Genomic DNA, 144,179 nt, shown 5'->3' with positions numbered 1-144,179 from the left:
CACTTCTCTTTGATTTCTGCACGCAAATCTTTGATAAATATGCCAGTTTAGTCCTGAAAACTGGCGTTTTAATCCAGAAATCCAGCCATACACAGGAGGTTTTAAAACTTATTTTAAAAATATTATATGCAGCGACCTGTCATGTCTTTGGGATGTACGATTGTATAGATCTACCCGTGCAACCAGTACAGTCTGCAGTTGGCATGTTGAACAAGACATATTACACTTTTATTAAGAAAGAACCACAGGAAAAATAAATATCAAGCAAAAAAAATAAGTTAAAGTGCAAATTTTCTTTTTATTCTGATTTCATTTTACAGCAGAAATTATGTAAAGCATTCAGAAGACATTTTCCACATATAAGGGCAATATTCAAAACACTTTGCATGGCCTCAGCAACAAAATATTCTTTTTAAAAACATCAACAATTTAGTGATGCTTGTGCATGCACGTTTGTAAAACAAAGTAAAAACTAGGCTACAAAAAAAAGAGGAATGAAAGACTGAGATAGGCATGGAGAACACAACAGCAGGCAAGGTGGGAATACAGCAGGAAATGAGAGAGAGGGGGAAGACAGGGTGAAAGAAGAGGAAGGCAAGGAGAGGTCTAGCCATAGATTATCTATAAGGGTCTACCATTCTAGCATGCAATGTGGTGTTTGGCCACGCCCTCTCAAAACAAGGCCTGAAGGGTTATACCATTCATTTCTAGGCAGATTTATGAGAATAGAGGCCATATCTGCGCATGTCTACCAGCTGTCTACTATGGCAATGTTTCTTTTTTTTTTTCACTTTTTCTACTCTACATACTTTTTTACAGACACCATCCTCTCCAAAAACATGAACATATTGATGGATTTTCTGCAATCTGTGTGTCTAGTTTCTGGTCTGTATGTGTGTGTGCATGTGTGTCTGTTAATAAGCGCAAGCATTTGGCTGTTGGAGTGTGTGTGTGTGTGTGTATTATTTGTCTGTGTGTGCATACAATATATAAAGGAGTCTGAAGCAGTATTCTTTGTGACTTTAATTGTGCTGATGTTAGAGGAGGGGCAGTTTAAGAGGAGGTTCAAGTGATACCGTAGCATGAAAGCTCCTGACAGCGCTGTCCTGACCGTGGCTGTCTCTCAGTACAATGAATATTCAGAAAACATGTGAAACACACATAATAGAGATCGCCCAATTGTAAATCTTTCATATACTATCTCTTACAACCTTTTTTTTTAAATTAAGAAAATGGATACGTGGCCGTTACCTATTTTTGCATTATTTTAAGAATCGTTTGTATTAAGAATCTTGTGCGTTTAAGACAAGAAGTATAAATAGAAATACCACTTTTTACTTGCTTTGAATTTAGTTTATATTCAAACATAGTCCCATAAAATACGGGATTTGGAGATTTTTTTTTTCTCGTAGAAAAAGTGATGCAAACACAGCTTGGATGAAGCAAACAGGTCATATTTGCTGCTTCACAGCATGAGACTGGAATATCATAAGGAGTGCCTCAATCAAGAGCATGATTTGAATAGTAATTTGAAGATAGTGATTAGTGAATTAACAACTGGAGTATCCCTAACATACACAAATATGTACACATACATATGCATACACAAATGTACACAGTCATCAGCAGTGGTACAACTCTGTGTCAGCGATCATTATACTCCACATACCATCTCCCTGTTCTTTAACCCTGAGTAAAATCTAAGGGAGAGATTTAATTGTTCCCATAGACATAAGCACAGAGAGAAAGAGTGTGGCACTTTTTTTTGTGTCTGAATGTGTAGATTTGTGTATGTATGTGTTTAGGTGTGTGCATGCACATCTGTGTGAGAGAGTGAGTGAAAGAGAAAAGACAAAGGAGGAAAGAAAGTGTGTATGACAGTTATTTTGTCCTCTGGAAAACTGTTACTTTCGTTTAAATGCTGCAAGAACACTTTAGAGGAAAAACAGACAAAGTGCATGAAAAACACATCTTCCTCCCAGCAGCGATACTGAGACATTGAAAAGACTCGTTGACAGTGCCTTTCATACACAGACGCTAAATTCTATGGGTTTCTTGTTCTAATACTGCAAAACTGACACACAAGTGGGGCATAAAGTGATACTGTAATTACTGTTTTGTCTCATAAAGCAACACATAGCATCAATCAGGCCATGAGCATCCATTCATACCACTAACAAATTAGAGCTTCTAACTTAGACTCGGATCAAGTTTAACACTGTCAAGTTCATTTTTAACACACAATTTAGGAAAATAAACAGGTAACTGGCAACCTTTTGGTGGACATACAATAGATATTTCCTGATATTAGCTTGCACTTTTCTGTTATTGAGCAGGCACTTTCTAAACAGAGCTTTCCAGAAGTCTAAAGTACACGTCGTACAAGAATGGCAGTGACAATGAGGAGAAAGGAAAAATTAATCAAATGATATGTAAAAAGTGGGGAGGAGACATTCTGTTTGTAGATGGAAAGCTTTGACTGGAGGCCAGGCTGGATCCACTGTAGGTGTGATTAATGGTCTTAATAAAAGCTAGTATGTTGCTGAAGCACAACCACATTGTAAAGAATGTAGCGCCCTCTTCCCTTTTTTGGATCATCATTCATTGCATTCATATTAAAACAACCAACGTCATCTTCATCACGTTAGTATTTCATTTTCATTCTTGCATCGTCTACACGTTCGACAAACCTCAGAACTTGTAGGGGGTCTACGGTTGAGCTAGAACTAGGTCTCTTCTACTGTTTATTGTCTGTGTGTGTTGCCTCTGTGGATCTTACTGATATCTTTTGGGTGTTGGTTTCCCCAACATAACATATTGTTAGGCAAAATAGCATTCATAATAATTGGCACTACTGGCAAAAAGGGTTTAATTTTTGCTAGCCAAAAAACAAAAGCACAAAGTGTAAATGTTTTGTCTGAAAGATCATTGTTTCAGCTAACTTTGTTTTCCCACTTATAATTCTAACATTAGATTTTTCAGTTGCATGCTTTAACAAAATGTTCTTTTCAGTAACACTTATACTGGATACTCTTAAAGTGAAGCAGTTAAAATCCTCTCACAGTCCATAACCACTAACGTGTTCTTTTTGCTGTTTCTTTGTCTTAAATCTCATGCACATTACTCCGTTTGTAATATCTACATTATTTACAAGCAATACAGCCATCCTGTGTACCCAGGTCTCTGTCTTAAGTTCTCATTATGGGAGTAAAATAATTTATAATCTTAAATACAGTCCTCTTATGAAAAAGTTTCAGGGTCCTCGTATCCCCTTACCTCGTCAGTTTATATACAGGAATATGCAATAGTCCAAAATATGGATTTGATCGCCCGTATGGGCTAATATGGGGACCAATGCCCTGTATAGGGGCAGGTATAGGACCCATGTCCTGTACAGAGCAAGCATAGAGACCTCTTAGAGTCAAGAAGAAGTCAAGGCAATGGTATGTGACTCTCTCCTCAAAACCACAGTTAGGATTTAGAGGTTCACGCAAAGAACAAACTAACAGAGACATTTAACCATTGGAACATGTCATATTTTACCACACAAGGGGGGAAAACCAGTCTCAAGCTAAACCACTCTTGAGCCAATTAAATAAATAATTAGACCCTTAAATAAATAGAGTAAAAAAAAGCACCCAAAATAAGTCATTTGTCCTTACACAGTTCACATTACACAGGGCAAGGATAAGTTGATGAGGACGTAAGTGAGACACAACTACACATAGAAATACAAAAGAAACAACACTAAAGCAGTTTGGCAAGCATGCAGGAGCTCGTAGCTCAAACACATGCATTGAATTGAACAAACACGGACACACCACGTCAGGCGAGCAAAGTGCTGCCTCTGAGAACGACTCCATACAAAGTCCATGTAACAAATTAAGACATCGTTATTCAGACCCCAACCCTTATCTAACAATGCCCCTCTTACATTCAAGTGCAGTTCCTCCCCTTTTGATAGGGTGACTGATTAATAGGTTTGTAAGCCTGTGAGTCAGAGTGGTTGGTGGTTTTGTGATATACTGAATCAGCCGAATGATTTGCCACTATAGCTCTTCAGGATGATGGAGAGGAGGAATAAGCGAAAAAACCTTGCATGCAAATGCAACATAGAAGTGAGTTTTTTGGTTTATGTTTTCTTATTCTTTCATGGATCACTGTTAGGATACAAAACGCAAAAGGTTTTGTATATTTTCTGCATGTCAAAGTAGCCTTCATCTCGAGCCAGTTGTTCTTCACCAGAGCCTTTCAGCACATCCAGTCACTGCCATGAATGGCAGGATGTCGGCGTCAGGTGCTTCCTCGTGTCCTCTCGTCTGAATCGTCCACTTGCTCTTGCAAAGAAACATACCCATGAAGAGTGCAAAGAATGCCATGAGGTTAATGTGATGGCCTCCCAGTGAAACTGTGGAGGAGGATCAGTGCTGTGGGCAGAGCCAGGTCCCTGGGCTCTACCCAGCAGTCTGTCTGTCTGAGCTGCCATGATGGACACCTATCCTGTCCTCAGTCTGTCTGGGAAGAGTTTGTTTCCCCTCTTGGGATAAGAGGGGGAGAGAGGGTGAGAAAGAAGGAGAGGGGGGAGGTGAGAGAGAAAAGGACAGGAGAAGGGTTTGGGGTATGGAAAAAGGGAAGGAGTTCTTTTAGGGAGGATGGATGAAAGGAAAAAGGAGAAGATGGAGGGAGGGGAGGGTTTATAGATTGCTCACAGGCTGAGGGAGCTGTGTGTGGGGCCTGGCGGTGGGCCCTCAGGACCCCTGGCCTTTCTCTGCTCTCTGGCCCTGGAGAAAAAAACAGACACACATTAGAGACACACTCAGAGAGGGTTATTTTGTGTGTGTAACTGTGTCCTCTTTTAAAGGACATACTAAGAGCAACAGGAAAAGTTATTCAACAAACCCCCTGCAATTTCCGCCCTACACACACACGCACACACACACACACACACACCCCCGTCCATCCTGTTATCCTCCCCACCCATCAAGGCACAAAAAAAAGACTGGCAGGCCAAGCAAGACACTTAAACTCCCCTAGTGGTGTCAGTCAGAACATGCCTCATGAAGACCATATGCAAGAATCGCCCCTCTATCTATCTGTCAGTCATGCAGTACCGACATCATTCAGCAGTCCTCGGAGTGAGACACAGAGAGCGAGAAAGACAGGGAGATAGGGAGGGAAGAAGAGAGCGAGAGAGAGCGAGAGGAAAGGTTGATAATCCAGGATCTCCTCTCCCCCTCCCTCCGCTGACATGCAAACAGGCATCAGCCACCGGGAGAGAGGGAGAGAGACAAGAGAGAGAAAGAGGACTCACCCGTTTCAGAGGCCTATGGTCCATCAAGGGGCTTCACAGGAACAGTAAAACAACACCAACGTATTAGCACCAATGTAGGGAGGGCACGTGTGGCAGTGGGCTGTAAGTGTGTGAGGGTAATGTGTATGGTTGTGTGTCCTTGGATGCGTGTGGACGGGTGTGTGAAGAATTTTATGCCTCACCTGTGGCGGCATCGGAGCAGGAACCTCAGGATCTTGCGAGCAGCCTGGTTCTGTTTTTTTGTTAGGGGGCTGCTGTAGGCAAAAAACAGGTGTAAGAAAAAAACTGTTTATATATACCCTTTGTGTGTGCGTGTGTGAAGTTGTGAAGTACCTGAGGGAGTGTCTATAAGAGCGGTAGTATTGCTGGATGAGGACCGCTGCTCTACGACTTTGTTGGAACTTCCTCTGCTCATGGAAACTCCGGAAACGACTCTGGATCAGGATGGCTGCCAGGGTCATCCTCTTATAAAGTGCATACTGAAAGAGAAAAACAGCAGTGCGTTAAGAACTCTTCCATCAAAAAATATTGACCACTTGTAATGTTGAATTCTGAATTCACAGGTATCAGAATCTCACTTCCAAATCAATGGAAAAGATAACAGCTAAATCCTACATAAATCTAATAAATGAGATTAGATAAACTAATAAACTCAATGATCCCCTGAAAATGCAGTGAATTAAAATTATATATGCAGTACGGTAAATATACAATCCTAGCCTAAACCAGACATGTGTGTCCCTTAAAAGAATGTTTGTAAAAGATGTTTTCGGGAACAATCATTCGTTTTCAAGTGCTCAGAATCTGCTAAAGCCGCTTGTGAAACGTATAAGCACATTTTGAATTGATATGTTTGACATGACAATGTTTCCCTCTGCAGTCTCAAATCATGACACAGAGACTGATCACAGTTTACGAGCTTGTACATTTAATAGTTTTGTTAATAAATGTCCATAATATATCATTTTAAGCTGCCTGAAGCAAAAGCAATAAAGTGTGATAAAACTGACTTGAGTGTGAATAAAACCTACACTAAACAGAATTTATGATGTAAACACCTTTGATGCTTCCAACTTCAATATAGAGGCACATGATCGTTATAGATTAAAGTTACTGCCGTTAAAAAGGAATTGACTGAAATCTGCTGCTAATTCATAAGATAGATTTTAGTGCAAATCAGAGAGAATCTAAATTAAAATCCAATTGTTATGAATTGATGCTAGTTGTGTGTTGTAAACTCTTACCTGCTTATATCTTTTATAGCAGCGCTGAATCACTGCTGCAATCTCTTTGCGTTGTTCCTGAATGGGACCCTGAGGGGAGTCACATTTGTATAAACGTCATACTGTATAGGTTTAAAAGCTCATGGTCACATTAAGGTTTTTCCAAGTGATTGTAATTCATGAAAGAGAGAAATAGAAAGGAAAATAATTTAAATCAGAGCCAGAACCAGGTCTTTAAAAAGGAAAACTGATTATTTTACAATCCATAAGGCAAACTTTGCATTTTCCAAAAGAGAGGAGGGTCAGGTATACCTTGTGTTTTCTGAGGGAGTGTAGAGCATGCCTGATGGTCTCATACAGCTCTCCCTGTTCTGCCTCAGTCATGGCTAGACAGGAGGAGTCAGTTTTCAACCTCTCCTCTTTCATAGCTGCACAGAGGAAGGAGCTCCAGTCAAAGGGGGAGGACAGGGCTTGCTTAGCCTGGGGACTCTGCTGATCCTCAGGCCCTGAGAGAGAGTTTGTTTTGGGGCTGGGAGTCTGGGGCTTGGAGTTTAGAAACCTGGAGAAAAGTAAAGGTTTTATAGTAAAAAAGATTTATGCTATTTGACGAGTTAGGTGAAGTAAATGTGTTGAATTCAGGAAATTTTGGACTCACCTCTCCACCTCACTGAGGTAACCAGACAGTAATCTGACATCACTGCTTATCCCCACCTTCCCGGAGTCTGTTTCAGTCTCCATAGCCTCCTGCTTAAGCCTACCAGCTGAAGCCTCCATGATGTGATCAGCTAACATCGTAATATCCATCTGCAAGACATGCAGTTAAGATGTTACATACATATTTGTAACACCTGTTGCACTTAAAATTAATTAATTAAAGTGTTTGGCATTTATTTTTATGCCTATGCTGATGACACTAAACTTTATGTACTTAAGGGAATGACTGCTTCCATTTGTATACCTATGGGAGGGCAAGTGAAGTGTATAACTTAATTTTAACATCATCACTTGATTTTTGAAAGCTTCTGTTGTGAAAGCTTCTGTTGTGCTTTACTCTGTATGCTCACATTAAATCTGTTGATCTCATATGACTGGAATAGATCTTCTACTCTCTCTTCATGAGCCCCCTTGTCAAGCTAGATGTGACATCAGGGTACTTCTAACAATCAGATGGGATTTTTTTAATCAGATTTCATTGAATCATAGAGTAAATGGTATACGTTTTGTCATCACTTGGCCAAGTTTTGTACATGTATTTCTCACTCTAACTCTATTCCTTTAAAGCAATATTTAACCAGATGGTACTAGGTTCTTGTTCTTAGCAGTGAGACTTTAGTATGTGTGCCCTCTTTCTTTTAAGTGCACTTGATCATTTGTATTGGTGTGTGTCTGCTCATGTGGGAGTAACTGAGTGGTTAAGATAGTGCTGATGCCCTTCTTATGATCGTAGTATCAACGTAGACAAAGTACAGAGTACAAGAGTACAGTAGATATTATATATATATTATTATATTTGTTAAAGTTTATTGTCAACATTGAATCCTACCCCTCTTGGACCCTTCCCGAAGTTTTGTCACTTTTATAACCTAAGGAGGTTTTTAATGGGAGTTTTCTTTTATTCACACTGAGGGTTGGAGTTTGGGGAGAGTTGTTTTCATAGACTTTTTAATGTATTGTTTCATGTATTTTATCACAAACATGGCAAACATGCATGCACATGCACGCTGTATACATTGTCCATCACATATAGTACAAAAAGTTCAGTTTTGGTTAAGTAACAAGACGAAAACTGCCCCTAATAGTCTGCTCCCCCTACCTGCAGGTCCTCTGTGTTATCCTGATAGGTCAGCAGCTCTGTCTCCTCTCCCCTGTCAGACAGCACTCTTTGGCGCAGGTGAATGGCCAGTCGTTCTTTTCCTAGAATCCTCCTGGCTAGGCTACGCTGCCCCAGAGTCTGTCTCAGACTCCACCTTGTGCCCCCTCCAGACCTCCCTATCCTGGCCTGCAGGTGGGAGAATGGAGCGCTGGGGAGCTGAGGCCGGTTAGGGCTGGAGCTGGCAGGAGGTGCGTTCTGACAGCTGAGGTTGGAGGGTTGAGTTTGTAGGGTGTTGGGGGGGAGAGAACGTTGAGGGTTAGGACTGGGGGACAAGTTGAGGAGGGGGTTGAGGGTGTTGGTGCCAGGGGTTGAGTTAGCTAGCTGTTGCTGGGTGTCTGGGTTGGGTTTGAGTCTCTTGGCTGGGGGTGGGCCTCCCTGTTCTCCCTGGGTTCCCTGTTGGGCTCTGTGTCCTGTTTGGTTCCAGCTCAGGTTCTGGTTGTCTGGCTGGGTCTCTGGCCTGGCTCTCCTCAGCTCTGTTGAAACAAAGATGGTGGAAAATAAGAGTCGAATTATGACAACATCTATTCCTACCACACTGGATATGCTTACTTATTAAAGGGTCAGTTACCCCAAACACAAAAAATCTTATATTCTTACACCTTGAAATAGCTAGCAATGGTGAAAATGTTTTGAGAGAGGTGTATGGAGTAAATTTAAGGACACATTGCTGTCAAGTTTTTAAATTTAAAATTTTTTAAAGGAATAGTAATTTTAGACATTTCTAATGACATTTGGGGAAACACTTATTAGCGTTCCTGCACAGAGATGAGAAGATTGATGCCACTCTGCTTACCAGCACCTCTACAGCTCACTATTTAATACTTTATATCTTGTTTGTTTAATCTGTACAAAACCCAGAGTGAAAAACATCAAGATATGGTTTTACGGGGTTTATGTGCCAGGCAATCTTGGCTTGGAGGACTTGCCAGGCAACCTGCTGAGACTCCAGGGAGTCACTGCTCCCAGCCAAGAAATCACTTCGCCACGTAACCCCCGTAAAATGAGAAACTGTAGTTTTTACACTTTGGTTTAAACAAAGAAGATTATTCAGTAGTGAGCTTTAGAGGCGCTGGTAGGCACATTATGGTATCTTTGGACAGACATGAGCTAGCTGTTTCCAGTCTTTATGCTAAGCTAAACTAACCAGCTGTATACAGTGGTGGATATTTTAAAACCTCTACAAATAATTTTGAAACCACCAGCCTGGTTACATACCACTAAGGTTAAGTGGGAAACTCTTTTTTGTGTTATGGGTGAGCTGACCCTTTAACATGAGACAGATCCTTCCTCGATGGTGATAAACCACAGAATAGCGTGATTTCTCACCTGAGTTAGGGTTTGGGGTAGGGCTGTTGCCTATTCCGCTGGTCTGTGACTCTCCTCTCCACCTGTCCATCCAAGTGTCAGCAGGCTGGCCCTGAGCTTGAGGAGTCTGTTGCAGCTGCTCTAAGAGCTCTGCCAATCGAGTGTGGCCCCTGGATCGGGCGATGTTGAGCGGCAAGCGTCCCAGCGAATCAGGAATAGCCAGAGCTCTTGGGTCCCACTGGTAAAGCACCAATGCTGCCTCAGTATGGCCAAGAGCACATGCCCACATCTGAGGAGGCCAAAGGGAAACACAGATCACACACAGGCATGGAAAGAAAGACACATATACTTAAAACAACCATTCAGAAATATTGATCACTCACCAATGGAGTGCAGGAGAAGTGGTCTACATTGAGTGGATCCACCTCCAGCTCGAGGTCAATACTGTCGGCATGTTTCGTGCTGCAGAGACAACAGAAGTGAAATTAACTGGCACAGTCTATACACTACAGTGGTGTGTCACGTTTGTGTGCTACTCACCGCCAGCGAATGAGTGTCTGAATGAGCCCTGCATAGCCCTGAGCTGCCGCCAGATGCAGTAAGGTCATTCCTCTGGAGTTCTTACTGTGGACAAGCTGATTAGATGAAGCCCAGCATGGCTGAGACATCATCTTCTCACACACCACCACCACACGACCCTCAAATGAACCCTGATCAGGGGAAATCTGGAAGATTGTGGAGACAAAAAGGGCACAGTGATTCTTGGAATTTTATCTCAAGCACTTTTATGTCAAAATGTTTTTTCAAGGTGTCACAAAGGTTTGTTTTACAAAGAAAGAGACTAGAACTAGAAGGGGATTGCTGTAACATGCTTAAGTTGTTAAGAAGTCACAGAATTAACACTTTCAGGGAGGTCACCTAATAAAACAAACGTATTTGCAATATAATGGAATCTTGTACAATAGCAATGTAACAAATCCCAGCTTTGAGATAGCCATATATTTGACCTGTTTTTTGTAATATGTCAGAAAAACAAGTAGATTCACTACCCCACCCTCCCCTCTCTGACTCTGAAGTTGGTGGTGCTTTTGTTCTTGATTGCACTACGTTGTATATGTTTTGCTATTATTGAATAAAGTGATGAGTTCCAACAATTGTTGAAATGCCAGATCTACTGTGGGAAGCATTAAACCATCTTCAAATGTAATGACTCAAACAGGTTTTAAAGAATTTTATAATCAAAACAATTCCTATTTGTTTCATGTTTATTACCTGTACTGCTCACCTTCAGATTATATAGCTGAAAAGGAAAATTTAATGCAAACTAGATCACTTCTTTCTGCCTTACTTGAGACTGCTGATCAGTGGCTCCTCCTCCTTCCACTCCGCTGCCCTTGGTTGCCATGGTTTCTGAGCTAGGGTTCTGATTGGTTATCTCAGCCATCCTCTGTTCCATCTGCTCCAGACGCTCCAAGATGGACATCCTGAATTGGGTATCTAGAGAAATGTAGGTGGGACACATAGAGCTGTGAGCATTTGCTAGTTGTTTGTTGCATTTAAGCGAATCAATAATGCGTTATAGTAAATCCTACTTAGAGAGGCTTAGAGAGAGAAGCTCTTCTTTGAGGAGCTCAATACTGGAGAATAAATCAGGACCGAAATCCAATAAATCCCCTTACCAACAATGGGAACTTGGAAACCAAGTAAATTGTGTGTGTATGTATGAGAGAATACATCTAACAACAAATGTAGGTTTTGTGTGTCTGTGGCATGGCAGTGAGTGAATGTGACCCTTTGTTTCAGCACTGCTGCAGTTTTGCTGCAGAGCACATTATGTCATCCCACCTGCTGCTCTCTCACTCAGTCTCTCTATTTTTCTCTCCTCTCATTTCACTCCTATTTTTCTTTCTGCTGCCTGCAGCACACAAACTGAGCTGAAAGGGTGGAGCCATGAAAGTGACACAAAGGCTTGGGCTCCTCCCTCTCCACTCTGCCAATCAAAAGAGGAGCCGAGTTCTCTGGAAATGCAGCTTCTTTCCATACAAAGCAAAACACTCTTAGCACTTAGCTGCCAAACACATAAGAAGCATCTGTTCTTATAAGTCATAACTGCAAAGTACAGAAGATTTTGGTCAAATAACAAGTATGTAATGCTTATAGACATAGCAACATTTTAAAAACAGAAAAGGATTTAAGGAAATATTTTGTGGTTAATTATAATAACTTAATTATTTGATACATTAAAATAGCATCATAACTTTGGCAATAATTAATTGAAATTGGGCGATTAAATAGGGATGAAATGTTCATTTAATTACTCTCCTTAAATTAGTAAATTATTGAATTTGAAATATGTTTGTAAAAAAGAATTCAACCTTGAAGCTTTACTGTATTTATTTTTATTCATTTTCCATTTCCCAATTTAATTTATCCATCAACATAAATGCTACTTGAGTCTAGATGCTGCAAGGGTCCTGTTATGAAAGATAAATAGGAATAAAAGAAAGGCCACTGGAGCACTTAAAAAATGAATAAATGTATTCACTGTCAATAGCATGTGTGTTTTAACCACACAATTTAAATGCAAATTTAATATATTACTTTATAATATTGTTTTTGAGTTTATAAATTAAGTAAATGAATTGACCTGAAAGCCTTCTTAGATTACAGATCAGTTATTGTCCTACTCAAAATTAGCTTCTTTACAAAGTTTGTTTGATTATTACTCGTAGGTGTACTGGTTACCCACAGATTTACTAACCAGCTTTGGATTATGACACTTTTTCTGTCCTGTTGAAGTTTTTTTCTCCACAATAATACTTTGTTTCTATGGACTCTCTCCAATAATTGAGTCTCTGCACAGGTTTCCACCACTGACCAACCACAGCACAGCAAGTAGACCAACGAGACAAGCTTGTGTTTTTAAAGGTGAAAATAATTAATGGTGTTTAAATTGAAATCAAATCCCTTTTTAAGCTAACCCTAACCCTTTTTGTTACACACACAAACAGTTCTTGATGTTTTCAAATTCATTTGAAATTTGTTTGGCTCAAACAGATTCTGTTCTTTACTCAGAGTTACTTGAATTTATTATTCATCAGACAAACACACTTTTGGCACAGGGTCCATATAGAGAAACGTTCAGTAGTAAACATGAAAACATGTAAACATCTGCAACACAGAGTAAATAGCTATTTAAGCTTTAGGTGATCAACAGAATGCCCACATGTATGTGCCTATAGGCTTGTTATTATGTGGGCCTCTACAGGAGCCACATTAGCCTCCCTTCATTTGTTGTTATGGAGTTCAGTGGAGCTGTCCACTCCTGGTGGTTCTGAAACTCAACTCATCGACCAATAAGACTAAACAAGCAACATAAATCAAGCAGCTCAAACATCCAGCGTGCAAAAATAATGAGGCATTTCTTCCGTCCCTTTGTCTGAAATCGACAGAGGCATGCCCCACACATTTTGACTGAAACGTGAAATGTGAAAGTTGTTTAAGGCTTTACAGCTATGAAGTCGACATTTAGACGACAGGCACAATTATGTCCATCTACATCTACAGCAGCATGTCAAAAAAAGAAAACTTACGCCAGCTACAAACCACACACAGAGCTGCACGCCAATAAAAGAGCGCGTTTTGGAGTTATCATTAGTTTGAAATCAAATAAGCTACGAACCCAAACAGCGCGTCCCTCTATCTGCTGCTCTCTTTGTTCCCGCTTCTGCTCAACCCCGTTAGTTTGAAGTGTGCGACTCACACATTGCTACTCCGAGCGAGCAAAACATAACTAAGTGCAGATAGAGAGAGAGAGAGAGAGAGAGAGAGAGAGAGAGAGAGAGAGAGAGCAGTCTCCACGTTGTGTCTGGGAGAGCAGACACGCTTCAAATCGGCCCGCCAGACTCGGAGCTGCAGGAGGCTCGCTCGTCACACAAACTAAACTGGAACAATGACATATGAAAGAAGTCGTGTGCTGACGCATATTTTCCTAAAATGATACATCTCCTGTCTGTCTGTATTTTCCCCTAGCAGTGAGGGCTTTCGTGTACATATATGACCCAACAATGGACGTGAGCGAAAATAACCAGAGCGCATATCCAGGTCTCGGCATCATCGTTGAAAGTCAACTGCAGAGCCTATATATAGCGTCTGTGAGGCTGCACAGCGCACTGCCACTGGTGGCCAACATTTTGACTGTCAAGTGGACCGCGATTGCTGCCATGATGTCCTTGCCCTTCACTCCAGCAAACAGCCAGCCTGCTGTGACTGTAGAGCCGCATTGCCGCATTGCGCAACGCAAAGACGGGGGCGAACACAGAGTAACCCAGGACATGCCTCGCTGAGGAGACCCGCGTGTTTCCCAGCTGCAATTGCATCAGGAGATGTATTTACACACAGAAGCTAACCCCCCCTGAAGCTTTGCAGATATTCGCAACCAATCCCCCAGAGCTGACTCAAAGAACATTTAATTGTCCTCTAACAACTTACAGTATGTTTTAATTAGCTTCTGTGTCACTGAAATCTCCCAATAACCACAGCTACAGCTCTAACAAAACAATTTTAGTGATTTAATATATTTATCTCCAACTGCAAGCACTCACAAAGGATGACATAATAAATGATTGTACCCCAAACAAGTCAAACACGACAATGCCTGAAGCCTTCATGAATGGGGACTATGAAGATGACAGATACAGATATACGCTCACACCTTTCACAGAACAGGTGTCACAACTGTTTCGCAGCTTAGCTTCCTTCGTGAAGTAATCTGCATGAAGGCTGAGGGCGTCAATAGAACAAAAAATAGCTCCACACAGGCACAGATGAACACAAATCAGCCAAATATCATGCAGCCATGACACCACACTGATCAGTAGATCTGTGGCTGTAGACAAAACATCTCACAATGAGACACACACACATCCACAGGGTTTCTCTAGTTTAAGCTGATCAAATATGACAGAGGGTTAGGTGTAAAGGCTGCACAAAAGAATAAGAATATATATTTTCTATGGTGATCTCGGGTTTAACATTGTAACACTTTTAAAAGTTAAGTGCATAACCTTGAATAATAATTAAAAAAAGAAAAAAACACACATTCACTATTTTTGTTATTGATAAATGCAACACTCCAGGCACACAGTGAAGCAGTTATATGTACAACTATAATCTAGTTTAAGGTTTATGCTCTTTATTAAGTAAACAACACCAGGCAATAAGAGTGTAATTGTGCGTCCCTTTGTGCTCCAAAAACAAACAAACAAATGCTCTCACCATCAAGGGACAGCCAGTCATGCTGAGAAGATGGCAGGGCAGGAAGGTCACGCGCCTTGTATTCAAACACCACAGAGGAAGAGATAACCTCACCACCCATGGCTACCTGCAGCATCACCAGTCCTGTGTCATGGGCTGGAAACACATGCCAGGTAAGGAATTAGTGAGACTGACTGTGTGCAGAGATAGATCTCCTGTCAAAGCATAATTTCAGGGCAGTAAGTTAATCATTATGTGAATGTCTAGTAGTGACAAGTATTGCTTTTTCCAACGTGTGTCTGCAGGTTTTCCCCTGATCACACTTAATGTAACAGGATGTGACTCATGCATCACTTACTATATCATCCCAAAACACATTTCTAAGCAGAACAGTGTTCATTGCATGCCTACCCGACAGTGTTCCTCCCCACAATGTTCTTTTTATATTGTTCTTATCTTCTTAAAAAAAGGCACTGCATCTCTCAGCAAGGGTGTGCAGCCAACAATTTCTTTGTGTGCTGAGGAAAAACCTTTTTGCTAGAAACTGCTTATTATAGGGATCAGTGGGATGACAGTAAGGGTACGGTTTAAATTTAAAATAACGGAAAGTGTTCTGAGACGGTATGAGAAAGTGATATGGAGTGTGTGTTGCGTAAAAGTGTGCGCATATACACAGGTGTGTTACCTGGGCAGTAGCAGCGCAGCACCCCAGGCTGAATGAGGGCAGCAGGGACACTGATGTGGTCAAAGAGACAGCTGTACTCACTGCTCGACTCCAACCACGGACCTGTGATCAGCACCTTCACTCCACCCTGCAGCACACAAACAGAGGCCTCAGTCCACTATCGCATCTACTTCAACTGCTTCTGAAGATGGGTTTAAACATAGTTAACTATGAGAAACTAGAGACTGTGTGAGAATAAGACACTCCACTGCATGTATACTACAATGTCCTGTTATAATTTGTGCATCAGTGTGCTAGCATGTTTGTGTGTCCACAGACATGTCTTGTAAATGTATTTCTATTAAATATCTGATATGACACAAAAAGCATCAGAGGTACAGGGTCCTAAATTTTTGTTTTTTATTTTATGTTTTTGTATAACTGACAGATATTACAACTTCCCATCATCTAAAATGGTTATTATTTTGTTTATGAAAATTCTATGAGTCTAAAAGGCCTGGTAGCAGCCCCTAGAGGCTGTGCTGCTCCTTACATCCAAGTGGAACAAAATAGTAATAATTTGAACAATCTGAACAACAATGCCATGTGTTTTCTCTGTAGCTAAAAATAATACAAACACAAAATATTATCCTCTCAAAAGTGTTTCAGTCATGAAGTTAGAGTATACAACAATGGAAAATGATTTTCAAGCCATTTACCAGCATTTGGTAGGGTTTTCTTTTGAGCAATTGTAGTAGTATAGTAGCATTTATTCTATAGAATTTATTCCCAAAATTACGTCATCGGCCTTTGAGCCTTTGGATGAAAACTGTGTTGTTTTTTCAAGAAACTCAAAACTGAAATAATCAGTGTGATGTAACATTGATGATCCTGGAGGAAAGTTGCAGGAAAATATTATGTGCACATGTTGGGGATATGGTGAGTTAATAGTTAGTTTTTTGTATTAACCGCCTTTGGCAAGTCATTGCGTTTCTGAAAATGATGTTGGTAAGGTTATGTTTCCACAAGTTTCATCATACTTCAATGACACCGCAGTGTCTGAGATATTATAAGTGGTACATGGGTAAATTAATGAAGCCACCCAGGGGAATCAGTGTAATATTGAAATTTCATCAAAATCCAATCGGCTGAGTCTCAGATATTCTGACTCTGTAATGACCACACAGCTAGGCTGGCGGTCTTAGTACAAATTGTGCTGAGTGTGATTTCAGTGTTTAACATGAGTACAAGCCGTATACCGTCAATCATGTGGTGGAAGGACTGATTTTCCTGTAGGGAACAATGATGAATAAATAATGAGCGATAATCATGTTGGGTTTACTAACCTCTGGATAAGACCACTCTGGGGAGTAGTCTGTCACACCAAACAGCCTCCCAGTCTCCTGGAGCAGTCCAAGAGCTCCCTGTTCCACCTCCGAGGCTTGTAGGTGGCCTGCTCCTGTGCCCTGCTCCTCTCCTGCTGCCCCCTCTTGGGGCATGAGAACCCCAGTGACAGCTGCACTCACTCCACCTCCAGACCCCTCAACTGAGATGAAATCATTGATGAGATCAGAGAACTGGCTCCCAAATGAAGCCTCAAAGCCTTCCAGACTGATGGCGGTTCCTGCCCCAGTTGTTGTAGCTGATACCCCCCCACCTTGCTGAGGAAGAGGAGAGCTATAGAGTGCCCCCTCAATGCTTGCACCAACAGCTATAGACTGAGGACTGGCCACCACTGAACTGCTGGCCCCTGACAAGCTTACACCATTACAGAGAATCTCATTTTCCCCTCCTCCTCCTCCTCCACCTCCACCACCCCCACCACCTCCCCCGCCCTCCTCTCCTCCTCCATTGTCATCTGTGGGTTGCAGGTAGTGCTCGGCATCAACACTCGTGTAGGCCTCGTGGGTATCCCCCTGCTTGAGTAGTAACTCCCCTCCATTCTCAGAAGGCTTGTCTAAGCCCCCAACCTCTCGATGTCTCCTGCTGCCTGACTGGTCGACAGTCGTATCCTGTGGTGTTAGAGGAAAAGAGCCCACTGCTGCTGCTTGTCCGTTCCTTCCACACAGACTCTGCTGGTCTGGGCTGGCTTGGTGGAGATGTGTATGCGGGTCTCCATTGGTGACCGGAGAGTCTGTTGGCACCGTGGGTAGTCCTATGTAAGCCTGGGCCTCGTCTGATTCCTGGGTTGCCTCAGTACCATTGGTCTGAAGCTGGGAGGGCTGGCCTGTCTGTGGGGAGGCCTGGAGGAAGAGGCTGGGGGACGGATGGTGTGCAGGCTGGGTCAGACTCGGGACACAGGCTGATGACATTACAGCACTGAAGTCCATCTGCTCCAGGGTGGTGCTGGGGCTGAGTCCTGTCCCTTCTCCCACATAGCTACTCTGAGTGGCCAGCGGCTGCTCGAGGGGTGTAGTTTCCGTCTTGATGTTGTTGACAAGGGCAGGATTGTAGACGAAGCCATTAGAGGAGCAGTGGAGTCCTCCATCATCACCGTTGCACCCCTCAGTCTTCCCTCCTCCTCCTCCGTACGTCTGGCCCTGCTTGGGATTGTTGAGGAAGCAATCAGGGTCAAAGGTCATGGTGGTCTCAGGAAGGCTGACTCCTCCACCAGAGTCTAGAGAGCTGGAAAGAACCAACTCTCCTCCTTCCCCTAAGCCCACGCCTCCAGGAAACGATGCAAACCTCTGGTTTTCAGGGGCAACAGCCAACAGGATGCCAGCATTGGTGCTCTCATGGGTGGATGCCAGCAAGTGAGTGTGGCCAGCGGAGTAAACCGAATCCCCAGTCAGCGTGGTGACCTCAGACATGAACACTGCTGTGCTCTGTGACAAGCCAGCCCCAATGGCAAGAGCGGGACTGTCAGCCATGTCGCTGGTGATTGACAATGGGGAGCTCTGGGTGGTGTCAGGGACCTCCACCTGGTTGGTGGAGGTAGATGAGGACACTTCCATGCTGCTCTGTGGGAGAAGGGAAGGTTTGGTTATCCTGCCATTCCTCCTCTCTCCTCCGCCCGCTCTGCTCCTGCCCCCTCCAGGACTGGGCTCTGTCTGGCCCTCTGACACATCGCTGTTTTGGACCTCTGTGCCATCTGCTTCCTCAGCTCTCTGGCCTGCTGCTACGCCAGTACCCACTGCAGCTCCACCTCCTGCTGCTGCCCCTGACTCCTGCTTGGATGAGATGATGCGCTGCTTGACACTGGAACATTTCTGATGCAGGCTGCTTCCAGCACCTGACAGAAGAGACATTCAAACAAAGAAGAGCAACATTTAACACAATTCATACTATCTTCGTCTTTCATTTGCCCAGGTCAATCTTTAAAGTAATGTCACATTAAATACAGTACATTTGACAGTGTGTAATGGCGCCATCCAGTGTTCAGAATGTATACCTGGTAATCACAAATACACTGATAATGCTGCTTGAGAAACTTCACTGTTCAATAACTTGAAATCCACATATGGAAAATGCCCAATAGGCTTTTTTTTCCTAACATCGAGGGTATTTGCAGTTCCTACATTAGATGTCTTCATTTCCATTCTTGGGATTTAGCCCATACATTTTCACAGTGAAATAACAAATATCAACCGTTTTAGTGTCAGAAGCCTAATGCCCATAAAAACCCTAAAGACCACAGGAGGATCAAGTCAGTGATCAAGAGAAAACGCTAGAAAAGAAAAAAGCATAAAGCTGTTTTGTGTGAGCAAATTAGGGCAGGTAGAAAAGCGTAAAGGGAATGTTATTCATTGGGGAGAGGGAGAAGTGAGGTGTTACTTAAGTCAACAAGGCACTTAGTTTTGGGCAGCTGTCCTTATTTGCCCTTCCAAACCAGAACAAAAGATGCGTGAGATGAGGTAAGAGAGTGTGTGTGTGTGTGTGTGTGTGTATGTGTGTGTGTGTGTGTGTGTGTGTGTGTGTGTGTGTGTGTGTGTGTGTCTGTGTGTGTCTGTGTGTGTGTCTCTCTGTATTAGTGTGTGTACTGGAGTTATCTACTCCCTGATGCTCATTTATGAATAATACATGTTGGATATTTTGGGCACCTCTGTCTTCTTTCACTCTATCCCTCCCATTCGTAAGCAAAATGTGTATAAGCCTCTAGGTGGCAGCATGGCGCTGACTGTTGGAACCATCAAAAACCAAAAAAATCTAAATCTGTTTAAGCCTGGCTGAATGGTATGTATGTACTGAATGTCTCTTCATAAGGTGGCTTTTTAAAGAACAATGTTGTCTCTAAATCATGTTCACAGGAAGGACAGGATGTTCCAAATCTACATTCATCAAAATTTAAATACAAATAAAGCTACTGTTAATGCCTAATTTGGTCTTGGCTGGGATACGTCACCATCTTTCTCATTATTACCACTCCATGACAAGCGTTATTGTTATTGACCCAAGGTGACTCATAGCCCCAGGTTTAGGACAAGTGTGAGGGCTGAAACATGAGAGCTTGAGTGTAGGAGGCAAGTGAGTGCTGAAATGATGGTAAAGCTAACTCACACATGGGTTTGAGTTGTCCAATGAGCTCCTCCTTGCTCCACTTGGCCCACTCCTTCCTGTCTGTGTTGATGGAGCAGAGGACAGGACCACATGGCTTCCCGCTATCGTCCACTGCCGGTACATTCAGGTAGTGCACCAGCACAATGTCTGGGTTCTACAGCACAGGGACACACACAAAAACATAGCAGAGACATGCACACACATGGCATTAGTTTAACATGGCCTTTATCTATTAATTCATTGTCTTGTTCTTACCGGCATATGGGAGGGTGAGTATAAAATGATAGAGTCTATTTACAGAGGGAGTGGAGGGAGGGGAAATACAGAAGGAAAGCGGGAGAGAACGTGGAGGTCAGGGAGGAGGTCGGACATGGCGTGTCAGATAAGATTCTCTCACCTGCCCATAAAATATTTAACAGCTCAAGCCCACTCATCACTCTCTCTGACCCTGCAGAGGCTGTGGAAGTGTCTACATGTGTGTTTGTGTGTGTGTGTGTGCGTGTGTAATATATATAGAGAGAGAGAATGAGAGAAACAGAAGGAAAGAGAACGATTCAGAGTAGATCTCACTATACTGTAGGCCACCAGCAGACCTATGGAATTTCGACCCAATGAATGATTCAACAGGTGTGTTCACAAGCATCTAGGTATGTGTGTGTGTGTGTGTGTGTGTGTGTGTGTGTGTGTGTGTGTGTGTGTGAGAGAGAGAAGCGAGTGAGGGAGAGAGAGAAGCTCCTCTTGATGAAAGATTCAGTAGACAGACTCAGGTGAGGGGGAGGACCTGCTGAGGTGGAACACTTTTCTCTCCAAAAGAGGATGGCACAGTGGGCTGCTACAGCATCACACTGTGCAATGCAACAGCACTCACAGGCTGATTTATGATCATATTCACTGATGTGTTTTGATATCTGCGCAAAGAGCAGAAAATGGCACATTACAGATAAAGCGAGTAGAATTTCCTTTCATAATTTCAGACTGCAGGGATCTAACTATAGGCATGCTGAAAAAGAAAATATATTGGTTTGGGGCATATTCAATTTACGGCCGGTGGCTGGAATGTCCTTGTAAATTTCATGTGACAAATTATGCAAGCGAATTCTGGTGAAGAATACATAAATATGTATGCATTTCCATATTTTAAATGAACATCGCTGGGTATTCAATATTTTCTTTGAAATGAACAGAGAGAGATGAAGAGAGGGGCAGTGTAAATGTATGCAGGCATGTTTAAGATTCATGATGTAACCGGTCGTCTGAAGATGATGATGTCCTGGTGACCATCTCTTGCATAGACAATTGAGGGAGATACATGTTTGTGTGTGTGTGTGTGTGTGTGTGTGTGTGGTGGGGGGGTGTAGCTGCTGCTCTCTGTTGTCTTTCACATGAGCAATAGAGTGAATCCAACATCTCTATGAAAAACAACATGCTTTTATACACAGGGGACACCTGTGCATGTGTGTGTTGGTGTGAGCATATTGAGTGTGTTGTTTGTAGCTCCAGGGTGTTTTCTTGGAGAGGACCACATAGAGAGTAGTGCCTGAGTCCTTGATGCTCACTAAAAGTATTGAGAGTCAGGGTTCGATAACACACTGTGCTCAGGAAGTTGCAGTCAACTTCTGGCAAAGAAATGTTCTTAGTACTCTGCAATGTATGTTAGCATTATACAAGACCTATAGGTTTGGCATATTCTAGGTACTATATTCTAGTGGTGTAACTGTGTGTGTGTGTGTGTGTGTGTGTGTGTGTGTGTGTGTGTGTGTGTGTGTGTGTGTGTGTAGGACACTCCACTCAGCCAAACAACATCCAGTTTTATTATGACCCCAGCTTTGTGATAGTATTTTCACTATAGTCTGCCTCATTAATTTAGAAGAGGAGGATGTTTATTGGTGGTTTATGGTTTAGCTTAGTGTTCTGTTTTGAAAGTATAATGGACAGTTTAACAGATGAAACTTTGTGTAAAAATGATAATATACTATTTTATGGTTGTCCAGTTTGGTGTAGAATAGTGAATTAAAGCTGGAATAAATGTTACAAGATCAGGGGAAAAGACCTGGAATGACAAAGCTATTCTGCTATAAATGACAACTAATAAAACACATTATCACCACACTATAAATGCTGTTGAAACCTTGTTTGGTATGTGTATAAATGTGTGAAAAAAAGGCAAGGTGGGGAAGGGGGGTGGGCTTACCTGCAGCAGCCAATAGCATCTACGATGGAAGGTGGGGATGATTGAGGAGTGGACGTAGCAGCCATACAGACACTAGAGAGAGGAGAGGAGAGGAGATTGCAGGGGTAAACGGGAAAAGAAAAAGGGAGGAAGCAAGACAAAAAAGTGAAAAGGGAGAAGAGGAGGAGAGGACAGTAAATGAGAGAACAGGAGAGGAGAACTTAGGTTATACCCACTTAGGTTGTATTGATTGCGGTGCTAAAACTAAACTGCAAACATGCTGTATGTGTTTTTTTCCCCTAATGTCTTTTCTAAAATACCATAAATCTGATGTTGACAATTACAGCACAAGAGATTGTGAAATTTACTGCCTCAGCAAGACTAGACATAACCCGCTTGGAATTCACAAAAAGTCACAATGTTGTCAGCTTATAGACACTGCAAGAGAGATCTGTAACAGTGAAGAGGACAAAGAAGAAGAGGAGAAAGCAAGAAAAGTTCAGAGTGAGAGGAGAGTGTCAAGGAGTACAAGATGAAGAGGAAGTTCAGTGTGGACTCCATCCAGCAGAGGATGCTTACATACATACAAAATAGTGTATACATGTGTGTGAGACGGTTTATTTACAGATTTAAACCACTGCAGAGTGCCTGTAATGTTTTGTGTGTTGTGAAGTGTTGGGTGCGTATGAAATTTCTCATACTGTATGATGAAATATAGTACCTGAGTTGCTGAACCAAAACTATGATTTATTTTGACAACTTAAGTTGAAGAATACTCAAATGTGTTGCTGCAAAACTTTTTTTTTCATTTAACAAAGTAAGCTAAACTTCTTAAATGCATCAGTGTGTAACGCAAGGCAACTGTACAAGAACTTTATCCAAAAAATTGTTAATTTAGTAAATATCTGATTAAGTAAAAAGGGCAAAGAGTCCAACTCAGCACCCAAAGCCAAGTTCTAGTTTCTGTGCTATGGAAACTCAAAAGTCTTAATGAATATGTGTGTTTATGGTATTTGACAGAGGAAGGATTAAGGGTTACAGAAAGCCTTCCATCATGGTCATCACTGCCACTTTTTCACATGCATTAAAATCAGGGATCACACACACCCACACACAGACATAAATTGGTTGTGGTTAAAGACAAAATTGCACAAACACACACACACAAATACTCAAGCAATCAGGCTGTATATAATCAACACTTACAACTCATCCTGTTTTCTTTCTCATGCACACTTGCGCACACTTATATTTTCTCGCCATTTTGCCTCTTCTCAGAAGTAGCCCGCCCTCTATCTAAAGTGTGCTTTGCCAAAGGCAGAGTGCATTTCCATATATTTCCATTCGATATGAGGAGGCTCTCCATCCAGGGTTATGTTTTTCTCTCCTGCTTCCTGCCTCTCCCCATCCTCCTTTTCTCCCTCTGCTCATCTCGCTGCTCTGCTCATTCCCTCATTCACGTCCCCTGCTCTACACACTGCCTGCTTGCTTGGGGGGTCCTGGGAAGACGTGACACAAACAATTACTGAGCAACTACCAGGGAGAGAAACACTTGCCTTTGTATATATATATATGTGTTTGTGTGTGTGTCTGTGTGTGACAGAGAGAGTGTGTGTATTCATACACAATTGCAGAAAAATGCATGTGAGATGAATGACAATGTGAGTGTGGGGTTGTAAATAATAGAGGTGCAGATGGGAATACTTGATCTCAATTATTCCCTCTACCTCTGTGTCTCTTTTCGCCTGTCTCTTGCTCACCTTTAATGCAAAACTATTGAGCCCTCTGCAAACATCCATGTGCCTCCTCACTGTCTCCCCTTCGCTCTCCCTTCTACCTCATTCTTTCTGCTTCTGACACATGCATGCTCACTCCTCTCACCTCTTGGTATATTCCTGCTGAATAATCAATTTTTGAGCTGGCTGATGTGACTCGAACACACACCACACACACACACACACACACACACACACACACACACACACACACTCACTCACACATACACGCACACACACTCACGCACAGACGCTGCCTTGAGACTGGATCGATACCCCTCTCTGTTCTGCTGAAGGAGGCATTGACATCATTCCTGGCCTCAGGCCAAACACACTCTTATCCTTCAGAAAGAGAGAGAGAGGGAGACAGGGGCACGAGCAGGGAGGGAGGTAAAGAAAGTGGGGGCACCACTCGCTCTCAGGTAACACTTTGGCTTCAGCATATGTGTTTGTGTGTACATTTCTGTTACACGCATGTGTCCCATTGCAGCTAAGGAGAGAAAGTTAGGGACAAGATTGGCAGTGAAACTGTGCTCAGTGCCAAGCATGATCATCGACTTGTTTTTCCAATGCAGCCTCTCACCTCTACTCCCTGGACTTTGAGCTTCATATGATCCTCTCGGGTGGTCTTCCCATCTTTCCTTTTCTTCCAGCAGTAGCCATCTTTCCTGTACTTCACCTTCTTACGGTTATAGAGGATCATAGAGCCATTCTGAGGCCTGATGGAGGACAGGATAAAGCGTTAGCAAGACAGACCGACACACATAGAGTTGTATTATGTTAATTATATAGAATAAATGTGGTATCTAATTGTCATGCTGTAATTTAAAACTGCCGAATGTATCAAAAGTCTCTGAAACAAGCAAAAACATGTTCAATGTTTACATGTTGACATCAGTGTTACTCTCCCACGGTCAAGTTAGCTGGTCTCATGCTGCCCCTCCCCTCTTTTACGTAGACTCACACTCCTATGTGTTAATATTTTAGTAGGGTGATTTATCAGCACAGCAGGAACATTGGCCTCTAAGCTCCCATTCTATATACACCTGGTGGGATGGACATGTGCACACACACACACATACACACCAGGGGCCATACATGTAGAAAGACAGAGATGCTGGTGATATGAGAGATGGAAGGACCTACTGCCGTGTGTTCTTTGGTCTCAATGTCAAACCTGCTGCTCAGCAATCAATCATTACACTTCTAAAACGTTAAGGACAGGCGTGTGTGTGCGTGTGTGTGTGTGTGTGTGTGTGTGTGTAGGTGGAGGAAAAATGCTTCTCTGCCTTATCTCATGACAACAGAAAGAGAACAGGCCCGCGTTAACAATCAATAAACTAACACATACTCACAAACGCTCTCACTCACACAGGGATGTGCACGCATGCACATGACCACACACACACACACACACACACACACACACATTTGCACACCTCCTCTCTCCTTTTCCTCCCCTCCTCTTCTCGATCAACCTCCAGTCTTTATCCCTCTTATCATAGTATCTCTTCATTTTCTCTTTACTGCTCATTCAGTCCCTCCATTCTCCACTCCTTTGCACTTATTTTCATCTTCTCATCTCATCTATTCCCTCTACTCCTATCCTAACCTCTGTTTCTGCTCTTTTATTGTCTGTCTCCTCTCTTCTCTCCTCTCCTCTCTCCTCTGCTAGAATTTGATATAGACACATCTATATGGACTGAGATGATTGCAATTTACTCAGAACACTGTGTGTAGTGAAATTGAATTTACTTTGAGCTGATTTTCTCTGACACCTTAAATCTGTTCTGTTTTGGGGGGAGCCTGCCAGTTTCTTAGCGGAGTGGAGACCCCCACCCTCCGATCAAAGCCGAGTTTAGTCTCTGTCTCGAGCAGTGTGAGTCATCTCAGAGCTGCTGATTCTAATTATGTTATGGAGAAGATGGATGAGATCAGATGTGTGCCTGTGTGTGTGTGCGTGTGTGGGTGGGAAATGCGTGCATGATCTTATGTATGTGTGCGTGCGCTGAGATGCACGCACATGGACGATGCCCATGTTCCTCGCAAAACCCTCCGATTCAAGCAGACATAAATGCTATTGATTGTAACTGGGCTGTGATGTGTGGGATATAAAAAGCTTTTCCACCGTTCCACAGTGTAGCAGAGCGAAAACAGAGAAGGCAAGGGGAGGAGAGTTGGGAAAAAAAGACGGCAAGATAAAGAGACAGAGTGGGCGAGTGAGTGAGTCCGGTAAAGGGAGGAGAGGAGGAGGAGGAGTAGATGAGAAAAGTGAGAGCAGAGGGAGAGAGGAGGTAATAGTCATTACTTTGAACTGATGAGGTATTTCAGTGAGGGGAGAATTGAAGGTCATTGATTGTTATCTTAATATTGCCCCCCACAAGTGCGCAAACGCATGCGCACATATGGATAAAAACATACACACACACACACACACACACACACACACACACACACACACACACACACACACACACACACACACACACACACACACACACACACACACACACACACACACACACACACACACACACATATGCGCACAGCTGCACGGGCACACAAATGTCACTGGCTCCGTTAGCTGAGCTCCTTTCCATCTGATGGGATTAGGTGTAATCTGTTCTAATCGTGCCTCGTGTCATGTGTAAATGGGATTATATCTAACTGCTGCTCAATAACACCAATATGACTGCTGCTGCTGTTGCTGCTGGGAGGCTGAGGCTATACGGCAGCACAACCAATCAATGAGAAATCCATCCACAACATAAACTGTGCTGCTGGCCTCAGGCTGCTCCTGAGAAGAGTCCTTCAGCTTGCACAATGGGAGCACAGAGGCATCACCTCAGGCTTTCAGCTGTGTCAGTAATCAGAAATGGGGCCATGAGGTGACCTCTTCACTTACTTTACTTTTTATTTCTTCTTTTCTTTTCTTTTCTTTCACTCTTCTCTATCCTTCTTTTTTCTTTTTCATACCTACATCTGTATTAACTAAAGTAAATGTCAATCTGGTGATTTATCAATAATTCAAGTTGCCCTTTTGCTTCAGTCTTCCTTTTTCTCTTTCCCTCCTTCCTACCTTCCTTCCTAACTGTAACATCTCCCCCTTCTAGGAAAAGAGCTACCTATGGTTCGGATCGATGAATATTCAGTTCTGGCATGTGAATCCCTGTTCACACCCCATCTTATATACACATACTCCCCCTCCCTTTACCACACCCGCCCCCACCCTCCTATGTCTGAATTATACATCAATTATCCTAATACATTTACATTCATTAATACTCCATTTCCAGCTGACTAGGTGCTTTACAGTCCGGCCATGTTCTGAAGCGTTCTCTACATGTAGAGTAGGTCGGCAGCAGGACCCTTTGGAGACAGTCGACGTACATCACTAATGTTTTAATCAAACACAGACACTCAGTCATTGGGATTAAACCAACGGGAGTCACTGGCTGATTGAGTGATGCTGTGTTTGTACGTCTGTGTGTCTGTGTGTGTGTGTGTGTGTGTGTGTGTGTGTGTGTGTGTGTGTGTGTGTGTGTGTGTGTGTGTAAACCACTGTCTGAATTTTCCTCACCTGGTTTTTGGCGATGTCGTCAGCCACTCATCGTGTTTCTCAAAAGTGATGAGATATGCAGCAATCTCCTAGAGAGACAAAGACAAGACAGAAAGGTTATATTGGTGTGTGTGCATCAGTCTGTGTGTGTGTCACAGGGAGATAAAACATAACAGGTATTTCCAGATGACCTGCCGATGCCCAAAGAGAGTGTGTCACTATCTGATTGCCACGGTGAGGTCTGGGCGCCTGATTGGTCACAGAGCAGCCAGTCAGGAGACAGATACAGAGGAGAGACCCTAAGGGCCAACAACCAATCACGCTCACCGACACACCGATGTCTCCCTCCACTGGGGAGGAAAAGCTATCTCCTAAATACACACACACATGCCACATAAACACACACATACACACACACACACTGGGGGTGCAAACCCATACACTAGCTGAGAGAGTGCGCTGATAGGAAAAGTTTTCTTGTACTTTGCAGTTTCACAGTTTCCCGTCAGATAAAGCCTGCTCCTAACTTGATTCCTAATTCCTCCGGCTCTCTTTTCATCTCCTCAGCTCTCCTCTCCACACTATTTCTATTCTTCTTCCACACTCACATGAATCCAATAAGGAAAAAAAGAAAGTTCAAATCATACAGGTGCATTCTACCGAGAGTAAGGCAAAACAAAACGTCCATACACACAGACAGAGACACACAGAGATGCAGCTTAAAGAAACTATTGTTTATACCTCCTGCTTTTTAGTTGCTCACGCAACACTGCCTTTTCCCTTTTATTGGTGAACTCTCTCACCCCTGGCTCCTCCTTGAAACATCATTCTCTCTCTCCCCATCTCTGACTCCCATCTCACCCACTTGTTGTGAAAGACTATGAAATGTAAATTGTCCTCTTAAGGCAATCAGTGTTTGAAATGTGGCACAAAGCAATAGTGAAGAAGACATCAACACTCCAGCACTCCTTCATCTGCCCCCTCAGATCAACAGTCTCCTCTCCAGACCTCCTATCCCTCTCTTCCTCTCTGTCTCTTTCTCTGTGTGTATGTGTGTGTGTTTTTAGGTATTTGTCCCAGTTTGGCATGAGAGCACTCCAGCTCCACACTGATCAGACGCGATGGAGGGACAAAGAGGGAGAGGGGAAGAAAGGCAGGAACAGACGAAAAGAGAGAGCAGCTGGAAGGTGCTGGCACTTAACTGGATTGTTTTTTTTAGTATCCTCCATTTGATCCTCACATCCCAACCCCCCACTGCCTCATCCTGCATGTATATGTGTGTTTACATATGTGTGTGTGTGTGTGTGTGTGTGTGTGTGTGTGTGTGTGGTGTGTGTGGACTGTCATCACACCCTTAATAATTATCACTATCAAGCTGGCCACTCTTAATGTCTGTCTGTCTGAGGCACATAAAACTTTTAGCCAAAGCTAGGCACAACAGCAACAACACACACACACACACACACACACACACACACACACACACAAGGAGTGCCTCATTCATTTATGCATCTATTCATTAGCTGTGACAGGCAGCCACCTCTCCTCCTCCCAAACCACTCTGCAGCAAGTCAATATCCTATACGGCCTCCACAGCCCCGGCCAGGCACTCGGGCTCCCCTAGCGACTGTCAGCCAGTGGGAGGCGGGAGGCGAGAGGAGAAGAAGAGAGGAAACGAGGGGCTGGGAGAGACAGAAGGATGGGAGGATTAAGAAGGAGGGAGAGAGACTTGCAATTAAAGGCCTGCCCCATAAGAGCCATTAAAAAGCCAGAAACAGAAGAGTCAGCTGAAACGGCAGCCTGATACACACACTCTAAAACACACCCACACACACATACAATATACACACACTCTCACTGCAGACACTGCTGCTCACTCCCTCACCAGCACACCCACACACACACACACGCCCATGTGAAGAGTGACAGAAGTGAGATGGTGAAGGTCGATCCTCAGGAAGTCACAGTTATTGTCCCAGTGGAAACCAGTGATGGAACGCTTTGAGCATGCCTGGCGACACACTGACCCTTCAGGAATACTGTGAGTGTGTGCGTGTGCGTGTGTGTGTGTTAGCTGTGCCAGACACAGGGACAGGGACAAGTGTCTTTCTCCAGGGATCTACTCTAGAAACCCAGACGTTCTGCATGTCTGTGTGAGTCTATGTAATAATACATTACGACAAGCCCAGCCGAATGCACGCCCGCACACACACACACACACACACACACACACACACACACACACACTTTTCCCAACACACACCTATTCCTGTCTGTCTGTGTGTGAGAGAGTTACTTAAGAAATATCTAACAAAGCAGAGCGCATGAGTGGGAAGTTAGATTGGAGCGAGCGATGCAGTTGGGGAAATCAGCCTCCCACTCACGCATCACTGAGACCATCTCCCTCCAAGAAACTGGTGGCATGTACAGAAAAGCAGACAGACAGACACACATATTCACACAGACACACACACATTCACATACACTCACAGGCCTCAGGGAGATTTCCAGAGGAGGGAGGGAGGAAGGAGGGGAGGTGGGGTCGCCTACACTGCAACAGACTTATCCAGGAGCTTTCCCCTGGGAGATTCCGTTATAGGGTCTAGCCACAGGCTAGTGTGTACGTGTGTGTGTGTCTGTGTGTGTGTGTGTGTGTGTATGTGCGTGCGTGTATATGTGCTTGTGTGAGTGCGTGCACATTTGAAGTCTAATGATGAGCATCACCCCGACAGAGATCTGGGGAAAACAGAGTTGTCTGTAAACTGGAACTGTCACATCCATTCGAAGTGCCTCAAATGAAGGCTGCCTCTGGTTCTCACCACAGAAATTATTTGGCATTGAACAGTTTATTTTGGGGGTATAGGGAGGTAGCAAACTGAAGTGTCCTTTTCAAGTACAGAATCCCTTCCTGCCTTTTTCCTTGAACGTAATAAGTCTTGTATACATATATGGGGAAAAGAACTGCATTAGCATTACCAGGGGAGGTCTGCTGATGCTGTAATTTGTTCCTGAGCACCTCCATCGGTTCTCTCCTTCCCAGAACAACCCTGTCAGTGTCTGACGTTGATAGACACTCTATCCAAAATTGCCTCCTGGTTGTATTATTCTTTTTGGGGTTTTTTTTTTTTTTTGCAGACTACAGGCTTTTCTGTGGTTTTTATTTTGATCTGGAGCACTATCTCAGCCATTTGTTCAACCCACATTTTATTGATCATGGTCTATTTTTAAACATGTCTGTTTCATAGGCTAATCATTGAACATAACAATGACAGTTGTATGCTTAACCTATTTTGTTATACAATTCAATTTGAACTGCAATAATCAATAATCTGTTAGAATTGAGAAGTTTGTGGGCATGCCATTGCCCACAGGTGTTGACAGAAATGTGACAGGGCCAATGACTCAGACTCACGAGCTTTAACATTTGAACAGTCTGTAGTGACCTCTAAAATCACCAATGACATTGAGCAATGGCTGCTTTGGTACAAATGTAAGATTATGTTGCAACAAGAAAGCTGAATAAAGGGTTAGTTGTATTCAGCTTTAAGCGGACATAAATGATGTGACTCCTATTGTAAACCAGACAAATAATGTCTTGTTTGCACTATGTTTCTCCAACCTGGCTAATTAAAATGTGTAGCTCTCACCAGAAAGAGAGCCCGACAATGAGTTACGACGAGGATAATTTTGTTCTGTTCTAGTCACACAATAAAATTTCATCAAGCCTATTGTAAACCAGAGCAATAATGTGTAGTTTGTATTATATTCCCAAACTGCCTCGTTCCCCACTGTGTGTTACTTTCAACAGCCTTTATATTACCTCCACTGGCTAATACAACTGCTTAATGCTGTTTCCATAACAACTGTTGCAAAGCCCCTGATCAGAATTCCTCTCAAGCTTGCCTTGTGTTTATCATATAAACACCTCATCACACACTGGGCAACACACACATGCACGTCCATGGACATAAAAGACTTGTACACACATGCATACAAATGGGCCATCTATTAATACACAAAGCCACTTGTGTGAAAAAATAAACAAGAAATGATAATAAAATAAAATAAAACTTGTCCTAGGTTTCTCTGTCTCTCCACTGGTTCTCTCAGTGACACACAATGCCTGGACAACACACAGGCGCGCACACACATTTAGAGCTGGTCTGTCATTGGAGGACAAGGTCTGACCTTCAGAGGGGACACGCCCCCATCACCTGGTTGGTAGAGAGACATGCGTGTTACATCCATCTCTGTCACACTGCAACTCTCACAGCATTCATGCACACACACACGCTCGGACATACATTGACACAAAAATAGCTCCCATATCAAAACGAATGCATGGTAGGATGCACAGGCTAGAATAAGTGTATATGCACACATACACACACACAGAGCCGGAGAGGCTTGGTCTCAGAAGAGTCTATGTGGTGGCTGCTGCCCATGTGAGTGACGGCTTTATAATGAAATAGTCACTCTCCCCTCTCCTTCACTCCCTCTCCTTCTGGTTTGACCTCTTTACTTTCTCCCCCCTCTCTCCTCCCTCCAGCTCACCCACTTCCCTCTTTTTTCTGTCTCATTTCCCTCTCATCTCCCTCTTCGCTAATATATAGAAATCCAAATGGTGAAGGTGGCTACACACACACAGTCACAGTATGGAAAGTAGCACAAACTTTTTTAGCAGAGACCTGAGAGCTAGGAAGAGTCAGCCTCAATCCACTGAGGGAACATCAATCATATTTTCTAAGACTTCCTCTCTCTTGCGCACTTTACCTGTCCTCTTCCTCCTGCCTGGTATTTGCATTTGAGGAGACGGCCCCCTCGCTCTCAGCAGGGGGGTGAACACATCAAAGACAGCAACAGGTGTGTGGTGTCAAACACAATGCCAGGACCCCCGTTGCGCTAGGGCGTCTTGGATAAAGCCTGTCAGAGTCCTCAAAAACTCCACAAAGTTAACCAGGAAAAGGTGAATACACACACACACACATACACACACACATACATACAGATGTATATCTGACATCTCTAATGATGAATGTGTGTTTGCCAGTGGGAGGTGGAAAGAAGACGGAGAGAGGAGGGGGGGTCTCAATGAAGGAGTCTCCAGTGGTTGTGTTAACCCCTGATGCCTCATCTCACTGTGAGTCATTCTGCCCTCCGAGGCTCGTCTCTGCTCTGCTATTGTTGATGTTATTGTTATTGAGGAGGTTTGGTATGCTAAGGAGAAGGAGAGAGACATAGAGAGATAGAGTAAGACACAGGAAGAGAGAGAGAGATGTAGTGGGAAGAGAGAGAGAGAGAGAGAGAGAGAGAGAGAGAGAGAGAGAGAGAGAGAGAGAAAGAAATAGTGTGTGCCACCTCTCATTGGCATAAATACTTGTTTACAACAAGACATAAATTGGCACCCTGTCAGTCAGTCTCTCCATTCCTCTCTCCTTTAACTCCCTTACTCTCTTTCCCTCTCTGTCTCGCTCTCTCTCTTCCTCTCTCCCTCTGTGCTGCTAAGCGTATTACAACACTCCCTGGTTCAGCCCTCTCTCATTACCATATTCTAATTACATTCGTTAAGGGGAGCATTTGGGAGTTTAATGAATAAATTTGAAAGATGGGTCTCCGTGGCGATCTTTAGGTTTGTCTCCTCCTCAACCAACTGAAGATGGGAGCATATGAGTGTGCGCGTGCGTATGTTTGTGTGTGAGGTTACACACCTGTGTGGTGTGTGTGTGTGTGTGTGTGTGTGTGTGTGTGTGCTCTCAGTAAATATCACTGTAGCTCCATTTCAGAAGAAACAAACAAATCTAGTTAACTGCTGGAACTCACGTGGAGTCCTCTCTCGAAAAAAATCAATCCAGAATTCTGTTTGTCTCTGCCAAATAAAGATTTCATGTCATTTGTTTGTTGTTTTGGAAAAAACTTGGAGCCACACATGTCGAAGTCATGCATATTTAACTCTCCACAAGCCTCAAAAACAAACTGCCAAAGACAAGCATCAATATACAGATGTACAAATTGTCTGCAATCTCGGGTTTATCTTTACTACTGACATTAGACCTGGAGCCTTCATACTGGGAGATGGGCAGGTGGAGTTAAAACCATCATAAGCAAAAGTAAACATTAAAGGTTATCAACCTCGCTCTGGTGACTTGCTTTCACTGTTGTGCAGTGTGATCTGTCTATGCCTAGGACGAAGCCCTGGGCTGTAGACCTGAATAGACTGTTACTATGGGCCTTGCACTCACTCTTTCAGGGTATTGCAAAATGTGATATACCTTTCACATGGTTTAATAAAGGAGTCCCAAATGCATTCCCAATTCTGATGATTGCCAGCTTGTGCTTCAAAGAGTCGAGGAGTGAATGAGCAAAATTCACCTCTTACTCAGATATAACACTTTTTATAAGCTAACAAAATGATGTATTTTAACTTGGCCAACCGCCATTGATTACTGACAATTAAACAGTCGCACAAGCAACAGAAAAAACATGCAGAATCTAATCAAACCCCTTCCCCACAGAATTCACTTCGACTGCACTTGATTAAAATGATGCTATTTTCTTCTTTCTTTCTTTTTTTGAAATCCCAGAAACGGTTTACTAATTTTTTTGTTGACTTGAACAGAGTCATAACCACAAATCAGGAGTCAGCAGAATTTGGGCAGTGTCTGGAACTTCTTTATTGCATCTTGTGGTTAAAAAAAAGTATGGATTTGTTTCATTTTGAATTCAGCTTGATGTAGACCAATCCATCTTGAAATTTCTCCATGACTTTCACTTGGCTGGAAGCACTGCATGAAGGACAGACTGTTCTCATCCATAGCTAACAAAATACATGAGCAGTGAGAAGCTGTAAGTGATAATATCTGATGAACATGTGCTAAGCTAGAAGTTTATAAGAGTATGGTATAGTGTATCAATAGATCCAAAGGGGCTCCTCTTTACTGAGGCTACAGTATATACAGTGATGATGCACTGCACAAGGTAGAGCCCAGTGTCATCACCCTCTCTTCAAGCACTATGACTCATGCAGTGGGCGCAAAAGTATGTTAGCTATCTTTAAACGTCTATATAATGTAAGATACAGGTATATAAATAAATAACAGAGGGAGATGAGAAATAAAACCATCATTTTTACTGTTCAGACAAGGACAGCAGTTATTTCCATTGATATCGTCGTTGCCTATGGAAACTACCGTGACATTTTGGAGATGTTTTCCTTCCTTGAATCTGGTTGTTTCCATCCATTAAATGCATAAAGTTCTGGCAAAGCCATTTATTAATTGCTCTAATTTAATGCACTTTTAGAGATTAAGGAGGAGACAGACATCAGTCATTGCCTGCTGCGCTGTCCTGGTAACTTTCCACCTCATATGAACGGTAATGGACTGTGACTTTCTAGTTCAACATGCAATGACACCTTCGAGCAGACAGAAACTGGTGCTTACAGCCTCACTAAGAAAGCGATGCAGATGTTGTGTGCTGGACAATGTTAAGGCTTCCAAGCTGGCAAGCTATACAAACATACTGCCAGAGCATATATGCTGCCAACAAGAGGCAATCATGCAGTTCAGCCTAACACTGCGTAATACCTTTCTTTGTTTTTGAACTGTGAAAATAGCTGTTGCCATGTTTTTCCTGTTTGTGGGAGTATAGTGAGCTAACACTTCCACTGGATAAGAATCTAATTTTTGGGACAGATGATTTTGTTTCAACTGTTACAGAGGAATTTCAGAGAAGAACTTTCACTGTCAAACACCCATAGGAATGAATGAACAGTATTCTCAATCTCTGTCACTTGGCCAAGAAACAAGTGAGACGTTTTCCCTTCCATATCAGGTGTTTATCATCCCCCCACCCACCGCTTTGTACTGTACATTCAAACTATTAAATATATGCACTGTCAGTATGCAAATGCGGCATCAGTATCCCTTATATAGTTGCCTCCTTAGAGTACAAGATGATGGATGATATATTACAGCTGAGCTGGTCTTAGACTAATGACACAGCTGCATTACAATACACAACTTTGTACACAGCTAATATTGTGTATGCACAGAGACAGAACACACACTCATATACACACTCACACAAATGCCACCTTGTTTAATCCCCCAGGAATCAGTGAAATTTGATTACCGTGACTTTTACAAACACACTCCATATGAGAGTAGACATTCCATACATCAGCAGGAGGGAGGAGGAAGCAGGAGGAAGAAGAGGGTAGAGACAGAAGACAGAGAAGTACGTGATGCTGGGTAGAACTGCAGTTTGAGAGGAGAAACACTGGATACATTCTGTGGTCTCCTGAGTGGAATGCAACACACACACACACACACACACACACACACACACAACACACACCGCATTCACACAGTGTCTCGCACTATGTCTATTACGGTAAATGTGTGAAATGGTATATTTACCAGTAAATGTATACATCTCCCAGGGTAAATCTTGTGAATGTGTACATTTCCAGGATAATGTTAGTGGAAAATGCTACTGTAGTCACAACACCATGAGATTTGCAGTTCTCTCACTACGTTTTTTGGGGGGATATTATGTAGTAGGGCCAATTTATCCCTTTGGCGAGGCCTCTAATAAACTTGTGCTTGCTATGTTTTTATACATGCCAGCAGATTTGACTTATGATCATAGTGTGATCATTGATAATTCAGTGCTGCCTCAAAATTAGTCTTCAATTGTGAAACATAACTCCATGATGCCAAAAAACAGTTGCTGAACATTGTTCACAGTGTGCAGTAAACACAGTAGGAGAGCTCCATGATAATATGACTTCTCAAATCGTTAACAGGGAAACATTAACAGATGTACCCTGAAAAATGCTACCAGGAATATTTCCCCATATACACAACGCTGTTATCAAATCAAATGTATAGACAGTAAACTACTAATGAGTGTAAATAAATCAGTTTTTTTAAACAGCAACAGCTGACATTTTTTATCATTATATTGTATTTTGCTGAGCAATAAACAACATTGATTTTGCAATTAAACAACCACATAATCTTACAATTTTAATTAAAAATAGAGCAACAGCCTGCAAGTGGCCATTAGTGGGTTGAGGCCTATGAGTCCAACACATTCAGATCCATATCACATCAACCAAACCGACAGTTTGACCACAGCAACTTTATAGAGCAAAAACAAATGTGTCGGTGAGGTTTGATTGCTTTAATACCAAGTATTTGATTTTGCACATATATTTTTTTGCCAACTTCACTTTTGTGTCTCGTACAACTGTTTGCATGTCTTAACTGTCTGGATTACCCACGAGGTAGGCAGTTAATAATGCTGGGTGTAAAATGTACAGGGGTACCTTTACATGGAAAACACTGAGTACTCACTGAAGATTGTCCAAAAAGTGTGTTTTTTCTAACTTTAAGCATATAAATATTATGTTGCACTATAAATAAGAGAGCAATAACTATAATTTGTCCAAATAAGCAGTGTGGAACAATTCTGTAGAGACTGAATCCAAATTCTGTCAACAACAGCAAAAAATACATAAAATGTAAAGTAGATAAACGCTATTAATGCAGAAATGAAACCAGTGAAATGTTGAATTCATGTTGAAAAAAAGAACCTGAGGGCTAGGCTACAGTTCAGAAGTCATTGATCAATATGTTAGGATTTTTGGTATAGTGCCATTGTCTGGCTGATTTGTTTTCAGAAAAGCTTGGCTGAGTAGTCAGAGAGATTTTAAATATATCCACACATTATGTGACATGAGGAAGAGCTGTTGTAGCAGCTCCTGACCACTATTGCTGGTGGACAATTCCATAATCCTTACACAGCAATGAAGCTGTATCAATTGTCTGTAACAAAAAAAAAAAAAAAAACTCTCAAACAACTCATGTAGAACTCATGCCGTCTCAGGTGTCCACAGATATGCTCAGCGCATACTGATCATGTGAATTTGTGAGTGAAATATTGCTAAATAATTGTGTGTCTCTGGACTGCACACAGTGAGCATCAGCAAATGAGTACAAAAGTGGGCATCAGGGTAGTGCTATTTGGGTTTTAGACCTGCAGACCATGCAATTACATACCCACACTTCAATTAAACAACTGTACAAATATTATGAGAAGGACTTCCAGATATTTTGATATTATTCTGTCTTGTTAATATTGGACTATGTGCCATTATTTGCATCGAACTTAAAGAAAGATAACAAGCTGGAACTGCATGTGCAGTAAAACATGAGCTGGGAATATGAAATATGTATTGACTTCAGAAATCCTGAACTAGGCATATTTCTTTATAAGTCTCTAAGCTCCAGAATATGATTAAGTCAGAAAACGCTCAAGAAAAACTTCAATCAAAATCAATAGGGTTCCGACACCTGTGGTGCTTGATTTACAGTGTGATGTTTTGTTGACATCTCACTGTTATTTGGGGATGTAAACATGCAAAATTGCCTTGTGCTGCTGTAAAATGTATTTCACTCCTAAAGCTCTTGCTAAGTCTGAGGCAGAGACAGTTATCGAAGTTAAATAAAGTTAGAAAGTTATTGAGACAAAGTTCTACACATGCAACACAAGCACTCAAAATAGGAGTACAAGGACCATCTGGGTGTGCGTGCACATGCACAAAAATACACATTTTAATGCTTTATCTGTCTCCAGTGAATTAAATCTAATTTGTACAGGACTCAGATATTACAGAGGTTCTATGTGGGGACATTTAAGGATACAAAAAGTATTGTACTGGCTTCTTATTGCAGCAGACACTGCTGGTCATTCAGTTATTTTTGGTCGGGTTTAGAATCTAACAGGAAGTTAAAACACGACACACTCAGACACACACAAACATGCAGGCACGCATAAACAAGCTAAGGCACATACACAACACCCCCACACCCACAATCACACATTCCCACTGTTTAATATATTTCTGTGTCTCCAGTTAACAATATTTTGTGTCAAATTATAGTGGGCAAGATAAATAGTGGGTCTGTGCGACATGGAGAAAATAGAACAGGAGGAAAATGTGGGGCTTCCAGTTGGGTGGGAGGAGAGGAGAGAGGAGAGATCATAGAGGAGAGGATAGGAAATGGGGCGGGAGAGCTGAGCGGAGAGGAGAGGAGAGAGGGCAGGAAAGCAGAGAGGAGAGAAGAGGAGAGGGGGCAGGAGGGCAGAGAGGAGAGAGGAGAGGAAGAGAGGAAGAGAGAGAAGTCAACACTAACCTCCTACCTCAGACACCTGGCTTTCCCTGACTAGACTTGTAAGACCTGGTTAATCTCAGCTCCTTGTGAACTTGGGTTGTGAAATATCTGCATGACTGAAACCCACTGAAATACTGATCCCAACAATCTATGAGGCATCCACGAACATGTCCAATTTACCATGTACAGTCTCATTTGCAAATGAAAAGCTCGCTGGATAATTACATGCATCAACAAGGAAATTACATTCATGAATAGAATGAATCTAATTAATTCTTTGCATTGCTGCACATTTGGTTGCCACTTTGGTCAGCAGGACTGTATGGATGTCTGGAATTTGAGCGGAAATGGAAGTCACAACTGTCACAAAATGACGTTGGGTGTTAATTGGGCTAGGCTTGGCTCAGAGAGAGATGGAGAGATAGACAAAGAGGAGGAGAAAAAGAAAGAGGGAGGGAGAGAGAGCCTGGAGGACTAATTAGTGATTATAACTTGGCGCTCTCCAAACATAAAATATCTCTCAACCCAAAAGACAGAGGAATGATTAAAGATAAAAGAATAGGAATCAAATATAAGGAGCTGTGAAACACCCCTCTGGTATTGTGTGTGTGTATGTCTGTGTGTGTCTATACATGTGTGCAAGCATGTATGTGCACGTGTGAGTGTGTGTGTGTGTGCGTTGGCTTCTATGCCCCCTCATTAAACCATGCTTTACTCTGGTAAACGGCAACAGCACAGAGCTCAATGTCAACTGGAGAGGTTACAGCCATAGGCAGGCTCTGGGACACACACACACACACACACACACACACACACACACACATGAATCACGGATACACCAAGTCTCTCATGAACATGTTATCTAACAAATGGCACACCCATTTCATTTTAAAAATTAAACTTTCAGTAAGTTTCCATAGGCTTTTTACTTTTGTCTTTGTTCTGACACAGCACACCAAATACAGAGTGTCAGCCTCTCCTGGCCGTGTGCCAGTGTGAGCTGGACATTAGCAATTCACACATCAAATTCATAAATCAAGGGCACCCTTCACCACAGTATAAATGGAACATAAAGGCCTGCAACTGGCTGCCTGTTAACTCTATCGTTCAGGCTTTTTATAATGCATCCATAGTATTTTTTCATGTAGTCTGGTAGCGTCATTTAACGTTATCCCTCCCGTGTAACTTCTTTTCCAGACACTTGTCCTGCCTACAGGGAAAAAAATGGGAAGTATCTCTACGAAGAAACGTAGGAATACAATGCATGCATATTTAATTCAATGTATCTATTTAATGGCTCACAAACAACAATAATGGCATGAATAATAAATTAAACATCCACACGCACTCAGACACACTCACAGACAGAGACACATGCACACAGAGCTTTGTTTGGGCTAGAAATGGGAGCCACAGCACGCACAGGTGAGTCTGAGTGGGTTCCTGACATTTTTACCTGAGATCCAAAGCTTTTGTCCTTCACTGATTGTTGTTTTTTTTTTGTCTGTCGAACATGTTTGGCATCGCAAGCAGAGGTACTGACTCTGTCACGTCTCTCTTATCACCTTTGATGTACTGAACAATCACAAACGGCGTTTGTGTCACACACGCATCGATCATACCATTAGCAGGAACACGCACACACACCCAATCTGTTACCATGGCAACACCTACCCTTGATGCACGAACACGCGCACACAGAGGAGGCAGATGGGTAGTGGTCTAAAATGTATATGCTGCTTTTTGATCTGCTTCTCATTCAAGCAATCATGTTAGTGTCATGCAGCAGCACAGCCAGACATGAGCGTGCGTGAACTGTCAACTAGCTGCCTTCAAACCATACAGATACCAATATATCACTGCATGACAAGAACAGAGTTCTACGATAAAACACTGCATGTTTTATATCATATCATTTCCTAGCATTAATGCCAAAATAATGCCATCCTTTAACACTTCGCTTTTTGCGCCCGTACAGTGGAGCGACATGTGGAGCAGACTCACATGCAGAAGCATTGTGGCACAGACGGCTGTCGTCTGTGTGATGTACTGAAGTCTGCACCAACCTGACAGTTGCATCATTTAAATCATGGTGGGGGGTTGCTCTGAAGTAGAAGCCTTTAAAATGCACATTAGCTCATGCAATGACGTGCAGATTCATATTGCATGTGCATGTTTCATTGTTTTAATTTAAGCTTTGGACAGGGAATTTTACTCAGTATTCAACTCTGTCTGGCTTAAAATATGAGTCAGGATGTCAAGGGTCCCCACAAGAGTAATCATATATTTTCATGAGCTGGCGTCCCAGGACCAGACTCCAAAGTTTGTCTTTGTCTACATGGAAAAAGTTTGATAGCTTCCTTATTTCAGTGCTTTATAGAATTTGCTGAAACCAAACAACAAGTAATTCCCGATGGGTGGATAAAACAGGCTCTACCATCAGTCTGTCCACCTGAGTGTGGTTTGTTATCTAAAACTAGTCTATAGTCTATTACCATGGACAGATACACATACACCCCCAATCTATTATTGAACAAAAGGCTCACGCCTCCGCTCAGCCCTTCAGGGAGGAATCCATCCCTCCATCCCAGAATAATTTCACACATCAGTAGATACACAAAAGAGAGAGAGAGGGGGAGAAAGAGAGGGAAGGAGGAGAGGAAAGGACAGAGAGGAGGAGGAGGAGCGGATGGGGTAAAAATGTATGGGGTCACAGCTCAGTGCTCGTGGGAGGCCAAGGTGTCGGGGGGAACCATGCGTGACAAAACAGAGATCAGAGGATCATATGCAAGTGCACATACGTGAAAGAAAACAAACGCACGCACACACATACACACACAAAGATACCCATACACACACTTGCGCAGACATATGCATGCCAAGAAAAAGGTGAGAATAAGGACATATCAGATGAAGACTTGTAAAGATTAGGTCTGACTTAATCAGAGGAGTCCTCATCCAAACACAGAATGGTAATGTCTTTATCTATCACACTTACAAACTTACACACACACACACACACACACCCACACATACTAAGGATAATCCTAATTCTACATGCAGACATGTATAACCAGCATGCAGAAATCCAACACCCAAACCACGAGGATGAGGAAACACAAAACCATTCATTGATTTAATTTTGCTTAAGCATAAGCGTATGCAAATGGAAAATTCGATGGAAACCCACAAAATACACACACACATACATGCATACCCGAAAACAGACACACGAATGTATACAAACATATTGTCTATGTATTCTATTTGAGCACACGCGGAGGGGGTGTGACTGAATAAATAAATCGAAAGCTTCAAATTTGACAGCTGATTGGTCTGAAAATCCCATGTATAAAATGATGTTACAATCTATAGTGGATGTATAAACCCTACGTGTGTGTTCGATGACCAATGATGATTTCAATTTTCAATATGCTACTGAAGAAAACTACTATACTTCTTGCAATGTCTGCAATACAGACAGATAAAAAAAATCAACAAACACAGAAAAAAATCAATTCTTTTGTTGCAGCAAAATAATCGACTGCAATAATCTGGAGCTGTGCACAGACACACTCACACACACAGGCAGAAAACACATACACAGACTGAAATACATATATGCACTAGACGCACAGCAAGCATACACACGGCTCCCCCAATGAAAGCGGCAAGCAAGAAGAGCAGCAGACACAATGGAGTGTTTAAGTATGCAGGAAACTTTATGCCTGGGTGGAAGAGGAGCTTTGAAGGAATCCGCTGAGGGACACCCAACCTCCCCCTGAACTGAGCCTGTACCTCCTCATCAGAGAGAGCGAGAGAGCCATGGAGAGAGGAAGACAGGGGGTTGGGGGGAAATGAAAAAGATACAGAGGACTAGATGGTAAGTTGGAAGAGAGACTGATGGAGAGAATGAGGGAGACAGGGCAGGAGAGGAGAGGGGGCAGCAACAAGGTGCTTTGGTCTAGTCCCTGCACCTTGTGCACAATTGCTCTTGGTTAGGCTAAGGTGTGGAAGTCCCTAACCAGAAGCGGTCACGTTGTTCTGAATTGTACACACACGCAGACACACACACACACACGCACACACTGCCTATTCATATGAGCACACTGTTCAGTAGGCACTGTGCTTAACTCCCAGTATGACCTTCATTGAGATGGATTGCATGAAAAATGTAATGACTTTCCTGAGAGAAAAACCACAGGCCAAATCAGCTTTGCATTGCATAATAATGCTGGACTTGGTAATCAATAACACAAACACACAAACACACATCCATAATGGAGTGCACAGCCTGCACATGGAGAAAATGTCTCAGCAGAGGCCAACCACATCACAATGGATGGAGCAAACCACCAGTGGAGAGCTGTGCAATGCATAAACAAGGAGCTATTGACGATAAATGCCTGCATCCATTTCCACCCATCAAACACATCCCTAAGCTAACAGCTTAAGTCTGGAACAACATGCGACTCTGAAAAGCTTTTCACACCTCACATGTTTAGCTCAGGGTTATCTTTGGCCCTGAGTAAAGAGTTGTCCCAACCTAATTTGGCCTCATTTTACACTGAACCTCTCAGCCAGCAACACAATTTAAGTTATCTATTGTTCATGCTGCAAATATGATGCTAATAATTCTGGCCCAGAGGAGGGCAAACTCAGCACTATATAAATGAGTGGTAGCCATGAGTTTGTGTGAAACCTTCAACAGTCGAAGCATGCTAGAAGATAAATAAAATGTGGTTAACATTGAGTAAAGTGAAGTGCAAAAAGCCCATACATTACTTTAACCTAACTCGCTTTTATGATCAAATCCTCTGGGTGCATGATCACTGTTTTTGTTGTTTATACCTCACAGACAGCTTTTCATTTTTTGTTTTATTTTTTTTGTTTTGGAGGACAACATTACTCAACGTAACTAGAGCATCATTTTCACACAAAACATGAAAAAGCACCTATGAGCAGAAATGTGCCACACATTTAACAGCTTTCTACGGTTGCATAGCAACAATGTTAGGTTCAGATAACAATCTTTGTCTGACTGACCATAGGGTTTTTTAACCGAGTACAATCAGCAGTGGAAACATTCAATCTGTAGCCTCATTTCTTGTTTCATAGCCTCTAAGCCCTATATAGTTTTAGACCCAGGAGCCCCTGACTCTTACGCCTTAACCCAGAGTTGTTTGGATTACAAAGCGAAATAGACAGCAACACCCCAAAAGGAATGTACAGTCTGTGGGATTTTTAGCTGTGAGCTCAGGTTGCTGTTTTTTTATTATTTTTTTTTATTTCTTGGTGTCACAGTTTTAGGGTCCCATAATGAAAAGCTGGCATTGTGTTTGTTTACCTCCTCTTCATCCCTCAATGTGACATTAGCCAGATATGAGTCACCAGCAAAAAACACTGAGTTTGTCTCACTGTCACGGATATTTCCCTCTTGAGTGTGTCTCATTCTCACCTCGTTGGTGTTCCAGCGATGGCGCTCCTTGGGCAGAGAGGAACATTTGGGTAGACACTCTAGCAGCTTCTTAGGAAGGTAGATCTTCAACTGGCCTGGCTCATCTGGAGCGGAAGGGGAGGTGGGGGAAGAGAGGGTAGAAGATAAAGGAAGATAAATGAGAGATGAGTAGGAAGAGGAGAGAAATTTCTCATCAGACACAGACACATTGTGAGAGGAGAATACCAAAACGCAGCATCTCTGGTATCTGGATGAATAAAATCGTTGCAAACTTTTATTGCAGAGCATTTGTAATGGCTTGATGTGACCTTAACAAGTGAATTTGCAAAAAGATTTTTTCAGGCCTATGAAGTACATAAGCTTTAATTAATTTTGTTAAAAGAAAAGCCATTACTTCATCTGTGATAATAAAATGGTATTTCAGATTTTTCATAAATACAGCAGATCATTTTTGAGTTGTCAAGCTTTTACTTTCTTTGGCCCAGTAAGTACATTATTTCAAATCAATACAACAAGAGAAATGTGTTTAAAATATGTTTAACACCGACTATGTTTAACATTTCCACGTCATCTTTATGTAAATGGATCTTATTTATCTTATTCACTTATGGGTGATTCACAATGATGCAGACAAAGTATGGTTGATGATTTTGTCATTCAACGTACAGGATACAAACAGTAGTTAAGTGTGCAGTGCGCAGAGGGAGTGGCAGTGCACTTATTTGTGGACAGCAGGTGGAGGTGCACAGCACACCTGGGGCCCACCCGGAAACAGATTTGGATTAGGAAGAATCCATTATCATACATTATCAGTGCATTTGGGCATCTATTATCCCCTTTAAAAGCAATGCTCTCCCCACAGCATATACAGACTGTTTGGTAATGGGGTAGAGACTCCAGACTAGCTCCTCCTGAGAGGAAACTAATATTCCTGTACGGGAGCTGGAGAGTCTCAAGTGCAAATACACAGCAGCCCATTTGTTGCTACGGGCAGGTGACATTCGAAGTTTAAATCATGTTTCTGGACATACTGAAAGTCCTGGGAGCTCCATGTTCTGTGTGCCTTGTGATGCACTATTTTATTTAGAATGACAATGATCCACACGTTAACCACAGGTGAGATTTAAAAAAAAAACAGTTATAAACCTTTAGCTCCTTGGCATATAAAATCAAAGGATAAAGTCTGGCGATATTCTATTTTTTCTTTACCAGGTGAGCTATCCGGGCCCCCCAGAAATCTATTGTTAAAAAACTATTCATTTCTCACATCAGTGAGCCACACTGTTGCACTGGGTGACATGTTCTTTCACTACAATGAACATGGGTGACAGTTTATTTTGAGTCAATCCCACATACACCGTCCTGCTGTCGTAAATACTCACTAGAGCACCAAATCCGTGGCTGAAAATAGTCCCCCAATAAAAGCAACATTTACCTTTGCTTAGGTAACATTTGCCTTGCTGTTTTGGGAAACAGTTAAGCATTTTTTTTATGTTACTATATTTGTGACCTGTGCTTAAATAAGTCTTTAAGACAAGGACGTATTTAAGTATTGAGAGACAGACTAACACGTATCTGTTGACAGTTACAAAAATATAGCCAGCGTTATCCTTACTCATTGTAATATGATGTGACTACTGGTTCAAGAATGTTTACCAAAATGGACAAGAAAAACATGAATAATAGGGGTTTGTGTAGTTTGTGAGAGAGCTATAAAAGTGTTCCACCACCAAAAGTATATGGTGCAGCTGGATTACCAGTGAAACTGCCCCTACTGCTCCTCACCTCCCACTGCCGTGCGTGGAGAATCACCAAAATACCGAACAGGTGCAGGTGAGGAAAAAATCCCACTGCGCCTCAGGAAAATACCACTTCAACAGTGTGTAGCGTCCACACAAAGACAGAGCCCCTGGTGTATGTATGTGTGCCTGTTTGTGAGTGCGCGCCCAACGGGTGTGCCGCTCAGAAGTCAAAGAGAGCAAGCACTCAAAGGTTATTGATAAGCATTTGAGTAGAGGGCGTCCATTCATGACTCCCCTGGGAAGATAGGAATTATACTCTACCTGAGGGCAGATGACAGAGTGAGAAAAAAAGAGAGATAGGTGGGGTGGGAGGGTCAGAGCGGGAGACAGAGAGATGCAGGGAGACAATGAGCCAGAGAGAGACAGTTAATGAAAAAAAAAAAGAAAAGAAACTTAGGGAGAGAGAGAGAGAGAGAGAGAGAGAGAGAGCAAGCGAGAGAAGATTTAGAAAGTAAGACATTTGCAAGGACAAGAGATGGAACAAGGTAACACGAAGACACAAAGAGAGAAAAGTACAGGACATGAATGGGGTCTATGTGGGTGTGCTCATGTGAGTATGTAAGTGTCTGAGCATGTGTGTGTTTATATCAGTAGGAAGTGTGTTCAGGCACGTATGCTCCCCCTAATCAATTATGCATTTATTAATAGAAGGCCTGAGAAGACAAAATTTCAAACAGCTGAACGGTGCAGCAGCTTAGTTAAACAGCTGAATGGTGCAGCTTAGTTAAAGCCTAATTTCTTTTTTAGCAGCACTCCAGCCTCTCTGCTATGAATGCCAATCAGCGTTTAAACCCCACCCCTCCTGGCTATAACCCCCTCCCCTCCCCCTGCTGTTCTGAAGAATTCTCATCAGAGCCTCGCCTTTGAAATGTACCAGAACCACCACATCAAACAAGCCCGTTGCACATGCGCAGGCACACACACAAACACCCACGGACGCACACACACACACACACACACACACACACACACGCTCATACACAACACACACACACACACACACACACACACACACACACGCTCATACACGCAAACAGACACACACATACACACAGTGCCTGCCGATCAAAGAACACACATCACAGTATTTGTCCCAGAGTGGCGTTTTTTTACGAGTGACCTTGGTACCAAAATCCCTTTCAAAGCACACCTTCATGGACACGACCATCATCTTAACCCGTTCTCACATTTACTCTCCCCACTGACGAGGAATGGAAGACCAACTTTGCAGATTTCTTGAATGCTGATGAGCTTTTACACCCCAAAGGGTTGTATCTTGTATTTCTAACAATCCCGAACCAGAGAATGTGTCCCTGCTTTAAAAAATTCAGCCTGGGTACTGTCGCAATTGTCTTTTCCATCTGTTCCAAATGGCTCTCAGTGGAGCTGTACTGTGGTGTGACATGGGGCAAAAACTTCTCTTTTGTTTCCGGCTACCCAGGAAAATGAACCATCATGGGACACGGGGAAAACACATCTAAATATGGAAATTCCGTGCTGTTCACATTCATATTTGTATTTGAAATAATAAAACAGTTTTAATACCTGCATTGCTTCATGCGAGTCCCTCAGCAGTAAGCCACAAATTCATAGATCACTCACTCATTTGCTAAACTAGTAAAAAAAAAAAAGAGTCCAGAAGAAGACAAAGTCTGAATGCTAATGTGGAACTACTGGCTCATTAAGTCATACAGAGGTATACGTGCTAAAAAGTGAAAATGTTCAACCAAAGTGAAACATTGCTTTGGTAGCCTATCAAATGCCATAATTTAGACGGGAATCACACAGAAGATCAGCCTGCGACTGATGAATATTTTACCTCATAAAACTGTCATCTCCATATTTAACACAGAAACAAGCCAATGCCCTTGTGAGATGGCTGTCAGTTAATTATAAAACTCTCCTCAGTAAAGAGAGAGAAAAATGCTCCAAATGCAACTCTTAACTCTCCCCCTACTGATATTAGGAGGCGTCTGGGGAAATTTTCACATTTTCCCCCTTTTCGGGATGAAATTAATGTGACAGAAAGAAAGGCTCATTGCACAGCAGCTAGATAGAGGGATGGGAGGGAGGGAGGGCAGGAGGGAGAGCCAGGGCAGGGAGAAGAAAGGGGGGATGAGCGAGAGTGCAGGAAGAGGGAGGGAGAGACGAGAGAAAGAGGGAGAGCAGGGGGAGGGGGGGTATAGAGAGATGGGCGTGCATGCTAATTTTATCATTCTGCTGATAAACTTTTCCTCCAGTAATCCTCCAGCTGGGACGTGAGAACAGATAGGAGACAGGGATAGGCTCGGGAAGTCTCAGCTCATATTAAACAGCCATCCCAAACAGAACTCTCTGTTCTATTCTATTCTTTTCTATTCTATTGTTTTTAAGATTTTATCTTAATTCTTTATTTGCTATTTTGTGACGGCATCATTTTCTCTCATCACTCTTGACAAAATAAGAGGGTCTGGTGCAGGTATGAGGCCATCTGCTCCTTTTTAAATGAAAAAGGCGGTGTGTGTGTGTGTGTGTGTGTGTGTGTGTGTGTGTGTGTGTGTGTGTGTGTGTGTTGGAGGGGTGCTTTGACATACCTTCCCCCGCTATACCCAAAACCCCCACCACCAGCACCTCACTAAGCAGCATGTCTGTCTGCTCCTCCTCACATCTGTTTATTTTCCTCCAATTTGTCCCCCTAACATACACACACACATACACAGAGGCAGAGACATGCATCTGCGTCATGTCCTCTAAAATCAATAACCAATCAAAGCAATCATTGCCTTTATAGTCCCCCTAACACACCGCAGCGATCACACACGCACACAGGACAGACTTGCTCATGTACACGACCATGCGGCGACCCCAGATTACACACTCCATCTCACTTCTAGTTTAACCAGCCCCATTGAGGATTATAGATACATAATGCCATGTGTACAGATTAGGTATGACAATAAACTACTGATAGCCAAAGTAAGCTCTGCCTTCTCTCTGGCTATGTGCAGAAGTGCGTGTGTGTGTGTGTGTGTGTGTGGTGTGTGTGTGTGTGTGTGTGTGCGTGTTCCCACTAATACTGTACTGGCATGCATGAATAACCATGATGTGTAACAGAGCTGAATTGGAATGACGTCTCAGCAGAGAGACACAGAGATAGAGTGTGTGTTTGTTTTGTGTGTATGTATGTGTAAGTGTGATCTGTTACAGAGCAGATGAGAAGGAGACCTCAGTTCCCGCATCACATCATTCTGCCAGAAGGCTTTTATACTTGCTCCCAGAGTCACCCTGTGCTACAGACAAATGTGCGTGCACATGCACAAACAGTGTGAAGAGTGTTTGTGTGTCTCTTACTGTTGGCGTCAGTGTCGTCACTCTTGGGAGGGGTGTGTCCTGTGTAACCAACAGCAATCCGGACCATTCGCTCTGGATTTCTTATCTTCTTCAGTCCTACAAAGGGAGGGACAGAGCGAGAAAGAGACAGAGACAGAGACATATTTAGGAGATGCTCCAGACTTTGGTTTCCTTGGCAGTCACACACCTCACCTCATTCTTCCTCCTCTAAAGCCCAGAAACAAAACTCCAAGTGATATGCATGTGGGCTGATCCATTTTCTGATCCACTAACTTGCATCCATTGTGTCCCCTGATCGATTGGCCACAGTAGATACACTGCCTCCATGTGTGTGACTAACTTGTACCCAGCTTTAGTTTCTCTTCTCTCTCATCATTTCTCTGTTTCCCTGACCACTGTTGCTATGATACAAAGTAGACCAACCAGCGCAGAGGGAGATGGTCTTCCATGCTATATGGTGGATGTTGTTCTCATGCCCACTAGTGTACTCTGCTCATCAGTGCCACGCACATCTGCCAGGGAATGGAAAGAGTAGATAGCTGTCTCCTGCCTCCGTTGCCACTACGTTCCATTTGGCGTTCATTCAGCACAGCCAAGGCTTGTAAATTATTATGTCGTCTCTACACATAACACTGAGAGGGCAATGGGCAAAAAACTCTCGTACTGTGACTGCGTGAGTCTGCTTGCGTGCGTGTAGTAGTAGGTACAGCTCAGTAAGGGCAGAGGGATGGGTTTTATATGTATGTGGTACATGCCTGCTGATCGGCCCATGGGCCATCTGTCTCATCTACAGTTCTTCAGGTCTTTTCACGCAACAGGACTCTCAACCCACGGTCTCCCCTTTGCCTCTGGCTACACTCCGCATGCTTGGCTGCACGCTTGTGTACGTGTGTCTGACTTTCAGTGCTGTATGCCTGAAAATGTGCTTCAGAGATGTATGACACTATTTGTGTGGTTTAGGTTTTCCCCAAAATTACGCGTTTTGAGTCTTGCTCAGCACCACTCCCTAGTGGAGACGGGGTTAAAGACTCCTCCTGTCCCTTGTTCAGTTTCACTTTGCTGAGGAGGAATCAGAAGAATCCATTAAGAATAATAAAACTGATGTCTGCGGCATAATTTCAGTGTTGTAAGTCATTTAAGCTCTTAAGTTGCTGACGAACTGCATGTCATCCATAACAACACATACAGCGGTTGTGTTCACTGGCTTAACAGGGATGTGTGACATCAGTACTTTGAACAGGAGAGAAAAGAGATACTAAAAGCAGACTAACAACCAGGAGATGTTTATAAACAAATATCAAACACACTGAGTAAAGAATAAAGATTTCTATAACCCGTGAGTTGAGATAATATTGCCATGGTGATTTTGATCATCCCCTAAATAATTCATATATGAATGAATAAGTATGTGTGACAATAATGACCCCAAGAGTTTAGTTGAGGGAGTAAAAATATAAACTAGATTCATACATGATATGACCTAAAACTGACACACACACACGCGCGCGTACGCGCGCGCGCACACACATTCAACCCCCCCTAGCCGAATGCAGCCCGATTCTCACCTTCACTGCCTTAGCAACCATAAGCACACATCAACACCAAATTAACACAAACATAAACACGCACAGGCACACACACACACACACTAACACACACACACACACACACACACGCCAATATTGGACTGTGACTAAATAAATGCAGAGCACACAGTGTGGGAGGTTGCGTGCCAGTCAGGAAAGGAAATACACGATTCAATGGTCTATCTTGTGCTTAAAGAGAAATATAGACAGATAAACACACGCGCGCGCGCCCGCACGCACACACACGGAGAGCATCTGAATTCCTTCAGCGTGAACCACTCTCATCCTCTCTCGTCCCCATCCCTTTTATGCTAAACGCTTCAAAAGCACTCATAAACCAGCTACTCGGGGGAAACGCTGGCAAGCCTCGGACGGTGAAAAACTACCCTATCCCGACTCACTCAGAGCCAACCGACAGGACAACTCTCCTTCCGTTATTTATTTGCTGTCGGTTAACCGTGCTCCACACAGTCGCTGGTTCAGCACCAGCGTCCGTGTTTTCGGGACGGGCTGGAAGAAAGGGAAAGCCCTGCCGTTATCTCTCTCCCCCTCTATGCCTCCGTCCCTTCATTGCCTCGTCTGAACCCCGAAGAGCAGGACTCTGCCACCACGAATAAAAACCGTTATTTCTCTCTTACCTTCCGGCTTGTTTTCGGCAGCCATTTCCCCTCCGCCGCGCGCCTCATCCCTCCTCCTCCTCCTCCTCTTCCTCCTCCTCCTCCTCGACTCGACCTAGTGGTGGTGGAGGTGGTGGGGGGGTGGGGGACCACGCGCGTGCACAGAGAGGACAGCTCAAGGAGGGGGGCGGGGCTGAGAAGAAGGGTTGGTGGGGCGAGCCTGCCGCGTTCAGCGACACTATTGGACCAAACGGTGAGGACTGACAGCGGGGATCCGTGATGGTGACTCGCGGAATTCTCCATCCCTCCGTTTATTCCCGCTGGCCCCGCCTCCTGACGTACACGCGCACTCTTCCTCGCTCTCTCTCCCCCCTCTCACGTCACTGAACGACGTCTGTATTCGAGGACACCTTGACAGCCTCCCACAGCATCATCATCATGCTCATCATCGTCTTCTCTCTCTCTCTCTCTCTCTCTCTCTCTCTCTCACACACACACACACACACACTCACAGGCGCGCACACAACGTAGGCCTACACACACATATTCATTACTCACACTCACACACACACACACACACACACATGCAAATGCGCGCGCTCATTTCTTCACTCGCAAACCCAGTGGACTGTTGAGAAAATGCGATGTAAGGTCGCGTCCCACCATAAATTATGAACCCCTCTTGAATCCAAATGAAAAGAACTGGCAGAAAGAGATTTTTTAGGTTTGTATTTTTAGACGGGCTCGAGGCTGCTGTCAGTCGCTGCGGTGCTGAAGCTCGAGGTGCTGAAAGGACAGCTCCGCACGCGCCTACACAGGCTGTGAGCGCTCACTACCTGCTTTCTTTGAGCCGTGTTATTGAATTGAAGTGATGACAGGTCAGGTGAAAACTTACTGGATGAAATGAAAAACATGCCCCCCGTCTCCCTTTTGCTGTTGCCTATTTTGGCTCCAGCAGGAAATCGGTGTGTTCTCGCTGTAATACCCCCACAGGAAGTAGAATTCACCATGAACCTATCACAATATTCTCACTGATACCACCGTTTTATTTAAGTCCATCCTTTTTAAATAGTAGGGCTTAACTGGGACCATTGTGTTCTTGTTTGAAACCCACACTGTCACGCTGTGCCTCGGGCTAGGATGTCGCCTTTGCACCAACGCCTCGTGTTTTGACAGACAATCCGTGGACACGCTTTATGAAAATCTGAGGTTTTGAATGGTTCGTCCTGAACTACGTATGATTTGCGTAACCTCTAAGTGCAGAGGCACACACGGTTCTTGGCACCGACAGAGTTCAAGCAGGATGAATGACAATGAGGAACGTGTACTGTATAAGATAATGTTGCCAACAAATAGATATGTTTAATTCAAACATTCAAAACCGTGTGCCTTTTTTCCGATGGGGGGGAAAGATGCTGCAAAGATGTGCAACCAAACAATTCTTATTTCATATGAACAGCAATGCTGTAGCCTGCAATTACTGCTCAGTGCTGAGGTTGGCAGATATAACTTTTACGCTGAAACTATAACATATATGAACAAAAACATGGATGTAAACTCTTATTTTGAGAGGTGGTATAGTGAGGGTGAGTACATTTACTGAAGTTTGGAGTTATCTATACTAAAATATTTCCAATTCATGACAAATAATCAGTTAGGTCTAATAATAAAATGGATGTGACAAATATTCAGTGCTGTATATCAGTTCATGTGGAACTGAGTCTTAATCACAAAAACACACTATTGTACTTCGTACTCCATTATCTTCATCTGACATCTATGATAGTTACTTGGTAATTGTCAGATTGAAGATTAGAATATTTTAATCCAAATGAGAGGATGTGCTTCTAAAAATAAAACACATTTTTGAGCTTTTTTCAAGCTACTTAACAGTATTTGCCTGTGTTTCCACCATAACTAGCACCAATTAAAATTAAAGCTTAAATCACACGTTGATGCATCACAATGATCCAATAATAGGATGGTGGTGGAAGATCTTTCACTCAATACTAAAGTACTTAAAATAGATTCAAAAAGTACAAGTCAGTGTTGTATTATCATTTATTATAATATTATACTATTATGCATGCATTAACATGTGATGATGTAGCTACTCCTGACTACTACTTTGACAACTATTTTGTTTATAAAATCTGAATATTTAAAATAACTAGCTGTCAGATAACTGTAGTGGAGTAAACAGTACAATATTTGTCCTGCAGAAATATAGCAGAGTAGAAGTATTAGTACAAGTACCTCAAACGTATACCTGAGTACAGTAGGCTACTTAAATAAATTACTTATTGCTGCCACAAAATAACAACATGAGTAGCCTACTTTTGATACTTTGTACATTTTTACTGATGACACTAAGACTTTAGTAGGTTATATGGAGTATGTTGACATTGTGATATTGCCACTTTTACTTATGTAGGTAGCAGATCTGGATACTTCTTCCATCTCTGCAACAACTGACAAAAGTGAGAGATTATCAACTATCCTAACTGGGTAACTGCCCCAACAGCTTCACATTGTGGCAATTAATTAGTGGTAATTTAACTATCTGTAACTTTGGAAACATGGATTATTAAAGCACAATGGTGTCCTAATAACCACCTATGAGTGTCAAAATCTAGTTTTAAGACCGCCATTGATAGGGTTTTAATATTCCATATTACTAAATGAATATATGTTTAATCAAAGTTAATAGGGTTTTAATATTCAATATTCCTGAATTTAATATTCCATATTCCTAAATTAATTTATGTTTAATCAAAGTACCTCACAGCAAATCTAGTGCCACCTAACGTTAGTACCCAGTAATACTGCACAAAGTGCGGAGAGAGAGGGGCAGAAACAGGGCGTTAATGGGGCCCCAGGAGCCTCAACCAGATTAAACAGGTTATAGTTTCCACCAGGTCAGATATGTAAGATTATAAAAGAAAATAAATCGTCATTATAACTTAGACTTTAATATAACATTGTTAATAGTTATATTACGGAGGTTGTTGTGTTTACAAACCAACAAATAAAATACCTGCTGAAAAGGTAAAACACTTCTCACAGTCGTTTTTCTTCATCTATGGAGGTGTCAGCTCTCTCTCTCTCTCTCTCTCTCTCTCTCTCTCTCTCTCTCTCTCTCTCTCTCTCTCTCTCTCTCTCGATGGGCTCAAACACAACCAGCAGAGGGCGATACAACAACAACTTCCGCTCCCGGTATGGCTAACCAATGAGCTTCCAGAGCACTGGAGGGGTGGGCGGAACCGGACCAAACGCAAACATGGCGGCGTCCTTAGATGATGATTTTGAGTTTAATAACCAGGACTACTACTCTCTACTCAACGTCAGGAAAGAGGTACGGTTTATTCTGTTTTACAGTGACGCCGAATGGTGGCGGACGTTTCGCCGTGACTATCCGGTAGATTCCCACTGAGGAGGTGGTCTGCAGTCGGTGCATCACCCCTCAGTTGAATAACGGTGTTCTTCATCTGCACCATCCTCCGTGCAGGGGCATGAACAACCAGGACACCTTGCTACTTCACTTGAATGCATGCAGTGTTTAGCACTGTTAAGTGGGTGTTATTCTGACTGCATTGATGAGCACCTTCTCTAATCTCAGTTTTCATTGAACAGGGGGAGACTGGAAAGGCCTGATTGGTTCAACTGGGTAACGTCAAGTACCATTAGGTAGTTACTGGCAATATAGCCTAACAGGAAGTACGTTATCACACCAGTAATTCCCTTTAATCCCATTTAATGTCAGTGCACTGGTAGCTGTTTTTCCATTTCTTTAAAAAAAAAAGTAGGATGCTATAATGCATCAGTGCTGTGTGAGCACTCAGGAGTGGAGCTGAAATGAGATGTTGATTAACTGATTAGTCAACTGAGTGAAAATCAACCCGCAACCGTTTTAATAATCAGTTATTTTCAAGCTGAAATGCAACCAAATTGCTGGTTCCAGCCTCTTAAATGTGAAGATTTTCTGCTTTAATGTGTCTGTTGTTTGGACAGGAATGACCAATTTTTCAGACCTCACCTTTTTCGTTTTTTACAGACCAAATACTAAATTGATTGATCAAAGTATTTGGCAGATTAATCAATAATGAAAATAATTGTTAGTTGCAGCCCCTGCTCAGGAGTGAGACCTGTCCTCTCTCTCGTCACAGGCTACATTGGAGGAGCTAAAGGCGTCATATCGGAGACTGTGTATGCTCTACCATCCTGACAAACATCGAGACCCCGAGCTCAAAGGCCAGGCTGAACAGCTCTTCAACCAGGTGCACCAGGCATATGAAGGTAAGGACGCTTGCAGGTCTATACACCGAATGGAAATAAAAACCATTTACTTGAAAATTTTTATTGCCGTTCAACTGAAAAATTGACTGTATTGTATAAACAGACAAAACACCATACATAAACTGAACTGTTATTTCCCTCAGTGCTAAGTGATGCTCACTCCAGAGCCATCTATGACATCTTTGGGAAGAAAGGGCTGGAGGTGGAAGGCTGGGAGGTATTTATTCTGCCTAACATAACCTTTTTGTCTTAAGGTTGAGTGGTTTTGCTGTTACATTATACATACAGTATAAACGTGTCTTCACTACCAATATTTGATGCTGTTGATGCTGTGTAGGTGGTGGAGAGGAAGAGAACTCCAGCAGAAATTCGAGAGGAGTACGAAAGGCTGCAGAGAGAACGAGAAGAGAGGAGACTGCAGCAAAGAACTAACCCCAAGGTTTCCTAACTCACAATTATACCACATTCCTTTGTCAACTTTTAAAAATATATTTATTTAACCTTTATTTAGACAGGTAATTAATTGAGAAACAGGGTCTCATTCTCAAGAGAGACCATGTCAGGATGACAGCAGTAATACAACACAAAGTTACAGACAGTTATTATATACAGAGACAAAACAGAGTGCAGAGTGCAGAAGTAGTAGTCAGATTTCAAAAACTGTGTACAAGAACAAACCCCCGCAGATGTTCTCTCCAGATTTTGTAAAAGTAGTTTAAAATCCCCGAGGGGAATAATGCTGGACAGCTTCAGTTCCCGCTGTAGCGTGTTCCAGGTTGGGGGTGCAGAGTAGGAGAAAGTCCTTTCTTTACAAACTCTATACAGACTGAGGGGATGGAGAGAATGATGAAGCCCTGGGAGTGTAGGCTATAGCAGCACTGTTTACGTTGACATCTACAATTGTGAAAGGAATAGGCAGCAGTCCAAGCATGGATTTATAATTGAAGTTATACCAGTGCAAAGTTCTGCACATGGATAATGTTGAACAGTTAAAATACAGAGTACAGTTGTGTGTTAGGGGTTTACAACGGATTTTGAGTCTCGGAGGACATAAAGATGTACAGATGCATTGATAATTTGACCCACAGGATTTACATTAATAGTGAAAAAGATTGGTCCTAAAACTGAACCTTGTGGCACACCTTTGATGACACTAAGAAAGCTGGAGGAAAGACCACTACTGCACGCCCTGCTTACGGTTACAACTAACCAACAGCTTGGTCTGACAGGCATATATCTGATAATCTCAAACCCAATAAAAAGGGTAGTGCAATAGTTATTGGCTCCAAGTCTCCCACAATATCATTTACTACCTTCATGGCAGCAGTTAAGATAATGTGCTGCTTCTTAAAATCAGACCGATGAGCAGATAAAGTGTTGTTCACGCACATGTACGTATATCTTGGTCTGGTCTTTCACCAGCCTTTCAGGAATAATAGAGAGCTTGGAAATGGGTCTGTAGTTATTCAACACTGTGGAATCACCTCCTTGGAATAAAGGGAAGAACATAGGCAGTTTTCAAGCATCACAAATTATATTGTTTTGTATAAAAGGATTATAAATGAACAACACTGGATTAGTCATAGTATCTTTAGCCAAGTGTGAGAAGAAAAGGGCCCGCCTATTTTCTAGGGTCTATGTCCTTTAAGGCCTTATAAACCTCCCTAACAGAAAAGGGGTTGAAGGAGAAAGTGTGGCTAGTGGAGGCATGATTGGCAGGCAGAGGGGAGGAAGTGGGTGATTTGCTGTCAGATAATGTCCCAAACAAATAGCTGGATGCTATAAAAATGTTTGTTGAAACAATTAAGCATCTCAGATTTATTTGACACCGGGATGAAATCAACAGCAATATTCTCCTCAGAGGCAGCTCTGAGGAGCAAGAGTTGGCAGAAAGAGATTTTATGGTTTGCCAAAATCTCCTTGGGTCATTTAGACTGTCTGTGGTTTATGATAAATAATAATCGCTTTTAGCCTTTTTAATGGAAGCGGTGCAGCGATTACGTAGTTGACAGCCTCAAAGCCAGACTTCATCATGTTGGCCCAAAGCTGATTCCTCTTGTGTAAGAGGTGAAGTGAACCAGGGGCTTTCACGGTCCTGAACAATAGCAGCAGGTTTGTTTATTAAAAAAAACTTTCATAAAAATATTTCCAAGCAAGTTCAACATCATCGAGACCAATTATATGGTCCCATTTAAAACAAAATTAATCATGAAGAAAAGTTTGCTCAATAAAGTGCTTACGTTTTCTTTTCTGAACAAGGCTTAGTACGGGATTCTGGTGTCCCTAATAGCACTTACCACACAGTGATCACTTGGATCATTAGCAGAGACCTCGTTGTAGTATATTTATGCAGCATATTGGTAATTAAAAGATCAATAAGAGATGATTTGTCTAAACATCTATGGGTTAAGATGTGTGGGTCTTTCACTGGTGAGATTCAAAGACAAACATTAAGCTTTAAAATCATCAGACACTAGTGAAGACCAGTTCAAATGACCTACCAAGAATGTAATTGAGATAAGAGAGCATAATGTGTCAATAGTAACAGTTAAATACTGACCACCAGACAAATCAATACTTAGAGCTAAGATTTCAAACATCTTAATATCAGATTTCAAGAGCAAGACTCACTCACTGTATTTCTTGTGTGGATCACCACGTCTATGCATTAGATTATGAAATACATTGTGTAACACAACTCAGTTTTCACTGTGGGTGGTTTCCACATTCTCTTCATTGTGTCCCTCACCCTTTTCTTTCTTTCTTAATTAATTCTGTCAATCACTTCACTTTACTCCCTCATTATTCAGGGCACCATCAGTGTGGGTGTGGATGCAACAGACCTGTTTGACCGCTATGATGAGGACTTTGAAGAGATGCCAGGAGGAGGGTTTCCTCATATTGAAATCAACAAGATGCACATTTCCCAGTCCATAGAGGTACAAGAAATCACACACTCACTTAGCATTTACCTTCCACACAGCTACCTACCTGTGCCAGGGTCACTCTATTATTCTCTGTTTTATCAGGCACAACTTTCATATCTTTCTTCAGGCTCCTTTGACAAACTCTGACACAGCGGTTCTGTCTGGTTCGCTCTCTACACACAATGGGAATGGAGGGGGCAACATTAACATGACCGTACGAAGGGTTACGTCAGCCAAGGGCTGGGGAGAGGTACGCACACACACAGACACACACATACACACACAAACACAAGCTACAAAGTGCATGCAATTTATAAAGCACAATTATAAACTACAGCCTAAAGCGGCAACCATTTTGGCACAGATTTACCCATCTGCAATCACTTGTTTCTGTGCATTTGTCTCTACAGCTGGAGTTTGGTGCAGGAGACATACTTGGACCTCTCCTTGGATTAAAGGTGTTTCGCAACATCACCCCACGATGGTAAGGCTGGGCTGTTTGATATGTACATACATACTATATCAAAATATGAACAGCATTATCCGTCTCTTGAATGTTCTTTACTTTTATCTCCTCTCTTTATCTCAGTTTCTTGACAGCCCAGTGCGGTTTGCAGTTCTCTCCTCGAGGTTTGCGGCCGAGCTGTTCTCTGATGACGGCGCGCCACCTGGACCAGAACACCATGGGTTATCTGCAGTGGCGCTGGGGGCCCAACAGCGCCATGACCACCAGCCTGGTCCGAGACACAAAGAGCAGCCACTTTACTTTAGCTCTGCAGGTAAAGACAACACAAGCTCAAGCCTGCTGTTAATATAGTAAACATGGTTTGTACTGTAACTGTAAATCTGACTTACCTAAAACCTGAAATTTGCTATTTTCTCACTCTGTATGCTGAATTACTAATCTACCAACCCCACCTCTTCCAGCTGGGTGTGCCTCACTCCTATCTGATGATGAGCTACCAGTACAAATTCCAGGATGAAGACCAGACTAAAGTTAAAGGCTCTGTGAAGTACGTCTGTCTGCTTATCTTGTTTCAAAAGACTTATACCATGTGTATATAAACTGGTTCATCACACAAACGCTGTGCAAAAATACAGCTATAAAATAAAAATTTCTGTTTATTAGCTGCAGAAATTTCCTTCCTTGTCAAACTACTTCTAAAGAGCAACTTAACACCGGCTGAAAACACTGGCTTTCTGCCTGGTATTAAGTTATTCTTTAAGAGACTAGAAGGATTTGAAGTGGTTTTTAATTCAATTTTCTTGTTATTGCAAGAGAATTGTAACATTATTGTTACATAACAAGATTTTTTCTCTTGACACCATGAAAAAAAGTTTTGTAATTACATGAAAGGAGGTTGTCTTTTCGTTTCCTAGTTATGTCAAGATCAGAAAAATACAATTGTGTGATCATTCGTGAACAAAATGTTTTTATTAGCTTTATGGCCTGAGATATCAGACACCCCGTATAAACTATTTCATTATGTGACCTGAAAATCACATATTTAATTTACTTGGGGGTGCGCTTTAAAAATTTCATTTAAAATGTTTTTAACTTTTTCTTAAACCCACTGTGTAACTATTGGCAGAAATTGAATATAATATGCCTAGTTATGTTTTCATTAGTGCATAATCACCTGAAAACAGGAGTTTTTGTTACCTTAGAACAAGCCTTTTATGTCTACAGATGCCACAGGTAGCTTTCCACACAGGCCGCTATGTTTAAGTCCCATGTTTCTACTGTAGCTAAAAATGGACAAACCAAACACTGGCTCTAGATTGGGGCGTTTGTGTTTTCTGCGCATTTTGCAGCCACTGTAGTTTCTCCTCCGCGCTTGGAAGGGGAGGGTATAGCGAGGGAGTTAAAATCTGCAACTACACCTCTAGACGCCATTAAATCCTACATACTGGTCCCTTAACATTTCAAACAACAATAATAGTTTATTTATAGAGCACATTTTCAAGAAAAAAAAACACAAAGTACTTTACAGGGTAGAGATGATGACAAGATGTATGCAGCAGTAACAGAGCTGCAGGAGATAAAGCTGTAATTTACTCTGTCCCACTGTAGCTTCCTAACTCTAATGGTCTCTGCTCATTTCTGTGCTCCTCCCTTTGCAGGACAGGCTGGTTTGGTACTGTAGTGGAATATGGAGCTGAGAGGAAGATCAGCCGACACAGTGTCCTGTCAGCCACTGTCAGCATCGGGGTCCCTCAGGGAGTCACACTCAAGATCAAGTACTGGCCAACCCAAAATATGATCTCATTCTCCTGTGTTTCCCTGCATAATTATCTGATGTATGTCTCTCTCTCTGTGTGTGTGTGTGTGTGTGTGTGTGTGTGTGTGTGTGTGTGTGTGTGTGTGTGTATTTCTGCTGGTGTTTCCATGCAGGTTGGCGCGGGCCAGTCAAACATACCTGTTTCCAGTCCACCTGACCGATCAGCTGCTGCCCAGTGCCGTCTTCTATGCCACTGTAGGACCCCTGCTGCTTTACATGGCCATCCATAGACTGGTCATCATCCCATATACACAAGCACAGAAAGAGCAGTTAGTACACCTCCCGTCCTCATAACCTCACATGTTAATCTGTTCATTTTAACATAACTTTTTGTTTGTATGATGTATAGTTTGATTGGGAAACGTCATATCCATCAGCCGAAGGCAACTACACGGCCCTGACTTGGGCAGAAATGCAACATTTTGGTCATGGTCGTTACTGGGTTACTGGTTGTATACTATCAGGGTGTCTTTCACACTTACACTGTCATCATAGAGAGCCTCCGCAGTGAATCCCAGTGGGTGATTGTTGATGTCTGCTCTGTGTGTGTCTCTGTGCTTTTCAGAGAGCTGGAGCTGCAGAGGAAGAGCTCTGCCACAGACATTGCCAAGAAGAAGCAGGAGGCTGAGTCTGCTGTGAGTACTCGCACTCACATGCAAACACACAGTGATCCGTTGTGTGTGGGGGACCATTGATCATTGTTTCTAGCTTCGGCTCTCCTCATCTTGTCTGAAAACCTCTCTCCTATCCTATTCTATTTTGTTCTCCTCCACCCCTCCTCCTCCTCCTCATTTTTCTCCCTCGGCTCCTCTGCAGGTTCTGCTGATGCAGGAGTCTGTGAGGAGAATCATAGAAGCGGAAGAATCCAAGATGGGTGAGGGCACACACACACACACACACACACACACACACACACACACACACACACACACACACACACACACACACACACACACACACAGACGTTACAACAGGGTGAGACACTGTGAACTTTTTTTTAGTTTGCAGCCAGCAGTCAAAACTTGGTAAAAATCCAAGTGTGTAATTCAAACACATATCTCAGGATTGCTGTTAACTGTAGTAATATACTGTAGCTCCAGGACTCTGTTTTCCTTAGTTTCTCTTCCATCATCTACCACTGTGAACCAAGTGGTGATGTAGCCCATTTCCCTTCTGCAGTGTTTACGTAGGTTAAGCTTGTAAATCTGTGCACAGAACTCCAGAGTGTACACGGGCATAAATCAAAACTATGATTTCAGCGTGCTAATGGATTTCCTGTTATACTAGTATAAAGGGAGCATCTGATTATTTGTCAATCACTCTATGAGCTTTGTTTACAGCACCTCCTAACACCTAGAGTAACATGAAAGTACTTGTCTGTCTAGGCCTGATCATCCTGAATGCTTGGTATGGAAAGTTTGTGTCAGACACCAGCCAGAAGCAAGAGAAAGCAAAGGTCATTGACGTCACTGTGCCTCTGCAGTGCCTTGTCAAGGACTCCAAACTCATCCTCACCGAGTCCTCTAAGGTGTGTGTGTGTGTTAATGTATCACTGCGTCCTTTTGATTATCCACAAATCCGTATGCATGTGTATGAATCGTTTCTCTGTGTGCAGGCAGGGTTGCCGGGCTTCTATGACCCCTGTGTAGGAGAGGAGAAGAGTCTTAAATTACTGTACCAGTTCAGGGGTGTCATGCACCAAGTCATCTCTGCAGACATCGAGTCGCTACGGATACCCAAGCAATGTTAGTATGCAGACCAAGTGCTGTTACACTGTAGCTGTTCACTAATTACAACATGACTAAAGTCTGCAGTATATGCATGCATCCATGTTCCATTTATTTTGTCTTACAGCTCACAGAATTGAGTCTGAGTCTTAGGAGCCCACCGCAGTTGGAGCACCAGAGGGCAAATGCAGATAAAAACAGACTTTGTGTAAACAGAAGAACCCAAGAACGGAGGGGGACGCATCAACAATAAGTCTGTTTCTCTCCTCTGGTCCTCTTCTGTCATGGTATTAGTGAATCTGTTTATCGAGTTCCTCCACTCCTCCCTTTCCTGTGGGCCATCTCCGCGGTTCAGCAGAATACAGGAGTCAGCTCAGAGTTTCTACAAGGTGTCATCCTTTGTGTCTCTAGTCTGCCAAACTTGACAGGGCTGCTCAAATATCTGCCGACTGCAGGAGATCAGACATTGGCCCTGAACATAGTTTTTATATATGCACTACACAGAGGGGACTGATGGTCCCATCAATAATGAGCTAAAAGTGATAAATTTAAAGATGTGTATTGACATTTGTTATGTCAGTTATATACAAATGAGCTGTAGTATCACTCCATATAATTGTAGTTTCTGTCCTGTGTATCACCCCTGGTAGGTTTTAATCTAATAATGTTATAACATACTGTATCATTTCACTAACTCGTGCAAATGTTTCGAGTAACACTATGCAGGATTGTGTCTTGGCGACCCTTAGACTGGCCAGGACTTGAGGATTGATGTGTAACTCATGTTTATGTTTACTTGTTAAAATGTCTCATCCTAATCTATCATGCCTTTTAGTGACATGTCTGCTGCTCATGGGGGTGCCAGTCAGCAGGTGAAAACTGGTGCTCAAAACTTATATCTGTGAGGGTGTTGGTGATATAGAAGTTGGCGAAGGGAAAGTAATAGAGATGCCCTTTGATCCAGCCACGAAGAGACAGGCTTGAATTCTTCATACAGATTTCTTTATATTTCAGGCTAGACTGCAGTTTAAAGGCAGAAATTCCACTTAGATTTTATTTGCGTCAGTCTTTATTGATTAACTGTGCAGTGGCAGCAGAAACAGAATTTTTGACAATGATTTTTAATACAGTGAAGGTTATAGTTTATATTTCAATCGAGTACATTCAGCACTGAGCCCTAGTTTATGGTTGGGATGCGACCAGTAGAGGGCGTAGGTCAACGCTTTCCGTGAAGGTCGTGTTTGCTGCTGACTAACTTATTATTAGAGCTGACCTGAGCCACACTAAAACCATTTTACTGATTATGGCACATTTACACAGCTGGATTTATTTGTGTGACTCTGTTTTAATTTGCAGTCCTCTGTCCCTCTTTGTTAAATTTTAAAGTATTTAATTAATCTGCAAATGCCATGTTACTACTTTTTCTACATGGTAATGCATGCTAAATCCATCTTGGCAGTCGAGGTGGTAATCCACACACTAATTTACCTCTGCTGTTGCCATCAGAGAGGTGAGGTTGACATGGGGAAGAGTAAAATATCCTATGATGCACTTTCTGTTCAGATATAGATAGAAGTCCCAAAGTTTTTATTATAAAATGCACATTACATCTATAAACCCCTACTCCTAACCCCAATCTGTCTGTGTCAGTAGTAGTAAAGTTGGATTGAAACTGTAACCACAAAGGGAAATGCGAATGAGCCAGTGTACATTATGTCTGTCATGGGCTGCTGGGAATCCTTGAAAACACTATCAAAACCACTACTGTAGGATACGAATGGTATTTTATTGAATACAAAGGTAATATTTTGCACACAATGTACAGTATTTCAAACAAATATTAGGTCAGTTGTCATGAAAGTGGCGAAGCCTCTAATTGAAGCTATACACTGTTACTGTGTTCGGGGCGACTCTAAACGGTGCCCTCCTTTTGATTCATTTAGGTTTTGCCATTGCTGTGATTGACCTGAAGGTGTGGGTAGACTCAAATGAAAACAGGACTGAGATAGATGTTTCAGTATTTAGTCAGAGGGCTGTCTGTCTCTACAGTGAGATCCAGTGGTCTAACGTTAGGGTCACTATCACAGCAGCCATTTTGCACTGGTTCTATTTGTACTCTTTTGTTTTAAGTGTGATGTAAAAGTATTTTGACAGGTCAGCTGTTCACCTCTGCTCCAGTGCCACCATGAGGCCAGCAGAAAGACTGCTCCCTGCTGTTACACCCCAGCCCATCATCCACACTGACTCACATTAGTATGTAAATGTACTGTATGGTTCAGGAGCCTGTGTTCTGTCCTGTAAAGACTACAATAAATATGAAACAATCAAACTCTTGTTTGATGTTTGTGATACAAAAAGACAAAAAGCAAAGACAAAAATGGTAACTCTTTATTTACAATAGTTTACAATAGTTTCACAGAAACAGTTTGCACCACAGTACAGACAACGCTTTCTCAATAAGGGGATAGGACAACCCAGGATCGAGCTGTATCACAATGAGCTTTGTTAACATTAATTACACTAATGTCTTAAAGACGCTGACTAAAACTGGAAATTTGTGCCTGAAGGTGTCTTCAGGTTCTCTTCAAGACATGAATGTCCTGAGAAACGGCAAATGATTTTAGGTCTTGAAACTTCTTAAAAACCATCACCTGGGTGTTCACTGGGTACGAACCAGTTAACCAACATTTGTAAATACCAGAAGACAAGAGTGCAGAGATGAGCTTAACCACTTTAAACTCTTGGAAAGTCTTGTGTTCTTTACAAACCAAACATTCATTTGTGTGTGTGTTAGTCGTTCCCTGGTCAAGTCATTGATTCTGCATTGGAAAACCTCATCCTGGACTAAATATCCAAGGCTCTGAGTCTAAAATCTGTCACTCTACAGTATGGCTTTTATATAATCTGAAACAACAGCAGATGGCACATGAATAACAAAGCTTAAAATCTTTCATCCAAATTGCAAGTTCTATGGAAAAGGTTCCCTAAAAAAAACAAAAACATGTTTTCCATTAAACCCTGCGTTATCTGGAAGCAACTGAATACTGCTGTGAAAACATTAGTGAGAAGTGATAAGAGACGGAGATCTGTTCTTCTGATCTGACCCTTCAGAGACAAAAAAAAAAAACTTTGCAGATGTCCATTTCTCCATCTTACAAAAGACCAAAAACTGTGGAGCTTAGCTGAGACAACTCATAGCAGCACATGCATTGCCAACACCCTCGTTCAGTTTTATCCATTCAAACAAACACACACACATGCATAATTTAAACTGGACTCTTGAGAGAATATTTCCAACAACACTATTCCAGTTAAGATAGCTTTTTATCTGTTGATACTTAAACAGGACGGCTATAGGAGTTCCCTTCTATAAATATAATTTGTCTCTGAAAACTTTATCATGAGCTTGAAACAGTTCTGAAACAGAAAGAAAAAAGGAAAATTTAAATAATGGTTTGGAAAATGTAAGTATTCGTTAACAATACCACTGTTCAATCCTGTCATGAAATGCAGCAAAAACACTGACCGGATGCAACAGAAAACACATTTACTGAAAACCAGTTGACAACTCTCATGTTATCTAAGTCTTGACAGTTATGTGGCTTTTTAAATCTGTGAAATAAGTTATTTACTATGAAAAACCTCTGCAGAAACAGAATGAAATAAGCAAAATTAGAACAACGTTTAAACGTTTTTGAAAAGTGTGTGAAAGCTCCACATGTCGCCAAGTAACATCTTGATTCAGAGGAGTAGCCGAGGCTGGAAGACAGTTTGTGAAGTAGGAGGAAGAGTAATGAACGCTTGGTTCAGCTGTACAGGCTTAAAGCCTCAGTGATATTTTCACAATGTCTTAAATGACAAAACAGAACAACAAACAGATGAAGCAGATGCAGACTCTATTCTCTTATCCTACATCTTTGTTCTATTGGATTATACCTCAGCTTAATACTATAGCACCATCTGAAGCAATTAACACAAGGCGTATCATGTTTTCTCATTTAAACGGTTAATTGTGTAACATTAATAGAGGCATCTAAGAGAAATCAAATCCAGTTTAATCAGAAAGACATATCTGTCCCTAAAACAGAAAGGTCAGATCGATTTTTTTTTTTTTACAAAAGTGAGAAAAGTGCAAACTGTCTTTCCCACAAATCCCAGCATGCACCATAGTGGGTGGCAGTTGTGTTCTCTTTATATGGCAGTTCAAACGTTTCCAGTGTTCACGAGACACCGAGTCCCAACAGTAGAGGTTTGCTAATGCTAATGTCATCTACAGACCATTCAGTGATTGCCTTACGCACGAAGTCTGTAGGGAAGCAGACACAAAACTTAGTAAATCTAAAATAGCACTCAAACTGTTTTCAAATGGGATAAAGGCTTGGGATAGGTCCACCAAAATGTTTATACAAAATGTGGGTTCTTGGCTGACCACGCAGGACAGAGACTGACGGGTGCAAGACCTGAATTTGAGGAAGGGTCAGCCCAGCAGGTGGAGGGGCAGCAGGAGTGGAAGGGGTTCAGAGTTCAGGGTTTGGCCTGGGGGTCAGTCTAGCAGGTGTTTGCTGGGGGCTACACGTGAGCGATGGGAGCGACGGGTATCTGGCGTTCCGTGTGTCTCTCGGCAGCTCTGGCACACATATGTCTCTGGCACGTGGCTCTTGCGGATCTTCGCGCACGACAGGTGGATCCAGGTGTTACACTTGTTACACTCGATCATGGCCCGGCCTGCAAAAGGCTTCATGCAGAAACACGTCACCAGGTCCCACGAGTCGTCGTCTGAGGAAGTCAAGAGAGAGCGTACACCCAGTTAGGCTTCTTCACAAACTTTTAACAGTGTAATGTATGCACCAATAAGAATCCTTACCTGAGTCTACCATGATGTCTTCATCCTCTCCTGAGCCATCTTCGTCTCTGAACACCACCTGTTTCCCCTGGCGGAACACCTTCCTGTTTCCTGAAAAGCCCTCCACCTTCTGTACTTTTACCACCCCTTCTTCAAGGTCTTGACCATCCCAATGTCGACGCTCCTCCTTGGGCTCCTCCTTGCAGGGGGCGGGGCTAGGCAGATGCTGGGGGTGGAGGGGAATGCTGATATCGTCTTCTGGCTCTTCTTTGATCGTTCGGCCACCAAAGGAGACGGGGTACTGCAGCTCTGGGACTGTTGAGTGGGCCTGCTGAACCTCACTTTCCTCCCCGGCTGAATGCTCCCTTTCCTTTCTCCTTTTCTTCTTCTTCAGCTTGTCAGCTTTCCTGCGGTCATCTGGGTGCAGGGTGGTGATTGTGTGCTGCAGACGAGGAAAACAAAGCACAGATGTCAAAAAGGGATGAAGGTGAACATACAAGACTAATGCTGTGACATCAATTCAACTCACATCTTTCTTGGTGTGACTGGACAGCGGGGCTCCTGGCTGTGGGCGCTTCCTGTTCCTGTCCTGGGGGACCTTTGGAGGGCGCTGGGGGCAGGAGGTTGGGGGTCCTGGGGTCCAGCCATCACTGTCAGCTGTGCTGCCTGTACTGTTGGGGGGGCTGGAACTACTGCGCAGAGGAGAGTCCTGTAACAATAAATGGAGAAGTGAATGCAAACTCACATCAGGAGACAAAGGTGATTGAAAGATTCAAAATATGTCTGACAATTCTTTGCTAACATTCATGCACTCAACAATAAAATGACTATCTTATTGTGATGTATTATTTATGATTTTCAATCAACACATTGACATCGTACCAAGGATTAGCATAACATGCTGTGCTAGTTTAGAGATCTGTGTGTGGGTAAGGTGCAGCTTCAGATTAGATTTGGCTATATTGGCATTGGTTATAAACTGAATGAGTGTCACTGTATCGTAGGAACTTCAGAAATTCCCTTGTGTAACAACGCAGCAAAGGTGGTTTTATGAATCACTTTTAAAGAGCGACCCGTAATGAAACTGTAGGCTTAAGTACTGTCATGACAGCTTGAATGAATCATTTATCATATTACATTGTTCAATTTTAGACCTCTATGAGCTCTCATTCATAAGTGACAACAATTTTGCAGTATTTCAATCAAGATGTTATTTGAGTATCAACAAATGCACCATGTGTCTACTGTACATTTGATCTTGTATGTATATATATATATATCTGGAGTGTTGTAACGAAAATAATTTCCCCCTGGGATTATTAAAGTATTTCTGATTCTGATTCTGACAAAAAGTGTACAGGCAGAGGGGGTGGAAATGAAAACAAAGCTAGTACGTGTTAGAAAGAAACAGAAGAGCAACGTGGTGAAGGGAAAAAAAACCTTGAAGAAACAACCACAACTAGAACGAAATGAGTCAGAATCTAGTAGTCCTACCACTGAGGCTGAGGAAATAAAATGTGTCCAACGCGAGTTCTGACAAAAGAAATTGTGCTCGCACTGCAAAAGAGCGTATCACGCTTTGTTTTTGGTTTCAAAGAAAATGACAACATCAAATTTTCAAGCTGTGTTTTGCGAAACTGAGACTATCACCACAATTTTAGTAACTAAGCTACAAAGGTCACGGAAACCTTACCAGAATATCCCTGCCACCTAGAGGGTCTCCCCTGTTGGAGTTTGGATGGTGTGTGTAACAACAGACAGTGGATCCAACACTGTAAAGCCTCCCTTGATAACAGGACACGGGTTTAGTGTTTTGGCCAGTGAAAGTGATTGTTTTTATCACTATGCTTTTATTAAAACCATTGTTTTCAACCATGATAAATTGTGTAAGAGAATGGGTATGAATACAGAAATGTCAGACAGCAAACTAGACAGGAGGCCATGAAGTCATTTGTTACACTAATAACAGTCAAAACTGAAATCTTGTATGCAAAAGTCTATTCTAACCATGTGAATGGTAAGAAAAGGCTATGGTTAATTCTTAACAGAGGGCGTGCTGAAACTAAATAAACGCTCTGAGCCAGAGAAACTACAGAGACAAAAGACTCTGTTTAAGATAATCTCATTGTCTGGCTATCTCACTCCCCGTCCCCCAACACAAGACGCAATTCAATGAGCATAACAGAGTCTCATATCCAATTTGCCACAGTTCCAAGATTTTAAAATGATAAGCGACTTACTTGTTAAGACAGTTTGCCAACAGTTTCACTACATCTTTCCAGTCAATGACTTGCAACAACACAAAGTCTAGACTGCTCAATTTCAATCACAACAGATAAGCAGGACTTTTTTTTTTTTTTTTTTACATCCATCTAGTCAGTTAAAATCTCCTTCAAGTCATAAACATACTCTTCCATATAAAACCATCCAGTTATTTTCTCAGGTGCTCAAACTGTTGTAAATGTATTGTCTGCATTACTTTATCACAGACATTTTGACGACACTGTCGGTTTTTAAGTGTAGATTCTGTTATTCACTGTATCTGTGTTTACATTTGATTGCATTAACATTTAAATACACATTTTAAAACGCGCCCAACGACATAGGCGCTTTAGTGAAGATGTGTTTACAGACACTGACCGCCTCATTTACTCACCTCTTGGGGGTAAGGGATGTAGCCGGCATAGGCCAAGACAAAAGTGCAAAACTTGTTAAAATCCTCTACTGTTCTCCTCCTCCTGTACGGCGGACTGAAGCCCTGAAACACAGACACGTCGTTGAAACATTAGCTGCATCAAACATAAACCTCCCGACATGGCGTTGATCGGCACACAACCACAACGTTACTCTGTAAAGTGCCACTCAGCGTTGGCTCGATGCGACCAAACAACAACTGAACGAAACTAAGTTAAAAATAAACATGTTGACAAACGTAGCTCAAAGTTTCATTAATCACATGAACACATTTCTCTCTGGACTCGTCACTGAACCTTTCTACCAACCCCCACCGATTAACCCGAGACAGCTAACGTTAGCTAGGTCTGCTAGCAGTAGACAGCAAATAACGTTAAGTAACTCATGCTAAAGAGCTAGCTGCTGGCTAATGCTGTTTAACTAGCAAACAAAACTATGAAGCCGTGTATTAATTATAACTGAAGACAACAAACAAGAGTCACCGAGAGCCATAAAAGCATCAATGTTATCCAACTTTTACCTGACGGTGAACGCAGACTGTGATTATGATGGTTAAACGTATTCAGCTAATGTTAATGTTAGCATGCCGATTACGCTAGCTGTAATTAAGTGACATTAATGACTCGTACACAATGTTTTAGTAGTGAACGGTGACAGTTTTAACCAAGCTTGTCCGGATACTCACCGTGTGTGAACTTATGTTAGTCAATCTCTGCACCCGCAGCTAACATTATGTCAACATTAGCACGGAAAGCTAACGCTAACTAATTAGCGGCTGCTACATCGTGTGGTGACAACCTCGAACAACTATCGTCGTGAGCCATGACTGCAGACTACTCACTGTAAGACACAACACACTCACCTCCGACTGAAATGCATGAGATGTCGATGGGTTAATGTCACCCATCGTCACTAAGTAGCCGACCACCTGGCGAGTTGTCGATAAGGTGACAGGCTAACGCTGCAGCGCCGGGCTCCTCGATACGACTGTAAACACTGGGCTTACCTCAGCTGCTGCTTGCTGGATACACAACAACCTTGTAGCTAACGTCAACGTTACTTGTGCTAAAACTCGAAGCAACAGTGTTCACTCAGTTGGCCATCAGCACCGACGATAACGTTACTTGGACTACAGCCGGTAAACAACCGGTAAACAGCCGGTAAACAACCGGTTAGCTGAGCGGGTCAAAGTTGTAAAACGTGCCTCCCGTGAACAGTGATCGTTAGAAATCGTTACTACTGTATTTCCACCGAGCTGTCCGGTAATGTCTCCGTTTGATCCCGTTCAGTGACTGCTGGGGGAGCGGTTCACTTTGGCTGTCACCAGCCCCTCCTTCTTCTTCATGGCTACAGCAGCGAGTGAACACACTGGGGCATTACCGCCCTCTGTTGGTCGTCGTCTGAACATTTAAAGGTCGCTCAATATTTCTCCCTTTAGATGATGAGTGTGAAAACAGCCTTGTGGCATTGGTGGTGTAGAGGAACTTCCAGTGGAGGAAACATGATAAAGTGCAAAAAGTTCCCTTGAAAACTCTCTGTATTTTATTTCTTTACATTTCATGAGTTAATGGTTTTTATAAAGCCATTGACCAGTGCTGGATTTCCCACTGTCTCAAAGCCCTTCCCTTCCTGAAAGCTCCAGGTTCATTGTACGTCTTTTAGTGTCCTGTACAATTTGAATGAACACTTGCTTTTAGATTAGAAACCACTAAATTACAAGATCAGATGAACTGACCTCTTGCATCTTGTTGAGCAGCCCCCCGTTATTACTTGAATATAACTCGATAACTTTGTCTTTAATTTGTTTGTGTGAAGAAAACTGAGTACTGCATAGAGAGGAGGGTAATGCAGGGGTTAATGGGGGGCTCCCCAAACATGCCATCAGCTTGTTCTTTTATCCTTTAGTTTGTGCTGGATGAAATTCTTGTTTTCAGTTTTGCAATAATATGTCAACACATTTTTTCAAAGCTCCATAATTTATTCAGCAAATCATCCAATTTTACTCCCACGTGTGTTGGTGTAAAGAAAACCTGTAAAAAGATCAAATAGACAGGTGGAGCTCTATATAAAGTGTAGAGCATTAAAATCAAACATGGTGGACTCTCTGAGCGACTCTATTTCAGATGATAGTGAATGTGCATACACTGCCACTTCAAAGACCTCATCTCTTCAGTCTACTGTAATTTCAACATCGCTAACCAACAAAAGACCTGTCAGTAATGATGTTCCCAATGTAAAAATAAAATATTGACGAATGCAACTCCAACTTTGTTACTGATATATATCTGTAAAATAAGTATGAGTTTCACTGACGGTAACTTAATGGTTGTTTTTTTTTAACTTGTCACATAAAATGCAAACAAATCAATTAAAGTTTTGGTATTTTTGTAAAATATTCCATGGAAATAAAATTCTTTAAAGCTGTACTGAAGGTTCATTCATTTCCAGTAGACGTCAAATCTAATATAAAATACAATGAGAATTATTTAAAACAAATGTTCAGATGATTATTTTTGTTTTGATCTACTCATACATTTGTTTTATTGCTATCATTATTGTTTTTACACATTTTATTTCATTATAAATGGAATTGAACTTCTGGTGTGTGTTGACACAATATTGTAATGCCTGTATTACTACAGCACAACATATACAATATACCACAGACGTGGTTATAAAGCATTATGTTGATTTATATCTAACAGTCCTGTTTCACAGTGGCCAGTCAGACATGAAATAATAGATATAGAGATAAACACAGGCATTGCCAATGATACTATGTAAGAGTCTGTAGCATTTAGTGCAGCAGAGTCCTTCCAATGAGCCAACTAATAAGTAACTAATGGAACTTAAACAGTCTCTTAAGAAATATCCTTGGTAACACCTTTATTTATCGATCACCATGAAGAGGGCGCTAATGAGACAAGAAGACTTTCTTTATTATTATTCTTTAAATGTATTTATTTATTTATATTATGATGTAAAGTAGCTTCATATCACTAACACAACTCATATTGCTCACATTTTAACATTAACACAGTCTTCATGCTCCGGTACAGTAGGTGGCGGTAGTCATGGTTGCACGGTTCCGCCATTAAAGTCAACGAAGAAGAAGACCTTCACAACGGAAGTGCCGTTTTTTCTCGTTCCGGTTGCTGGGCGCGTATTTCGCAGTAGTCGAGGAGGACAAAACTCAAAGTATTTGTGGTGTAACATTAACAAAGTGTTCAATATGTCGACCACGAAACACCAGAACTTCCGGAGCTTTCTAACCGAGCGGTTTACAGCCGTTGCCGTGGAGATATTCGGAGAGGTTGAAAGTATTGTGGAGGCGTTTTACGAAGAAAACAAACGTCTGAGGAACACGCTTCACATGGTGCTCAGTCCCGAGATAAAGTTACCCAGGATAGGTCGGTCACTTTTGTTTAACACATTTAGTTACTACAACTCAACATGAGGTGGTAATGACACGAAGGCAAAGTTATTGTGTCTCTGCTTCCACCTGGAAATGGGCTAGCAAACTAAAACAAACATAAACAACATAATGAGAAGTAAACAGTGTCAAACTAACTTTAACAGTCTTTTATTTTATGTCTGAAGTGTTTGTTTATGTGTGAGTTAAAAAACAACAACATCCACTTCAGTCTGTCCAATACGATGCTACATGTAAATGTAGTTTGTAAGTTAACTTCCATCTGATTTAGTGTTGTATACAGGCTGTGCTGTGGTCTTAAACTTAACACTGTTATAACACATTAGCAATAACATATCTACTCAAGTACAGTGTTGACGTGATTGTACTTTATTTGACTATTCCTATTTTATCCTATTTAATACTTACTTTTGAAAGGAGACATTGTTTATTCATGACCAATGAAAATACTGTAGACTGAACTCTGGAAAAACAAAAGCATCAAGATAAAAACATGAAACATACGGAGTGTAAATCTCTGGTTATTATCAAATAAAGTGCATAAAGCAAAATTAAAAGACAAAACGTACTCTGTTTTAGAGCTATAGTTACTTTGCAGACTTAGATTTTACTAAACAAAATTCATAAAACTGAACTATCGAACAGCCACAACATTAAAATGCCTAAGTATTATTGAGTAAACTATTATAATCTGTCGATGTAATATAAATATCCCTCTAATAGTTTTTACTAGCAAAATTGTTTTCCAGTGTACAGAAAGAATTACAGATTTAAGGGTCCAACACTGTACTGCTATACACTTTTTATACTCAAAATTACAGATAAAAATGTTTAGTTGGTAAATATTGGTGTTTTTCTTTTCCCCCTCAATAGATGTTAGTCGACACACTGCAGTAACCACAGATGTCAGAAAGCAGCCTGCTGAGTTCAACGCTGGGGTGAGCCAGGAAACATCAGAGCCGTTGCCTAAAATACCTAAACAAGAGCAAACTGAATATGACATAAATCTGGGATCAGAACAACAACAAAGTCTGGGGGAAGCTGATAATGTCATTACTACAGTTTGTGTGAAAAATGAACCAAAAGAAGAAGAAGAAGAAGACTTCAGCACTGACTCGTACCACATCCAAGTGGTGGAGTGGAACCCCGACTCTCCAGCCACTGTCTCGGCTGATGAAGTGCATGATCAAGGAAGTGAAGAAAGCTCAAATGAAAACCAGGAACACCCAAAACATTATAGAAAGGCAACAAAAAAGGTAAGCTTGTTTTTTGATTCCCTAGCAAAACCAAAGATCCAAAGCAATTGATGAAGAAATCTGACTGTGACAGCCTGGAGAAGCTTTGTGATTAGACATGGGACAATATGATACTATATGATATTGATACTTTTAAAATGGCACAACAATCACCTCACCTCACATTTTGTTAAGAAACAAATTTATTTATTGCATCAAATATACACACATCATCTCCCTGTCCTTTATTTTAGAAATCTATATTATTTCCACACATCCCGTTTACATTGGGGGTACAGCAGACAACCCATGGTGAGAGGATTATGATTAGGATTAGGTTTTTAGAGTGACTGGAAAGATGTGGGCTCCATATTTCCCTCTTGTTCAGAATAAATCAGGAAATCATTATAGGACTGTATGCTGTATGTAAGTCAAGTCATGTGAGGATATTCACTATTTTTATGATAATGGAAGTTCACTACGATAAAGTGTTTTATCACAATGCGTGATAATATCTTATATTGGCCCATCCCTATTTGTGATGTAGTAAAACAGCATGTATTTAATGTAGCATGAGTATAGTATCAACAAGTGCTGCCACATCCTTGATTTGAGACGGTTTGTCAAAGGATTCATTAACCCTTGTGTTTGAATGGCAGAACAATTTTCTAGAAAGCCAAGTTATGTAGTAGTTAAGCTTTCTTTAGCTGTTACAGAGCAGAGGTCGACTATAATTCTGATGATTGGTGGAAAAAGAATCTGCATGGTTATTTGTAGGTTAACTAAATTGACATCAGCGCACTGAGAACACTCTACCTGGTAGCCACTGGGTGCTAATCAAAGTTACACAACAGTGCCAAGAAATTCCTTTTATTCAACCATTTATTTTTCACACATAGCAACATATTGTTACCTTCAGGGCAGTTAAACTACTGTAAATGAATGATACACTGATCAATCACTTGTAGCCCAAGTGTATGTGTATAGTTTGTTGCAGGGTTCAACTGTGTCTGCAAAAACCTAAATCATTAATATAGCTCTGCAGCCATGAGAAAGTCCAAAAATAACAAAATGGAGCAAATTGTTTTGGAGAAAATGTAGTTGTCCCAGATGTTTTTTTTAACATACAACTTTATAATCAGGTTACTATACAAACTGTAATAGGTGTTTCAGACCCCTACTTTTATTTTTGTTAAATGTTGATGGACCAGCTGGCAGTTGACATTACAGGTAATAGTAAAGAGAAAATCATAGAGAATCACATGTTCAGTGTTTCATTCAATAATTGCTTCCAGAGGTCACTCAGAAACTACACAGTTAAATCAATACTATTGATTTCTGAAATATGTAGAAGCAGCTCTTAAACCAAGAAATCCAAAGAAATCCAGATTTGCCCCGTCTGTCCCATCAGTATAACATGAGGTTTTCTTCTCAATCTCTTCCTTTGTGTCATTGACAGCAGGAACTAACAAACCCTTACTGAAGCAAATGAGACTTCCACAAAAAGATGCACATAGTATCTAGGCCTGAAGATGTCCTGGAAATATCCTGGAAAATTATTATATAAAAACAGTGGGGAAACATCTCGAAGCCCTTAAGGAATAGTTTAGTTTGTTTCTAACAGTTGGAACTATGAAATAAGACTTTTTTCTTCTCTTGGGTGGAAATCGTGCTACAAAACAGAAGAAGTCAAAGGGCTGCCTGCAGAAAACCCTGCTAGAATTGCCGAGGTAAGAGTGAGACTATGACTCCAGTTTTTTGATGCAGTTCTACCCGTTTGCTTACACAGATAATAATATTAATTGGTTTCATACAGGATGGTGCCCTACAAATCTTTAATATCCACTCCAACTGACTACCAGTCCTTTTTGGCGAGGCTCACTGAGGCCTTCAAGGATGTTCCCGAAGACGAGAAGCCTCTGATAACCAAAATGGGCCTCACTGCGGATATGGAATTAGTGGACTGTGCTTTTGGTAAAGTCCCTAAAGGTTCTCCACTGTCCTACCAGTACCCATTGCCATCAAGTCAGGATTACATGACTAATGACAATGCTCCCCCTCGACCGCTGCTTCCCCTGTCTTATCACACACTGGAGCCAGTATTGGCTCTTCCTACGCTGAGTGCCAGGGAGCAGGAGCACGTGGACGTCATGCAGATCACCTGGGAGGAAGCGCACAGTCTGGAGCAATCCACACGGGGAGGCAAGGAGCCGGTAGAGGAGCTGCAGAAGCCGCGTTTGACCAGTCGTTTCAGAGAGATCTGCACACTCAAACCAGGACGGAGCCATGCGGAGCACCTGGTATACAAGTTACATAAAGGACCACCGCGGTGCAAGTCGGCACAGATAGAGGAGGCAATGAAGAATGAAGCACTTCGGGTATACTGTCGGAATCTGTGTGTCAACTGGTACCCCTGCGGTTTCATTGTCCATCCACACGCTCCATGGTTGGGGGTGCAGCCTGACGGTTTGGTGTACGACCCCAATGAAAAAAAGTCCAGTTTCGGGCTGGTGCATGTCAAATGCATCAGCTCCCAGAGCTTCGTTGACTGCGGGTTCCTGGTCGTCCAGGACGGAGTCTTGGAAGTGAAGAAGAACCACACAAATTATTGGCAGATCCAAGTAGAGATGATGGTAGCAGGCACGTCGTGGTGTGATCTGTTGGTGCTCTCCAGAGAAGACATACTAGTTCAACGCATCTACAGAGACAAGGTTATCAGCAACAGCATGAAGAAGAAGTTGGACGAATTCTTTTTCTATTACTACTTGCCAAGTCTGTTTTAAAGCTGATGGCTTGTGGCATCATCACACTGCTGTCGTACTCTACATGCTGTCGTACTCTACATGCTGTCGTACTCTACAAGCTGTCGTACTCTACATGCTGTCGTACTCTACAAGCTGTCGTACTCTACATGCTGTCGTACTCTACATGCTGTCGTACCCTACATGCTGTCGTACCCTACATGCTGTCGTACCCTACATGCTGTCGTGCGCTACATGCTGTCGTGTGCTACATGCTGTTATCCCCTCAGGTGGTTGGTTGTGAGTTTTAACAGACTGCAAATTACTTGAATGGGAATTTTCTGACCACTAATGTTATACTGGCATTACTAAATGTGTAATTAATATATTATCAGTTTCAGTCAATCATTCTCGTTAAAAGAAAGTTCATGTTTTTTGGTAATGGGTATTTATTTTTCTTATTTTAAAATGTGCAAAACTTTCCATGTTTACCCATCTTACATCTCCAAAGGTGTCCTGTTCTAGGGCTGCACCTGCTTCAATTACTAGTTACTATTAATGAATCTGCTGATCATTTACTCGATTATTCGATTAATTGTTTAGTGTAGGAAATAGCAAAAAGTATCTACCTCAATTTCCCTGAGCTGATGCTCTCATTGGTTATTCCTGAATGTATTCAATTTACTGTCATACAAGAGTAAGAAAACCAGCTATTATACACATTTGAGAAGCTGGAACGGGAATATTTTATGTTTTTCCTAAAAAAAGATATGACATGTAGGATTGATTACTGAAATGGTGGCTGATTAATTTTCTGTAGATCAGTTAATTGTCTCAGCGTTCTTTCTCATGTTGTTTGGGTTCAATCAAGTTTTTAATCACAGTATGCTTTATGCATTACAGATTCCGAGGTTGACACAAAAGGGGGGTTCGATTTCCAAAGCACAATACATAGTAAATGTTACTGCACTGCTTAAACTGAACACGACTTTAAGCAGAAGATTTGAATGTTCAAAATAAATACTTTTACATAAAACCTAAACAATTCTCTGTTTAACTGCTTTCACCTCTTGTGTGTCCTTTCACTGCAACGCTCATTCAGCTCTCATAACTCCCACAACGACCACTGTTCATACACCGCAAACAAACACTGCAACTAACATAATCTTCCAGTTAATTTGCTTCCAGGACTTCCATTTCCAAGACAGTTACTAGTCAATTTCTGACCTTCGCTTTACATTTCTACTCCTTTCAGTGAAACCTGGAGCTTAATTTCCTTTTTAAATTGTTTCAGTATTTGTATTTCAACTTCAGCTGTTTCAGTTCTCCTGTGTGTTACATGCTAAATGGACTTGCTAAGTGTTTTTTCGGGTTTACCGACCACTGAAAGCACTTTACAACACTTCACAAACTGATGGCAGAGCCTGCCATGCTAGGTACCGACTGCTCATCAGGAGTGATACAGTGCTTCCTCTCTAAAGTGCTCACAATGACACAAAGCTCACCCATACACACAAATATTGACAGCACACCCATTGGGAGTAATGTCGGGCTCAGTATCTTATCCAAGGTCATTTCAGCTGGACTGAGGGAGCTGGGAATTAAACCAACGCTGTAAACATAAGTATATAAAAGAGCACAGTTTTAAAGGTTGCTACAAATTTGAACTTTCAATTCACTACCAAAGCAGAAAAAGTGCTAAATCAAGTGATTGAAGTTATGAAACAGCATTACCTTCAGCAGAAGGTTTGAATGTTCAAATATAAAACTTATATTTCACCAAATGCAGCCTGTGTTAGTACTCAAGTGGTCTCTAGCCTTAACCCTGGTGTTGGGGTTCCTGTAGACCTCCACCTCTCTTAAACAGCTAAAAAGAAAATGATCACTGTTTAAATCAGCATGATAGTTCATCACTTTTTCATTTTCAATTTAATTTTTTTCAAGAATATATGTATATTTATATACATACATATTGTATAACGTATTTCACAGGTATTTTTCACATGTTCACATGTTCACATCACAGTGATGTTTACAAATTGCTTGTTTTATTTGACCAACAGTTCAGTTTTAGTTTATCATAAATGATGAAGAACCATGTTTAAGATGTTGGAACCAGTGAATGTGTGTCATTTCTACCTGAGAAATGACTGTAATGATAATCAGTTTCCAATGTAGTTGCTGATCTATTTGGTAATTTAATTAACTGATTGCAGATCTAATGTATTTGTCGATGCATAACCCATAAAACATGAACTATTTCCATGTTTAGTGTAATAAAAAAACAATTATTATATATCACCACCATCAGAAATATTTGGCTGATTTAGCAGTTAACACACAGCACTGCTGACTATGACCCCCCCCCCAAACAATGAGGTAGTCATGTGAACAGACCACAAGGGTTAACTCCCCCTCTGCTCCTGTAGGGGGCGCTGTGGTCACTCACCGTCTCAGATTAACGGGATCTCTTTGGGTTAATATCTGATGACGTTGAGAAAAAACACCACACTTTCCATCAGAAACGCTTTGTCATGTTTCACACTTAAACCCCCGTGTGTGTGTGACAACAACTATTAGTCAGCAGGACGCAGTTTCTGTCCCGTTGCGGCTGTTTGAAGATCAACCGGATGCAGTTGTTTTGAAATTACTGAGGTCCCTGTTTTCTCTCTCTCTCACACACACACTTACACTCTTGCTCCTCGTCTGGTCGTACTCGTGTCCCCGCTTTCCTAACACCTTAGTGTTGTTGTTGTTGTTGTTGTTTTTGTTGTGATAATGGGTGTTAATAAAACATACATTAGTATCGGGTATGCCTCGTGCGGTGTGCTCATGGGCTTCTCCGCTTTCCTGGTGTGGAACATCGCGTTCAAACAGCAGTGGACTGCAGCCATGGGAGGACTGTCAGGTAGAGTAAACACTGTCTGCAACTGTTTGCTTCTTCCCTTTGTGCTACATGTGTTTTTATTTTATCTTGCACGCACATAGGGATATATAAATAGAAGGTAATGAATAAACAAGAGATAGTAAACAAGTGCAGTTTTTATTCCAGCCTTCAGTAACACCGGTGACCCTCTCCTCAGGCTGAAGGTGCCCCAGTTGCAAAATGAGCCTATAGTTAGACAGAGATCACAGTTCAAGCTTGTTTTCTAAGTGCAGACAGGGCAGACATGGGTCAGCGGTGTCATGCAATCATATTATTGTTATTTTTGATATTGGGACAATATATCCTGCACCAGGTTAAACTGACAGGTTTTTAATGTCCACTTTTAACATTAATGACCAAATGCTACTTTAGGAGTCACGGAAAACTGTTGTGACTACTAGTAATTATTGGAGATAATAAGTATTGTTCAGACATTTATATATGTTGTTTTTTTGTATAATATTAATAGAAAATAAATGAATAAAAACTATTGTTTACTTGGAACGCACAAACACACAAAACAAATGTTTGGTATGAATGTAGAGTAAATGTTTATGCAGTAAAATGACAATATCATGATCTTCAGAGGCTGGACTTATTTGGAGTAAGTGTGGTTGTGAGTTTTAATACAGATTTGGAAGTACTTGGGCGCAGCTTTGTGAATTTATAAAAGACAATGTTAGATCCCGTTCTAACAAAAAAGATGGTTCAAGCACAGTTATGCAATGAGCTGTATTATGTTAGTGGATCTGACCTTTGAGCAAGTCCAACCTCTGCACTCATCCGTTCACAGGATGTTCTGAGTTGAACATACATAGTGCCAAAGATCGAGCTGACTCGCCTGGAGTTGTGATTTTATTAAAGATGAGGACAAAGATCATAACTGTTGAATTATATTATTGTTATTAAGATTAGTGACTTGCATGCGTTAAGTTAAGACTGACACCAGTATGAAATATGACTGGTAACCGATAAGTGGACACACTTGCTGAGTCTGCATTTTCACTTTAAAAATATTTTTTTTTCCCCAACAAGAAACGGCACATAATGCACGAGCCTGTCAAACATTCAACAATGTGCACACTGATCTTCACAGAAGTACAAGCTGCTGTCAGATCACCACAGTTCAGTTCCTCCTGTTACTGTTTCAGACTCAGTGAGGGTTGTTACTGCTTGATGAACAGTTAACTCTTAACATGTGGCAGAGATTCAAAACACTGCGGATGTAGGGAAAAAAAGGGGAACGTGAAGAAAGAAGTGTGATTCATTGACACAGCAACTCATCGGCAAAATGCTATGTCATGATGTGCCTGCCACTTAAAATGCAGACTCATCCATCATACCACCATAAGTTCATGACCACCAAAACTCAGTGGCTGCTACTTGTGATCAGTTAATGTCAGTGTGTTGTCTTTAACGGCTCATTTTACGCTTTACAGCATATCATCAGACTTTAGAGGCTGCTCCTGGTTTCTCTTCATTTTAGTAATGTATGAGATATAAAACGTTCTCCAAGTAATTCATCAACAGAGAGCAATTTTGAAAACCTTTCCTTGTTGGTGCATTCAAGGAAACTACGACATCGAGGCTTCCAATGTCAGTTGCTGAAAATCAAGCTTTTTAAAGAAAGAAACATTCACATTGTTTTCATGACGTCCATGTCTGCTCATTATTTGTCTCTAGGGTTTGTTATAAAATAGAGGAAAGAAAGCAGCGTTTGAATGCAGTATTTCAGTAGTACTTTCAGGCCCTTATTGCAACTGCAGAAAAAAGTTTTAACATTTCGGGCAGTTGGTTTTTTACATAACTAACTTCACTAACAATGTTTGTATCAGTTTGTATTTAGGCTATTAGGTGAAAACATTTGTATCTAAAAAGTGATTTTACTTTGTCCCTTAGGCGTGCTGGCACTTTGGACCCTGATTACTCACATCATGTACCTGCAGGACTACTGGAGGACCTGGCTGAAGGGCCTTAAGTTCTTCTTGTTTATTGGTGTCTTCTTCTCTCTGTTGGCAGTTGTGGCCTTCATCACTTTCATGTCTATTGCCATCAAAAACAAGGAGTGTAAGTTCTTTATCGCTTTGCTCTTTCACATAACTTGTTGTGTACTGTTCTTTACCAGGTGTGTTTATGTACTGTGTTATAATCAGACCTTTTTGTCATCACACTGAACACACACATATAACTAACTGTCCCAACATTCAAAATTAGTTTTATTGGAGACCCACAGTGTCTGATTGTTTATTTTTACAGCAACGCACGCAGTACTGTTAAAGTCTCAAAGGCTGGATAAAAACTGGATGAATCAGGATACACGATAAGACCCAATAAGTCACATGAGTGGTTGGAGAGTCGTGGTGGAGTTGCACCTTAATCTGCCTCTTTTAGATCCACTTAATGTACAGATTTCTTACATTTCCCAGAATGCCCTTTGACAACCCGTGACGAAATTGGTGTGAGAAAATGTAAGAAAATGTCAGAAAGTGTGAATCCTCTTATACAAAATGTCCAAAGACAAGACTTAACTTAAGAATAAAAACAATTTAGGTAATTTCTTACAAGTAAAAAAATATATTATTTATATATATTAATATAATTTATTATTATATTTAATCACACACCTTCTCAGACATGTTCTGGAGTTTTTGTACAAAATTATAATAATAATCGTATATAATAGAAGTATAATAATTATGCTCATATATGTATAATTTAGAAATAGGGTCTAACCTTTTATTTGCATTTGATTTGACCATTTATAAGGTGTTAAATTGAGAACAGCGCAACATTTCTTTTTCACTATCCATATATTTTTATTGTCTGCACTTGTCAATATGGTACTAAATTATCTTTTACCTTGTTTACCAGCAGCAGAATTTCCTTCCTGCTTTGTTAGTTTGGTTTTAATCAGATTTTTTGTTTCCATTTCTGCCAATTTATTTTATCTGTATTTATTCATCCCAATTTATACATACATAATTATTGTTAATTTCACATGTTAATTGCTACTGGGGATATTAAAGATATCACACAAACACATTAACTTTAGAAATAATAAAATGACATGTAACATTTAGTAACATTTAAAATTGCAAATGTAGGGTAAATCCTGATCTCCTGCTCAGAGCATAACAGCATGTGATCAATCAGTCAGGTTTTGATAAATATGGGGCTTTTCACCCAACATCACTGATGCTGTTGTGGCTGAATGGGAGGAAGTCAGGTTCCAACATGTAGTAGAAAACCTTTGAAGAAGACTGGAAGCTGTTACAGCAGCAATGTAATGTCCAAGCACTTTGATGGGTGTCCACATTCTTTTGGCCATGTATTGTAACAATGCTGCAAAGATCCTTGAGATGCCTTTTACTGCACATTTGGCCAGGTGCATACATTAATATTAGAAATACAGCGCTCTGGTCCAACAGAGTGCTGAATGCTAATCTGTGTCTCTCCCTCCCACAGCCCTGACTGACCCTCGGAGCCTCTACCTGTCCTGTGTGTGGAGCTTCATGAGCCTCAAGTGGTCCTTCCTGCTGGCCTTGAGCGCTCACCGCTACCGCAAAGAGTTCGCCGATATCAGCATCCTCAGTGACTTCTAAGGGCATCGCGTAACTACACAGACTTTGGAGTACACTCACTGTGCTGGTCTCCCAGCCTGCGAGTGTTGCAGCCTAAACGTGATGGAGGGCATTTGAAGAGGAATCAGAGGATAAGTTGAAATACTTTGTGTTGTGGATAAGCAACCTGACGCTGGTTACTCCTTTGTCTACTTGGCCACTGTTTCCTGCAAACCTCCTCTCTTTTTTTATGATGTGTGCAGGGTTTGTTGTTGACTTTACAGACAATCCAGTGCTGTTTTCTATGATCCTTGATAGATTTTGCATTTTCACTTCCTTAGCACCCAGTTTAGTCGTACATCTGCACAAGTTCCTTCTGACGAAATAAATCCAATACATGGTCATTGTTAAACCATGAGTCTGACTGAAGGGAATTGTGGTATTGCAACACACTCCTCAGTGGTAATAATCACTTGTAGTTTCACGTTGTGGCCACAAGAGGGTGTTACCTTTCCAACAATTAATCACCATGTACAGTATGTGTGCTTGACATCCCAACTTTCAAATACGTATCCTATTTAATTGTTTCTGGTTTAATGAATGATGAAGAGATTTTTTTTCCCATCACCAGTTGCACATACAGGGGTCAGGTGATCTGCATATCACAAGGCATCATCAATCCTGTGGTGAATACAACACTTTAAAGTTGATGTACATCAGGGTCTTGCAGAGGGCAGGTCACCCAAAATCCTACAGCATCAACATGAAGGCTTTCATATGCAGTTCCAAATAAGCACCACATGTCCTGGTTTAATATATTTCTGAACCACAAAGGGGCATTTTTAATGTAAAAGAATGATTTTTGTATTATTTGTATCAGTGTGATAAAAACACTTAAAAAAAAATAACTGAGTGTCAAAATGAGCCTCAGTTATGGCTTTGATTCACAGCAGTAGTGATACCACTAATGTGCATGCATGTTGCTTTGTGTCCTCATCTGAACCATTTATGACATTTCTATTGTTGCTTAAAGAGATTATTTTGCTGGATTTCCTTTAAATGTTTATCTCTGTACATTACTGTGTCAGAAATTAAGAGTGGCGTTGTGTATTCACATGTATCACTTATTCAGTCAAGTCATACATGTGAATACACAGTCTCTTTAATAAAACATGTTTTTTTTTTACGTCCCCTGTTCTGTGGTGCGTCTTTGCGATGAAATCTGAAAATAGATATGTCAGTGGTTGATTGTTCCTCTTTGTTAAGAAGAAATGTGTCAGTTTCGGTTCCTCCAACGCACTGAATTCCCTTGCAAAGAAATAAAAATAAAAAAAAATTTATTATCTTCTTCACAAGCCTTGTGACTTTCATGTATCACGAGAGAGTGTCACGGAGGCCGACTGAAGGTGCTACACATTCTTCTTCATATTAAATCCAGGTCAGGAGGGTCAGCGTTGGGCATTACAGTGGGATTTGTGCCATGAGAGGAATGAACCACATTTAGCCGCCCACCCGAGCCACACTCATGAAGAAAAAAACACCCCACAGCATTACAATCGCAACAGTAAACGCAGGTCAATAACCTGCACTTTGAAGTCAGGCAATTATTCCTCCCATCCACATTTTTATTTTGTCCCTCAAAGGGAAGGTAGGGGGTGGGTGCAGAGAATTTTTGGTGTATGATTTTGTTAAAGCAGCCGCCTGATAGAAGGACTTTGAAGTTGATGTGAAAAATATGTGACTGCATTATTACAGCGCTATCAGTGTTTGGTGCATTATAACTCATAAAGTTATTCATTTACAGGACAATTATCTGGTGGAAAAATGTTTCTCTTGAATTCATCCCGCAGCTGTTAAAATAAAAACTCCCACTATGCAAAGTATAAAGGAAAGTGAATCTGGCATAGTGTCTAATTATTTACTAGAAGTATCAGTAACTTTGATCCTCAACAAGCCACTATCATTATTTCACTCTCTTTGTTGCTTTCCTGCATCCTTCCTCTGTGTTTTAAGGACATTTTTGGTGGTACTTATATCTTAATTGCATTACACTGGTTTGTTTGTAAGCCTCCAGAGTCTCATTGCATCAAGGTAATTGCGATGTTGTGGTTAAATCACCATGGCAACATTTTTTATCTGGCCGTTATAAACTTCGACATTAAGAAACTGAAAAACAATCCGGCTCACTTTCCACTGAGCAAGCTGGGGGCTTTGGAACCAAATGCGTCCTATTAAGTTTATACACCAGCCTTGTAAAACGAGTGTGTGTGTGTGTGTGTGTGTGTGTGTGTGTGTGTGTGTGTGTGTGTGTGTGTGTTTTGTGCGGTATGTAAAGAGAGGGAGGGGTCTCGTTTTATTCAATTATGGGACTACTTTCTACCCAAATCAAGGAAGGAAGTTGTCTCAAGTGTTGACTGGCAGTCTGGCAGAGTGCGGTGAGACTGGAAACAATAGTTTATACTTTCAAATAACACAACTATCCTAAACATCCTGTGCAATTAAAGAGCAGCAGCTGAATCAAAATCTATAACAAACAACCTACATGGGAAAATTAATCCTTTGCTTTGCACACATGCACACCTTTGAAGCAGATGATGTCAGGATTCAAGCATCTGAAAAGGACGCAAACACTCACCTGTGCCTGTGCTCTCAGACCTGTTTGTGTTTGCGTACTCAGTGACACGTTATGATGAGTAGTTACAGCTGAATTTTGTGCTCTTTTTTCAGGGTTATATATTTATTTTGTCTGTCGGTTTGTAGAAAGTAACATTTATTCAAGTACTGTGCTTAAGTGCAATTTGAAGCTGCTTGTACTTTACTTGGGTATTTCTATTTAATGCTATAACTGCTCCACTGTTGTACATATCAGAGGGAAATGTTGAACTTTTTTTTACCTTTATTTGACAGATTTAGTTATTTTAAAAAAAAACATATTGCTGGTTTTTAATGTGATACTTTGTTATAAACAACCCGATAGTATGTGAAGTAGTTCAGATTAGCTCTGTCTTTACCAGCTGTACAGTACATTAAAGTACTGTATATGAACTTAATGAATCAAAATCCAACAATATAACACTGCAACACTGACACAGACTTTTACTTTTGCTTTTCATACATTTTATTGCCAGTACTTTGAATGCAGATCAATACTTCCTCCCACTTCTGTCAGCGTTCTCTGTGCTCGGTATTGTTTTTATCAAAGTCAGTGGTGAAATAAGTATTAAGATCTTTTACTTAAGTAAAAGTAGTAATATCACACTAAAAAATAAATCTTCATTAAAACTGAAAGTCCTGCACTGTACTATTAGTATTTCTTGTATCAGCAAAAAAATGCGTCCAAAGGAAAAGTAGTTGTTAGGTGGCAGAGAGGAGTGTTACATTATAGTGCTGCATTACTATTACTGATGCATAAGCAGCATTTTAATGTTGGTTGATGTGAAGATAATTTTAACTACTTTATATGCTATAACAATGCATCATTATTCTTTATTCTTTATTTATTCTATTCATTATTAGTTTGATCATATGTTTGTCTTTGAAGTAACCAGTAACTCTATTTGTCTAATAAACGGAGTAAAAAGTTACACATTTCCCTCTGAGGTAGCAAACAATGGAAATACTCAAGGAAACAACAAGTACCTCAAAATTGTACTTGAGTAAAAGTACTTAGTTACTTTCCACCGGTGATAAAATGGTGAATAGGGTTCACAGATTGGACTTGCGTCTGTGATGCGCGCTGGCTTACGGTTCCACTGTGAAAAATGAACATTGGTATTAATGATACAAAAAGTGAAGCATTTGATCTAAAAAAAGAAGCATCAGGAGGGGAAAAAAGCAAAATGAAAAGCAAACATCTTGAATTCGTCGAGAACCAGATGGCCTCTTTGACATTAAGAAGCCGCTTTGGCATTTTAAGAAGGCAGTCCCAGAATGATTTCCGAGGAACTTCCGCAAAGCGTGGTACAAAGCCCACAGATATTTAAGCAATATCCATAGCAATTTACTGTTTTATTTACAAACTGAAACATATGTTTCTAGACCTTTGCAGACCCCCTCCCCTCCTGTCTCTCCTTATTACCACACTGATTTACTGCTGCAAGATTTCTCCCACACTATCTGCTTTTTTCCTCTCCTTTTATTTTCTCTGTATTTGTCTGTCTTTACCATCTTCTCCCATCAGTCAGTCAAACCCTCTCTCCAGACCTGACTGTAAACAGCACAGAACATGCCCTACCTTTACACTCAGCCATTGTTTTTTTCCTCATCTGACTCTTGTGTTTCTGTGTACGATGCTGTCTGTGCCTCTGGGACCACTCCGAGCTCGCATCTGAAACATTTTAGAGAGACACATATTTGCTGTTTTAGAGCACAAAGGGATATGCCATGGCAGAGGCTGTTTGAAGTGGCTTCACAGGGGGAACAAGAACCAGAGCGAGGGGATTTGAGAAACCATAAAGAAACGTTAGCGCAATGTAACATTGGTAAATTCATCTAATCTAATGGAAGTGGGGATTGATTCAATGTGAAGGCGTACCCCTTTGAAGCTGGCTCTGTTGATGTTTCTAATGCAATAGCTCTGTTGTAGAAACGCAGCATTCCTCTCTACCTTGCAGACAGTGCTTCACTGTGGGTTTGACAGCAGTGGATGCGTGATAGTGCCTAATCCCAGAGATCCCAGGTTGACATCGCTTCCAGTAACCCGTATTTGAAGTGTGAGATTGGAGACAGTTTGACTCCCTGACAGGATCCTTATCTGAAGAAATTATTTTCAAATTGATGTGGTTTGAAGAGTCAAGGAGAAGGGTTGCGTTGCCCTTACAATATCAGGATATTTAGATTTATTGCAGCACATTGTACCCAATGTTTATATCAAAACAAAGGGGCATTTGTACAGAGAGAGGATCTGATCCACATGTACCCAATAGTGGTTTTGATTTCCTTTTTACTCATGGTGTTTCATTACATTGGTGCATAAACTGGTTTCATATTCTTGTTTGGGCCTCGTCGCCTTACCTCTAGACTTTGTTGTCAGCGTTCAGGTGCACAAGTTTTGTCCTGTAAGCAGCAGTCTTGTGGCTTGATAAAACTTGTGCATTTCTGAAGTTCATGCAGAAACATGATTTTCCAACCCGACCGGCCACATGGTCAGCTCTGATCTGCTGACTCACTATGAGTCTTATTAGTGTTTACAAAGACAGGGAACCTAACATGTTGAATTTGAATAGCTGACTCAGGAGTGAAAATTACTTTCATGTGATGATTTGCTATATATAGTGCTCCATCACGTCAGCGTCTTTCTGCCTTGCTGATTAGGGTCAGCATTATTCAAAATAAACAGTGTTTTTCTGCTCTTTGTCATGTATAAATGCAACGAGCGAGTATCCTGTCTAACTGGTCTGCTTTCGCGTTGCCCCCGTATCACATTATCACATGCACACTGAGATCTATGACCTGCTGCCTGCACATATGGGCATGATATGACGCAACATTCAACAACATTCAAGCAACCTTTCGCTCACACACGCACACTCAAATACACACACACACGCGCGCGCAGACACACACGTGCGCAGACACACACATCTAGCCTCAAGTTTTATGTGACGTCTGCTACTTGTTTTTAAATGTATGTTTGACATATGACCTTTGTTTCTGTGCCAAAGAAACTCGACTTTATGAGCCTTTATAAGGACTTTACATCTAATGGCTTTAGTAACATACAAAATAGATAATTTACTAGAAAAGAAAATCATCATAGAAAAGTTTTAAGCCATTAAAAATAACAATATTTCGGTTGCCAGGTTGTGACTGATAGGAGTACATCCACTTAAGGGTTGTAGGAGCATTTGGACCAAAATATATTCATTAAAAACTAATCTATTAATGACAACCAACATTTATAACCACATTATTACTAAAGGAAAAGGGTTTTCCCTACATGGCAACCCCAAATGTGTTCTTATTAATGAATTATGAGAGTGCCTTATTAAAAAGTGGTACTGAAATTTGTCTCAGCTACACACAGTGGATGTCTGCTCGTAACCATCATGCACTGATTCTTCCCTGGATGTCCCAGATTAAGCCATACAAGTCCAACCTGTTGCTTAGCATACATCAGCCCAGCATGCCGTATCTCCAGCTCAGCTGTGAGCTCCACTGGGACTGTGTGTAATGTGCCATGGACGAACCCCAGCACTTAAACACTGTAATCAGAGCCAGAGCAGGATATTGGCTAAATTACACATGAAAGCAGGGACATTTGAAGGAAGCTTGAGCACTAAATATTATGATAAATTACGGTCTAATACGAGAAGATAAGTCACAGCTAAACAAGAATAATACGGGCTTGCACGCAGTGGGGGAGGGAAGTGTTTTTAATGCAGAGTTGCACTTTTTATTGGAAAAACATGCATGTTAAAGGTATCTCTAAACATTTGACAAAACACTCACCTCGAGGTTCATTTAGTTGCTGTTCTGGAGCTCTCAATAATATCATATTATCTTCATCAGCAGATGGAGTTCGCTGGTTGTTATGTTGTTATGGAACCGTAGATGTTCAGATTTCCATTTTTTTCCTGAGCGCTCCTCGAAAACTTGATTTAAGTATTTCTCTGTAACATTTAATGTTCACAACTGAATTGGCAACAATCAAAGTTAAATTTGAAAAAAACAAAACAATCAGTTATAATTCAGTAATAATGTAGAGTTTAACACTCACAGATCTGCTTCATCAGGACGCTATGGTGTGATCAGATGTGACTGACAGTGGTCTGGCAACATGAACAAACAGCCCCACAGCTGTCACATTTTAATTCAAATACTGTGAATGGTGCACAGAGATACCTCACTGTCCTCCATATGAGCCCACACAAACACAGCGCAGATAGAAATCTCTAATGTGACCAAAACACTTCTAACTTTGTCAGAATATTTTGTGTTCACGAAACAAGAACCCACCATTCATAGATTTATACATTTAAATACATTTAATAAAAGGACTTCTTGTTGATGCTTGCTCATTAGTTATATAATAAAAGTTAGAATATCTTACAAGCTATAATATCTATAAACACATTTGTGTGCTGCCTTTGATGGCACATTCTTACAGCGTTGAATGTAATCTCTTTATGAATTGGATTTGTCATTTGAAATCTGATGGAATAGTTTGACATTCTGGGAAACAGCTTATTTGCTTTCTTGTATAGAGATATATGAGAAGATTGATACCATTTTTATGTTTGTACAGTAAATGTGAAGCTGGAGCCAGAAGCTGGTTCGGTTAGATTAGAACAAAGACTGTAAACAGCTAGCCTGGCTCAGTCCTAAGGCATCAAAATCCACCCACAGAATGTCTTTTTTACACTTTGATTTTTGTAAGGATTAAACAAACAAGAAGTGTTAATTGCTAAGATTTAGAGTTGCTGGGTGGCTGATTTTGTACCTTTGGACAGAGCCAAGCTGGTTTGTTTCCCGTGTTTCCAGTCTTTATGCTAAGCTAAGCTAACAAGCTACGGGCTCCAGCTTTATATTTAACAGACAGATGTGAGAGTGGTATCAATCATCTCATCTAACTCTCGACAAAAAAGTAAATAGCGTATTTTCCAATATGTTGTTAACTATTCCTTTAATTAATTCGTCATCAACTAGAAAAAGCAGGTGAAGGCTTGATTCTGTGTTCACTGGTCAAACCTCCAGCCAAAATCTACACCCTCTCACAATTTGCATTAGATTTGCTTATCATCCACACCTCTTGTCCTCAATCTTAGTTTGCAGGAGCTCCCCTCCTTCACCCCATCCATTCCCATCACCACCATCCCCCACATACCATGCACCTTCACCCCTTCAGCCAACCCCCCCTCCCCACTCCTCCCGAACCCCTCTAAGTGGATACCCCACAGGAAGGGCTTCTCCAGGGGGGAAATGGGTCCCAGATGTCTGCCTTTGTGCCACTACAGGCTCCTCGGGAGGGATGGAGCTGTGGAAGGGTGGGTATGGGGCGGAGGACGGTGTAGTGTGCTGTGTGCAAACATCAATAACAGCAGCCAGGAGGGTGAAGAAACTCCCGGGGTGAAGGTGAGGAGGAATTTAATGATTAGTTCCTTTTGTCAAGCCTGTATGGATTTCTAAACACATCATTTATGATTGGTCACACTGCTGCTCTCCTACCAGCTGAGTACGTCACCGCAGCGCTTTGACCTCTCGGTGTATGATGGTAATTGAATTGACTGCATTACGAACTTAAAGAAACTGTTTTTTTTTTCCTGGAGAACTTCAAAAGTTTCAACATGGCCGCTCTTCAGCGCAGTATTTCAGTCAGGACCAAACCATATGTTGTAGAGACAGAAACAGACAATACATTGGTCGTCTTTGATATCCAAGCCCCACCCCCCCAGTGTGTGTAAGCCAATATATATTGATATATATTGATATATGTATGATCTATTTTCATCTCCAGAAAGGGTTAATTATGACCCCCATGGAAATAAAACGAAGACGAGAGCAGGGCCTGAGTGTTTAGTGAAACATTATGTCAAGACTCTGACAAGGAAATGAAATGTGCAACATCAATCAGCCTATGAGGACAGAGATCAAACGAGCCTCCACACTCCTGCATCTGGTTCTGTTTGGACAGCCTCACTTTTTTCCCCCTTCTCCCTCTCCTTTCTTCTCCTTTTCTTTTTCCCCTTTTCTTATTCTTCTCCCATTCTCTCTCTCTTTTCTCTCTCCTTCTGTTCTTCTATGCGCCACGACATTCCTGCAGGCCTACTCGCTTCGTTAGCTCATTTTTTCCATGATGGTGGCACGAAGCCACGCTTTCGCTAAAGGTAAGCGGCAGCTCCTGAGATTAGCCTCAGCAACAATGACTTTCCTGTCCCTCCACTGTCTCCACCAGAGCTCCCAATAAGCCTCAATTCTAATACCAGTTAATCCTGGAGTTGACTTTGCCTGTTATGTAAATACAACCTCTTATAATTCACTGTCTCTGTCCATGGCCTTGCTTTGATGGCCAGATGAGTTTTTTTTCTCTTCCAAGTTGATTGAACCCAACTGGGATCGAGCTACTTTCCGTTCAACGTCCCTCTCTGAATGAAATGTAAACCAGTGCAATCACGGGGCTCATCAAAAATCTTCTGAACTGCTCTCTGCACATACGCTCCCTCAAATGCCACGGCAATCACACCCAAATTGTTGGCTAGAAGCTGTCAAGCAGCGTGTCAAGAAGGATACAAGGTTTAGTTACAATCCAAGAAACTTTTGTTAGTAAATAATACAGGTTTCTGGACGGCTTGTCTCTTGTTACAACGTCAGATAACATCTCTGGACAACGAACAGGGAATTTTAATCATTTTTTGGAAACATGAAAGATGAAGCAACTCTTGTAAAAAAAAAAAATATGGTTGGAGGCGTTGAAATGTAAAGACTGCTGTCATCAAAAAGTACCAGATTTCTACAGCTTAGAGTAGCGGAAAACTCCCCACAAGATTTCTCTGCACTGATCCACACATGAGTCATTGAAGTCATGACGCATGAAGGTATAAAAAGACGCAATGTTGGGAAACTGATTTGGATTCAAAGGTAGATATACGCAAGAATTAGTAATTTGTCCAAACTGTAAATTTTTCTATCTTGATGTCTAAACAAGGATGGAACAAACATGAGCCTTTGGTCATGTCTTATCATTTTTCTCAAGAAGACCTGTCTGCTGTGTCATGACTTTCAACATGTAGAAAACGTGTTTAAGTGGCTGCAGACCCAGATGGGTTCATGGTGTGGAGGAACATGTGTCGGCTCTGCCTCGAGGCCGTGGATGGCACAATTAGGTGCTCTCTCACCTCTGCAGACTGAGGTCACTGGGCCACTGAGGTCAGGGGTTATTTAGGGTCCTGTCTGTGTTCCTTTCCCAACCTAACACTGATGACTGGGACAGCTGACCTCAGCAGGGATGTTAGAGGTGTTTATTCACTGAGAACTTTTCTAAACCAGGCACTGGTTAGGTGCCCGGTTTAACGAATGCTTTAGGAGGTTTTAGTATAGTTTAGTGTACATCAGCATTTACAAAGACATTCATGTGTCAGGAAAAAGCTCATCTTGTGAAATTCTTTCCAGGATGCATGCTTGCACAACCTCACATTTTCTCTCAGATCTACTTAAAGCTGCTGCGGCAAAACAGATTTATGAAAAATCCTTTTTTTGGTTTTCCAGGACTTTACGCTCTGTCATGGCAAACTATATAATTTGTGCCATTTATAAACATAAATTCCACATCATAAAGAACATTATTTAACCTATAAATCCTCCTTCAGTCTTTTAATCTGTTGTATTTTCATTGACTCAATCCATGTTGTGACCCGTGATTTCACAAATTCTTTTTTATAGTGTCTGGTTATCAGAATGATAAAAACCATGGCAAACAAATGTTAGTGTGAACTCACACTTGTTCTCATGTTAAAGGACAAAATGAAAAACTTTTAGCACTACATCAGCGCACATGATTTATGGCTTTTGCACATTTGTTGTAGGAAAAAGCTTTTAAGGATGTGTGTACATAAAAATACTTTATGATAAGTATACAGCGTTAAAGTTTACATTGATTATTGGCAGAAATCAAAGGTTTAGAATGGTTTCTGTCCACATAATGAATTGATGAATGAGAACGCAGACACAAGGGTGCATGCGGACTGACGCTCCAGCCCAAATCTGGAACCCATAAAGCCTCAGACATCTCTGCAACATTAGACACAGCTCTTCTTATTGGCTGATAGAGCCACTTACCCCCTTCCTCTATCGCCCGCCCAGCTAACACATACTTCCTGCTTCTCTGCCTGGCTCTGGCCGAACCACGCCCTCTGGAAGTCCGCTCAGCCAAAGAGAACTGCCCGCAGGCCCCGGGTTAGCGTTTGGGTATAAAAGAGGCGGAGGTGGACCTGCCTGTCAGATGGTTTGTTGTTGTTCTGTCTGCCAGGTTGAGAAGGGAATGTGAAAGTGAGAAATTTTATAAGGTAACCAGGAAACCGGACAGCCAGAGCGACTTCCAATCCGATGGAGCTTCAGAAGCCGTAACTTTCTTTGACAAGAGAAGACTTTCGTTACGCAAGTGTTTCAAGTTCAGGTTTGTTGTTGCTTTAAAAGAGCTTCACAGCGTCCTGTCTTTGCAGTGGAGGTTAAAAGGTTGTTGGTGGACAGTACAATGAGAGAAGAGGTGTCCTGCACCAACTCCCCTGAAGGAGGTCTGGGGGCCAGCGAAGAGGAACTGGAAAGAGGATCGAAGAAGACCCACCAGCAAGGAAATCGAAAACGTTCCCCTTACCCCAAGAAGGACAGCCTTGGTCAGGCAGAGGAGAGCAGCACCGGCAGCCCGACCAGCCTGCTGCCGTCTGGGCCAAAGAGGACGAAGAAAAGCCCCTCAACAGTCGTGTCGTTGGCCCCCACGCCGCTGGGCCCTCGGCTGGACCAGCCCTTCGAAGACCTCCATTCTCAGCGCGTCATTGCCAACGTGCGGGAGCGTCAACGCACTCAGTCCCTGAACGATGCCTTCGCCTCCCTACGCAAGATCATCCCTACGCTACCTTCGGACAAGCTGAGCAAGATCCAGATCCTGAAGCTGGCCTCACGCTACATCGACTTCCTCTACCAGGTGCTGCAGAGTGACGAGATGGACGCCAAGCTGGCCAGCTGCAACTACCTGGCCCACGAAAGACTGAGCTACGCCTTCTCCGTCTGGAGGATGGAAGGGGCCTGGGCCATGTCCACCAGCCACTAGGATCCCATCGAATCTCTCTCCTCAACCCTCTCGTGTCCACATCTTCACCCCACTGCCTCTGTCTGTGTTTGCACCCATTTCCTGACCTCTGAACCTCTGAATTCTTCCCTTTTGGTCTGCTCTTAACCTTTTCCTCTCAAACCTTTGCACACATTCCTGCTCGATCTATGTGCTCCATAATGGTTTACTCCATCTCTACTCCAGTATTAACATCCATAGTTGGATCCTTGCAACTAAAACCTCTCTCAGTTCACCTTGTTCCCCTCCATTGTTTCCACTTCCACTGTCTGTCCTACAGTTTTGTCCAGTGCAACAAGACGCTCCGCTGCAGCCCCTCAGGTATGGACAAAATATGCAAACACACGCACACACACACACTCACACACACACACACACACACACACACACACACAGACAGTACAAATACATGCAACACATAAAAAAAATCACTCAAACATGCACACGTGTACACACACTTCTGTACTCACCATGTCATCAGCACATGGATATGGATATATACATGTTTAATGTGTATTTCTTCCCAAAATAGTCTGTGTTTCAGTACATTATTTGTAGCTCAACAAATAAATAGCGCATATGCATTTCACAAACAAACTACACAGGCAGGAATTTGAAAAACATCTACTAATCTGTGCTGGTCACTTATTAAAAGATCTCTTAAAATGTCCTGTTTAAATAACAACATGAACATATTCCAAACTTTGATTTTATAAATCATTGTGAGACATGCAGCACATAATGAAATCACAGATGTATTCAGACTCAAGAATTTAAAGCGTAGTTGTTGCACATTTATAACTCTGAATAAAGAGATTAATTTATAAATTAATAATAAAATCCAAAGATTTGTAACCAGTTAAAATGTGTGTGACTGAAACACATCAGCACATGCTGAGTGGGCCTTTGTTTACATACAGTACTTATTCGTTTTGATATTTACAATTTATAAAGTTTTGTTTAACTTTCCATTCAGGTGTATAAGTACATCATGAACTTTGGGTAGTTTTAGATTTTGAAACTTAGAATTGGTACGTAAATACACAAAAATTGTTGTCCAAGATATATAATAATATTTTGGCAAAAGATAATCTCAGCTTTATTATAAAGAAATTATATAACTAATTCTGATGTTCTAATGTGAAAATGTTTCATTATAAATTGTTCTGAGACAATTATCTTCAGTAGTTACATAAAAAATGAAATTGATCACTGAACACTCTAACTGTTAAACTTATTTTATTTATTTATTATTATTACTTTTTACTGATTTTGTGTAATAGTGTAATAGTGTAGTTAGTGTAATATGTTTAATAATTGGCTGATATTTATTTGTTTCTTGTTACATAGAAACATAATTGGTTAATAAATGTTATGTAGCTCAGACAACATCCAGTAAGTTCTCAAATAAAATTAAAAGTGTTGGTTTGCAAATTATTCTTTTGAATGCAGAAAAGATGTCACTGTCCTCAAAAAAAAAGTAATTTAAAAAATACAAATATGACCACAAGTAAAAAATGGATCCAAACAAACCTACATGTAATATATAACTTAAAACATTCATGTACTACAAGATGCTTAACATGAAATTATACATTTAAAAACGATCAACAAATTAGTTATACAAATGATACTTTTAAAATCAGACAAAAGTATCAAAATATCAGTAAAGAGACATAAAAGAAATCCAAACACATCCAGCATATGAATAAACCTCTCATGTTGGTTGAGCACTGATTAAAAGAAAGCATTTTTAGTTGTTCCACTTTTTTAACTAAAATGAACTAGCTGCACATTATCACCATGGTAATCTAAACTCCCCAGTGTTTGACAGACCTCTGATGTATTTAAGACAAATGTTTTCCTCCAGAATCTGTAGGATCGACTTCACACAGGGTCTGTTTTTTTTCAACCGTTTTAACAGACACCAGATTCCTGCACAGGTACAGCATGAAAGGAGGAAAAGAAAGGGAGAGTGAAGAGAAATAAGTGGAGGCACATCTCTCTCCCTTTCTCCCTCTCCCTCTCTCGCTCTCTCTCTCCCCTGCAGCCTTGCCCTCTCTCGTCAGGATCTTGTATCGTGCAATCAGGCCCCGCCGGGGCCCAGACAAGCAGGAACCTTTAGATTGGAAACAGTTGTGAGGTATTAGGAAGGTGTGTGTACCAGGGTTAGGGTCAGGCACACAGGCCTGTGTGTGTCAGCGCATGTACATGTGCACCGGTGTGTATTTGTGTATGTGTGTGTAGTGAGCTTTAATTACCTGTGCAGCAGCGCGCACAAGCATGTGTGAGTGTGTATATGTGAGCACATCTGCAGATTAGTAAACAGGAATACACTTGCAGATGTTGTTTCAGTGATTTTATCTCTCCCGTCTCCTGGTTTTAGTTTCATAAGACTTTCAGTTTCATTTTTTTGCAAAGAGGCAGCCAGGAAGTCCTTCAAATAAAATGACAACATACAAGATAAGCATTTAAATGAAAACAGAGCGACAGGCTGAAATGTGATGAGGTGCAGAGACAGTGGGCAGATGAATGTGTGTTGCTGTGCTGGCGGGAAATACACACTTTTTCATCAGCTAGATGGCAGGTCGAGGTAAACACATTTCAAACAGGCACACACACACACACTGACACAGATCTCTGAGCAGACATATAAATGATTACAAGCATTCGCACAGAGTTGCACATTATTCACCAAGTAGGAATCAGTGAATCACACTATAACTATACTACAAGTACTATTACACAGGCTGCCTACAACACATATATACATTACACTGTCCAGACACACACACACACCCAGCCGCCGGCCATGTGCACACTGCAGGTGTTCCACTCTGCATTATTACTAAACCTCCAGTGGCCTCTGCAGCAGACGTCGAGGGCTCCAGTCAGTGCTGTGGATGGAATGCCAAGGCCCCTGCACGTGGAGCAGAGTGTCCTTGAATGCAGCGCGGTAGTTATTACCTACCACTTTGCCTGCTCTGCCTGTTATCATCAGCTCTGCAGGGACCACCGTAGAAAGTGCTAGAAATTCAAGGCCTGAAACTGACCCGAACGTCGTAATTTAGGAAAGAGGTGAGGTTCGAAAGAGGCTGAGAGACATCAAAGACATGTGTGCATATGTGTGTGTGTGTGAATACCACCAGAATGTCTGAATATTAAAGTTGCAGCTTCAAAGTTTTCTGAAAGCTTAAAAACCTTCTGCTTCTCTTTCTCCACCTCTCTTCTATGGTAGGTGTTATATATAAGGCGGACAAAATAATTGGAACACTTGACAATACATCAAAGTGCATAACGTTTAGTTTGTGTTGAGTTTGTGTTGAGGCTGTAACTCATGTTGATGTATTGGATTGCTGTAAATTGTAAGGTTACCCACCAAACACAGTTTTTTGGTAAGAAAATAATTGGTTTGACTTGGGTTTATGCCTCTATGGATATCTCTAATATTTTGTACTTTTAGTGTCGAAGAGCCTTGTGAGTCTATATTAGCACACACATAAACATGAATACACAGCGGACAGTCCTGTGCTTCTTGATGAGCATGATTTTAGGAATTGTGGGTGTCTGGCTCCGAATGAGACTTTTAGAATAAAGAGATATTGTTCTGTTTGAGTTGGAAAAAACAATACTCTCCCTTCTGTTTATACTATAATCAAAATGCCTGTCACTGCTCTTTCCTCTGCCGGAACCTCTGGCTCTGCTGCGTCCACGCATGTGTGTGTATTTTACAGTTTGGACTGACCAGCTGTTGGATGCTCTTCTGTGCATATTAAATCACTGGCTTTGACTCCGGACTGATCTGAGACCAGATGTAAAGTCCTCTGCGGCTCATCTGCGTTTTAAAAGCCTCATCCAGAAGTTGTGGCTTCTGATAGTCATCTTTATTTTTAGAGAGCCAAACTGTGAGTCGAGTGCAGGTGGGAGGGTTGTGTGTGTGTGTGTGTGTGTGTGTGTGTGTGTGTGTGTGTTAGAGTGTGTACATTTGACTGCACTATGCACATGTGCTTGTATTTGTATGTGTGTTGGCCTTGCTGAGACAGCTGCAGGGATAGAGAGCCATGGAGGAATGACTACTGGTTTGACACGTAAGCAACACAACGCCACATAACTTCCAAAAGATCCAAAATGCATCTGGATCTGTCAAACATTTACATGCTTGTACATTCGTAGAAACAGGAGAGAGAGAGAGTTATGTGAGTCAGGTGCAATTTAAAATGTTTAAATAATTTTTAATGTATAAAATAAAAATAAATGCTCCTAAAAAAACTCTTCAAATGTGTTTACTTTAATTATTCTTTTCTGTGAATCTCTTCTGCTTAGGTAGGCAATCTGAATCCAGTGCAGTTGTGGCGGACTCCGCCATTACCAATAAAAACTACAGAGAGGTAATTACTGAATCTAAATATATTAAATGGCTACTGCAGTATCAACAATTATGTTTGATTTCATGAAAATCTTAAGCATTGTAACTTTAAATATTATATGAGCAGACAGATCAGTGTATGTTTCAAAAGTAACTTCAGTTTAAAGAAAAAAAGAGAGAAAAAAATCAAAAGAAACACCAGAACAGAGGTTGCTCTGCACTTTCTTACATTACATGACAATTTACACATTCACGCTTTTATGGCATAATGAAAGTCATGTGATGGGATGACACCCACAAACATGTGTCTGACTCTTTCTTGCTGGACTTGTTTCTCTTTCTGTGTGTCTTTTTCTTGAAGCATGGAAAGGCACACTGTAATTAGGGAGAACTGAGAACGCTCCGGATGAAATGTTTGCTTGTTAAAACAAGAGAGGAAAAGTTAAGGAGCTTTAGGGATTTTTCCACTTTCCACTAAACAGAAGTGTTTGTTTGTTTGTGGACTCATTTTATAATCTCTCAACACACATCTCAAAGACATTCAGTGGAATGACAATTTCAGAATGACACTCAAGTGTGAAATGTCTTATCTAAAAGTGAAACTCATCTCTGTGTTTCTCATCCCTGCAGAAAACCGACAAATGGAAAATTCTCTACACTCTAAGAAGAAATTTGTTCCTGCCTCACCAGACAACCCCTGATTTTTTTTTTTTACCCTTTTTTCTCTTTCTCTGGACACGTGCTCAACTCATGACACTGAGATGTATTCTTGCAGCTTGACTCTTTCCCTTTGTGTTTCTAAAACACTTGCGAGGAGACACGACAGTCAAGCGCTGAACATTTTGAATTATGAAAACAAGAACAAAACAAACAGCTGGCCTGCGTTGACAATGAAACAAAATGGCTGCTGGTTCGAGTGCCTTGGGTAACACCGTGATAACCATCATCCACCCGACTCTTCGCATCGGATGACTTACTGCCAGACAGACATTATGATGACTAATGATAATGGCACAGTGATGGTTAGAGGGCGGTCACAGCCAATGAATGTTTACAGCTAAAATGCTAATAAGCTAATCGCTCTGGCTCTCAAAGTCCCGTCTTGTGGGAAAAAGAGGAGCATGAGGAATCTGACGCAGATCTTCTACTTTGTTGTGCTGTAGTAACTGGATAGCCTTCTGTGTATTTGGGGTTTTTAAAGTGTATCTGTTTGTGAATTTGGTGTATGCACACTGTATTACTTCAACTCTGCTCATGCATTCCTCTCGGCTTTAACAGAAACTGTCCATGGGAAAACGTCTTAAACCACTGATCACAGTTCAGCCACCATTCATTCAACTTCTGTGTATTTTCACTTCAGTGTTTCTGTTATTAGCGAGTGTTGCAGAAAGTTGTATTTTGAAATGCAAGAAAATCTGATTGTTTGTCTTTTTTCCTGCAGCTTTAAGAAATATCTTTGCAAACTTGCTGTGAGCGTTTCCACTGAATAATGCAGAAGTAAAAGCAGAAACGTTTTTTTATAAAATGTGTCAAAGTGATGAAGTGATTCCAGCCGTAGTATAGAGGATTCATTTGAAACCATAAGTAGTCTAATTACTGTTTGATCATGTTTCTTTTGTACTGTTTTGCATTTGCTTTTGATAATCTTTATTGTGTCGGCTCCTGTGGACAATAAAACCTTTCTCAATGCTGTATATCAGTGTAATATTTTGACAATCGAAGGAATTATATGTGAGAGATATGAGAGGAAGTTGTGGTGAATCTGCTACAATACAGTAACACAAGATTAACAAAGTTCAAAGACGAAGGAAATAAATGAATGATCATATTCAAATGTATATAATTTACCTTTATTAAGGATTTTTTTTGGAATCAAAAATAGTAGAATAGAGAGAGGCAGACAAAAAAAACAAAGTCAATATGTACACAGTACAGAAACAAAATCAGAGTCAGGTATGACGAAACTGGACTTTGCCTGCAGTTTTAATTAAGATCCAGTTTGTTAAGGCTACCTTCACACAGGTTGGTCAGCATGATACTTCAAGGCACACGGGCTGATAATTTGGTCTCTGCGCATGTAAAGGGTTCATTTTTGAAATCAAATACAAAAATAAGTCATCTGCATTAATTAAGACAAAATATAAGACATCAGGTATGTCAGGTCACTGTCATGAAAGTTAAAACTACATAAAGCTACACTCGGACTGTCACACGTGATCTGGAGGTGAAACTGCTCCACGCTATCTCACCGTCATTTGTTTTCACATTTTCAGTATATTAAGATTTGACATGTTTTGAGTCGCATACACATAATGCAACATAAAGAAAGAAAGAAAGAAAGAAAGAAAGAAAATAGCAAACATACTGCACCTAAAAAAAATAATCCATAGCACCGTCAAAATTGTGTTAGACATGCAAAGAGCACTTCAAAGACACAGAATCTGAATGTATAAATAGAAGTCACGTAGGTTTTTTTTCTTTTTTCTGAGAGAAATGAATTTGTTTATATATCCATCCTGTGCTTTTGGTGCTGTTCAACTGTTTGGATAGAAAAAAAGAAACATTCACAAACTCTTCAAAGTCTTTGAAGTTCTTTAAGCCATGCCAGTCCAGGGACGGCACATTGTTCTCATAAACTTTGGTTGCGCTTAACCTGTGTCCAATTGCACTGTGAGGATATTCAACTATATCTCAGTATTACTGCTCCATCCTAACTGCTAAAATTTGTTGTTTGGTCCGGGGAGCAAAAACATCCCCGACGATGACGGTACAGAGAGCATCAATGATGAACAGAGGACAGATCAGTTTGTCCTTGTTATGAAAGAAATACAAGTATAAAATACATTTACAAAATACAGCAGGAATGCTCATCCACAGGTAGAAACACTGGTCCATTTAACAAACATTATCAAACCTCTGATTTTAAGACCCAAGTCATTCTGAACCTGAGGCCACTGTAAGTGCACGTTAAATGTGTGATTGTCAGCAAGTCTTTGAATGAGTCTCATCCAAAATGTTATAAATCTCCTGACAGAGGAGCGGTGATCTGCATTGTCTTATATACAATCATTTCTGAGTGGTCACACTGCACTGAGGCATCATGGGTGATTTCTTTCTTTGAGGACATGTAAAGAATCTCTTTTAGGAACCTTTTGAAGTGATTACTTTCTCCCCTGATATTGATACACCAATGACTGGAGGTATTAGCTCTTCATTGTGACTAATGCCACCGATACAAACTACAGTATGTCTACACATTTAAGATGAACTTCATCAAAGACTGCTGTGTCTTCTTTTATCTGCCAGGGTGCCGTAACAATAACTAAAGACATCTAGAGTCTTGATGCATGTGCTCGCCCGACAGGCCAAGAAAGAAAAAAAAAGATTTAAGAAAATATGTGGACATACAAAACAATATGAAACATATGTATCTCAGACTTTACTGTAGCTTCACTCTTACTGGATTCTTTAAAAAAAAAAAAAAGATCTGCTGACATTCACAAAAATGTGTGCCATAGGTCAGATGAATGAATATTCAAATAAACTAAATATACAAGCAAACAAGATGTTTGATTGTCAACATGGCCGACGTGGCTGCGTCTCCTCCATCTTGTCCAGTTCACATTACAGAACGGTACAGTGCAAAGCGATCAGAAACTCCTGATCTTTTTCCTTCATAGGGTTTGTCATATGAAGACAAATGACATCATCATAGTGGGACGCGTTTTAAGTGCAGAGGAGATGTCTGCTCTCCTTCACCGGCACGTCCTGCAGGGACGACTCCTTCCGCTCTGAGTGATTGGCTCCAGTAAGCCAAGGTGACCTTTGACCCCCATCCTCAAGGTTACGACAGTCCGAGTGGTCTCTCTTGCGGGAGTCATTTACAAGGTGAATGTTCAAAGTTGTTGAGCTGTGCTTTGTCAAACGTGTGTTCATTCGACGTCATGTTGTCAGCTCCCAATACCACAAGAGAGTGAAGATCCTTCATTAATCTGCCTTTGGTTCTCTTTCTTTACATTTTTTTTCTCTTTTTTTAGAGGCGTCATGACAATATGAATGTTGCCCAGGTGAATGCTGTGTGTTTGGATCAGAGAGGTCTGACTGCAGCCAAAAGTATTGCAGGTGGAGGAGTTTTTGTGAGGTGATGAATACAGTGGTTGAACTGAGGAGGAGGACATCTGCTTCCAGTGATGGTCCAAATGCATAGCTGTATGTGTGTGTGTATGTGTGTGTGTGTGTGTGTGTGTGTGTGTTTCCACTGAGACTTGGTTGAAGGCAGCTGTCAGGAGACTTTCTTCAGAGACAATCACATTTCTCTGTCTGTTTTTCTGGCTGTCTCCTAACCAGACGAGAGAAAGAGAAGGATTTTATGATTCATAAAGTGCAGTACTGTGATGTTGCTGAAACAGAAGATACTAAATACCGCGTCGTCCTTACTTGTCAGAGGCGACAGATTCCATCGACAGCGAGGCGATGGCGCTGACGGCCTCGCTGTCTGAGTCTCGTCTCAGCCGTCGTCTCTGCGCCTGTAGGTAGGTCAGATCCACTGTGGCGGCCGAATCCTTCACACTCTGCCAGTACTCACCTGCAGTAGGCAGGAAGATTAAAAAGAGGGAGCAGAGGAAGGAAAGAGAAGGATTATTGGCCTCAGTTGTCGGTATTTCAGTGTTGTTTTCATCCTGAATGGTTCCTTGAGGGAAAGCGCCTGCACTGCATTATTAAAAAGCAGTACTTGGAGTTTGATCCACCAGTTGTAGCTGTTTGATCTGAATATAAGCATTGACTGTGATATAAACAGCCCATGGTCTAAATGTCCATGTTGCTAATTTCAGAAATGTAAACTCAAATTCAATATGTTCTCTCAAGGTCTCCAGGCTTGGGTCCTGTGACACACAGTGGAAGTAAAAATCAATCAGTGTTTGCAAATGTGTCCGTCTATGAGCGTGTGTGTGTTCTGGCTGTGCATGCAACTCACATTTATTTCACCCCGGGCCTAAATTATGGGCTTAACATTCTTGTGGCTTTGCAAATATTTTTAATTAATCTAATTTGGTTGGGATAACATTTGTGTGCAATCAGGAGGGGATGTTGCGAAGGTCGTGTGCCAGAGAAGTGTTTGAAGATAATTGGAGCCAGGGCGGCCGTATGTGTGTGTGTGTGTGTGTGTCTGTCTGTGTGTGGGACGGCTGGAGGGAGGGATGGGAGACAGGGATGTAAAGGAGGAGAGGTGGCCAGAAAGCTGGGGGGATGAGGAGACAGAGGGAGGTGCTAAGTGGAGAAATAAAGAGACCAAACTTACAGAGAATAGAAATGCAAAAAAAGAAGTTCTGAACAGAACTCTTTTATTTTCTGTTAAATGTAAAGACGAAAATAATCAAACTAGAATATGGCAAATACTACTTTTTTTTTATCAAACCGATTTTTTTTAATCTAAAGTGAAATGTTGTTAGTTTTCAGTTCCAATACAAATTTTAAATGTTACTTTGGAAGTCCTGATATGTTGACTGTAAAATCCCTGTCATTATAACTGTACTGTAATTTTACTATCCTCCTCTGATGCTCTTCCAGTGGTGCCTTTCTTTTGACCTGAAAGGTTTTTTGACGAGTTTTCCTTGTCTGAATAGAGGGCGTAAAGATAGAGGATGTTGTTTGCTGTACCGGTTGTACAGAAGCTCTGTGTCATTTGGGGCTATATCAATAAAAACTGACTTGGCTTTAAATGCCGCCATGGGTGAGGTGGTGAACATAAGGTGGTGTATTTCTTTGATCTCATCTTCAAATAAAAGCATGTACTTCAGCCAACACCAAGGAGCAATAACAACCTGGCCATTACAAACCCTTTCCTGAAAACCCCATTTTCTTGGTTTATATTGGAAGCCAACTGATGGAAATATATTTATCTGACTTTTACTGCAACATTTCTACAATGTACATGTACATTTGCTTGGCAACTGAAGCAGCATATGACTGACAGTGACTGAGAGAGAGAGGAAGTAAAGGCAACTGATACAGATAATGTAGGTGAGGGGAGAAATCGTGCAGTTACAGGTTAGATAAAGAAAAATGAAGAATGAAGAATGGAAACAGCAAATGAAGGCAGTGAACAGTTTTTACTTGTTTCTAAGTGCAAACAGCTAGTAGAACTACTAGTGGAATAACAGATCAGCACCAGTGTTCAACATATGGATGTTCTCTAAACCCCCTGGCAATGTCAAAATCTTAGTCTGGTCTCAGAATTATGAGAAATGATTTCCATCTTTAAATATTGAAAGGTGAAGAGCAGCGTGATGCGACAGTGAACAGGCAGCTGATACTGGTGCTGCTGGCTTGGACACCGGAGCCAGTTGGAACTTCTGAGCTCTGCGGTTCTGCTCTTCCTCTCCATATCTGAAAAACCTAATTTATGCCTTATGTCCTTTTTTTTTTAGAAGTTCTTGAATTTAGAGACAAAATAATAACATGAGGTTTGCGGATATGCTAGTCTGCTGCTCTTTTACAAATGAACCGAACAGTTACATCAACAGTTAAATCTTTTCAGAAGATTTACTGCCTGCACAATCTACACGCGTCACTGTGTTCTTCTTTATTTATTTTTTAACATCTATTAAGTTCCTACAGTTTTTGCTGACCACCCCTCTCAGAGCATATTTGAGGGTCTGTAATTGACTCAGAGATAGCTGCAGCTACCGGGTCGGTTCCAGCAGGTTGAGGCTCAGGCTGCTTGATGTTGGCAAGAAATCTCAAGACTACGATGCTACAGGTTGTGTTGCGTGTTCAGTTCTCACCCTGAACCTGGATGACTCTCTGCAGTGACTCAACAGCATTTTCACAAGGCTTCCGGTCCAACACCGACTGGGACAGTGGCTCCACCTGGGACACAACAAGAGGTAAGTATACTGTACATCTCTATAGAAACACACGGATGCATTGTACATACAGACATACACAGATCTCACCTCCATGCCCAGCAAGGCACTGACGCAGGCCTCAGAGGCATCGCAGATGGCCTTGAGGTCATGTCCCCCCTCCAGAGCCAGGACCACCCGACCCCCGGCCAGTGACATCAGCTGACGGGTCAGGAAGCCAAAACCTGGTAGAGAGCAACACACATACACAGGATGAGCCAGATGATGACTAGTGAGGGATTTCTCTCTAGATACTGATTTAGGAGATTAAAGGATTCCTTCAGTGTTGGTGAAAGTTAGTGTCAGCCTCTAACTCACAAAACTGTTGTTGATGTTTACATGCTGGTGTAACCATCATTAGTTCAGCCATTCCCTTCCATTCAGATCAGTGCTCAAATGCACAATTTACAACTATAAGATTTAGGATTCAAAGGCTTTATTGTCAGAAATAAACAAGTTATCAATGCAATGAAATTCTTATTCCGCCATGGTGCCATCAATAACTCAATTAAAATTTACTAGAAACTAAGTTTAATAAATAAATAAAAAATAAGAAAAGTAAATAAATAAACAACATAGAATAAGAAAAGTACTGTAGGCAGACACACACCCACACATTCATACATACTGACGTAGACAAGGTGGTAATGGTTTAAAAAAAGTAGTTCCTGAAAACAAACATTTTCTCAAACCAGTGCGCCAACAAACTTTACTTTCTCTCCGTAGTTTCACTCAGGAAGTTTGGGCTAGTTTAATTAAAACTCCTGTATTACACAGTGCTTCTCACCTGATGCTAATGTCTGACATCAATGAGCTATTCAGCTGTGAACCACCTGAAAACAGTCTGTGAGGAATGAGCCAGCTTTATGGTCCTCCAATTTGTCTCATAAATTAGTTGGAGCTACCTATTAACACAACAATCTGCTTGGTGTCTGCTATTGTGCTGCATTCAAAATGAGGACAAATAAATATTAATTCTAACCAGAGGTAAAAAATAAAACAAAAGCAGGTTCATATGAGGCAGAAATGAATCAGGAAACTAAGTCTCACTTTCACCAACAGCAGATAAATCCCTCATTAAGCTAAACGTGTAGATATGTATAAATAAGTACAACAGATTATAGTCAGTGCACAAGACTTTGTCAGTGTGACTGTGTGCTTCGTCTGAATGAGGGCCTGACGGAGCCTTACACTTGGCTGTGACCTTGTAGCCTCCCAGTGATGATGAATGTCCTTCGACAGCATCAAAGCCAGCTGACACCAGCACCACATCAGGAGAAAACTCGTGGGCAATGGGCATCACCACGGCTCTGAGGACGAAGGGAGGAAACAACATTCTGTAAACCAAATACTGTATCCATTTTACATTCATTCAAACCCTGTGGCCTGGCTGAAATTAGATAGTACATTTAAGAAATGTGTTTTCAACAGGTGTTCATAATTTATGGAAAAATGAGAACTTGGAACAGCGAATACAATATAATACTGTGAGAGAGGAAGTCATTGTGGGTTTGATTTAACATCAGAATAGACTGAAGAAGGTTACTTATTGTAATTAACGGAATTTTAAGTTTCCTGTAAAGTAAAAAAAAACAAACAAAAAAACTGAAATCACTGCATAGTTGAGATGATTGATTTGCGAGTGGAACACTTGTACAATGTCAGACTTTTTTTCTGGATTGTTAACTGCAAACATTTACTTCACTGTAAACTCCATCCATTTGAAAATGATGAAAGATAAATTATCAAAGGCCATGTTCCAAGTGCTTGATCTCCATTCTTGATCCACTCCTGGTATGAGGCCAACACTAGAAGGTGGGGTAGCTCCCAGGTGTGAATGTGTGCAACTGTTTAAATGTGAAGCAGAGCACTGCTGAAAAAAAAAGAAGCCAGGGCGCTCTGCAAACCCTCCCTGGATATATAAAGTTAAAAAAACAGTTGAAGCAAAGACTCACAACACAACTTTAGGCAGGTGGCAAATGCTGAAAGGTTTCTGTTTTTGCGAGTGACACAAGCAGATAAAAATGAGACCCTTGACATATCTGGACCGAGACGCCCACATACTGTATACTTTACTCAGGGGGGGACCACTTTCCTTGCTTCTCTGCTCTCACTCACTTCCTCTCCTTTCCCGTTGCCAGTTATTTAGCAAGAGCTCACAGCCCATGCCGCGTTTGATTCCTTCTCTCTCTCTCTCCTTCTCTCTCCCTCCCTCTCTCTCTCTCTCTCTCTCTCTCCCTCTCAGCGGCAGTTCAAAGGCGTTTGTGTGTGTCTGGTTCCTATTAGGAGCTCGTCCCTCTTCTCACGTCACTGACAGCCAGCCATCTGGGATCCATTGGGCCTAATTACGCCGCCTTTGGATTCCCTAACAATGCACCCCCCACTTCTTCTCCTCTCCTCTCCTCTCCTCTCCTCCATAGTTTGTTATTCATCAGTAGCCACCTAGAAATGCACATGAAAATATGTGCATGCACACATTCATGCTATGCACAGGCCAAAAGGTATACACACTTACATTATGCTCTTCCTTTAAAACCTGATGTTACGTGCTGAGCTACCGGTGATTAGACTGACCACCTTAGTAATCCTCCACACGTACACACACTTCGTCATGACACTTAAACTCAACGCATCTGAGCTTTCTCTTGATTGTACTAGAGTCCCACCACCACTCTCGACCACAATATTTCCCCTGTCACTAACACACACCCAAAAACAGAGACACATCATCAACAACCGCACTCTGGCTGGTTTTCTGTTCCATACTGGAGAGAAACACACAGTCTGGAACACCCCGTCGTCTAAATCATGTATTCAAATTGAATTACAGAACTGGCACCAGACTAGATACTTAATTGCATAAGCATGAATTCATGATGCATTAAATTTTGTCTGTATAGCCTGTTATGCATTTATTCGCACCAGTTAATCCACAGAATGGTGGCAAAGTCCACTGAAAAATTATTCAAACATTTGTGTGATGTATGTTTTTTCAGAAGTCTCTCCTGTGCTGTTTCATGCACTTTGCTTCTTCTAAACTATCTTGCGGCAGTTTTGCAAATCCAAATGACATTTTTACTATTCTGTTAATTAGATGTTGTTGAAATATGGGGTTTTTCCTCATGATGACATGTGACAAAGGTCTTTAGCCGGATATGCACCCTGGACATCAGAGCTACATGGTATGTGCCTCAAACCACTGGACCACCAGGACACTCCTTTTCCACAGAGCTTTGATACAGGGCAAAGTTTCTAGGGATAACACACAATACGCTACAGTACTACAGTGTGGTTAACTGAGGAAGTTTTACACATGAAAACACTTGCCATTTCCCAAACTGGATGAAAAATACCAAAACCAGACGCCTGCTCAGGAAAAGACCAGTTGTTTCTTAATTAGCATCCAGAGCTCCAGTAAACACTGGACTTAGTGTTTCCGAGCCTGCCTATTGGCTCTATGGATTTTACCAGTATGGGTTAGCTCATTAGCATCTTTCCTTTGACGAGGGGCCCACCCACTGTGTCTACTGCATGCCGAACTGTGTAGCTCTCACATACTGTTTAATCATCTGGTGGTGAGCCAGTGTTGCTGACAGAAACAGTCTGAGTTTATTAAAATATAGAGCAGAGCCATACTATATTCATTCAGGAAAAATAGCCTGAATGAAAGGAAAAGTCTGGTGAGAGCAAAGGTGTGTTTCACTAACACATGCGTGCATGGTTTGGCTCAGTAATTGATGGAGAGAGCATATCAATGTTTTGTCTAATTTCATCATTTAAAACAAATGGTGTAAATACTGATTACTGCCAACAATTTTTCAAAAGGAAATCGGGAATCAGATATGAAACCTGCTTGAGATACTACAGATGATGCATCGCAGTGAACAGTATCCAACATTACACAATAACTGCAGGATAATACAGTCAAAAGTAATGTATGTCTTATAAGTGTTGCATTCCAGTGCAGCTGGGAAGTTCTGATTTCCAAAATTTGAGAATGAGATTCAATTAGGAGGAGAAAAATAGTTGCTTTGTGTTGACACACACTTGACAAACAACCTTGAAAATGACACAACTCACCTGGAAGCTGATCTGACTGACTGAGTGAAGAGGGACAATCCATTTGTTACTTAGTGCGTTTGCGTTGTCGGTTTTTAATATATATTCTTTTAATCTTTAAGGGAGGAAAGCAGGTAAGGACCTACTGGTAGCTTTCTGACAAGATGTAGGAGTGCAATATGCAAATGTCCAGTTAATAGTTCATAGCATAGCGTCATGGCAGCACTTGAATACATCAACCCGGCAACCCTTACAAGCAACACCACATGTAACTGTAATGTAACTCTGACAAATAAATATCCAATGTAATGTTCTCAGGGTTTTAAGTTTCTGCAAGTTGATTTTTATACTGCAATGACATAAAACTGTGCTTGAACATTTAATTTTTGATTTTAAATTGTCGAGCACAACAGTATAGTGAGAAATATGATATGGCTAATAGAGACGGGTTGAGTTCACTCCTTACCTGAATGCAGCCAGGTACTCGGCATCACCCATAGGAGGGTTCAAACCCCCTGTCCATCCTACGTTTACATTGAAGCCCTCGCCTGCACCTACACCCACCTGGATGGAGGGGGAGAGAGGGGAGAGAGAGAGTGAGACTAAGAATCAGTCTCTGTGAAGATAGTTAATGAGTCCCAGTGAAAGTTGAGAAACTGTGTGACGATGACAGATTTGTGTCAAAACGTTTGCAAAATCAGCACAGCTATTGCACAACCTTGCATTGCAGCAATTGAGGAAAAGTGACTGAATCTCTTTAAGGCAACACCAGGGAGTGATTATGATTTCTAAATGAAAGACGGATGACTATTAATTCAACACCCCTGTCCCTCCATTTTGATTTTGATACAATTTGTCAAATGGCCTTATAAATCACTCTGAGCCACAACAGAGCTACACCCGTTTATGATTCCCAAGCTTTAGGCTATACTGGGAAACATTTCACAGGGCAACTGCTGTTTGATATATAAAAACTGTGTATTAGAATCACATTGTGTATGTTGTAAAATCTTTTATTTATAAATTTAAAATATATTATTTGAATATAATTGGAATGAGTTCTTTATGGAAGTTAAGTAGGTTTGGTATATATATATATATATACAAATAAAACATACATGGTATACTTCTTATGGCACACACTGTAAATCATTTTAGTGGATATTTTAGCTGTATTGAGATTGACGTGCACTCCCAAAATGCCAGGCAGAGTCGATGGAGGTTCTCTCAGTTTGACCTCACATATTTGGGGCAGAGAGTGAACTGAGGCCCGGGTCTTGGAAAGAAGGTTTGAGGATTCCTGCCTCTCTCTTTGTAGTCCTGCTAGCAGCCATTTAGCTGTTCTCTGAGCCCTTCACCATCAGTCAATGTGTCAGTTTGAGGGGAGAATGAGGACTTGATTGACATACTCTTGGCAACAAGGCATTGTAATTTCCTTTGTGTGTGTGTGTGTGTGTGTGTGTGTGTGTGTGTGTGTGTGTGTGTGTGTATGGGTGTGAGAGGATGTTTGAAAGAATGCTGATGAGCATCGCAGAGCGTCTGTCTCCATTCTTCTCTCAGTGGACGGGATGTTCACAGGGCAAACGAAAAACACATGAGGCCTCCTGTCCTCTGCCAACTAGTAATGTACCCGCATGCACATGCACACGCACACAGACACATACACACACACACAATTCCTGCAATTGCTCCAAGTCTCTTGCACTCCTCTCTGTCCTCTTTCTCTCTTTCATGTTTCAAGAGTTGCTGGACTGGATTAGGCCTTCGCTGGTTTCTGTGTGGTACTCTGCACTCTCTGTTATGGCTATGACATCACACCCCTACCCCATGGTGTGTTATATACCTACACGGGGGACAGCGAGACTCCAGAGGTTTACCACACAGCTCAACAGAGGTTGAGGGGCCACTTAAGGCAAAGCCACATCCAAGCCAGCCGAGCGTTTTATGTACCGTCCCTCATCGGGGGATTTTATGGGAAAACATTGACTATTTTATCCTCATTATTGTGGGGGAGGATGGGAGAGTAAGAGGAGGGGATGTGGGGATTGAATGGATGGTGAATGCCACCATGGGTTGGGATCAATTCATCTGACTGAGGATAGTCATCACACTTGGTTTCTGGTAAGACCGCAGGCAGAATTCATAGGCATCTCAATTTCCTGTATTCAAACATAGGCATGCAATTCGACTGTACACATCCTGTTGTAAGTTCTGACATCTGAAGCCCTGAAGTTTCTTAAATAAACTAGAGCTGGGGAAATAAATCTATAGTAGATACACAAAATCAAGTGATGGGCTTACGGTGAGTTTACTGGATAAACACATTTGCAGAGGGGAAACAATGGCGTAACTCATTGAAAACTGATTGGCAAATAATTTGCCAAAACATAAAATTTGGGAACGTCACGTTGAGTCAAAAGTCAAAAAGTTATCATGCAAAAAAAGACAACGCAATAATGACAAATATGATATTCTAAATTGTATGTAAGTTATTAGTTAAGCCAGAAAAACACTAAAACTGAAATGACATTTTTAGATTAAACTCGAAGACAAGCACTTTGTGTTCAGATTTATATTGTAACCAGCTCAAATTACAGGATCACATTGCTTGGATTCCAGTGGTATAACTAAAATGTGTTTTATCTAATGACAGCTCCGACTGGTCTGAGGCCCAATCATAGGCAAGATACTGTATCTTAATCCTAAACCTCTGTACACTGATATCGTAATCATACTAACCTGTTAATTTTTTTCCCAATGCAATGCAGACTCTGCGATCAGTCATCAAGACCAAATTGCGGCTGCAATTGGGGCTTTAAATCATGTAGATCATTCCTGGATTTATTGCTACAATCATTTTTTCTGTTTTGACAAGTATATGCTAACACACAGCTCTTGAGCTTCCTAATGTCCCACTGGAATCACATAATTACCAAATATTTCTATGCCAACATATTTATCTTCATAAGAGACATGGGTGGTATTATTATAAACTCTGTATTCTTAGGTCAAGTAAGATTTTTAATTATCCAGAATCCACCAGATCAGCTCCTCTACAAAGAGAACCTGCATTATAAGTTTAAATGTTTCTCATGTGTGGTTCTTAAGCTATTGTGTGTTCACAAGACTCTAAGTACATGCAGAGACACACAAACACCCAGACATCACCATGACAACAGTAACAAAAGCACACAAACACAGCACTTCTGTGGAAGACTACCTACCTCACTGGGATGTCCACTACCAGGAAAGAAGTTGCCATCGTCATAGCGATGTAGGGAGATGTACAGCACATTTGGGTCATTATAGAAGGCTTCCTGGGTGCCGTTGCCATGGTGAATATCCTGGACAATGATTAGATGACAGGTTAGGAAGTTGCCAAGGACCGAAGCAGGTATTTCAAACATAATTAAAACCTTGATTGATTCACATACTTGTTATAAATGAACACAAATCACTAAAACATAACAAGAACTTCATTGTGTATTCTCTTATTAGTGAAGTATACATAAAACAGAACCCAAAATGCAAAAAGCAGGGTCTGTAAAACCTGCAGGGCTTTTCTCTGCCAATGGCAAATGTGTTTTAATCTTAAAAGCTGTTTGATGAAGCAGGCAGTAATTAGTAGTCTGATGTAGTAATATGTCAGAGAGCACGGTGTGTGTAGAGACATAGTTCAGGCTCATATACACACACATGGTGAACAGAGACGAGCACCTGGCTGAGGATCAATATCTCCACATGTGTGCGTAGGTGTGTGTTCATATGACTGTGTGTGACTCTGTGTCTACTCTAAGCATACGTGACAGTTCAGATCACACATGGAGACCAGAGATATCAGTGCCTAAATGAACTAAATCATAAATACGAGTGCTACTGTAGAAGTCTCTGATTCTGGGACCTTGTTTGTGCCCACGATACATTTATGGTAGGTGCGTGTGTGTTTTTGTGTGTTTATTCGTCTCCATGTGGGAACCAGTGATGCTGGTCATGCGTTGGGTTCTCACCCAGTCCACGATGAGGATCTTGCTGACGTTCAGTTTGTGTTGGAGCTGCTTGGCAGCGATGGCCACAGAGTTGAAAAAACAGAAGCCCCTGTGGACAAACAGACAGGAAGAAAGGCAGCCACATGTGTTAATCTGGACATCTTCAGCAAATTACTATCATAAAATCACCACATGGACCTTAGGAACCTCTAAGACGTGTTTCCAGCTCTGTGGTGTCATGTGGTGGCTATTCAGGTTGTGACAATCAGTGCTGACTCTAATGTGCAAATCACAGAGGGAAACTCCTGCCAGGCAAACATTTACATCAAATATTTGAGAAACGATTTGAGAAATGAGGATGTTTCACTTCATGTTATTTTATATTTCATCTTCCACTGCTGACAAACAAAATGGCATTATACCGAGTCTAAACTCTTGCACTCTTGAGACATGCAGAACCCAGAAATTTTGTGACAAACAGAAAGCCAAGCTTATCATAAAAATTCACTTTACATTCCAAATGATAACAGCGTGAACTGTTGGCAGAACGTGTGAGATGATTTCAGAGAAATGAACTCAGAACTTGGCCCAGCAGTTCCCACAACACTCAGTGTCTACAGTAAAGGTATGCAAAAAAAGTGCTGATGTATGAAAAACAATGGAGGAATGTTGGAAGTGTCAGTGTCAGCATGGGTCGTAAACTGTGAGTGCTTTTGTGTGTGTTTGTGTGTGTGTGTGTGTGTGTGTGTGTGTGTGTGTGTGTGGACGGTATATCATATATGCTGTCCAAACTGCTCATCGAGAAAAGTCATTATCATCCCATAAATAACCAGCGACAAGCACTGCTGAGCACACACACAGTCCCAGCTGAATGTGGTTACTTGGCTAATGTCTCCTATCAAAGACTGACACAAATGCATGCACATAAATACGTCCACACACACACACACACACACACACACACACACACACACACACACACACACACACACACACAAAAGCACCTTTTTTTTAGGTGCTTTGCTTTGTGTCTTGAAAGTTTAAAAGAAACTGAGCGGAGGAGGTAGTTTGCCTCAGGCACCAGGCAGGTAGCACACATCACACAAAGTCACACACAAACACACACATTAAGACAGAGAGACATAGTCTCTCACATTCTCTCTCTCTCTCTCTCTGAAGTGAAGCTGATCTATAAGAAATCCTTTGAAACACTTTGCAGAGACCTCCTGGCTCCTGGTATGTGTGTGTGTGTGTGTGTGTGTGTGTGTGTGTGTGTGTGTGTGTGTGTGTGTGTGTGTGTGTGGGTGTATACTGCTGTACTTACAGAGGGGAGGAGTGGTTTGCGTGGTGTCCAGGAGGCCTCACCACTGCAAAGCCATTCTGTGAGAGAAAAGCGAAAACTTTAACACCTTACTGCTTTCAGTGGCCAACCATCACAGTTCACATCTTTAAGCTTACACCTGGTTGTTCTGTTGTTCACACTGTACGTTATGTTAAACAACAGCTGTCTGGGGCCAGTTACCAATGCTATACTGTACTGTATGTAATGGTTGTTTACCCCACAACCTACTAAACTGCAACTCTGAAATTCCTGAGAAAACACATGGCATTTGCTGATAAGGTATTTAATAATAAATACACACCTTCAACTCTCCTTGTGCCACCTTCAGTGCAAGGTCTGTGACACATCCTGCAGCAATGCGGGACGCTGTTGATGTGTGAGCTTCATTCCAGACTGTATCAATATCTACCTGTCAGTATAACAGTGATGAGACACATACAGTCAGTTCAAAAGTCAGGCACAGATGTTAACTGAAGATGCAATTGAAAGTTATTTCTGTTTGAATGGGTGGAAAGTTGCTGCATGTTTGTTGCAATTAGTTTCAAACTTGTCAAAACTGGACTCTGATTCAACTTCACTACAAGTGACTACTACTAAAATCCAGTAAGACCAGTTTGCAGAAAGAGACAGTCCTGGAAACTGGAAAGGAAGAGAAGTCAGCTATTCATAGGTCTGTCTATGAGGATTTATATTCATGAAACTAACGAAGTTTACTTATCACTGCACTTCCTTTATTATGAAATAATGAATGACAGGAATCTATCTATTCTATTAATCTATTCTTACAGTGCAGTGTATCAAAAAATGAAAATGTGTGACAGTGGACCTTTAACACTGTGGATACTATCAACGTCTTCTTCAGGCTTTTTTTTTTTATATCTACTTTCTCTTTGTTGCAGCAATTCTCTCTGTAAACCCCGTCTTTTGTTTCAATGTTACTCCATGTTTCAAAACTCACATTGGTGGTGTGCTGCGGGGGAACAATGAAATCAGAGGAATTTCTTTTATCACAGACTTTGCCATCTTGTTCCAATCACCCCTCTTCACCAGAGCAGCCAAAGGCCCGGAAATCCAGGCAGATCAGTCGTCTTATCAACTCACACCCTGCCCCCTTCTTCTTTTCCTACCTCCTCTCCTCTTCTGTCATTGTGCTTCACAACAGTTTCTCATGGGCATTATTATTTGTGCTTCGCTACATCAGATGTCTTTAGGTCCTTTTTTATCCACTTTTTTTTTATCCCATTCCCTCTAAATAAAATCCAGTTTCACTGGCGCGTACCCCTCTAAGCTGGAGTCTCTATGTGTACCCTTTCGCTCTCTTTCTTCTACATCTCACCTTTGTACAGCTTTTGGTTTCTGATTGAGTTTCAAAGTTATCTTAGCCAAAAACAATAGCATTAGTAATTTGTAGTATTATTAGCGTAATTGTGTAATAAGGCATAATCAGCCATGTAATGTTTGCTGTTCAGTAATGCAATCAGATAAGTGGAAAGATTCCCAATGACTTGTGTTTTAAAGATGTGTGTGCATGCGTGCGCGGGCCTGTGTGTGCGTGTGTATGGTTACTTACCCCAACTCCCCTGCATGGTAACATCACAAAAATCCGTTGAGATAAGATTCCTGCAAGAGATCATTTATGGTATTGAACTGTCATGGATAATTATTATCAGTATTATTATACAGTATTATTAGTATTTTTTTGTAATAATTATTGATATTACCTGCCAGTTTGCGGTTATCCAGCTTGAGGCGGTTGAGTGGGTTGGTGCCAAACAGAAGCACATGTTTCTCTGAATGGACTGACTGCAGCTCTTCTAGAGTGGCCTTCCTACTGCGGATACGCTACACACAAGACAGAGAAATATATATGCTGCATATAATACTGACTCAGGGGTATGCATCTATCAGTACATGGTGTGTATGTATCTGTGTGTGTGTGTGTGTGTGTGCGTGCGCACACACCATACCTCACACTGGCTCCTGAGACCTCTTTCATGTAGTCTGGACCAGATGCTCTGGACCCTCCCAGCATGCTCAGGGTGCCGGCTGTTGTCCCCACAGGTGCATTGGTGCTTCTGCATCTGAGCATCATAAACCAGACCTAGATACACACACACACACACACACACACAAACAAACACACAGCATCTCTTAACCTTATTTTCCTTCTTCAGTATTTCATGGTACAAAAATGTGATGGGATTCATGGCTTCTTTTCATATTTTCACTTTTCATAGTGTCCCTCACCTGTGGTAAAGCGTAGCTGGGCATCTGCAGCAGGGCTGGACAGTGACAGAGAAGGTATGGTGGTGGGTGGATGTGGAGGAGGAGGTAGGGAGGTGGAGGCTGGGGAGGACTGGGTCCGAACCAGAGGCTGGTGAGGCCAAATCAGGGCAGACACACCTGGGGAGTCCAGCTGGAGACCCGGTCTAAGGATCACTTGCCTCTGTGGTTCCCAGGGCAGTAGGTGAAGAGGAGAACAGGGAATGAAGAAACATTTACCAGCAGCAGCAAGGGAAAGACTTACTGGAAAACGTAGATACTCATAAGTCAAATGCCTCTCTAGTACATTGCTACTTCTCATTATTTGGTCAATTTAATATTGCTTGTCTAGAACAAGCAACTGATGAAGAAAATTCAGCATTGCCAAGCATGCTGCCAGAATACTATAACTCACTCTTTTAATTTTGTATAATAAAGCTACAGCGCCCTCTAATGTCAAAAACTAATGTTTCAAAACAATTTATGTCATCAGTTTTAGTTTTCTTTGGCATTAGTCACATGATCAATGATGTATTCAATTACAAACTAAAATATTAAATATAGTTGTTCAGCAATTTAGTACCTGACTGAGAGGATGTGAGGGCTCGATCAAGCTCTCCCGTGAGGAGGTAGTGGACTCTGTGTCGTAAACTGAGTCTGTGCTGGCAGTGCTCTGTCTCCTGTGATAGCTGTCCTCACACACTGAGCCTGGTTCTGAGCTGCACACGGACCCTGGTCCTGAACCAGAACCAGATGCTGATCCAATCTCCTCCAGATCCATATCCTCCGAAGGGATCTGTGTCAGACGAGGCTTCTCAGTCGACTTGCTTGTGAGCTAATATAAGGTATAAGTTTTACAGTGTTTAAAATTCTTAGTTGCTGAATCTCTCTTTAATGTGCATTTGTATACAGCTTATAATAGCACATGACTTCTATATTTCAAACTTTCCATCTTTTAATATTTTTTAATAAGGTACATCCATGCAGAAGTCCACACAAAGACGCCATAGAATCGACCACTGTCAGTATTAGAGCTAACTAGTTTGTTTATTTCTGTGTGACATGCTTGTGTCTATGCTTCCTCTCACCTTGCTCAGGTGTGTATTTTGCTTGAACCTCTCCAGCCCGCTCTTATGGTATATTTGCGGCAGGTGGTGCTGGGTGTGTGAGTGATGGTTGGCATGCAGAGTAAGGGGTGAGTGGCTGTAGGGCGGAGGCTCTGAACGTGTTCGCTCCAGGGGTTTGTGGGAGGGCAAGGTAACTACTCCTTCCCTCCTGGACGGATGAAGCTGGTGCTGCAGAGGAACCGAACTCAAACCATGAACTGCAGAGGGGAGGAGAGAGACGAACAAGTTAATAAAGATAAGGGCAGTCAGAAGGAGAGGAGGCAGAGGAATAAAGGTACATGGGGAGGCTGAGAAAAAAGATGTCAAACATGACAAAAACATATCTGACTCTGAAAGAGAAAGTGAAGTTCAGGGTGAAATATACCTGCATCACCATCAAGTTCCCAGTAGAGGGCACCCTTGTGCAGTCTATAATATTCAAGCAAAAGAAATGTAGTAGACAGATGTTCCTACAGTCTCTGATTTGAAATAAACAGGGCTTTTTCATAGCAGACATTTTGACTTGCTCTAACAGGAGAAGTGTAAGTGTTACTTTAACACCAGGACCCTAAACTTGCACACCTAAATAAAAGTCGTTATTGACTTTGTTAATTCATCACAGGCTTTTTGTTGAGATTGGCAGGACTTAAATGAATAAAACATGAAACAAAAAATACAAAAGTGTACATTAATATAATTGGTACAGGTAAGCTATTCAACATGCCATCACAAATGCAAATATAGTACTGCAAAGACTTTCTTTCAATATATATGTAATATCACAAAACACATAATATTATTATTAATATTATAACATGTCAATAAACAAAGCCTATTTACTGCCATTGGCAGAGGGAGTGAACCAGAACAGGTTGGCTGCAGATTGTCCAAACTCAAAAGATGTGCAACTAATAAGCAAGGTAAAAAATTTCCATCACTCATAATTTCATTACTTCCGTCTTTTGACCTTTTATGTCGCGCCGCACTATCCACCACCTCCTGTGTACCTAAACTACATTTGACATCAGGAGATAGGTTCGTGGTAAGCCTGTTGGTTGGTTGGGGGGGTGGGATATCAACTTTACAACTTTCCTTACCAAACGTCCTATCTTGGAAAGGTCTAAATTAACCTTCACATCAACCGGGAGGGCTATGGCCTTGGGACAGAGTTCCACAACCGTTGTTGGATCAGCTCAAAGGAAATATTGTTTGATGGTCACAGGCTTAAGCCTGTTAAAAAACACTTGACCCAGTCAGCCAGTTAGTGCTCTATAGCTGTCCTGCCAATACAGCCCAATTTGCAGTACAAATCTAGGGATGGTGACTCTGCCAAAGGTGCCGGTTTGGCTTTGCCAAGGACAAAACTAACCTTGGCCCTATACAGTAGTTATTTTAAAGTACATGACATAACGAGCAATTGCCTTAATTGATGTGTCCAAAATGATACACAGTTCAATATCTGGAGTCTTTGAAAGTGTATCGGAACTCAAACAGTGAGGAACAACATTTACCCTCTTGGCTTCTAGTCCTGCCCTCTCTGCTCTACTCTTCTATGAATTTCTCTGTGGGCAGATGTGTGGCCCAATAAATACCTTGAGAGATGAACTATGCTAAAAGTAGCCTTCCTTGTACTCTCAGGGGATCAAACACAGTGTTAATGGTCCAGAGCACCCCTCTTCAACTGATGATGAACGTGAACATGTTAGTCGTTAGTTGATTTACTTGTTTCCCACAGGCTGTGGTGGACATGTAAATCATCAAGAGCAAGGTCCAAGGATTTGATGTTCTTCATTCAATCCTCTAGGGGTAGGTAAGGTATTTCCAGTTAAACAACTCACGAGAGACAAGTTGGGAGTGCACCAGTCCGGTATGTGGTTCCAGTATGAGCACTGGCTGTAGGCGCTGACCCAGGGCTGCATTGCTTGCATCCAGAGGCAGGTAGACCTGATGTAGGGCAGATACCGCCAAGGGCCTTGCTACTCGCAGATCAGACTGCATGGGGAGAGAAGAGAGAAGAGGGGAGATGATAGTAAGAAATTACTAGAGGGATTACTAGGAATTAGGGAAGCCCTCATCATGGTTGCAGCATTACACAAATGAGCAAAATGGAGGGTTGGAGCATAGGGCCAGGGATTAATGGGCTGTTCTGAATGTACAGATAGACTCAAGAAACATGTTAACAATTTCATCAAGTGAGTAAACTATCACATGACTGATTCACAAGATATGAAAGCACCACAGAGATCAAGAGGGAAGTGAAAGCCTGAATACACCGCATGTTTCTATAAGTGTTCAAATGGGCAGGCACTATTTTATACATTCAGTTATAGATACACATAACATTCATAGCATGAATGTGTGTGTGTGATATCAGTAAATGTGCTTAATTCATCCTTTAAATTGATACATGATTCGGGAACTTGTTTGTAGTGTTACTGTGACATAAATTAATAGTGATTCTGAAGGGAACCCTAGAAGGTATCATCGCTCACCTGTGCAGGAAGTCCAGCAGTGATGTTGGGCATGGCGGTGGGGTTGGGAGGCAAGGTGAAATGAGCCAAACTACCATCCTTCAGCAGCAACCTTTGTGCCTGAATGGGACAAAAATATTCATTATAGAGATTATCTGTACATACAATCAGTCAAATAAAAACGATCCCACCATCACACAACATAACAAATGACACACACTTACGTAAAGTTAAATTTACTTCTCCCCTTAGCGCCATATACTGAGACCAACAGGCTGATCTTAAATATATTAATATGTTAACTTTCTCACAGGTAATACATTCTGATTCTATTAAAATGGACTTGTGTGTTAAAAACCCACACTATTGTTTTAACCCGCCAGGAAAATGATGTAAGTACAGTATAGTAAATAGAAAATGTATTTATATTAATGTTTTAATTAGATGAGGAGTGATCAAGTAACATGTTTTTGTGTAATGAGCCATCTGGTCTTCTCAAATCTCACTGTTTAAAGCATCGGGCACTATTACTGTACTGCATTTAACACACCTTTAACATTCAGCTGTTGGTGGTTGTTCTTCAAAGAGCACAGATAAAATCTCCAACAAAACCCCAGTGACACACAATAAGTACCACTATACATTTTATTTTTTTAAAAGAAAGAAAAAGGTTTGCTAGAAAATATTTTATAAATGAATCTATAATGGGAATGGTTGAACACTTCTTGTCCCCTGTATTGTGTTGATGTATGCTTAAACAGGACACTGAACCCTTTCTTAGTATAATAAAGTGGATTAAAAAAAGTCTAAATTTGCTGTAGTACGAATATAAAAGAAGGGTTCACCTCATGAGCCACAGGGAGGGCCCCATTATCCGAATGGAGGCTGTCATTGGGTGAGCTGCTCCCAGATGCTGGGGTGCTGCTGCTGCTGGGAGATGAGTCTGGGTGACAGCAGAATTGAAACACGTCTGTCAACTCATAATAGCCAACACTCTCAGAACAGATGCGTACAAAAGACGCACATGAAAAAGGAATCAGTGTGTCAGCACAGTTTCATGCTGAAAAGTAACAGTTAGAAATGGTACATCATAGCAGCATTGCATGCAAATAAAACAGAAAGGTAAGATCATCAAAGTGTTAAATGTAGCTAAATGTAGATACTCTACCCAGAGTTTCTGTCCTATGCTTGACAGTGGGAGGGGCACTGATCTTACGCTGCAGCGGGTTTGGCCTTGTACTGATGAGCTTCTTTATCTTCCACTTCAGAGTGGGCTCAGAGACTGCACACACACAAATATACACAAATGAATATGTGAAGAAACACACACACACACACACATAATTATCCATTAGGTTTTATGAAAAGTAAAGATACCTAGTACTTTTAAACTCACAGATGATAAACTTCTTCTACATCAGAAAGAACACTCTCATTGAGTAATGCACACATATAACTCAATTTCCATTACAAAACCAAGTTCAAACAATCTGTAGCACATCTGAACCAAGAAAATACCTCAACTCTGGTCTATAGCATAAAAAAGTTCCATGTTTACATTGGTCAGGCTCTAATAAGCCCAAACAAAACAATCAATCAGTGGCTGGCTCAGAACAGATAAAAGGGAGCTTTGTGTTGTCACTGAGCCAAAAAAAGCGCTGGAGGGTGTGTGCGTGCTGGCACCTAAGGGTTCTAGGGCAACAAAAAAAATAATGGCATTCTGAATGGTTAGTGTACATGCAGATGTGTACAGGAAGACGAAACCACTCCCACTCTCATTCACACGGTGAGGGAGACCTGGATTCTCACGCAGTTCATTTTACACATACCTTAGTTAAACTTATGTAACTTCTTTGTGTCTCGCTGTCGCTGTTTATTTTATGACTGTTCAGTTTCTCTCTGGCCCTGCAGGTCTGGTGCTTAAAGAGTTTCCTTAGTCTCACTGGAAAGGACACTCCTGGGTACATTCATTCTCTCCCTCCATTTCCCATTCTCTAGTCCAGAATATGTAACATAATGACAGTTTGCTGAGACAGTCAAAAGCATCACACTGAACAAAATATCCCACTGAACTATGCAGTCAGATGACTTTGAGCCTAACTCAAATTACACAGAGACTGCTACAGAACAGGCCTGAAATGGAAAATCACCAGTGAGCTTCACAGCTTTAACCTCAGGGTGGGAACCCCCATCACAGACACAAAAAACCAGGGTATCTCACCTGTCCTGCGCAGCTGCAGATGGTCACAGGGTGTAGGCTGAGCCTTTGGGGACATATCAGGAACCGGGAGCCTAGGTAACCAAAACATATATATTGAATTGATTGTTTAAGTCATGAGTCAGTATCAAGAGATTTGCTTATCATTGTATTACTTCAAATCAGAAATCAGAAAAGGAAGAGGCCTTCAAGAGCCCTGCAGGAGCCCTTATTGTATTTTTTGCAAAAACTGCCCATTTGTCTCTCTCACCTGTATCCTGGTGTAGGACTGCAGTGGTTGGGAGTAACTCTGTCATGGGTTGGCTGGCTCTTCATGATAATGTGTTCTCGAAGTTTCTGCTTAACCAGAGGACTGGCTACAGCACCTACCAGTTAATAAAGTCATTTCATCAGGAAAAAGATACTGATTTGGATCATGTACAGACATACAATTGGTAGACCTACAGCCACCAGTGGAGTTGATGATAATATAAAGTCTAAAATCTGTATATTACTGTAGTATAAATAAGAAGTCAGGAGACTTCTGAGATAGGATATTTGTCACTTTCCTCTGTTCTCTCTTCCTTTCCTCAACATGGTAAAAATAAAAACTGTTTGCTGAAACAAGTATGTTTGTGTGACTTTGGTTTGATATGAGTACAAATTTCCTTGGAATCTGAGAATACATCACAGTACTGTTGGAATTCCCCCTCTTTTTCATTGAAACCTGCAGTGTGATATGACTCAGATCAGAGCATGTCAACAACCAAATGGTCTTTCAGGGAACCAACGAAAGCACATTACATTTTGGAGAAATACATTACATGTGATACTCACTTTGCTCATTTTTATTCTTTCTTATCAGCTGTTTTAACTCTTCTCTTTTCTCCTCCTCCATCTCTCTTTGCCTATGGTCAATGTTATACTGAGAGGAAAAAAACAAAGACATTTGATTTGCACAAAAGGTGAAAAACATAGCTACTGGCACAGGAAGAAAATAAGAGACATTTATACATAACTGAATATTATCAATACTGCATACAACTTCCTGTCTGTCTGTAACTCTGTATTGTAGTGTTGCTTTTATCTTCACCAGTTCTATCTTGAAAATGAGTCTCAATGAGATTACATATCTAAATAAATGTTAAGTAAAAAAAAAGGAAAACTCAGACTTTATGTTAAACTAAAGAAATATAACACTAAAGGTGCAGCAACAACCAGCTGATCTATGATCAGCATCTATCAGAATCTAATGCTGAGAAGGTGGTTGATTTCCTGTAACCTGTCCTGGTTCTTACTCATTTGTGCTGAGTGTTTAACCTGTGTAAAGGCATGTGGCAAAAGCAGCTAGCTTGTTATTGTGGTTAACGTGACCTCTGGTCATCTCACCCTCACTCAAATAAAACAAAATGTCACAAGCATACCCAGTAATATTAAGTCTTTGTTCATGTCCTGAATGGTGATGACATAGAAATATTAAGGTTTAAGAGCCCTGATGATTTAAACACATAAATTCAGATTTAGCCAGTGTATTCATCCAATCACCCAACCACCAACTTCACACTCATAGCCACTTCACACTCACACTGTTGCTGGTTATGTTTGCAGCATTTGCACAGTGTTTTCCTTATGACACACATGTTTGTTCTTACCTGCAAGTGCTGCTGGGAAAACTGGGAGCAATGCTGAGAGGTGAGGGGTCCCAGGAAGAAGGGAGGGTGGGGGGCCAGCATGGCCGAATCTGGGCCTGGATGCAACAACCTCTGGGTCACACTTAGGTCCATGGGCTGCTCCCCATGCATGGACAATGAAATCTGATTGCTGATGATCACATCCACTACAAGAGGACAGGGAGGGAGAAAATAACAAATCAGTTACTCAAAGGGTTGAATTAGATGAATCACTGTCTATGGTTAGGGTGTCAACGTGGGATAGGGATTATTTATGGATTAAAAAAGGTTCATTAATAGTATTAAAAGTAGTGCAAATATCTTCGATGCCCAGTAGATAACACATTAAAACCGTGTTTACCTGAGAAAGCAGGGTTTTAACAGATTTTCACAAAAAGTCCAAGAACAACTGGAGCGTCATTTACTGCCTGGGCTTTACATAAACATGATCAAGAGTGCACTCAGTTTATTTGGCATAAGTGTATGCACAGATGTGTACTTGTACTTGAACTCTGCACGTTCACCAGTCATATTTCATTTCATTCAAGTCTTCCTGCCTCAAGTGAACTGGCTATTGTCCAAAACTGCATTCAGAAAAGCAAAACAGAGGGGTGTTTGTGTGTGTTGGGGTCGGAGGAGCACAAAAGAAAGAAAGAATGAAGGAAACAGGGTGGGGAGTTGGATTTGAACATTGTGTGGTCAAGGCATTTCGGTCAGGTACATCAATCTGTCATCTCTCTTCCAGGTTTTACTAAAATGAAAGAAATAAAAAGCTAAATTTAGCACGAGTGAGACAATTGAAGCAAGCTTGAGTGCCCTAATGAAAGACAGATGTCTTTTTATAGGTGTAGGGGAGTGTGAAAAGGTTTTGATCCATTTATGAAATACAAATGCCACTGTAAATTTGTTGGAGCATATAACATATGCTAAATGTTACTTTTCACCTCGAATGATTTAACTGCGGCATGCATGGCACAAAAAACACGAGAGAAGAAGGCTAATGATAACTGGTAACACGATCAGCCACAACTTTTGTGATGCACCATAACGAGACAAAAACATATGCAAGCTCACAGATAACTTGATACTGTTTTCACGTGTCAATACCACAGACACCAGAAACCATTAAACACGGTGAGAAATGTTTCAGACCTGATACAAAAGTGTAGACAGATACAGTATGGAAGGAGACACCTTGCTCCCTCTAGGGTAGAGGGACAGTGGGAGGAAGGGAAGGACATGGAAATTTACTGAACTCGTGTGCCTGAATGACTGCAACACAAAATATTACTCAACATTACTCACAGAATTCCTGTAAGTGGATACTTTTTTACTGGCATACACTGCTGAATTATGTTACCTGCTGTGGACAGCACTGTAACACAGTTCCAACTTTACAAGAACTACCTCTCACACTGCGATATGTCGGAATAACATACTTGCAATGTAATTATTCACTTCATTATTCACTTGTTTTGGGAGTTAAATAGACGTTTACGTTATCAAACCAACTACATTAATAAGGTGCAGATGCAGATAAGACAAGTAGATGGTGTTTCTAGTTAAACACCTAGTCTGAGTTAAACACAGAATTTGAAGGCCTGTCTACTATCAGAATTAACAGTAGATCCAGCAAAAATGAAAGCTTAAATGAAGCTAACAGCATATCATCAGATCTAACTTTCACCAGCGCAACAACACAGCCCAAAACAGGCCTCCATACAGGCTAAAACTAGGCACTAAACTTCCCTATTTCAGGAGTCACACAGTAGGTAGTACAGACCCAGGCAGTGTTATTTGGTCATCTTTCCCGACAGCAAGACTGACTCAGAGAAAGAAGTAATTATATCTGTGAAGGCGTTTTGACAAGACAGAATTCCTCTGAAGTAGAAAACACTCCCACGGTCTTATTACTGCAGGTCAAGTGACACTTCTACACATGAAACAATCAGGCAGGGAGTTAATAAGACCAGAACTATTTACAGTGCAAGATAATATCATACAGTTTAAGCCAAGTGGTTTCAGTTCTGTTGTCCTGCTTGATAGCCCAATACAGAGTTCATAATAACACTATTTGTTTGTGGGACAGCTGTGTGTTTTGTTGTTTTCTGTATGCGTGAGACAAAGACAAACAAAAATATAGACAAACTTTGATTCATGATGCATGATGATTACCTCATAGAGATGAAAAAAATACAGCATGACGAGCCTCCTGTAAATATATGCCTGCAATTGACATGCTTCTTGGTCTGTACGGTTCTCCTGTGTCACTGGAATGCTGTCTTGCCAGGTAACGCAAGGATGCAAAGACATGTCAGACAAAACTTCATCTCTGAAATATTTCAACCTGTCTGACTTTCGGTTGGTTCAAGCCTGTGTGACAGTATGTCAGTTGAGTTGAAGAGGCTTGTTTTTTTAAAACTGTAATTCAAAAAAATTAAAGGTTAAACAGGAAGTACCAGTTACAGCAGATCAGTATGTACTACCAAAGGAATGTCTGTGTGTTTAGAGTGGTGGGGACTCAAATAATCTGCATACACTCTCTCATACACACATCCACGCGCATGATTACCAAACAAGTCAGCTCCCCTGAGAGAAAGGAAATGATCAGGAAGTCAGTCTTACTTCTCATCTAAACAGAAAAGAAACACCTGCGGTGTATTTTTACCCTGAAAATACAGCAAAGACCAGGCTGCAGCAAATATACTTATTTGAATTCGACAACAATGTGACTTTAAACGTCCTCCCAGAGACACATAGTCTAAAGTGGGTACATTTTCTGTATCTTTCTGCAGTTTTAAAGGAAAAGCCACTCCTCCACTCAAATATGTTTGGCTGAGTTTTTGTACTGACACTAAAGCTGCAGCGCAGAGTTACAGTGTGACTCATTATATGACTGGACACAAACCAGTTTGGTCACCACATGATGCTTTTAAAGGGCCAACTAAACAGTTATGATTTCTTCCAACCTAACCCTCAAAGATTTCAAAAGCTATCATCTTATCAAGAGTTCATTACAAGAAAACAATTACAGTGCACACTTGTTACCAACATTGTTTTCTACTGTGCTTTTATCAATTGGGCTTTGAAAGTGCAAGATATAAAAAAAAAAAAATTATTTATAAGAAGAAATCTGGAATGTCTTAAAAATAAGCAGAACTGCATCTAGATAAGATCTTTGTGTGTGCTTCTCTGTCTCTCATTTGAGCGTTGTGGGGCTAAAAATAGACAGGAGACAAACTTCTGGTTTCTGTATATTCGTTTCACAACCATCATGCACTTTCTGTGTGCTTCTGCAAAAATACACTGAAGCACTAACACACACACCTGCACACATGCATAGGCGTTACTGGTGCACACATGCACGCACGCACACACACACACACACACAAACACACACACAGACACACAGACACACAGAAACAGTGACTTCCTGTTTCTAAAGTTAGTCTGCACCATAACATCCTCTTGGTTCATTTAGGCAAGACGAAGCTGCTATTTTGGTTGAAGGGCTAAATTTCTGCCGCTTGAGAGTTAGAGGTGTCCTGCAGTATTTATATCCACACTGCAGCCCGAAAATTTACTTTTATATTGTTGGGCTGGTGCGAACTCCACAGTGGTATTGGACGGAGTTAAGTCTGGAAGTCAGGACGTGCTAGTTACTATTTGTATACATAAACACAGGCAGCGGGCTTAAGGGTTATGCCTGGTTAGATGAGCAACAAAGCAGAAAGAGCAGGAGTTCAGAGACAAAATGTTGTGTGAAATATAAAGAAATAATATTAATATTGTTTCTAGTAAAATATCAAGCATGCCAACTTGTGCCGAGTGTAAATTAATTATTTTCTTAATCTGGCTGACACTGAGTTCTGTACTAGCAGACCCACTCACAAACACAATTGCAATTTTATGACAGCTACTCCACCATGCTGGCCACCTTCAGCGGTTCCCCCAGCCAACCACCTATTCCTCCGTCCTTTTCTCCGTCCCTCCCCCGTCCTTAGAGGAATCCACAGCTGTTGGGGACATTCTGTCCCTCTGCTTCCGAGCAGCTGGAGTATCAATCTCCTTATGTGTGCATCCATATGTGTGTATGCATGTGTGTCCATCCTATACACGTCAAGATATTAATAGTTTGCAGTTGTTTCTTTTGAGTGTACACAGCAGGTCTTTGTGTTTGCATAAGTAGGATCTGCTTGTGTGACAGTTGATGGTGTGTGTACACGTGTATCAGTGCATCAGTGCTGGCGTTGGTGCCAGTGTATTAATAGTGTGCATTTGTTTCTTCAGAAGAGCACTGTGGCTCTTTGTGCAAGTTTGAGTATATGTAACCATGCCAGTTTATTTTTAGTGTCACCTGTCGCTAAACACTTGTGTTATCGTGTGTAATCATGCAAGTGCACATATGTTTGATGACATTGAGTTAGTACGTTGCTGTTTCTCTACATATTAATAGCATCACACCACTTGTTTTTATGAGTGTGTGGCGTGTGTGTGCTTATAAGTGTAATAATAGCATTCCCAATTGCCCACATATGCTTCTGTATGTGTATGGCGTGTGTTCGAGAGGATGTCAATAACTTCAGCCTCATATATATCAGTCCTACTGCAAATAGATGTGGATAGAGAATGAGTTTACAACAGTCAACCACTGTGAGTGAGCTGATGATATTTGATGATACTGGTTACTTCCAGTATGGGCATATATATAAGTGAACAGAAATTGCAGTACATTAATGTTTTATAGCCTGCATTTTCAAGTATGTTTGACTCTCTCTTGATTCAATTTTAAGGTTTCTATTTTCTATTTAAAATTCTGAATTATATACATACATATACATTTTTTTCTTGATAACTGTAATAACCTGTCTTTCACATTTTTTTTTATGGTTGCAACTAAACAATTTTTTTCCCAATTAAGTGTTTGGATATTGTTTTAATATGTCAAACAATGTGAACCACAATTCCCACGGTCATGACTTTAAATCGCTTGCCTTGTCTGTCCAAAACCCCAAAACACAAATGTATCAAATTTGCTATGACACAAAACAAAGAAAAGCTGGACCTATACAAGTTTTTTACTTCACTCAAATGATTAATCGATTATCAAAATATTTTTGCTGATTCATTTTCTTTTAATCCTAACAAAATCTGAGGAATCCTTGTCAAAAAACATTGTCATGTCAAAAATGTGGCCTTTATCACACATTATCAGATGTTTGGCATTTGTTTACCATAGCAATAAACTCTGTAAAACATACCACAAGCTCATTTCCTTCCCCCCCTCAAGGCTTATGAAGTAACAACTTATTATGCCATAACATAAGACATACATTCCTACACTTGACTGTCAACAGGGTAACAGCATGAGATTCTTTCATCGTTTAACCTTTTCTTTCTTTTTCTCATAGTCATCTGTACTGTTCTGTGCTGCCCCTGCCACTCTCTTCAACTGAAAGTTCAGAGGTCACACAGTTATAAGACCTCTCTTGATGTTGTGTCCCTGAGGCAGCACGGGAAAAAGATGAGGGGTCGTCAGCTCACTGTAGAGTTGTGCGTATGTGTCACAAGTTAGCGTGCTCTTTAGTGTGATTCTCCAGCTTGAATTCTCACAAATCAAATACAGACTGACAATTGTTGAAATGGTTTCATTTTTTTCCTCCTGTATGTTACAAAGGGTCATCTTTTTTGGCAGGGAGAAAACAGAGCTAAATTCGTCCCAGGGTGCTGTCATAAGGTTGGCATGAGAACGAAACTCTGTCTTGCCTGAGGGCACACACAATATGTGCTCCTGCTAAAATAATTGACACTGATACTTTCATGGCTGAGCAGGTGCTCAAAGTTCATAACGGAGAGTGTTGACACAGTATATTAGTACTCATACACACCCTCATTCATACATACCACACACAAACTATCACCTTAACATTGCCATCAATTATGCAAATTAAGACATGAGCCACCATTTGCCCTGACTGGAACAACAGCTGACTTCCTTTATGTGCTTCAAAAGAAACAGTGACTGATATCTAAGCATGGACTGATTCAGGTCAGTGGTCTGTGCACATCACCTCCACCTACAAACATCCACCTCTGCTGGGTAATCCATCATTGCCAGAGGTCCCCTGGGAAAATGTGGCCTTTACACACCCACACACACAGAAACACTGACATATATCTGTTTTTACATGTAAAAACCCACTGTCTGGTATGATGATGATTTGACTGAGAGAACAGGTTCTCATGCCCACTTCCTACTATAAGTCGCCCATGTGTTGGCGGAATACTGTGTACTACTGTCTGCTATTGCACACTAGGTTAGAAGACTGTGTATACAGAAGGACTTCTTTGTTTCAAATACACCCTGCAGTCAGTAAGAATAAGGTTACTGTCTTCTGATACAAGCCTGCTTTTACTGCTGGTTTTGATAAAGTAACTGTCTTTGTTTGAGCTTTGTTGATTACCCTAATACTCTCCATCTTTTGCCCTCCCTCTCGCATGATACACAAGCAGAAAAATGGTCCTGTTGCTGTGTTTTTGAGGAGCAGAGTGTATCAGTAGTCAGCTGAGTTGATCTTAAATCAGGAACAGGAAATGTGATCTGGGGCTCTGGCCGGTCCAGAACACTGTTCCTATTGTCAGTACACTGCTGTGGCTCACACTGGGAAAACACTGGGGACTTTTAAAGGTTATCTGTCCTGGGAAAAGGTTGATATTCACTTTCACAACTAGCCTGCAGCACAAAGGTATACCCAAAATGGATATCTGATGATGGCCTGAGGACTAAATATGACTTTGTTGTTGTTAGGCTTCTTACTATAAATGGGGTCAATAGAGTGGTCAATAAAGAAGCTAATCCAACAAGCCTCTCTACCAGTTTTTACTCAGCTATTGTTGAACACTCTTCAAAAACAAGTAGTGGTGGGAGGTATCTCAATGGTCATCTCAGTCATCTATGTAAAGTAAAAACAAAAACAATCCACCAAACGTTTACTGTCCTCAATTTATTAATCTGAAGACATTAAAGACATATCCCATGTGTCCCATGTAGAGCTGAACTGATTAGTCTTTTAACCGATTAGCTGGCAGACAGAAAATCTTTTGGAAAATCTTTTGGTAATATTCTGATTATTTGTCATGATCATGTAAGTCATGTTTTACGCAACAACTTTGAATTACAGAGTTTGGGCTCACAGATTTTTTTTCCTAATAAATGTACATTATTTCTTAGCCAACTCAATGAAACTCAGAAAAGAAAACCAAAACAACAAGCACACCTCAGTTTCTCTACAGTATGTGTTAAACCACACTGTGAGTTTACGGCTGAAGAAATGTGTTTTAAATAATTGTGAATTTCTATTAGAGGGTTATAGAGGCTTTATACCTCAAGAACAAGTAAAAACAACACTGACTGCAAGCAACCACCTTGCAGTGTAACCATCTAATAAGAGTTTTATGAATTAAAGCACTGCCTTACAACTTTTTAGGCCAGAGTATGAGTCACAGCTGACGACAGCTGGAGAAGGAAAGAGCTGACTTATGTTGACATCAAAATATCTTGGTGTACAAGAATGTAGACAAACCCCTTCAGACAGAAAAACAAACACAATTCCCGCATCTCCAATGTAAGATGATGGTGTTAAAGTTTCGCTTGAGCCTACAGCCATATGAGGCCTATTCAGCGTGTGTGACTATGACAAAGCCAAACCCCACAGGACGTCACAACCAGCGGAGTAAAGGGGCCTTTGTGATCAACAGTTTGTGTAAGATGACACCGATCATGGTTATTATAATCAAAGTCTTTATTCAATTATGCGCTTTTGTAACACACACACATGCATGGATACAGTATTTGCATGCTGCAGAGACAACCGCGCATGCACACAAGTACACATTTACCCATTCAAAGCAATAATGATAATCCTGTCACTGCTGGATATCTGAGATGAGAGGAAAAATGAAGGAGTGAGGGAGATCTTTAAAAGGCATCAGAAAAGGGGACAGAGGAGTGTAGATGGTGTCGATTCCTTTGGCATGGCCCACATGAAACTAAAGTAACTGTATCCCCGCACCAACACTGAGGCTATGACCTCATCCCATCCAGAGAGGAAACCTGGACACATGAGAACATTATTCCACGCATGGCTGCCGCGTGTGTGCATGTGTCTGTGTGTTTTCATTTTCTAGGGACTTAAGGGACTTGGGTGGGATTTTTACCACAACTATCATAATAAAGCACACACACACACACACACACACACACACTGAAACACTGCTGCCCACCCCATGGTCTATCAAACAACCAAACATTTGTTGCCTAGTAGTGAATGAGTCAAACTTTTCAATGACGTTATGGGCATAAATACATCCAGTAGGAAATTCTACACTTGCACTCACAATGAGGCCTTAACACCATAATTACACAATTATTTGCCCTATTTTTCACCTTAAATTAGTCATGTTGCCTGTCAGATTAGGATAATTACCAGGGCACCTTGAGTTACACATAGTCAATAAGGTAGTCAATCAGGCAGATAATAAGGTATTTACTAATTCAAACTTGCTCCATCAGGTCATGACCTGGGTCACAGACGTGTTCACATACTCTCATTTAAGTTATTATAGCCATTTTGTATTGCTGTGGTGCATTTCTTCAAATGAAAAAGTGAAAACATCTACCTGCAATTGGAAATCTCAGCCAGATGAGGTTTTTAGACCTGTTGAGTTTTAACGCATGCCAGAAGGATAATGTGGATATAACTAAAGTTAAATGTTTATTTATAGTTTTACCACAAAACAAGGAAAACATTATTTCAGATGAAGCAGGCTAGTTCAGCTCACTGGAGTTTTTGTACACAAGAAAGCAGCATAAAACAGTCTAATAAAGTTAAACCTTTAAACCTTAAAGTTTACAGTTACAACTTTTAGCCGCGTTTGCTAGGTAACGCGTTAACGTTACGTCACAGTGGACGTTAACAAATAGCTAACGTTAACAGTTAAACATCGCCTACCTTTCTGAGGTGAAGTTCAAACGCGACGCATTTCCAGTTTCACGCTACAACGGAGGAGCTGACAGCCAGGTTTGAAGTAGTAGCAACGGCAAGTCAGAAAAAAGAGAAGCCGGATAAAAAGGTAGTCCGAGTGTTTGTCCTGGTCATGTTTTTATTGTGGCTGCTCTCTGGTAATCAAATCAGAAACGTTGGTTCCAACCGTCAGCACGCGCCGCTGTCAGAGCTGTGTACGTACAGAAACGTTAAACTCAAAAATGTTCCGGTAATTATGTAAGAGGAGGACAGACAGTCCACCGTCACTGAAAGCTCGTCTCCACTTATCTGTCTCCTCCTCACTGACTCTGACTGTCGGTGGTGAAACTGCTGATAAAAGCTGCTGAGAGCCTCACTTTCATCCGTGTGTGTACTGCTGGTGTGAGGGCTCCATCTGCTGAACTCAACAGGGTAAGGATGCCCTGTGTGTGTGTGTGTGTGTGTCTCTCTCTGTGTGTGTGTGTGTGTGTGTGTGTGTGTGTGTGTGTTCTGTGTGTGTGTGTGTGTGTGTGTGTGTGTGTGTGTGTGTGTGTGTGTGTGTGTGTGTGTGTGTGTGTGTGTGTGTGTGTGTCTCTGTGTGTGTGTGTGTGTGTGTGTGTGTGTGTGTCTCTGTGTGTGTGTGTGTGTGTGTGTGTGTGTGTGTGTGTGTGTGTGTGTGTGTGTGTGTGTGTGTGTGTGTGTGTGTGTGTCTGTGTGTGTGTGTGTGTGTGTGTGTGTGTGTGTGTGTGTCTCTGTGTGTGTGGGTGTGTGTCTGTGTGTGGGTGTGTGTCTGTCTGTGGCGTAACAGTGGACCATTGCCACATCAAACTTTCACTGAGAGTGGACCAGCGAGCCAACAGTGGACATTTTTGAACTCTATGTTGGGGGGCTATTGAACAGACTACATACTGAAGGAACCAGTCACCTTAAACACGATCTGTTACTATCGTTAAGTGACTAAATATAAATGCCCAACTTTAGTGGATGTCCAAGCTAGTTTAAAACTTAACACCATATTAAAATGAAGGGTTACACAGAAGACTGGTGAATAAAAAGTATTTTAAAATCTAAAACAAAAAGGATACATTTAGAAATGAAATGGTCAGCAGAAGATCATTTCTTTTGTTTAAATTATTCACTCATAACATGTATAACAGACTTTTACTCAACCAAGTACAGGATTTTAATACATTTTAAAACGTAATTGTATCCTCAATCTATATATGACATCAATGTGTTTGTTAATAGGTACACGTTACAATATTCACACTCCAGCACTAATAAAAAAAGACATAAGTGAAATTCTTATGAGGAAATAAAAATCTATTTTATGAGTGCATATTAAAAAGGGTTCAGTAACACATTGAATTAAAGTCTCAAAGAAAATATAATTCTTTACATGCACTTGACAACAAGTTTGATCTGCTTTGTGCTGTTGAAAACCCTCAATAAAGATCATGTAAATCCTTAAGTCCTGGCTTTATTGAATTATTGATATGATGCTAAATTGACAAGAAGGTTGTTCTGTATTAAAGTGTCTACTGTACTCTAAACATCCTCTTTTCCTGATTTTACTGTATTGTATTTTAATTTTGGAATCTGACCACCATGTGAAGCCAATAGCTACATAAGCATAGACAAACACACACACACACACACACACACACACACACACACACACACACACACAAATTTAGTCTTAATTTACGCAGTGCTGCCCATTATCACATGTCCTCTCTTAGACTGAACTCTGACTGTCTCTTGCAGTTTCCTCATCCTGCTTGTGGCTAAATCCACTCTGTGCCAAACATTATCACCGGCTCCATGAAGATAAACCATTCGGGGATAAACCAACTAGTAAAAGACGGTCAGCTGACCTGAGACGGTTTTTTATTTCATGTGACCCAGGCTGGTCCTGGTCCTATAAGGGACTCAATAGGTGTGCTGTTGTTCAGTTTAAATTGTGTACCTAAGGGGAAAATGATGGCCTGAACCTAAAAATTGCTATCAACAACACTCAATCTAATTTCAACAACAGTATGTCTTTTCCCCTGTGCTCTTGGCAGAACTTAACAATCCATCCCCCAGTCACGGGGTTGACTGTGGCCTGAATAATTTGAGATGCGTACAAGCAAATTGAATTTCATAGCAGTTCTTCCATTTTGAACAGCACATGCTTGAGACAGAGCTTCTTCTATTTGCAGGTGTAAAGAGCGCTTGGTAACTGTTGCTACCCAAGTTACATGTTTCAATTTCACTAATAATATAGAGCTATTATCAACACATCATTACTCATATTAACCATGTCAACATAGGTGTCTGAATCACCGCTTTAACATTATGGCTCATTCTTTTATAAACAGAACAGAAAGTTACATGGAAATTTTTACATTAATATCAGCTGTCATGTTAAGCAGACAACATTAATTTAGCATAAAATATCTAATACAGTAAGGCCACTTAGTGGTTACTGTAACAGGGCTGGTGAGGTTGGCAGCAATGTTTGTTTCAAAATAAACAGACATCAGCTCTCCCTTCTTATCTCTCCTCCTCACACTATTTCTACACTGTCTCTGTCGTCATAAGGGCAGTGCCACTGCAGTGTAGCATGTGAGTATTTGGATCTGTTTGTGGGTGTGTCAGCCTGCCTGTCTGTGTACATGATGAGGTACAGTCATTAGAGCCCTCAGTAAAAACATCCTCACCTTACAGCACAATGAGAGTCTGAGCGAGATGCTGTGGAAAAGTCATCCTCACTCATAGAGATGCATTTTTTTACAGAATGCCCAAGAGGATTTTAAAAACTGAAAGCCAGAGAAGTGAAGAAGGGAAAAGACACATATGGCATACATCGGTAGGACTCCAAGGTGGAGTTTTGTGGCCAGTAGGGCTCACTCCTCTTCCAGTCACAGGAAGCCAGTAGGAATGAGAGGAATGCAGTCAGGCAATATGGTGATGGAGGGAGCAGCAGTTGCAAGGCAGATTGCCAAAAAGGGTGAAAGAAAAGGAGGGAGTTGGGGAAAAGATAGGGAGAGTGAGAAAGTGATTAGAGTGAAATAGCCTGGGATGCGAATGATTTAGATGCACAATCAGGCAAAAGCCAACAATGGGATTGCCTCCAGAGGCACGCAGACATGCTCACATACCAAAACAAACGGCCAGCGGTGGCTTTTGTTGTTGCATGTGGTGCGAGTGTAACTGTTCTCTCTGATATTGACAGTTTGATGTGGATAACGTGCTTGATATTGGAGTAGTCACTGACGGAAATGCCACAGTACATTAGTGTGACCCATGGAATGTGTGGAGTTATCAGCCGAACAGATTTCCTGGTAACGGGTGGAGGCTGGGGGTCCACAAACAATAATTTGTTTTTTACTATGCAGGGGGTCATCCTACCTTACACACACACACACACACACACACACGCACATGCAGAGACATGCACCGACATGTAGACAGCACACTCAGACACAGCTTTTCTTTCTTATTTGCTCATCTATTTCAGTTTGACAGTTGAACTGCCATTTTACTACTGTGTCAGGTGTACTTTTTATGTTTGTGGTCAAGTCAAGGTCACAAGAGGGCCTTACAATATGTACAGCATATCAAATCATCTATCCTTAAATCTTTGTTTCAGATGAAGAAAACACCACAAAAAGCATTTTAGGAAGAGAAAAAAGGGGGAATCCTCAGGAAGAGCAATAGAAGAGAGATTCCTCTTCCAGGTCTGACAGACATGAAATTGGTGTCATACATACAAAGTAGAGAGAATTAGTAGTAGTAGTAAACTGATACCTATCTCAGTCTCTAAAGACCTTTCTTTTTTTTAGCTCATTGTTTTGCTTTTACTGCAATACTGTTTTGGTTGATTCTGACTGCTCTCATCAACCCTGTTTCCAGCAGCAGCAGACAGCTTGTTTTTTTATGAATTTATTTATTTTTAGCAAAAAAGCTCTGATAAAAACATTGTTTTGCAGTAGTCAGACAAAGTTACAGTAGCGATTAGCTGGTTTACATAGTGGAGCATTTAGCAGCTAATTTAGCAGCCAGAGTTAGTGGAGACCAAAACATGTTTACCACAACACCAGTTCATGTGGAATACAGAAGAAAGAAAATAAATCCAATCAAACTAAGAATCTAAAGATCATTGCTTTGTTGTATACACTGAAGAAAAAAGTGCCATTATGTATGTAAAACAGTGGTTGTGGTAATGCAATGTTTTTTTGAGTTTTCCCACACTTGTATTATAATAAAGACCAATGCATGTTTTCAGGTACGCCCAGCTAAGCTCTAGCTAGCAGTTGTGTGGTAACTTTGAACCAAGAAGGCGCTGGAGGCTGCTTGCAGCAGCGGGTAGCCTCTAAAGCCTTTCCATTCCCAACAGCAAAGCAAAGTGAACCCACAGAGGGGATAGACAGCCAGCGCTCGCCTAGTTTCTCTGGAAACTGACTGTGATGCTGGAAAGTGTTGCTTTACGACGCCTTCACACTCCTGTGTGTGCATGTGTTGAAAAAGGTCAAAACATAGAGTTCAGAACAGTGTGTACCCCTTTGAAAAGGTTTGTGACGTGCCTTTTGAATTATGTTATACCAAAAAAACTGCCAAGAGGTGTTTTCACTGAGGGTCTTGTGAACTTAATGCTCATTTTGAAAAAATCTTATGATTTCTGTTGAATATTGTAAGACAAATGAAGAACTTTTAATGGGTAAAACGTATATGTAGTAGAATATCAGAGAAACAAAACATATTCAAAAGTATTTTGTGCCATTTAACTCATGGCCTGAAACAGAGAGGAATGTGAAAAAGGCAACAACTTATCATCAACATTTACTTTATATTTCCTGCTACACGTGGTTTCCATCTCTGTACAGTACTTTCTGAAACTACCTAGTTAAACCACTTCCTCCATGACAAAATGGTTATAACAGTTTTTCCCTGTACACTTAAACCTTCCTATGGCATTCAAATTAGATAAAATTCTTGCAGTAAAAACACTTTTCCACAAGGGGGTGGTACTCAAATAAATGACTGCATCTATTGTTTGTTGTCTAAACACAAACAACAGCCTGTTCAGGTGTAAGAGTTGGAAGTGAAGTTACTATTGGCTGCTCATTAGTATCATGCACACTAACCACTGAGTTCCTTCTTCATCCCTTACAGTGCTCACTTGACCTCAGTTGGCAGCCTCTGAATGAAGAACCCTCCTAAGGACTTAATGAGATGTGATCTGTTTTGAATAACCATACTTTTGACCCACTGTTACTGCACTGTCCTTCAGCCATTGGAATAATTCAGTTTGGTATTTGAAAACATTAAGTTCTATACAGGGCTTACTTTAGTAAAAATAATTTTTGATCTAAGTTTTCTAATTAAGGAAGGCTTAAAGTCTGTAGCTAGGTGCTAAGTGTCTCGTCTTTTGAAACTGAAACGCACAACATTGCTCCCAATCCTTCTTTGCCCCCAGTTGACACCCACTCAGCTTGATCTAGACCCCTGTGACGTGACTTTCTTACAGAGAAATAGTCTGATTCAGTGACCCTGAGAAGGAGAGTCCCTGAGGGCCACTTCCAGCTGACTGTGGACTCTTAACCTACTGCCCCTCAAACCAAACAAACCCAGAGTTTGATCATTTATCACAATGACAGAACCGTCAAGTTCATCAAGTTATTTTTTTACGACATGACATGTTTCCCCCCAATAAAATCAAATATGGCTTTAGTTTTCAACATTTCTCAATTATTATTATCGAATTAATTTACCAAATATTTTCTTGATTAATCAATTAATGTATAAAATGTTAGCAAATACCCATCACAAGTCCCCAAGATGGTCTTTAAATGTCTTGTTTTGTCTGACCAATTGTCCAAAATCCAAAGATACTTTTTACTATTGTAGAAAAAAATTGTCTATCAACTATTTGATCAATGTACTAACCATTTCAGCTCTCGTTCTAACTATAAGTTTGTGAATCACACAATATAACATACTGTGCATTTTGCTAATAGCCTAATTTTAGACGCTTTAGTTCAACAGAAAAGATAACAGAAGAGAGGCAGAAGTAATTTCAATGGCAAATGGATTCTGAGACACATTGAAAGTATTAATTTGATTATCAGGTAACCTGAGAATGATCATGCTGCAATCCTAGAATTTATTAAAACATATACATACGACATACACAAAAACGTGTGTATATGTCTGTCTGGACAGGGTGCCATCTATCCAAGTCTAATCCAAGAGTGTTTAAGTTCTACTTTGCAAATTTGTCTGTCAGTATTAAACTCCCTAAAACAGTTATTTGTGTTCATCACTGCAGGAACAAAGGCAAATAAACCATGAATGTCATCAGTAAATCCCCCATGATTTTCAGAGAGAACACAGAGTAGTTACAGTCTGATTTATGGCCCAACAAACCCGTAGACAAGTCTCTAAAAATGGAGCCGCACGGGAGAGTAAAAACTATAGTGAAAGTTTAGTGTTTTGGGCGAGAGAGCAAGCAAAGGCTGAGGCCAGCATTTCATCTTATGCAGCAAGATTTATGCACAGTGCACAAAAACAAGGAAGGACGGGGTGAAAACCTGAACTTGCTACACAGCAACCTCTGCTAACTTTGTACCTATCTTTCTAATAATTTCTGATCTAATAAGGATGTTTTAAACATGTGGCAGTGGTGATGTGATACAGGGTCTGTGCTACAGGTCCAGTCCAGATCTTTCAAAAAAAAGAAGCATAACACAAGCAAGATTTGACAACTCAAGTATGTCAACATTTTTTAAATTTTTGCTCCTTGCTGGTAGTGTCCTGGCTTGAAAGTATTCAGTGCAAAGCACAGCCAGTGTTGTGATAGCAACTTAATTAACTCTCACTGTGTCAACTAAACCTCTCTCCAGCCTTTTTCTTAACAAGTTTTCGCTCTCATCCCTTGTCTTTCTGTGTTTGTTTCCTGCAGTTAGAGACTGTTGTTATGTGTCTCTTTATTCTTTGCACTCTAATACTTTTTGTGGACCGACTAGCTCTCTAGAGTGGGTGGGTCTGTTTCCAATTTTCTCCCCTTCCCCGTCCTTAGAAACGACACTTCCAAAACCAAAAAAATAAAACCAAAAAAATAAGATACTTTTTTTTTTTTCTGTTGCTCACCACAATGTTTGTCTTGCTCGTTTTATATGTCATGATTTGTAAGCATTTGTAGTGATATCAATGTATAGGGGAGATACTACATTAAATTCAGAACAAACCCAAGCTTCTCACAGCTGAAGCCATTCAAAGCTGACCATCTGCCGATACGAACAGTGAAGATGAACCAAAGAAACAACCAAACCAATAATCTTTTTGGGCAAAACTGTGTCTGCAAAACTACCAGAACAGTTAAAATCCTCTCTTCAGTGTATAACACATATAAAATCCCAGTGAAATACAGTCACTGATGGACAAATTTTTTTAAACAGCTGTTACGCATTCTTTCACAGATAGATACATTATGTGCAAATGTGCAATATTTCCTACCGGTTTTGTGTGCTGACATCCAGTGAGAGGTCCCTCCGTGCTCCCACAGCAGTTGAGTCAGTCAGAGAGGCAGCAGTCAGACAGACTTGGAGGCTCAGGGAGAAGATAGATCCTGCTTTGACAGGGGAGTGGTGCTGCAACACTAGAGCTGGGGTGTGCACTGACAGAGGGAGTCACAGTCAACTGCTTGACACAACGCGCTGCCTTTGACTTTTCTGTGTCTTGCACTTCCTCTCATGCGAGCTTAACTATATCTCTCTTTCTCTTTTTCTCTCTCTCTCTCTCTCTCTCCTGTAATCACTCCCCCTAATTCTTTTTTTTTTTAGAGAGGACACAGTTGCTCTGCCCTATCAGCCCCCTGTAACTTCTTGTCAGTGCTGCCCCTGCACCAGAAGCTCTGGGGATGGAGGGAGGGAGGGGGGTTGTGGAGGTTGTGTGTATGTTTGTGTGTGTGTGTGTGTGTGTGTGTGCTGGAGAGAAAGAGAAAGAGAGAGAGCGACAAATTGTGTAGCTGCTTGTGTCTGACAGGCAATAGCAGGAAGTGCTGCTTAAGGATGCACAAAGTACACGGGACAAAAATAAGAAAACTGCAACAAGCATTACAAATGTTAAAAGAAATATTACAATGGTATTATACTGTGCTTGTTAAAGTGAGACCAATAACACTGTAAACAAAAATCCTACAAAGCAACCTTGTTGTTGGTGTGTCTCACTGTCGTCTTTAATTTGACACAACAGCATCATTTACACAATTTATGCAGTTTTTTAGCCAGAAATGTATGATAGTGAGATGAAAATTAGGAAGATTATTGACTATTATATGATCATTAAAACTAACATAAAAAACTATTCAATTATGTGTTTCTTTATTAAATGTAATAAATAACTCAATTCGTTTAAATTATATGTTAATATGTAAAGTTAATTTAAGTAAGTTCTTTCAGCAGGATCCACATAGTGGATATTTAGTAGTTTCCCATTTTCCTTCCTGTACTTGTGAGGTAAACTTCTGTCCTAAAATATCCCCTTAAACTCTATGACCCAGTCCAGCTCTCACTTCTGTGTAAACAGACAAATTGGGTATTCAGTGTGATTACATACACAAAGCAACATATTTCAACCCAGCAATTACATTTCTGCCTGAGTGAAATTAACAAGGGAGAAAAGCAGCCAGGATGTGGGTGATTTACGAGAGAGCAACCCAACAGTTTAAATGTTTAACTAATTATAGTAGTTTGTT

At 41.3% G+C, this 144,179-nt stretch overlaps 7 protein-coding genes across 16 annotated transcripts; 4 read left to right on the top strand and 3 right to left on the bottom strand.

The window, feature by feature from the left end:
• Positions 1-278: 278 nt before the first annotated feature.
• LOC127371281 (calmodulin-binding transcription activator 1-like) lies at positions 279-51,892 on the bottom strand. 5 transcript variants are annotated; one of them, XM_051413997.1, is made up of 22 exons: positions 51,628-51,890; positions 49,404-49,499; positions 44,272-44,375; positions 27,655-27,722; positions 24,658-24,793; positions 22,321-22,392; positions 20,130-20,283; positions 16,979-18,864; positions 15,654-15,780; positions 14,990-15,124; positions 11,061-11,209; positions 10,253-10,437; positions 10,096-10,174; positions 9,734-10,001; positions 8,348-8,880; positions 7,190-7,338; positions 6,847-7,093; positions 6,556-6,624; positions 5,645-5,790; positions 5,494-5,565; positions 5,312-5,342; positions 279-4,781 (listed from the first exon to the last, which is right to left on the bottom strand). In XM_051413997.1, the coding sequence occupies exons 1-22, from the start codon at positions 51,650-51,652 to the stop codon at positions 4,749-4,751; spliced, it is 4,764 nt and encodes a 1,587-aa protein (XP_051269957.1). In that variant the 5' UTR covers positions 51,653-51,890; the 3' UTR covers positions 279-4,748. The 5 variants fall into 5 exon arrangements, with proteins under 5 accessions (XP_051269957.1, XP_051269958.1, XP_051269955.1 ...); XM_051413998.1 differs by having other exon boundaries at positions 5,494-5,562; XM_051413995.1 differs by lacking the exon at positions 5,312-5,342 and having other exon boundaries at positions 51,628-51,891.
• A 2,950-nt stretch (positions 51,893-54,842) lies between these two features.
• LOC127371282 (dnaJ homolog subfamily C member 11) lies at positions 54,843-65,167 on the top strand. The gene is made up of 16 exons (XM_051414000.1): positions 54,843-54,961; positions 55,773-55,902; positions 56,046-56,119; positions 56,240-56,341; positions 58,713-58,841; positions 58,957-59,079; positions 59,240-59,313; positions 59,419-59,608; positions 59,757-59,842; positions 60,954-61,070; positions 61,225-61,380; positions 61,677-61,746; positions 61,928-61,985; positions 62,497-62,639; positions 62,727-62,856; positions 62,966-65,167. Exons 1-16 carry the CDS (start codon positions 54,887-54,889, stop codon positions 62,989-62,991), a joined length of 1,683 nt encoding a protein of 560 aa, XP_051269960.1. The 5' UTR covers positions 54,843-54,886; the 3' UTR covers positions 62,992-65,167.
• Positions 65,168-65,212: 45 nt separating this feature from the next.
• On the bottom strand, positions 65,213-71,721 carry phf13 (PHD finger protein 13). Its single transcript, XM_051414001.1, has 5 exons — positions 71,238-71,721; positions 70,338-70,439; positions 68,211-68,390; positions 67,703-68,123; positions 65,213-67,614 (listed from the first exon to the last, which is right to left on the bottom strand). The coding sequence occupies exons 1-5, from the start codon at positions 71,280-71,282 to the stop codon at positions 67,382-67,384; spliced, it is 981 nt and encodes a 326-aa protein (XP_051269961.1). The 5' UTR covers positions 71,283-71,721; the 3' UTR covers positions 65,213-67,381.
• Positions 71,722-73,525: 1,804 nt separating this feature from the next.
• On the top strand, positions 73,526-78,820 carry LOC127372144 (uncharacterized). Of its 2 annotated transcripts, XM_051415583.1 has the most exons (5): positions 73,526-73,785; positions 74,682-75,064; positions 76,727-76,773; positions 76,860-77,852; positions 77,887-78,820. In XM_051415583.1, exons 1-4 carry the CDS (start codon positions 73,608-73,610, stop codon positions 77,824-77,826), a joined length of 1,575 nt encoding a protein of 524 aa, XP_051271543.1. In that variant the 5' UTR covers positions 73,526-73,607; the 3' UTR covers positions 77,827-77,852; positions 77,887-78,820. The 2 variants fall into 2 exon arrangements, with proteins under 2 accessions (XP_051271543.1, XP_051271542.1); XM_051415582.1 differs by having other exon boundaries at positions 76,860-78,820.
• Positions 78,821-80,261: 1,441 nt separating this feature from the next.
• LOC127372145 (heme transporter hrg1-A) lies at positions 80,262-85,456 on the top strand. The gene is made up of 3 exons (XM_051415584.1): positions 80,262-80,692; positions 82,610-82,777; positions 84,176-85,456. The coding sequence occupies exons 1-3, from the start codon at positions 80,563-80,565 to the stop codon at positions 84,310-84,312; spliced, it is 435 nt and encodes a 144-aa protein (XP_051271544.1). The 5' UTR covers positions 80,262-80,562; the 3' UTR covers positions 84,313-85,456.
• A 9,715-nt stretch (positions 85,457-95,171) lies between these two features.
• LOC127372204 (twist-related protein 2) lies at positions 95,172-102,109 on the top strand. 2 transcript variants are annotated; one of them, XM_051415691.1, is made up of 3 exons: positions 95,172-96,370; positions 100,373-100,437; positions 101,046-102,109. In XM_051415691.1, the coding sequence occupies exon 1, from the start codon at positions 95,459-95,461 to the stop codon at positions 96,029-96,031; it is 573 nt and encodes a 190-aa protein (XP_051271651.1). In that variant the 5' UTR covers positions 95,172-95,458; the 3' UTR covers positions 96,032-96,370; positions 100,373-100,437; positions 101,046-102,109. The 2 variants fall into 2 exon arrangements, with proteins under 2 accessions (XP_051271651.1, XP_051271652.1); XM_051415692.1 differs by lacking the exon at positions 100,373-100,437.
• A 134-nt stretch (positions 102,110-102,243) lies between these two features.
• Positions 102,244-143,225, bottom strand: LOC127372198 (histone deacetylase 7). Of its 4 annotated transcripts, none has more exons than XM_051415685.1 (25): positions 142,940-143,210; positions 126,396-126,580; positions 125,581-125,668; positions 125,015-125,129; positions 124,768-124,838; positions 123,715-123,828; positions 123,392-123,489; positions 122,568-122,666; positions 121,914-122,067; positions 120,058-120,293; positions 119,553-119,765; positions 118,955-119,153; positions 118,675-118,808; positions 118,429-118,549; positions 118,278-118,327; positions 117,009-117,116; positions 116,690-116,745; positions 115,387-115,474; positions 114,604-114,723; positions 111,846-111,943; positions 108,512-108,630; positions 107,372-107,505; positions 107,201-107,285; positions 104,853-105,000; positions 102,244-104,754 (listed from the first exon to the last, which is right to left on the bottom strand). In XM_051415685.1, exons 1-25 carry the CDS (start codon positions 142,956-142,958, stop codon positions 104,712-104,714), a joined length of 2,895 nt encoding a protein of 964 aa, XP_051271645.1. In that variant the 5' UTR covers positions 142,959-143,210; the 3' UTR covers positions 102,244-104,711. The 4 variants fall into 4 exon arrangements, with proteins under 4 accessions (XP_051271645.1, XP_051271643.1, XP_051271646.1 ...); XM_051415683.1 differs by having other exon boundaries at positions 119,553-119,804; positions 142,940-143,204; XM_051415686.1 differs by lacking the exon at positions 142,940-143,210 and adding an exon at positions 135,425-135,840 and having other exon boundaries at positions 119,553-119,804.
• Positions 143,226-144,179: the final 954 nt, after the last annotated feature.

The sequence above is a fragment of the Dicentrarchus labrax genome, unplaced genomic scaffold, assembly GCF_905237075.1.
Source record: "Dicentrarchus labrax unplaced genomic scaffold, dlabrax2021, whole genome shotgun sequence".
NCBI lineage: Eukaryota > Metazoa > Chordata > Actinopteri > Moronidae > Dicentrarchus > Dicentrarchus labrax.
Note: the sequence above shows the minus strand (reverse complement) of the source record. Positions and strands in the feature narration are given on the sequence as shown.

Bases quoted from the DNA above. Each gene is read 5' to 3' on its own strand.
- LOC127372204 (XM_051415692.1), top strand. From the start codon at position 95,459: ATGAGAGAAGAGGTGTCCTGCACCAACTCCCCTGAAGGAGGTCTGGGG.
- LOC127372145 (XM_051415584.1), top strand. From the start codon at position 80,563: ATGGGTGTTAATAAAACATACATTAGTATCGGGTATGCCTCGTGCGGT. The intron at 80,693-82,609 runs GTAGAGTAAACA...TTTGTCCCTTAG, and splicing joins AGCCATGGGAGGACTGTCAG to GCGTGCTGGCACTTTGGACC. The intron at 82,778-84,175 runs GTAAGTTCTTTA...TCCCTCCCACAG, and splicing joins TGCCATCAAAAACAAGGAGT to CCCTGACTGACCCTCGGAGC.
- LOC127371281 (XM_051413995.1), bottom strand. From the start codon at position 51,652: ATGGCTGCCGAAAACAAGCCGGAAG. The intron at 8,881-9,733 runs GTGAGAAATCAC...TTGTTTCAACAG, and splicing joins TACCCCAAACCCTAACTCAG to AGCTGAGGAGAGCCAGGCCA. The intron at 7,339-8,347 runs GTAGGGGGAGCA...CATGTCTTGCAG, and splicing joins ATAACACAGAGGACCTGCAG to ATGGATATTACGATGTTAGC.
- LOC127371282 (XM_051414000.1), top strand. From the start codon at position 54,887: ATGGCGGCGTCCTTAGATGATGATTTTGAGTTTAATAACCAGGACTAC. The intron at 59,314-59,418 runs GTAAGGCTGGGC...TCTTTATCTCAG, and splicing joins CGCAACATCACCCCACGATG to TTTCTTGACAGCCCAGTGCG. The intron at 62,857-62,965 runs GTTAGTATGCAG...TTTGTCTTACAG, and splicing joins GCTACGGATACCCAAGCAAT to CTCACAGAATTGAGTCTGAG.
- phf13 (XM_051414001.1), bottom strand. From the start codon at position 71,282: ATGGGTGACATTAACCCATCGACATCTCATGCATTTCAGTCGGAG. The intron at 68,391-70,337 runs GTGAGTAAATGA...TTATTGTTACAG, and splicing joins ACATCCCTTACCCCCAAGAG to GACTCTCCTCTGCGCAGTAG. The intron at 67,615-67,702 runs GTAAGGATTCTT...TGACTTCCTCAG, and splicing joins AGACATCATGGTAGACTCAG to ACGACGACTCGTGGGACCTG.
- LOC127372198 (XM_051415683.1), bottom strand. The intron at 124,839-125,014 runs GTGAGAGAGACA...TTGGTTACCTAG, and splicing joins AGTCCTACACCAGGATACAG to GCTCCCGGTTCCTGATATGT. The intron at 114,724-115,386 runs GTGAGAACCCAA...ATCATTGTCCAG, and splicing joins AGATCCTCATCGTGGACTGG to GATATTCACCATGGCAACGG.
- LOC127372144 (XM_051415583.1), top strand. From the start codon at position 73,608: ATGTCGACCACGAAACACCAGAACTTCCGGAGCTTTCTAACCGAGCGG. The intron at 73,786-74,681 runs GTCGGTCACTTT...CCCCCTCAATAG, and splicing joins GATAAAGTTACCCAGGATAG to ATGTTAGTCGACACACTGCA. The intron at 76,774-76,859 runs GTAAGAGTGAGA...GGTTTCATACAG, and splicing joins ACCCTGCTAGAATTGCCGAG to GATGGTGCCCTACAAATCTT.